General features: G+C 34.5%; 1 pseudogene; it reads left to right on the forward strand.

The window, feature by feature from the left end:
• Positions 1 to 39,612: 39,612 nt before the first annotated feature.
• Positions 39,613 to 114,374, forward strand: LOC100612935 (52 kDa repressor of the inhibitor of the protein kinase-like; annotated as a pseudogene).
• Positions 114,375 to 144,179: the final 29,805 nt, after the last annotated feature.

Raw genomic sequence — 144,179 nt, forward strand, 5'->3', positions numbered from 1 at the left:
TAGCCTCGGCAACAAGAGTGACACTCCGTCTCAAAAAAAAAAAAAGAAATCTCCAAACCGATTTCCACAGTGGCTGAAACTAACTTACATTCCCACCCACAGTATATAAGTGTTCCCTCTTCACAGCCTTGCCAACATCTACTGATTTTTGGCTTTTTAATAATAGCCATTCTGCATAACTTAGAGGTGAGAGTGGTGGGGAGTAAGGAATAAAATTTGGATTTCATCAATTCTTAGCAGATACTGAGATGAACTTTTCTACTACTTTCTAAATAAATGTTAACAGATTATATTTATTAATTTAAAAAGTATTTATTGGGCCATAATACAAATTCCAAGTGTGTATGTGTGTGTGTGTGTGTGTATGTGTGTGTGTGTATATATATATATATATATATATATATATATATATATCAAAATTTAGTGTCTCAACTACTCCAAGAAATCAATTGAGCTATCAGTTGAATACAATTGTTCTTGTCTTCAAATTCAAGTAATAAAGAATTTAAACAATGCAGGCTCATTAAAGAATGGCAAGTTTAAATGATTGGATACTTTAAATGGATAGAATCCTATATTAGCTGTACTAATAGCTAGAATGTAATTAGTATGTAATAGATGCTGGACATACGGTAAACACTTTACACATTTTTCCAATTTATTCTCAAAACAAGCTGATGGAATTGGTACTAATGTTACTTTCATTTTATAAATGCAGAAATTGAGATTCAAGGGGCTAAATAATTTGCTGAGTGCCACATGTAGTTTACTAAGATGTAGAAACACAAAACATATCATTTTAATAGAAAAATCAAACAGACCTCTTTGTTTTATTTCTCCAAAGAGAGTTGATTATTTTCCACAATCTAGTAAGTTTACTGAATTAAATGTCTGTTGCTACTAGCAACAACATGGAATAAAAACTGCTTTCTCTAAAGGCATTATATGATTTAGAAGAGTAGAAAGTATAAATAATTTAATTTTATTACATAAAGAGTTGGTGCAGAAAATCAAATTTTTTTACAAGCTATTTCAACAAGCTCACTTTTAGACCCAAGACAGAGAAGGAGAAGGTTCAGACTAGCATATGTCATCCATCCTTGTTGATCAAATTTGCAAATATTCAAACAAGGTCAATTAAAAAGTAAGAATGGATAAATGAATCATATTTCTTTAATGCCTCTCTTTTTAGGAGCCTTCAAGAGATGTCATCCAATTTGTCAATTATAATAATTTCTGAGATATAACAGTTTATTTGAATAGCCACAGATCTTTAATGTTTCTATTAAGTAAAAAATAGGTTTTAATAAAATATTCATTATATAAAAGATGTTGCAAAAGCCATAGAGAAAGCCCTTCACATGTAGTGAATTTTAGCTTTAGGCTTGATTTAAAAAAATAGGACTTAGTTTATTTGCTATATTAGATTGCTAAATGGAGACATGCTAAGTTGTCATAAAGTATTTGGAATTGTACTCAAAGAACTACCTGGTGCTTCTGTCAAGAATAATTGCAATTAGAAAAAACAATCAAAAATCTATTATTTCTTCTAACATGGTCTTGACAGGGAACTAGTCATGAGATCCACAAACATTATTCTTCTACTAATATTCCTAGGTGTCTAGGCTGGAAGAAACACAGTTCACAACAGAAAGCAGGGCTCCATACTATCATATGAGGTGCAGTAAAGAAAACAGGTTCAGGGGTAAATTCTTCCTGACTCTGACATCTGTGTTTATTTTCTGTAACTCTTTCAATAAACAGAGGACTTGCAGATAAAATTAGGGGTTTTTCCTTGGGTTGAAAGATTTTCCTTAGGGACTGTAAAATAGAAGAAAACAAGAAGAAAGAAAATATAGAAAATACAGGAAAACAAGAAGAGAGAGAAAAAGATAATGGATAAAAAGTGTAATTTCCCTCTGATTCTGGAGGACACATGATTTTTCTCATAAAACTGGAAGAAAAAAATCAGAATGATAAGAATTCTTGTGTCTTGGGAAAATATGTTATCCTTAAAATAAAATCAGAAATTGAAGAAGAAACTCAAATGAGAGTGCTAATTACAAGAGGCTATTGTCAGGTAGTATGAAGTGGGAACATTCCAGCAAAATGAAAGCTTATGTTGTCTACCAGAGCAGTTAGCAGCATTTCAGTTCTATTTTGATATTTTATTTTTGAGAATCATAAAAATGATGAAAATAGTATTCATACATAAACATGTTGTCAATATCTTAGTAAAGGAAAATAAATCAATGTTAAGAAATATAAATAAATCTATAACTCACCTATAATGGAAATGTCCATCTAAATAGCGAATATCTGCCAAATAACACTTTCAAAAATTCAACTATTTAGTTTATAAACTTCATTGAGACAGGCAAACAAATAATGTTAAAGTAATGAGAAAACACTCTCCCAATACACACCTTTACTAAAGAAAACACTTGACAAAGTCTCTAATTTGTTTGATATGATTGCCATAGTTCCAGAAGCTCTATGTTGAACAAGCACGATTCCTGGGGTTAGATAATCCCATAATGTTGTCTCCTACTCTTCCATTAAATGCACTTAGCGCTGATATAATAGTTTTTTGACTTATTTGAAACCTTTGGCAGAATCCATGTACTTATTGGTTACTCTTACAATAGCATTCTAATTAGACTTTAAGTTTCAAATCATGGTTCATTTTCTGAAATGAACCTCTCCAGTCTCAGTTACACTTCTAAGAAATGGTCACAAAACTGGAAAAGTCAATTTAAAAAATAAAAATGATAATAGGATCAAAAAACATCAAATAACTCTTAAATGTATTAAACACTGTGAATGACATATACCCTAAACTATTTATCATTACTGACAGAAATTCCAATAACCTCTTTAAATCAGGCATATATCATACAGATTAACTGAAGGTTAAACTGTTAATTCTCCACAATCCACCCTTTATATTAAATGCAATCCCAAATAAAATGCCAGCAGATTTTGTTATTGAAACTGACTATAATATTGATTTAAAGAGGTGATTATAAAGTTCATATGGATATGCCAAAGGCAAAGAAAAGAGACCTAAGTTTGAAGACTAAAATTGAAGGAATTATTCCAAAGCTTCAGTAATTAAAGCAGTGGAGCGTTAGTGCACAGAGACAAATAGACCAATGGAACAGACTGTAGATTCCAGAAAGAGGCCTACACATATGCATTCAGTAGATTATAACAAAAGTGCCATTGAAATGCAGTGAGGTGACAATGTTCCTTTCAACAAAATGTTTTGCCTGTAGTGGGGTTTCAAATTTGGAAAATAAATTAAACCTTGACTTCTGCCATACATCATATATACCAATGAATCTCAGGCACAACATAGACCTAAATGTGAAGGTAAAATTATAATGCTGGTAAACATAACAAAGAAAAATATATTCATGAAATCAGGATATGTAAGGATTTCTTAAACCAATTTAAAAAATAACCATGCAAAGACATAAATTGACAACATTAACGATTAAAAAGTGCATTATTTTTAAATAGAGCAAACCTACACAAAACGTGAGAAGATATTGCAGTCCATATGTGTGAAAAGAAGTTATATGTAGAATATATAGTTTTCCAATGAGTCAATAAAAACGATAAATTATTCCTTTCCCCCACGAAAGAAAAATGAATAAAATATTTGAACAGGTAATTAACAGAAAAGGATATCCAAATATCCTACAAGAATATCAAAAGATGTTCAACCTTTTTTAGTCAGAAGAAAAATAAAAAGAATCATGAGATGATCTTACAAGAACGGCTACAAAAGAGAAAAAATATATACTGATAGAATACTGAGTAATAGTGGAATGTGTAAGAATTGAAACTTCCAAAAGTTGTAGGTATTTTTAATTGTTAAAATTCTTTTGAAAAACAACTTAGAAGAGTCTACCAAATGTGAATATATGTACACCCAATTTTCCAGCCATCCCACTTCTAGCCATTCTACTACTACCCAAAAGGAATATGCAAACTGTGTACTAAAAGACATGCATTAGAATTTTCATAAGACTATTTATCATAGCTGAAAAAATGAAGACAATTCACTTGGCCATTTGGCAATTACCAATATATTAATAAATATAATGTGGATTATTTGGATAATGTAGTACTATGGATCAATGGGGAAAAACTTAGTGCAACATGTAATAAAAATAATGAATCTCGCTGAGGTAATATTAGGTAAAATAATAAGTAACCAGTAATTATATACAATTTTATTGTATTTATATAATTTTCAATAATTGGCTTAATTAAACTAATTGAGAGAGGTAAGAAAATGTAGTTTATATGAAGAGGGAGCATGGGGGAAAAATCTGGGATTCTTAAATACTTGTTTATAGTTATAATGTTTTCTTAAATCATCTTTTTTCTGCTAGTTTCACCATCTTTGTCATTTATGGGTCTATTTCTCAACAGAATTTTCTTCTGATTGAGTCACATTATCTTGCTCTTGGCCTGCATAGGAAGTTTTGATTGGAAGATTCATGCCTTATTTTAAAAAGCACAGTGCTTTGTTTTGGCAGACAATTGAGTTATGTGCTGAGTATGTTGACACTTCTTAGCTCTGTTTTTAATATTTGCTAGGGTGAATCTAGAAAAGTCTTTACTCCAGAGATAGTTCACTTCCACTACTAATTCATGGTTCATCTGGGCTGTCTCCTAATGCTCTGAGTGATCATTGAGGATATTTCATTTTGTCTGGTATGAGATTGAACGTCTCCCCACCTTGTATTGTGCTCTGGAAATTTTCAGTTTAAAATTCTCTGGTTGTTCTTTGTCTATCCTTGGGAGGTTCAAATTTCTCATGTGCAATCTAATCTTCAGGAAACCCTCAAAGAGGACCTTATGCAAATTTCTGGAATCCATTTTTTGCATAGCTCCCAAGTGCCCAGAACATTATGCTGAAATTTCTAAGCACCTCAGCGCCTCTAACTGCTATTGCCAATTCCTCAACTCAGTGAGTTCCCTTGTTCAGCCTGGAATTCTTCTTGTATTGTGTCCTAGAAAATGCCTTCAGGAGGAAAGCCAAGATGATTCCAGGGCTCACCACATTTCTCTCCCTTCTCTAAGGGATCATAGTCCTGCATTGCCTGTTGTCCAATGTCTGAAGAGTTATATAGATATGTACTTTTAAATTTTTATTGTGGAAAGTTAAATCTGGTTCTAGTTAAGCCATTTTGTTCATAAGCAGAAGTCTTTACCCTTACTAATAGATGTTTTAAATTGTTTAAGCAGTTTTTTAGTATCCGAAACATGTTTTTAGTTTCTTTGTTTTTTGACTCTTAATTTTCTTAAAATCAGATATCTAGTTGAGTCCTATTTGATATATAGTTAAAACAATTGTGTTGAATTATTTACAAAGTAATCAAACTTTGTGACCCTCTATTTTTTGCTATCTATCATTTCTTACTAGGTTCTTCATTTATTAATCCTACCCATATATTCTTTGTGGGGGAATGATGGTATCCAAACTCAATTTGTTAAAACTTTCAAACTACGTATAAAATGGATAAATATAATAATAATAATAATAATTTTTATCAATTCTACTTACAAAGTAAATACTATTTTCAAAATAGCATGGCATTATTTAAGTCACACAAGTCAGAGATTGGATCCCCGCTCTGTCATTATAAACTTTGTGTACATTAGCAAGTTTTAACCCTGTATGAACTACTGTGTTCCATATCTAAAACCAAAACACTAACCTCTTACTTTATGGGATTAAAAGAGATAAAGTATGCACTTAGTAAATAGTCATTATAATGATAGCACCCCCATTATGTTTTACTGTTATTCCTATGTCGGTTGCAAATTCTTTGAGAGGTGTGTTATTGTCTTCTCAGTATAAAAGAAGAAAACAGATCCTTTTTTGTCCTTATAAAAGAGATATATTTTTAATTGAATTGTTAATGTTGTAGAGATATCACATTCATCAGAGAATTTAAATACATCATCTTGTTTTTTATTAATTCCTCTCGAGGTCAACAACTCACATGCATAGACAGCCATTTGCAACTGCGTAGTTTCTGAGCTACTTCACCTGCCTTGGGTCTTTGCTCCAAACACCAATATGTGTCTTGAGCATAAAGAGCAAGACCACAGATAATTCAATACTCTACACAGAGAAATCAAGTTAATCAGTAATGTATATCATCTCAAAAAGATAGAAACGATGAGTTATACTATGAAATGAATGGCGTTGTTTTCAAGGTTCCTACCAAAATGCAGAATCTGCTACTTTATTATCTTGACACTTTATGTTAATGGTAACATAGTTCAACAAATTAATACATTCTTCTGTGGACTGCACATGCATTATGTTAATGCAGACATAGAAGCATAATCACAAAAGACATAAACTGCAGCAAACTTGTCTGATGTTTGCAAGGATAATGTTACAGACTATTAATTCTAGCTGACCTTGTAGGATATGTTAATTGTTTGGTTCATTTTGATATAAGACAAAAAGACTGAAACTAAACATCGATAAACTATAAAAGTATAACATAAACATAAACTTCATTGGTCATCTGCTGAATTCAAATTAAAGGAAATATTTCACAAGATTTAGTAATCATCGAAGATGACTTAGGGATAGAAGAAAGGTATTTTCAATTTTTAAAATGTAATGTGTCTTAACCCCCTACCTAACCATGTTTTCGGTTTTGTTGTGATATTTTTAATAATATTGTTGCCTGATAGCTGAATATAAAGGAATATTTTGTTGCTAAAATATTTGTTTCTAATTTTCAGCCTCTGAGAATATGAACCACCATCATTTTTTTCTTAATCGATGCTAAGAATGCTCATGTAACAAAAAGAGATATTTGATGTGTCCCATTTCAATCAGATAAAACTTGCCATCATCAGAGGTTTTAAATTTTCTTCTCTTTTTAAAAATATTTTAACTTTTATTTTAGGTTCAGGGGTACATGTGCAGGTTTGTTATATAGGTAAACTTGTGACTTGGCATTCGTCATACAGATTATTTTATCATCTGGGTACTTAAGTATCTACCTGACAGGTTTTTTTAAAAAAAGAAAAGAAAGATAATAAAGTAAAAGGTAAAATGGAAAGTAGAAGGAATGTCTCATTCAAAAAAATAATGAGTTAATATTATAGATCAGTATTACAAAGTTTCCATAAGTATTTTACATTTTTGACTTTCTTTGTCTTTTTTGTGTGTGTCAATCTTGAAAACAATTTACAAATTGTACTAGTCTTTTTCTAAAATCTAGTTCTTGTCTTTGTGGCCATTCTTTATTATATATTTTATTTCTGACTAGCTAATTTTGCTTGTATATTTATTTTCTTTATTACATCCTTTTATTTTAGTTTCTTTTTAGATAGTTGGCATATCTTTTATTTCAGCCTTTTTTCTTATCTATTAAATGCATGTAATTCTTCAAATCTATCTCTAAATATGGAGTCAGCATCATCATTCATGTGACATGTATTTAGATATAGTTTTTTCATTATACTTTTTAAAAGATATTACTGAATTTTCAGTGGCTTTTTCATTGACTGGTGTTATTTAGATGAGAATTTCTTAATTTTCAAAAGTATAAGAATTTTGAATAATCTTCCTTTTTCTATTTTCTGGCATAGTTACAATTTGGTGAAAGAACATACTCCTTGTAAATTAAACATTGAAATGTGTTGAGGCTTTGTATGGTCAGTTGTTTGTTCCATTTCCTGTATGCAGTACGTTGTTTTCTCTGGATCCGGTAAATGTTTGTTCTTTATCTTTGATTTTCAAGAGTTTGATTACGTTGTACATGTGTGGTTTTCTTTCTGTTTATCTTCCTTTTAATCATGGAGTCTTTTGAAACTGTGAAATTATAGTTTTCACGTTTGGGAAAATGTCATTATTTCTTTCAATTTTTTTCACTATATTTCTCTCTCGTCTTCCCTGAGTCTCTCAATATGTTAGATAACTTTAGATTGTTACACAGTTTACAGATATTTGGTTTATTTTCTTCAAGTTTTTTTCACTGGTCTGAGTATTGGATATTTATATTCATTTATTCTCAAATTAATTTAAGACTTTTTTATTCTTAAATCTGCCGTTAAAGTTATTCAGTATTTTTTTTTTTTTTTTTTGAGACAGAGTCTTGCTCTGTTGCCCAGGCTGGAGTGCCCAGGAGCTATCTCGGCTCACTGCAAGGTTGGCCTCCCGGGTCCACACCATTCTCTTGCCTTAGCCTCCAGAGTAGCTGGGACTACAGGCACCTGCTACCACACCCGGCTAATTTTTTGTATTTTTAATAGAGATGGGGTTTCACCACGTTAGCCAGGATGGTCTCGACCTCCTGACTTTGTGATCCACCCGCCTCAGCCTCCCAAAGTGCTGGGATTATAGGCGTGAGCCACCACGCCCGGCCAAGTTATTCAGTATTTTTTTTAAAACAGTTTATTACTTATTTTTTTGAACAAAGAATTATCACATGGTTCTTTTCCATAGCCCTAATTTATCTAATGAATTTCTTTCTCTTTTGATTCCTGTCTTTATTTTTCTTTAAGTCTTAACTCATTGTAGTTTAGGTACAATAGGTACTTTAAAGTCTAATTCCAACATCTGTGTCATGTCAGAATCAGTTTCCCTTTTCTATTTTTGCCTTTATCTATGAATCACATTGTCTATTTTTCTCATTCTCTATGGTTTTGCTCCTTTTTATTTTGTACTGATCATTGTAAATGATATTTTTTGCCATTAGAATTTCAGAAATTTTCAATAGTTGTTTTCTTATGTTTTGTGATACCACCTTACTCCTGCAAGAATGGCCATAAGAAAAAAAATATAAAAAATAATGATAGATGTTGGCATGGATGTGCTGAAAAGGGAAAACTTCTACACTGCTGGTGTGAATGTAAACTAGCACAACCACTACGGAAAACAATGTGGAGATTCCTTAAAGAACTAAAAGTAGAACTACCATTTGATCCAGCCATCCGGCTACTGGGTATCTACTCAGAGGAAAAGAAGTCATTATACGAAAAAGTTACTCGCTCATGCATGTTTATAGCAGCACGATTCACAATTGCTAAAATGTGGAACCAACCCAAATGCCCATCAATAAACAAGTGGGCAAAGAAATGACTGAGATATATATCTTAGTATTACACCATATATATATATGACAGAATACTACTCAGCCATAAAAAGCAATGAATTAATGGCAATCATAACTATCTGGATAGGGTTCGAGACAATTATTTTCAGTGAAGTAACTCAGGAATGGAAAACCAAACACCATATGTTGTCACTCATAAGTGAGAGCCAAGCTTTGAGGATGCAAAGGCATAAGAATGACACAGTGGACTCTGGGGACTCAGGGGGAAAGGGTGGGAAGGGGGAGAGGGAGAAAAGATTACAAGTTGGATTCAGTGTATACTGCTCAGGAGATGAGTGCACCAGAATCTCACAAATCACCACTGAAGAACTTACTCATGTAATCAAATACCACTTGTTCTCCAAAAACCTATGGAAATATATATATATAGTTGTGTATATATGTGTGTGTGTGTGTGTGTGTGTGTGTATATAGTTGTTTTCTTATGTTTTCACCCATTTTTATTATTTTGATTTGATTTTTAGTGGAGTTAGTTTCAACGAGTTACTCCACCATTACAGGAGGCAAAAGTCTTCATATTTTGTAACTATATATCAAAATTTACTCAGGTTTTAATTTTTATGAGTCAAATTCACACTGTACTAGTCACCTGTAAGGGTAACAAAATCAGAGATAGTTAAAGGGAATTATAAAACAGATAGTTATTACCATATACGGTAATAATTTGACAAGAAATTAAACTTTCTACTAACAAAAATTGTTTCACATCCTATATTTTGAATACTTAAAATTTATCAGAATACTTCAGTAATTGTTGATTTAAGATTAGAATTAAGCAGTGAATGATAATCATGTCACCGCACCCTGGCTTAGGCAACAGAGCAAAATCCTGTCTCTATAACAGAAAAAAAATGATTAGAATCAATTGTAATCTATTTTAGATGGCATTTAAATAATAAGCAATTTCTTATGACTAATTTTGTTATAATATTTCTAACGTATTTCTAAATTATGTTGGCTTGAGGGATTTCTTTATATGTATCTATGTTTTTTCTTCACAATTCATAGATATCCTTATCAAAAATATGTAAGGGTTCTTATGATACCAAAATAGAGATATAATTTACATATCTATAATATTTTCCCCAAATGCCCCAAAGTTTTACCTGTAAAATTTAACTAGATTGAATTACAGGTAAAATAAGACTAAAGCTCATCCTGTCTTGGGGGAAACCATAACTACATATTATAATAGTTTTGGGCATAGTAATTATACTGTTTAGATATCCATTAAGGTATGGGTCCCCAAGCCCCTGATATTAGTCCATGGCCGGTTAGAAACCTGCCTGCTTATCAGGAGGTGTGCAGCAGGCAAGTGAACAATGCTTCATCTGTATTTATAGCCTCGTACCATTGCTGACATTTCCACCTGAACTCCACCTCCTGTCAGACCACTGGTGGCATTAGATTCTCATAGGAGCATGAACCCTATTGTGAACTGCACATGGGAAGGAACTAAGTTGCGTGCTCCTTATGAGAATATAATGCCTGATGATCTATCACTGTCTCTCATCACCCCCAGATGGGACTGTCTAGTTGCAGGAAAACAAGCTCAGGACTCCCACTAATTCTACATTATGGCGAGTTGTATAATTATTTTATTATATATTACAATTTATAATAATAGAAATAAAGTGCATAATAAATGTAATGTGCTTGAATCATCCCCAAACCATCCCCCCACCCCCCAGCCCATGGAAAAATTGTCTACCATCAAACTGGTCCCTGGTGCCAAAAAGGTTGAGGACTGCTGCATTAAGCCACATTTAGATTTTGATTTACGTTACTTGTTCTCATACAGGCCATATAATTATGCATAAAGTTAATAAAATATGAATAATCTATATATTATATTTGGTGCTAGGAGATAATAACTCTCTTTACTTTTATTTGAAATAGATCTGCTGCTAATAATGAATAGATAGCAATATTAACATTAAAAAATAATAATTGAATGTCAGAAGTTTACCTCCTACATGGAAGGGGTTCCATCAGATAGGTGAATCATAAGACATAAAAAGAGATTATCTGAGTGGATAAAGATAAGTGATTACCTTGACAATTAATTTGACTTGGGCTTATCAGTGTATCTATCTTTAGAAATGAAATGAGAATTGACTAATTTCTCGAAAACAGAGGAAGTCTAACATGGGTCAGACCCATTCCAAATACACATTCACAGATGCTGTAATTAATCACTGAAAAGAAGCTGATGAGATGAAGTCATCAGTGGCATCTGCTTTTTAAGTCACATGTGCCACTAGCACAACTAGGCATAAGTGTGAACTTACCCAATGATGATAATCTTATAGAGAGGGCATATGAAAGGGTCATTGTTTTTATATTTCAATACTACTAAAATCCAAACACATCTCACATTTGATGCCAGAAGAAATTTTTCAGAGGTGTAAGATGTAAATTTTCTTTGTGTTTGCTAATTTATTAATTAAAATAACTTACATGCTAATCTAGTTTTCACCTGAATAAACATATTTATATTGATAACATCACACGAGATTAGCCTTTTTCTTAAATATGAATGATTAGTGGTGCCTAATATATCTTCAAAAATGTCAAACCTTGATGCACTGTTGAAATAAATTTACCAAGCGTACCAATGTATAAACACCTGTTAATACAATTAAAGACAGAATAAATGACCACTTCTCAGAACTGAACATTTCCAAATGTTCATACTGGAAAAATGTAAATTCAGTTGAAGAAACCCAAGGATAATAGCTAAGCAGGAAATACAGACAAATGTAGTATTCATATATATATAATATGTATATGAATTATACATATATAACTATGTGTATACATAAGGAGGAAAGATGTGTGTGTATGTGTGTGTGTATCTTCATCAAATTTAAATTTAAACCATTGATCTGCAAAAGCTTTCTGTCATTGTGATGTTATGCACAAACAAAAATGATTCTGAGACTTTAAGGTCTGACTAGCAACCTGATGACCAACATTTAATTTTTAATCAGGGTGATGAATGTCATTATGGCTTTAGTCCATGTTTATATCAATTCCAAAATATATTTGCATAACTCCTAAGTCATTTCTGGCCTCCAAATTCTAACTCCCTGTCACTATAGAAGATAAGAAAACTCTCTGGATGTACCTGAATCCCTGTATTTACTTTCGTCCATAATACCTAAAAACATCTAAAATACATATATTCTATTTATGTTTTAATTTGTTTTCCTAAGCCCAATCCCCAACAGTGGCCATGGCAAGCCCTGCCCAAGGAGAGTCTGAGCCCTGACCAGCCCTAACCTGCCCTCATCCAATGGTATTTTTCTACCCACCCTGGTAGTCAAACACAAAAGCCATAAATTATTGAGAGCTTTATGGCCTCACCCATCAGCTGAGAAACCAGAATACTTCCCCTAGACAACTTACGGCAAGCTTATATCCCCCTACTACCACTGCAGCTGGTGTTCTTTTGAAAGTGCCACATCCTGGCTGGAGGCCAATCGACTCAGGCCATTACAACAACTCATGACAGAATAACCCTGCTCCCAGGAAGGAGAAAACAATGGCTAATTCCACTGTCTGCAACATTGTATCTAACCAGAGGTCCTGAGTGTGTCCACATGACAACTTCACTGGTAGCATAACCAGCATTTGAGAAAGCCAACACACTAAACATATCTACAAGCAAGGACTATCACAGAGTCTACTTCAATCTCCTGCCACCTCCACCACAGCAGGTGCTGGTATCCATGGCTGGAAGACCTGAAGGCAGATTACATCACAGGACTCTTTTCAGACATTCCCTAGCACCAGCCCAGAACTAGGTAGCCCCACTGGGTGACTAGACCCAATAACAATCACTGTAGTCCAGCTCTCAGAAAGCCCCACTCTTAGGGGAAGGGGAAGAGCACAATATCTAGGGATCACCCCATGGGACAAAAGAATCTAAACAGCAGGACTTGAATTCCAGTCCTTTTGCACTGAGATAGTCTACTCAAATGAGAAGGAACTAGAAAAGTAATTCTGGCCATATGACAAAACAAGGCTCTATCACAGCCCCAAAAGATCATACTAGCTTCCCAGCAATGGATCCAAACCAACAAGAAATCTCTGAATTACCAGATAAAAAATGCAGAAGCTTGATTATTAGGCTACTCAAGGAGATACTAGAGAAAGGTGAAAAAAAAAACTTAAAGAAATTAAAAAGAATAATACAGGATATGGATGAAATTGATATTACAAGGAAAAAACAATTACAACTTCTGGAAATGAAAGACACACTTAGAGGAATACAAAGTGCACTGGAAAGTTTCAATAATACTTTAAGGCAAGTATTAAAAGAAAGAACTTCAGAGGTCAAAGACAAGGCTTTCAAATTAACCCAATCAGACAAATACAAAGAAAAAAGAATTAAAAATGAGCAAAGCTTCCAAGAAATTCAGAATTATGTTAAATGGCCAAACCTGAGAATAATTTGTGTTCTTAAGGAAGAAGAGTAATCCAAAAGTTTGGAAAACTGATTTCAGAGACTAATTGAAGAAAACTTCCCTAGCCTTACTGGAAATCTAGACATTCAAACACAAGAATCTCAAAGAACACCTAGGAAATTCATTGTAAAAAGATCATCATGCATGCATATAGTCACCAGGTTATCTAAAGTGAAGACAAAGGAAAGAATCCTAAAAGTCGTGAGACAAAATCATCAGGTAAACTATAAAGGAAAATCTGTCAGATTAACAGCAGATTTCTCAGCAGGAGGCTTACAAGTGAGAAGGGATTTGGGTCCTATCTTTAGCCTCCCCTGAAACTAATTATCAGTCAAGAATTTTATATCCAGCAAAACTAGACTTCATAAATGAAGGAGAGATAAAGTCTTTTTCAGATAAAACAAATGCCGAAAGCCTTCACCACTACCAAGCCAGCACTACATAAACACTAAAAGGAGTTCTAAATCTAGAAATAAAACGTCAAAATACACCAAAATAGAACTTCCATAAAGCATATATCTCACAGGACCTACAAAAAATACAATGAAAAATGACTAGGTATTTAGGCAACAATTAGCATGATGAATAGAACAGTACCTCACATCTCACTACTAAAGTTTTATGTAAATAGCCTAAATGCTCCACTTAAAAGACACAGAATGGCAGAATGAATAAATTTCCACTAACCAAGTAACTTCTGTCTTCAAGAGATTTACCTAACATGTAAGGACTCACATAAACTTAAGGTAAGGCATAGAAAAAGATATTTCACACAAATTGATACCAAAAGCAAGCAGGAAGAGCTATTCTTATTTCATGAAAAAACAGAATTTAAAGCAACACAGTAAAAACAAAATGACAAAGAGGGACATTATATAATGATAAAAGGATTAGTCCAACAGGAAAATATAGCAATCCTAAATATATACACAGCTAACACTGAAGATCCCAAATGTATATAACAATTACTACTAGACATAAGAAATGAGATAGATGGCAACACAGCAATAGTGGGGGACTTCAATATTCCACTGACAGCACTAGTCAAGTCATCAAGACAGAAAGTCAACAAAGAAACGATTGACTTAAACTAAACTCTAGAACAAATGGATTTAACAGATATTTACAGAACATTCTACCCAACAACTGCAGAATATACATTTTTTTTCATCAGCACAGGGAAAATTTTCCAAGATAGACCATATGATAGGTCACAAAACACGCCTCAATACATTTAAGAAAACTGAAATTATATCAAGTATCCTCTCAGAACACAGTGGAATTAAACAGGAAATTAACTACAAAAGGAACCCTCAAAACTATATAATACTTAGAAATTAATCTCTCTTGAATGATCTTTGTGTCAACACTGAAATCAAGATGGAAATTAAAAAATTATTTGAACTGAATGATAATAGTAAGATAACTTATCAAAACCTCTGTGATACAGCAAAACAGTGCTAAGAGGACATGTCATAGTATGAAATGACTACATCAAAAAGTCTGGAAGAACACAAATAGATCATCTAAGGTCACACTTGAAGGAACTAAAGTAACAAGGACAAACCAAATTCAAACCTGGAGGAAGAAAAGAAATAACCAAGATCAGAACAGAACTAAACAAAATTGAAACAAAAAAATACAAAAGATAAACACAACAAAAAGCTGGGTTTTTGAAAAGATAAAGCTGATAGACCATTAGCTAGATTAACCAAGATAACAAGAGAGAAGATCCAAATAAACTCAATTTGAAACAAAACAGGAGATATTACAACCAATGTCACAGAAATACAAAAGATCATTCAAAGCTACTGTGTCCAGAATTGGTGGGTTCTTGGTCTCACTGACTTCAAGAATGAAGCCACGGACCCTCGCAGTGAGTGTTACAGCTCTTAAGGTGGCGCATCTGGAGTTTGTTCCTTCTGATGTTCGGATGTGTTCGGAGTTTCTTCCTTCTGGTGGGTTCAGGGTCTCGCTGGCTCAGGAGTGAAGCTGCAGACCTTCATAGTGAGTGTTACAGCTCATAAAGGCAGCATGGACCCAAAGAGTGAGCAGCAGCAAGATTTATCACAAAGAGCGAAAGAACAAAGCTTTCACAGTGTGGAAGGGGACCCGAGCGGGTTGCCACTGCTGGCTGGGGCAGCCTGCTTTTATTCTCTTATCTGGCCCCACCCACATCCTACTGATTGGTAGAGCCAAGTGGTCTGTTTTGACAGGGCGCTGATTGGTGCGTTTACAATCCCTGAGCTAGACACAAAGGTTCTCCATATCCCCACCAGATTAGCTAGCTACAGAAGGTCAACACAAAGGTTCTCCAAGTCCCCACCAGAGTAGCTAGATACTGAGTGTTGATTGGTGCATTCACAAACCCTGAGCTAGACACAGGGTGCTGATTGGTGTATTTACAATCCCTTAGCTAGACATAAAGGTTCTCCACCTCCCCACCAGACTCAGGAGGCCAGCTGGCTTCACCCAGTGGATCCCGCACAGGTGCTGCAGGTGGAGCTGCCTGCCAGTCCTGCGCCATGTGCCCATACTCCTCAGCCCTTGGGTGGTCGATGGGACTGGGTGCCCGTGGAGCAGGGGGCGATGCTCATCGGGGAGGCTCCGGCCGCACAGGAGCGGGCGGGGGGGGGGCTCAGGCATGGCGGGCTGCAGGTCCGGATCCCTGCCCAGTGGGGAGGCAGCTAAGGCCCAGTGAGAAATGGAGCGCAGCCCCAGTGGGCCGGCACTGCTGGGGGACCCAGTACACCCTCCACAGCTGCGGGCCCAGATGGTAAGCCCCTCATTGCCTGGCAGGGCCTGCCGGCTGCTCCGAGTGCGGGGCCTGCCAAGCCCACGCCAACCCGGAACTCCAGCTGGCCCACAAGCTCCGCACGCAGCCCCGGTTTCCGCTCGTGCCTCTCCCTCCACACCTCCCTGCAAGCTGAGGGAGCTGGCTCCGGCCTTGACCAGCCCAGAAAGGGGCTCCCACAGTGCAGCGGTGGGCTGAAGTGCCGCCAAAGTGGGAGCCGAGGCAGAGGAGGCCCCGAGAGCGAGCAAGGGCTGTGAGGACTGCCAGCACGCTGTCACCTCTCACTACTATGACCAGCTTTATACATACAAATTAAAAACTCTAGAGGAGATGGTTAAATTCCTAGAAATACACAGTCCTCCTAGATTAAATCAGGAAGAAATAGAAACTCTGAACAGACCAATACAAGTAGCAAGATTTAAATAGTTATTTTAAAAATTGCCAACAACAACAGAAGACATCCAAGGCCACATGGATTCACAGCTGAATTCTAACAGACATTCAAAGAAGAATTGGTACCATTCTTACTAAAACTATTCCAAAAGTTAGAGAAAGATGGAATCCTCCCTAAATCATTCTATGAAGAGAGTATATCCCTAATAACAAAACCAAGGAAGGACATTAAAAAAGAAAATTACAAACCAATATTCATGATGAACATAGATGCCAAAATCCTCAACAAAATACTAGCTAACTGAATCCAGCAGCATATCAAAATATACCATGATCAAGTGTATTTCATATAAGCAATGCAGGGATAGCTTAAAATATGCAAGTGAATAAATGTGATACATCATGTAAACAAAATTAAAAACTAAAAGTCATGTGATCATCTCAATAGATGTAGAAAATGCATTCAACAAAATCCAGCATCAATTTATGTTTAAAGCCCTCAGAAAACTTGGCATAGAAGAGACATACCTCAAGGTAATAAAAGCCATCTGTGACAAACCCACAGCCAACATTATACTAAATGGGGAAAAGTTTAAAGCATTCTCCCTGAGAATTGGAACAACACAAGGATGCCCACTTTTACTGCTTTTATTCAACATAGTACTGGAAGTCCTAGCCAGAGCAATCAGACAAGAGAAAGAAATAATGGGCATCTAAATCAATAAAGAGGAAATCAAACTGTTGCCATTCACTAATGATGTGATTGTATACCTAGAAAATCCTAAATACTCATCTAAAAACCTCCTAGATTTGATAAATAAATTAAATAAAATTTCAGAATACAAAATAAATATACAAAAATCATTAGCACTCCTGCAAACCAACAATTACCAAGCTGAGAACCAAATCAAGAACTCAATCCCTTTTACAACAGCTGCAAACAGACAAACAAACAAACAATACTTACGAATATTCCTAACCAAGGAGGTGAAATATATCTACAATGAAAACTAGAAAACACTGCCGAAAAATAAATCATAGATGACAGAAACAAATGGAAACACATCCCATACTTATGGATGGGTAGAGTCAATATTGTGAAAATGACCATACTGCCAAAAGCAATCTATAGATTCAATACAATTCCCATCATCACTCTTCACAGAACTAGAAAAGACAATCCTAAAACTCATATACAACCAAAAAAGAGCTTGTGTAGGAAAAGCAAGTCTAAGCAAAATAAGAAAAAAAGATCTGGAGGCATCACATTACGTGACTTCAAACTATATTACAAGGCTATACTTACCATGGTGCTGCTATGAAAGCAGGCACATAGACCAATGGAAAAGAATAGAGAACCCAGAATAAAGCAAGTACTTAGAGCCAACGGATCTTCAACAAAGCAAACAAAAACATAAAGTGGGGAAAGCACACCCTTTTCAACAAATGGTGCTGGAAAAATTGGTAATCCACATGTAGAAGAATAAAACTGAATCCTCATCTCTCACCATATACAAAAATCAACTTAAGATGAATCAAATAGTTAAATCTAATACGTGAAACCTTAAAAATTATAGAAGATAACACTGGAAAAATATCTCCTAGATATTGGCTTAGGCAAAGAGTTCATGACCAAATACCCAAAAGCAAATGCAACAAAAGTAAAAATAAATAGGTGAGACCTAATTAAACTAAAAAGCTTTTGCACAGCAAAGTAAAAAATTAACAGAATAAAAAGACAACCCACAGTATGGTAGAGAATATTCACAAACTATACATCCAACAAAAGACTAATATTCATAATTTTCAAGGAACTCAAACAAATCAGCAAGAGAAAAACGAATAATCCCATCAAAAAGTAAGTAAAGGACATGAATAGACAAAAGAAGATATACAAATGGCCAAAAAAACCTATGAAACAATGTTCCACATTACTGTCAGGTAAATGCAAATTAAAACCACAATGAGACACCACCTTACTCCTGCAAGAATGGCAGCAATTAAAAATTCAAATAATAATAGATGTAGGTGTGGATGTTGTGAAAAGAAAACACTTTTACTCTCCTCATGGGTAATGTGATCTAGTACAACCACTATGGAGAACAGTATGGATATTCCCTAAAGAGCTAAAAGTAGATCTACCATTTGATCCAGCCTTCCCACTACTGGGTGTCTATCCAGAGGAAAATAAGACATTATATGAAAAAGACACTTGTACATGCATGTTTACAGCAGCACAATTTGCAATTGCACAAATATGGAGCCAGCTTAAATGCCCACCAACCAGTAAATGGATAAAGAAAATTATATATATATACACACACACACACACACACACACACACCATGAAATACTACTCAGCCTAAAAATGAATGAAATAATGGCATTCACAACAACCTGGATGGAGTTGGAAACCATTATTATAAGTGAAGTAACTCAGGAATGTAAAACCAAATATCGTGTGTTCTCATTTATAAGTGGGAGCTAAGCTATGAGGATGCAATGGCATAAGAAATATATAATGGACTTTGGGGACTCATGGGGAAGTTGAGCGGGGGTGAGGAATAAAAGACTACACATTAGGTACAGTGTACACTGCTCGAGTGATGGGCGCACTAAAATCTCAGAAATCACCACTAAAGAACTTATCCATGTAAGCAAAAACCACATGTTCCCCCAAAACTATTAAAATAAAATAAAATAGGCATGTTTATTACTGGCAGCAAGGGCAACAGAAGCCTAGCGTTCATTGCTAGCCAGTCCCCCAAAGCTCAGGAAAGCTGCCTGGGGTGAACAGAGTCTCATCTATGGATTCCCCACTTGTATCTCAGCAGAGGGACCCCAGAAAGTAGCCTTCCCTGGTTTTCACACCCCAGGGATATGTATATAATTGCACATCTGGCCATTTCTTCTTCCAGACAAAGTGCACAACCAGGTGCATTACCTGAAATACTGCCCACTGGAAAGATTTCCCTTTACCACGGTCTTTCAAGGATGTTCTAGAGAGAGGCTGTAATGCTATAGCTATTCACTTTTTGTTGGTACCAGCATGTCATGCAGAATAATTTGTAAACCATACCCAAGTCTTCTCTTCCTCTCTCAACCATCCAGAGGGAATGCCCCATGAGGCTATAAGTGAAGATGAGGAGATAGAAAATAATGTGTCAAGATTGGGAACCATGGGCATTTGGCCACTCTTCATAGAGTGTACTTATGCCTTTAGGGCCTTCTAGGGCCTGATCGTGTTTATATCACTTCCATTTGATGATGGAGTATTGCTGTGTATGTCCAGCTTTATGGCTTGGTGAGTCAGAAAACAGCCAGTCCATGATAGGCAGCTCAGGTCACATGATAACATGGTGACCCATGGTTTTGTGTTCAGTTTATATTAATGTCCAATAGCAGACTGAGGGCTGTTTCTCAGAAGGAGAGTAGATATCTGGGAATCATAGTAGTGCCTTGCTCCAAAATCCTAAAGAATTACGCTATGATTCACCTATAGGGACCTGAGGAAGGCCTCAAACTGCATTTCCATCTGGAATTGACACATTAGCACCATTGGATCTGTGTGATCATATGGCAGAAGTGGTAGAACAACTTGCACAGTAGCCTGGACTTGTTGCAGATCCTCCTCTTGTACTGGGCCCCACTCAAAATTAGTAACTTTTCAGGCCACTCCATTAATGGGCTGGAATAACACACCAAATAAGGATATGTTGTCTCAAAAATCTAATTAGGCCACTAGGCATTGTGTGTTTTTCTTGGTTGTAGGAGGGAGCAGATGCAATCCAAAAACTTATAAAGGATATCTCAACAACACCGGACTCCTAGAAATCTTACTGAGTTGAAAAGGTCTACAATTTCAGTCAGATTTCTTTCTTTTTCTCTGATGCAAATGTTTTACCAGTAAGTTCAGAGTAGTTGCTACTTCTCACTCACTACGTCTAATCAGCATGATGTTAATAAGTGTAATGGACCAGAGAAATATCTTGTGGAAAGATAAAGTGTTCAAGATCTCTGTGAACTAAATTATGACTCAGAACTAAAGAGCTGATATACCCCTGAGACAGGACAGTGAAGGTGTATTGGGGCCTTGCCAGCCTAATGCAAACTGCTTCTGGTGGACTTATTAACAGAGATAGAGATAAAAAAAATTTTCAGGTCAACAGCTTGCACATACCAGGTACCTAAAGATGTGTTGATTTTCTCAAATGGTAAATTTACCTCTTGTACAGCAGCTGCAGTTGGAGTTACCACTTGGTGAAGCTTTCAAAAACCCACTGTAATTCTCCAATATCCATCAGTCTTCTGCATAAGCCATATAGGAGAGTTGAATGGGGATGTGAGGAATCAGTACCCTGCATCTTTCAAGTCCTAAATAGTGGCACTAACCTTTGTAATCCTTCCAAAAAGGCAATATTGCTTTTGATATACTATTTTTCTAGGTAGAAGCATTCTAATGGCTTTCATTTGGACTTTCCCAATGTAATACCCCTCGTTCTGTAAGTCAGGAAATCTATGTAGAAATTCTGCCAGCTGCTAGGTATGTCTATTCCAATTATGCATTTTGGAACTGAGGAAATAGCCACAGGATGGATTTGTGGACTCAGTGGACCCACTGTGAATGAACTGGGTCTGAAACAAAATTCCATTAATCACTTGACCTTCATTATCCTATACTCTGACTGGAGGGCTAAGTGATGTTTTGAGTCTCTTGGAATCGATGTCAGTTCAGAGCTTGTGTCCGGTAGTCTTGAAAAATCACATTATTTCCTTTCCTTCAAATGCACAGTTACTCTGGTAAAAGGATGTAAGTTCCTTTGGGAAAGCCTGGGAAGAAGATTAAAAGTATAAATATTTCATAGTGTACCAAAATTATTCCCCAAGGTGACCCCAGACTCCCTTTTATTTTATTCAAGACACTCTGGCATGGGAAGCAGTTCTGTATTTGGACCTACAGAGCTGAGAATTTGTCTTCTGGAATGCTTTCCAGAAGGCAAATGAATTGTATGGCACTTGGTGTTAAAGCAGCTCTTTGAAGAGTAACACAATCTTCCCATGCACAAGATGATCAACACAGACCTTAGCAGAATCTAGAAAAGCCCAGAGATCCAAAAAGCCCTTGGAATACCACACAGAATGATTCATCATAGAGTCTTGAAGAAGAACCTACTGAAAAAAATCTGAGAATCATGTTGGAGCTAAACCCATAAGTAAAGACCAAGCACCGGAACACCATTCTTTACCCAACCAGGAATCATGAACTTTGCATGGATAAGGTGACCGCAGCAGCAGCAGAGGCAGTGCTAGAGGCCAAATCAGATGAGAAGGGCGTTGGAGCTAAACCCATATGTAAAGACCAAGCACCGGAACACCATTCTTTACCCGACCAGGAATCATGAACTTTGCGTGGATAAGGTGACCGCAGCAGCAGCAGAGGCAGTGCTAGAGGCCAAATCAGATGAGAAGGGCATTGCAGGCAAGATGTTTGTGCTAGGGAAGAAAACAAAGAAGGCTGTTTGTGTTAAGAAGAATAAGAAACCTCTGGTGGGGAAAAAGGAAGCAGCTACCAATAAACCAGCACTTGCAAAGAAGCCAGCAGAAACAAAACCTACAACAAAACAAAAGAAATCTGCTGCATAAACTCTTAAATTTGTTTACTCCATAAAAGTCAAATCATTTTTGCAGCTTATTTTGAATACATACCTGATCAAATAGGCAGTTAGAAAAAAAAAAGAAAAAGAAAAAGACATTCTGTATCTACAGATTGGCTTAAATCTGGTCACTGACTGAGTGGCCATGACTCACTGGTTTTATAATTTGAGTTAGATTTTTGTTCATATCACCTGGAACTCTTTTGCTTATATGAATCAAATAAGAATTTAATAGGCTTTGTATCTATTTCATTTCTACGAACACCATGATTTAATAACCAATGTCATAAATCTGCTTGAGCCATAAGTCTGATGGCTGCTTTGATTCTACTGTCCTTTACATAACTACTCACATCTTGTCTTTGGTGGCTCAATGTTGCCACTTTACTCATCCTGTTATCAAATTGCTCTCATTGCATTTAGGTTTTCAAATTCAGTGCCTGCAATTTTTACTATAATGTCTGGCCTATAGGGAAAAGTCATCACTGAGAACTTCCAGGATGCAGGAGCTCCTCTTACAAATTTATTTATCACCGTGTTCATGAAAGTTATGTCTTCTGGACCCTCTAACATTCGAATCATCAGAAGCCTTTGAATTTCTTCCTTTACACTAAACTAAATGTGATCAGGCATCTGCAAATTGCTCATAGTGGGCCATCTTTGATCCATGTTTTAGCCAACCAACCAAACTATTAGATTCCTTTCTAACTCCTCAAGCTGCACTATTAAATGCAATATCTCTGCTTGAGTACCCATATCAATCAATTCAGCCTGATACAACTTCTTATTATGTCTACCATTATGCCACATTCTTAATATCCAGTCCTACACTTATTCTCCAGATTTCTGCTTGTATAAATCAGAAAACTCAAGGAGTTATTTCAGAGTGTAGTGCATCTCCTCATGGCCCACACTTTTACCTCTCCTAGACTGGCCTACTTGAACTTAAGTATACTTATATATCTAGAAGCAAAGAGGGATAGTGGAGGTGGGACAATCAGCATTGTCTTGCATTGTAACCACTTCAAGAAAGGCCAATACTGTTTTCACAGTCAGTTGGGGCTAATCCCCTCAAAGGTGGGGATTTCACTCAAGCAGGGAATTGATAGACCACTGTCACTGAGGTTGGAAAGGCTACTTCCACTGGAGATGGAGAGACCACTTTTGCTGGGAATGGGAAGACCTCTTCCACTGTCAAAGAAGACTTTTCACAATTTAGGTGTTTAATATCCTCAGCTTCATTAGAGTTCCCTGACATCTCCCCACTACAACTCACAGGATCCCATTCTTTCCCAATCATCACACTCTTTTAAATAATAGACTTATTTGAGGCTGGTAGTTCAATTTGCTTTGTAATTCAGGAAATTCCAGAAAAATGTCTTCTGTTGATTTTCAACAATTTCAGCCTCGTTGCTACAGGAGAGATGGCTTTCCTTCAGGGCAGACCTACAAGCTCTTAGACTCTTTATGGAGTGCTTGAGCTAAGAATTTGAATCCCTGGACTTATATTTTTCTTTCACCCCTTTTGTCTCCCAAAGTTAGGGACAACCAACCAATGTCATTGTATTCCTTAGTTCCTCAAAAATATTTGAAAGTATCATATACAGAGTTAATTAGCTCCTTGTTTTTCATAAGTAGTTGACTAGGAGTATTCAAGGCATGTATTTTGCCTATCTCTGTAAACAGTTCACACCAAAAACTATTATTCCTCTCTTTATTACTGGAATATAGCTATTAACATCTTACAATCTAATCAGATTAGACAGTTGTATTGCTATAAAGGAATACCTGAGGCTGGGTAATTTATAAAGAAGAAAGTTTTATTTGACTCATGTTTCTGCATGCTGTACAGGAAGTATGGCACCAGTGTCTGCTTCTGCTTCTGGTGAGGGTTTCAGGAAGCTTCCACTCTTGGTGGAAGGGAAGAGGGGAAGGAAGAAAGAGGAGAGAGGTACCAGACTCTTTTAAATAACCAGATCTAGCAGTAGCATATATGTATAAATATATATATATTTTTATATATGTATATATATTTATACATGTATAAATATATATATATTTATACATGTATAAATACATATTATATACGTATATAATATATATTATATACGTATATAATATATTATATACGTATATAATACATATTATATACGTATATAATATATATTATATATGTATATTATATATTATATACGTATATAATATATATTATATATATATATATGTATATAATATATATATTTGGGGAATTGGCTCAGACTATTATGGAGGCCAAAAAGTACCATTGCCACCTGCAAGCTGGAGAACCAAGAATACCAGTAGTACAGTAGTATAATTTAGTCTGAGACTGAAGGCCTGAGAACAAGGGAGACAATGGCATATTTCCAGTCTAAAGCAGAATGGCTGAGAACCAGGAGCTGGGGACCACTGGTATGAGTTAAAGTCCAAAAGCCACAGAACCAGGAGCTCTAATGCCTGAGGGCAGGAGCAGATGGATGACCCAACTCAAGGAGAAAGAAAGAATTCATCCTTCTTCTGTCAATTTGTTCTATCTGGGTCCTCAAAAATTGAATGGTGCTGGCCCACACTGGTAAGAGTGAATCATTACTAAGTCTACTGACTGAAATACTAATCCCTTATGGAAGCACCCTCACAGACACATGCAAATATAAAGATTTACCAGCTATCTGGGCATCCCTAAACCCAATTAAGTTGACATATAAAATTAACCATCATGAGATTTATCTAACATCATGCTAAAAAATGTTGACAGAGAAACAAAAAAAAAGGACTTGTTGGAAAATGGCACCAAAAGGTGTGTTTAATGCAGGGTTGCCACAATGTTCAGTTTGTCAAAACATTATCTATGAAGCACAATAAAGTGAAACCCAATAAAATGAGGTATGCCTATAGATTTTCTAGAACTTGAACAAAATGATTAAGCAAGGGGACGTGGCACTACAGCATCCTATAATGGTCTAGTATAGGACGAGTGAGGAATTCACAGAGACGGAGAAACAGTAGTGAATATAAACAATCTTTCATTTGGGCCATATTCCTGCAGTAAGTATTATCACATAAACGAGATTACCACTGTGAGGGGTTATTAATGTGAAAAATTGCTAAATAAAGCAGAGTAACTCAATTATAGCTCAGTTCAACTGTCAGGTGTAGACAGTTCAGCTGTCTCATACATGGTTTATTAGTTTTCTGTTGCTGAATAACAAGTTACCACAAATTTAATGACATAAAACACCAATGTATTATCTCACAGACTTTGTACATCAGAAGTTAGGTTTGGCATAGGCTTCATAAAGCTGAAATCAAGATTTTGGCAGGGCTGCGTTCCTTAATGGAGGCTCTAGGGAATAATCTGCTTCCAAAATCATTCATGTTGTTGGCTAAATCCATTCCCTTGCTCAGAGCAATGAAGTTTCCATTTCTTCACTGGCTGTGAGCCAGAAGTTTGTCTTTTCTCCTAAATGCTGTCTATATCCTTTCTTGTGATTTCCGCATGGCCCCTCTCATGCTTTGAATATCATTGACTTATTCTGCTCCCTCATCTCTTTGATCTTATCTACATTTAAGGGTTTGTGTGATTACATTGGACCTGGTGAGATTATCCAGGACCGTCTCCCTCTTTGAAAATCCATAACCTTAAATAAAACTGTAAAACATTTTTGCCTTATAATGTAACATTTTCATAAATTCTAGGGATTTTGGTGTCAACCAAATTGTCAGGGGTTCATGCTGATGACATATAAGTATACTTTTAAAAACATAATGGGGCTGGGAGCGGTGGCTCATGCCTGTAATCCCAGCACTTTGAGAGACCGAGGCAGGTGGATCACCTGAGGTCAGGAGTTTGAGATCAGCCTGACCAACATGGTAAAACCCTGTTTCTACTAAAAATACAAAAATTAGCCAGGCATGGTAGCACACACCTGTAATTCCAGCTACTCAGGAAGCTGAGGCAGGAGAATCACTTGAACCCGGGAGCCAGAGGTTGCAGAGATCAGCCATTGCACTCTAGCCTGGGTGACAGAGAGAGACTCTGTCTCAAAATAAAAATAAATAAATAAGTAAATAAACATAATGGAATTATCCAAAACACTTAAGCCAAATTTGAATATATATAAAATACTTGCATATGCTTATATACATATATTTATATAAATTCATGTGTATTTGCATTTTCCCAAAACATCTAAGTCATTAAACTGAGATGTACTTTTCCATATATCTCCCAATAGCCTCAGCCCAACATTTCATTTCAGTGTATAGAAAACAAAAAAACCAAACAAACATCAAAACATGTCTTAAGAAGTCAAACATCTTGGTATACGTGATTTTAATTTGGCAAGTCATCAAAGCAATTTTATTAACAAAGTATCAAGGAGCCCTTATGATATGTACATTTAATTTTGTTCCTTTTCCTCATCATGGACAATGATTGTTCTATTTTCTGTTGAAGAGTACATTAGCTGTTTCTGAATTACAGTTACATTTTACTGCTTAAATACAGGGAAGCAAAATTGTTTTAAAATAGGCTGCACTACCTTGTATTTCTCTGTGGGAAATTCTGGGAAGAAATGAAAGTGATTTTAGCTACTGTAGTGTAGCACTGCCTACATCAAAATAGAATGATAATTATGTTGCAGGTGGCAAACTACTCAAGGTACCTGCAGAGTACTGATAAAGTGGTTCATTGGCCATCCATTTCCCAGGCGGTTTAGGTTAATCTGCAGAATATGTATCATGCATATTAATCCAAATAGCCCTGAACTCCAGCCAGCTGGATAAAGTACACCTAAATCTGCCTTTAAGAATATGTTTTATAAAACAATTTTTTGGTTCTAATCATTATCCCTGGGTATTTTTAAACCTATCTGGAAACCCAGATTGTTAGTCTAAAATGTTTACCCAGAATTTTCACCGTTGTGAGATTAGCCAACAATAAGGAGAGTAATGATGCCCTGTTTGTGGGCCATGTCAGAAAATGTTCAAAGTATCACATGAAGGCTAAAAATATGTAGACTGTGAGTCTGCATAATTAAAGCAGGCAGATAGCTTAAGTAAAGTGGAAAATTCCCAATTCCCAAAGAATGAGACATTACATCTTTCTTTAAAGAGACATCAGTGTCAAAAATAAAAGCATAGCTTGGCCATTTCTACAAAAACATTTATGTTCTATATATACTAAACTTTCACATACATTTTAAGATATTGTGCCATTATGCCAGATGGGCTTATTCATTTAATCTGTTGATTACACATCTTACATGATGAGATGATAAGTGGCTTGCGGCTTGGAACACAAATAACAATTCAACAACAGCAAGTATGATGCCAACTACCATTTGTAAATCAATAGCAGCTCTAATTCACTGATGTTCACAGATTTTCAAAGTCTTTTTTTACAATTTATCTGATTACCTCTATGCATTTTAGGCACAATATCTACAAAAATTGCATACTATCCAATATCATTTTACTACTTAAAATTAACATTTCTTAAACTATATAAAATATTAAATAAATATTAAATATATTTTATTTGGAAGAAAATTAAATAAAATGAGAACTTCAAATATTTATAACAGACTTATCTACACACCTCATGTATTATTTAATGATTTACAGTCAAAGTAATTATTTGAATTAGACACGTAAGAAATGCATTTTCTTATATCAGCCTTGAAAATTATACTCAAAGATATAGGAACTTTGTACAGAGCCCGAAAAGTGTCCCTGAGTCTCACCAGCGAATACCAATGACACTTTTGGCTAAAGTTACTTGTTCCCATTTCCTACCTGAGAGTCTTATATTAGGAGGAAAGCAAAGTACACTCATTTAAAAAAATATACCTACTGTTAATATATGAATTAATAAATGGAAATTTTCAAATCAGTAGACATTAAAAGGAAATTCAGGAAAATTATTTCTTTTTTTTTCATTTGACTTAAGGCAACATTCTTATTAAATCCATCTTATTATTTTTTATCCTACACTTTTAGGCTTATTTTCTTGGCTGGTAAAAATCTCTACCCAGAAATTTAACAAAGCACAGTGCTTTATCTAAGCTCTTTAGTCTCTTAAGTTAAAAAAAAAAAAAAAACTAGAATAGTGTTACTTTATAAACACAAGTTTTAAAAGATGAAATCTGTATAAATTATCAATATATACCCTATAATACTAAAGGAAATATGATTTCTTATTTTTATTTTAATTCTACAACTGAAACAAAAAATGTAACTTCATAGGTAATCCCAGGAATGCAATGTTACATATGAATTAACTAAACATCAGCTCTGTTGTAGAATTTTTATTTTTATACTTTTTAAAAATAATATAAAGGAAATCACTTCAAAGCATTCAGTGAGAATTTTTATAGGTTGTATTCTTTGCTGTGTAATTTGTGATTTCATCTGGAAACTCCAGGAAGCTTGAGCGTTGCTTAGGATGTGTGAGTGACAGTGAATGATCGACTTATCTGTCTACCGCAAAGGTCTCTGATTGAAAAATAAGCTTTATGGCCTCTAGTCATCAGGTATTCACCATTTGAAATTTGATGGACTCAATTTGCTAGAATAGATGTTTTCAATAGATTTTGTTCAGGGAAAAATTCAGAATTCTAAAATTTTTGTGGACACAATGAAAGGGCTTAACTATTTCAAAAATAGTAAACAAGTCAGTAAAATTTGCATTGCAATCATTATTTTGTCATTATATTATGTCTCATGGTTTCACAAACAATGGAAGACTTTTCTTTGTTCACTAGATCATCTCTCAACCCTGTCACTAAGGATTTAGGTTTTAGCCCTGATTCCTTTCTCTTAGATCCAAGAAATAATTTGTAAAATTAATTTTGTGTCTCTTGTCTCTAACTATTTGTAAGACATCCAAGTCTAGACAAATCTTTGGCTGACACCTTTGAACATTACATATAGCTAGTTGAGAAAACATAAATTTTGAGTACTTAATATTTGGCATCTGCAGAGGATTTTAATACATCATTATCTAGGACCCAATACCTGAACTTATTGCTTCAGAGCTACCAGCAAACATAGAGGACTCATCAGAATTGTACCTTTAATCTTATTTGTTTTATTATTGCTGAAGATATAATCATTCTCTTTAAATATTATTTTAGGAGGTTATAATCCTTCCTGTACCTTTTATTACCTTAAAGGTTATGCCCAAAGTGTTTATGAATATTGTTGTATGATTGCTTTTTTAAGTATTTATATTATTTTAAGTGTTTAATATGATTTTTTAATTTGCAATATCTATCACTTTATGACATGACTACATATTTCCATTGTTGGATATTTTTAAAATTGATTCTGCATTACTGTAGAATATTTAGTTTTAAGCTTAGTACATAACCAATAATTGTGGTCCTTGTCTTTTGCTGGTTGCAGTATTGCCCTATTTTTACATGATTAGGTTGTGGGAGTTATAAACACATGCTTTGAAATGCCATAGGCAATGCTTCCCCACTGCCTCATCCTCATACCTGCTGAAACATATGGACAAGTTTTGTGATAACTCTTAGTCTCTGTTTATTCAGGTTATGCTTGGATTAAGCCCCAAATATTCTGCAGCAGAAAACTATGCATCTTTTGAAAATGCGTGCTTTGAATGCTGTTGCACCCTGATAATGTTTGGGTGTCTAACCATGAGATATCAAATGTCTATATAACCAGAACCATCTATTATCAGCGAGGTGTACTCAGACACTGAGTCATAAGATCAGGCAGAACTAGTAGAAAAGCATCTGTAATAAAAAATAGCAAAGAGAGTAGAATTGAGTAGAGAGATAAACTCTATGAACAGGTGATCCAAACTCCTTTGTCTCCTAACCCTAATATTCCTCAACTCACAATGAGTTTACTTTAAGTAGGTAGATTCCCTATGACTAGTTAATGGAAGAGGAAAAAATATAAAGACTGGTACAATAAAAAGTTAGCTAAGTATGTTGGTGAAAGTAGAAAATAGACTGTCCCTGTAATATATACCCATGAAGAGCTAGCCCTGAAAGAAAATGATAAAAAAAATTCCTATCACTGTTAGAACCTCAGGCAATATATCTGCACATCAATTTAGAGTGGACAGAGTAATGACTCAAGAATATAATTAATGTATTTGTCTAGGTTCTCCAAGGAAACAGAATCAATAAGATATGCTACGTGAGATTTATTACAAAGAAAATTATTATAAGGAATTGTCTCATGTGATTCTGGAAGCTAAGTTTCCAGCTCTATAGTCAACAAACTGAAGAACCAGGAGAGTCAATGATATAGTTCTAGTCCACATTCAATTCTGAAGGCAGAAAATACTGTTTTCTTAGCTCAAAGACAATCAGTCAGAAATAGTAAATCTTCCCCAACCCTGTTTTTAATTCTATTCAGGCCTTCAGTGAATTGGTTGAGGCTTGCCCATATTTGAGAATGAAATCTACTTTATGAAGCCTACTGATTCAAGTGCCAATCATCCAGAAATACTCTCACAGACACACCAAATATCTGGGCACCCCATGCTTCAGTGAATTTGACACAAAAAATTATCCACGTTCGATTTATAAATATTGAAAAATGATTTGACTATGTGGCCAGAAGAATGAAAGGAGCCAAACTGGAATATTGAATGTGAGGAGGTCTGGGAAAGAAGCTTGTGATTAAACCAATGCGAGTTGATACAAAGTGAGTGAGTTTCTGTCTCACATATCAATGTCCATAAGAGAGTATCCTCTACAGAAGAAATGTGCCTGGAAAACCCAACACAATGAACTGAACATTACTACAAAACAGGAGGCTTTTCAATGTAGTGTAAAAGATAGTATAAGGTATAAAATTAGTATTAGAGATCACCAACCTCCACTTAAACAAACAACTCCTTACACACAGCAAAAGAAAATGCCATTTAAAATAGTAACAATGTTGTTCACAATAAATACATATAATTTTATCTGTTAACATAAAATTAAAAAGGAACAAGAACAAGAGAAAGTAAAATATCTAGTGTATCTACTGATACATCTAAAAATAAAGGTGCACTATCTCTAAAAGTAAAACATCCATAAAGATCTCACAATAACTAAACAAACTGGAAAGCTACTATATCTGGGGGATACTATAATTTATATAATTATTGGCACCAATTCTGTTTTTTTTTTTTTTTTGAGATGGAGTCTTGCTCTGTCGCCCAGGCTGGAGTGCAGTGGCGCGATCTCAGCTCACTGCAAGCTCCATCTCCCGGGTTCATGCCATTCTCCTGCCTCAGCCTCCTGAGTAGCTGGGACTACAGGCGCACACCACCACGCCTGGCTAATTTTTTTGTATTTTTAGTAGAGACGGGGTTTCACCATGTTAGCCAGGATGGTCTCTATCTCCTGACCTCGTGATCCGCCCACCTCGGCCTTCCAAAGTGCTGGGATTACAGGCGTGAGCCACTGCGCTGGGCCAATTCTTTTTAGACCCATTAACTAACACCTTTTCACTAGCCCCTCCTCCTTACCCATCCCAGTCTTCTGTACCCACCATTGTACTCTCTACCTCCATGAGATTAACTTTTTGTAGCTCACACATGTGAGTGAGAATATGTGATATTTATCTTTCTGTGCCTGGATTATTTTACTTAACAAATGTCCTCCAGTTTTATCTATGTTGCTGCAAATGATGGGATTTTATTTTTATGGCTGAATAATATGTCATTGTGTAGATATATATACACACACACACTATATATACATCATGTATATACACACACATCACATTTCTTGATTCATTCATCTGAAAATGGAAACAGGTTAATCCATATCTTTACTATTGTGAATAGTGCTGCAATAAACATAGAAGTGCAAATATCTCTTCAATATATTCATTTCCTTTCCTTTGGATATGTAACCAGTAGTAGGATTTCTAGGTCACATGGTAAATCTACTTTTAGTTTTGGGAGGAACTTCCATACTCTTTTCTGTAATGACTGTACTAATTTAAACTAAAGCGTTTCCCTTTCTTCACATTCTTGCACTTATCTTTTGTCTTTTTGAAAAAAGCCATTCTAACTGGGGTGGGGTGATACCTTATTGTGGTTTTGATTTGCATTTCCCTAATGATTAGCGATGTTGAGCATGTTTTCATGTATCTGTTAGCCATTTGTATGTCCTCTTTTGAGTAACGTCCATTCAGAAAATTTGCCCATTTTAAAAATAAGGTTATTCTTTTTTCTTTTTGGTGTTGGGTTGACTTTCTTTTACATTCTGGCTATTAATCTCTTGTCAGATAGATAGCTTGAAAATATTTTCTTCCATTTTTTAAGTTGTCTATTTCTTCTGTTGATTGTTTCTTTTCCTATGCAGAAGCTTTTTAGCTTTGTCTATTTGTGCTTTTGTTCCCTGTGTGTTGTTAATATTGAGTGTCAACTTGATTGGATTGAGGGATGCAAAATATTTTTCCTGGTTGTTTCTGTGAGGGTGTTGCCAAAAGAGGTTAATATTTGAGTGAGTGGACTAGAAGAGGGAAACCCACTCTCAATCTGGGTGGACACCATCTAATCAGCTGCCAGTGAAGCTAGAATAAAGCAGGCAGGAGACGATAAAAGAGCAGACTTGCCGAGTCTTCTGGCCTTCATTTTTGTCCCATGCTGAATGCTTCCTGCCCTCAAACAACAGACTCTAAGCTCTTCAGCTTTTGAACTTTTAGGCTTATGACAGTGGTTAGTCAGGGGCTCTTGAGCCTTTGGCCACAAACTGAGGCCTGCACTGTTGGCTTCTCTACTTTTGAGCTTTAGGGACTTGGACTTATCCACCACTGGCTTCCTTTCTCCTCAACTTGCAGATGGTCTATCATGGGACTTTACCTTGAGATTGTGTGAGTCAATTCTCCTTAATAAACTCCCTCTCATGAATACATATATCCTTCTGTCCCTCTAGAGAGCCCCAACTAATACCCTGTGATCTAGAGGTCTTATCTGAAATATCTCTACCCAGACTGTTAAATCAAGTTTGGCCTAAAGTTGCCTCCTTACATATTTTAAGCTCAGCCTAAAACTTTCTCTGTACTATGACCTAAATTGAGATGTAAAGAGACTGTAACCTATTCTTGTGCCAATTACTGAGATTTAGCCAATGGGGGTCAACTGTTCAAACCATGTTCATATAAGGTAAATATGGAGCTGTAACCAATCTGGCTGTTTCTGTACATCACTTCTGTTTTCTGCACGTCACTTTCCTTTTTCTGTCTATAAATATCCCACAATGTGGCTGCACTGGAGTATCTCAGAGCCTACCCTGGCTCATGAGGCTGCCTGATAGGTGAATTGTTCTGTGCTCAGTTAAACTTTCTTAAATTGAATTTGACTCAAGTTTTTCCTTTAACAGATGGTGTCAGAAGTGGGATCCAAAGTAGCACTTCTAATTACCCCCAGTAGTGCCTAGTGACCAAGCAAAGTATGTTCCTGACCCATTGTGTCCATTGCTTTCTCACAGCAACTGGGGATCATGGTAAGTTCTCTTTTGGAAATCAAAGCTCCACAAATTTGTGTTTTGAGTTATCTGAGTTTTTTCTTTTCTTTTCTTTTTTTTTTTTTTTAACATATTTCTGATCCAAATTGGATTTGGAAGTCATGACAGAAACTGGACCAGGTCCAAGATCAGACTGAATATGATAATTACCTGGCTGGAACTCATTTACAAACCTCTTATATCTGTCTTGGTCTGAAAGAAACTGATAGTAAATGGCAATATTGCAGGGAGTATAAAATTTGTCTTTTGGAAATTTGCAGAGATTTTAGTGTTCTACCCCCTTGGTTTCTTTTTTTTCTTGCATGCTTAGGTAGGGAAACCAAATAACTGGCTAAGTTCATCAAGGGGGAACTAAGAGCCAAAGCCAATATTTGAAATAAAAATTGGATCTTTAGTTTCTGAAGAACTGAGCATTTTCCAGCTAATACGTGGATAAATATTAGGCCCCAGAAGCAGCAAAGTCTTACAGAAATTGCAAAATCTTACTAAAGATAAGTTGCAGTAAAACACTCCAGATGAACAACACTTCACTGAAGAAGTGCATTTGAAAATGAGGGCTCCCAAACTAGTGTCTAATACAGGGATGCCTAATGATATGCAGAAGTTTCTAAAAATATTTCAGTATTTTTATTTAAATACTCTTTATAAAAGGTGAATAAAAACCTTAAGCAAATAAGTGATAAGAATTATTGAATCTGACAAACTTTTGGCTTAGTTACTAACCTGCCCAAAGGTGAAAACATAACTATCCTAAGTAAAGTGTTTCTAAAAGTTAGGCCCTCAGGTAAAACAGACTCACTTCTTTTTCAGATCTGTCCATGCTCAGTCCAGGCATAGAGAATGTTTTCTTTGCCTTAGTTGTTAATGGGATCCACCCTTAACTCAGTAATTTTAGCTAAGAAACAGTAGCTAAGTTAAAAAGAACACCTATCAAACTAATATATGCCTTTCTGAAATTTTATTGCCTATCTTGAAACCCTCTTGTAAAAGAAATTTACATCTATTAAGGACATTTTCATTTTTAATGATATCTCCCTTGGTGCATTAGAAACTCTTAACATTTGTTTTAAATTTAAAGAATAAGTCATACCTCTGTTTAAGGTACTTTTCTGGCCATCTTGTCTTGACTTCACTTTTACACGAGCACTGTTATTGCCTTGGTTAAGCAAATGATGATAGAATATTTAGGCCTAAAATCTTAGCTCTGTGCTTATGAAATATATATTTTTTTGTTTCAACCTAAGAGTTGTCCCTTTAGAAATGCAAATTGGTGCCTAGTTAACAATTGCTTAGAGCAATGAAATAGGTATTGGAAGACTAATAGACCAAATGGGGAAAAGAAAAACTATTTAAATGCAGGAAAATGAAAATCCTTTCTGAAAGCTGTAAGATCTCCTTTTGTGTTTATATGTCTACTCATGTTATGTGTATGTGATAATATTTGGTAAATAAAGCTAGCTTGAAAATTGTTGATAAAATAGGAATGGTTTCAAAATTATCAGGTAGATATAATTAGAAATGTGCTTGATTTGAGTGTGAGCTGTTTTTGGTTAACAGCCTCTGGATTCAGGGGTCTGGATAGGTGGCCACATTGAGGTCTGGAGACATATTCTTAGTGCATAGAACAGCAATTACAAGCCAGAATCAAGCCCAATATGCCCCCTTCTTCCTTGCTTTCCCTGTTTGTCTACTGGCTATTTTGGGAGGGGTTGGATACTCCAGGTAGAGTTTACACTATTCTGTCTTCTAACCTCTAGAGCTGGTATGTAAATTCAGGACTCAGGCAGACCCTGACCTTCATAGTCCTCCTGTGTGCTGTATGGCTACTTGGGACCCATGATGGCTGGGCAAACCCAGGAAGGGTACCTATGTAAAAATTCTTCTCAGTAATTTAAGATCTTGAAGCTATGTTATGTTAAATTAAGTAATAGCTAATCATAACATGTCTTAGTCATTTGTAAGTTAGAACACTGAAATATTAATTATTAAATGTCTGTATTTATAATTAATTAATTAATTCATTCATTCATTGATAATTTTTAAATGTCTATAAGGTATACATTAAATGTCTATATACCTTAACATGTTATTTTATATGGGATGAAAAGGCTAAATATATTTATATCTGTTAAAAATAGTTTGAAGAACCCTCTTTGTAAAAACTGATAAAATAGTTTTTATCTACAAATACTGATATAAAATAGTTCAATATAAATTTCTAGGGTTTTCACTAGAAATCAGGGTAACTAAGAGGTAAAAATGTAGTTAACATATACAATTAAAGCTACTAGATATAAAATAAACAATTCTATATACAGAGTGCATAAACAAAAGCAAGATATCATTTTGATGAGGAAAGTTATAAAGGCATAAAAATGTATTTAAAAAATTTTGTCTGGTTTAAAGTTACTTAAAGTTTTGAAACTGAAGGAATAAAAAATAGACAAAACAAGATGAATACAGAAAGCCAGGGGAAAATGTAAATGAAAGGTTTATGGAAATCTTGTGTGGTTAAATGATGCCAGATTTGATAAATTTATTTATGAGGTTTTATTAAAATTAGCTTTAGTATAAATAATACATTAATGCAAAGATAAAATTTGGTTTTCTTTTGAAAAAAGTTTTGTTAGTATTAATAAGACACAGTAAAACATTTTCGTTCACCTTGTGAGTAAACTGCAAGAAGGAGAAAAAAAGACAGGAAAGAAGAAAGGACAGATTTCTGTATCATTCTGCCTTGGCTCTTTTGACTGTTTGGAAGACTGAGTCTCCTCCATCAAAGAATATAGGTTTTTTTTTGTTTGTTTGTTTGTTTGTTTTTTTACAAAAACAATGTTTTAATGATCACTTTAGCTAAATAAATGACTATTATTTTAGGGCAACCTGTGATCCTATTTTGATCAAATGTTTTAAACCTTTGACATATTTGACAGGCTTCCCAAAATCAAATTTCAGCTTCAAAATTAAGTCTTTCTTGACCTCTAACTTTGGGATGCTACACAGGGCCCCTGAAGCATCCCAAAGAGAGACAAACAGAATTATTTGACATGTTAAATTACATGGGAAGTATTTTAAAATAAGACATGATGTTTAACCTTCTTCAAATTATATTTTAATAAATATGTTATTAATGTATGTTCCAAAATTGTATGGAATTTCTAAATTTCTAGTATGTCTTGGTATATGCCATGAGTCATAATTATGGTTTTAGTGTTGTTATTGTAGGCCACAGAGAAATAACAAAATTTCCTTGCAAATTGTGTCTTTATGACCATTTAAAGTCATTTTCACAGTTAATTGCTTAATTTTGGTGCAGTTTCTGAAAAGTTCTAAAGCACACAAAATCCTAGACTATGGTGTCTTTAAGGAGGTTCATGAAAGGATAGAAAGCACCCTGACAAGCACCCTTTAATACAGGTTTCTGGTAACCTTAAGACCTTATCATTTGAACAGGGTAAGAATTTTCAGAACTTGAAGTAAGATACTGGTTTATAAAATTGCTAACCCGATCAGAACAAAAATTAAACACCAAGAAAAGACTTTGCCAGATTTTTATGCTAAATCAGCCAGTACTAAAATTGCTTAGATAGGCAATTTGAATGAACTCCATGGTTCCAATTAAATCATCTATAATAACCTTCTAGTTTTCAGTAATAACCTTCTAGTTATGCACCTAAATTGGAGAAACAACTGGCATTTAATAGGATATAAGTCCAATGTTAAACGTGGATTCATGGAGAACCTAGACGGTTGCCTTGTTTTTTCTGAGTCCTTAAAGCTGTTAGTATTAAAAGCTCTGCATTCCATGACTCATCATGGAAGAGAGAAAAGTATCCAAATTTAAAAATATAGATAGATATTGGTGTTGCGACTTTTCTAAATTGCTAAAATAGTTTTTATGGCCACTGTTTGGTTTGTCAAACTGATATTCCTGGGAAGATGATCAAAACATCAGGTACATCTTTGCTGCCTGATGGGCCATTTAAACAGTTATAGAGATTTCATTCCATTATAATTTTCAATGCACGTTTTGTGTTTGTATAAAAGCTTTCCTATGCAAGAAGGCTGACGTTATCACACTAGGTCATTATGCCAAAGTGTATTTTCACCAGGTAAAGAAAGCTTTTCATGGTCCACTGCTGAGGACATTCAACTCCTTCACAGTCGAAAACCTGAAATTTGATTTCCTGAGAACATCAGAGATAGACTTCCCCTGACATCTAAACTTAAGCAAAACTTCAGGACCTTGAATTTTGAGTTCATAATCTCACAATTCAGAAGTGTCCCTCCATACTCTTGGAACTGCATACCCATTGGAAATCTTAAAGTAAAGCTAACCAGGGAAGATTCTCCCCAGAAGAAGATGACATCCATGATGTGGACAGCTTTCTCCCAGGGTTGTGGATTGAGATTTCTCTGCTGTCATGAGGCTCTTAATCTTTCAGTTTTTGTTTCTTTGCCTATGCTTCTATGAACAATAGAAGTGAAAGGGGGATCTGTTTTGTTCACTCATGGAGCATACTTTAGTTTGTGAAAGATTTTGCAGGTAGCCTTATACACGGACAAACTTATGCCTTGAGAGATGTTAAATGAAGGCCTAACGTAGGTGAGAAATTTTACTGATAAATTTGTTGCCTCATAATCAATCAGAAATAGAACATTTTGTGGTCCACTCCTCTTAATCTACATCATGCATGAAAGAAAGCATCGCCAAGAAGTCTTTACTCTTCTATATGGGCATCATTTTTTTGGTCTACTTTTCCATGGTTTGGAGTAAATGAGGCAATGATTAGAAATTTATCCCTCATAGGCTGGGTGTGGTGGCTCATGCCTCTAATCCCAGCACTTCGGGAGGCCAAGGTGGGAGGATCACAAGGTCAGGAGATGGAGACCATCCTGGCTAACATGGTGAAACCCCGTCTCCACTAAAAATACAAAGAAAAAATTAGCTACGTGTGGTGATGGGTGCCTGTAGTCCCAGCTACTCGGGAGGCTGAGGCAGGAGAATAGCATGAACCCAGGAGGTGGAGCTTGCAGTGAGCTGAGATCAGAGTGAGACTCCATCTCAAAAAAAAAAAAAAAAAAAAAACCAGGAAATTTATCCCTCATGATAGGCTTTATACCAGATTCTCCTGTAAAGGTTGTGGTCACACAGCAGACTTTACATTCTCTTGTGAAAGTTATACTAAATAATAGAATTACTCTAGTTACTGCCAAAGAGAGAAGTATCTGTGCAGCTGCTGGCACTTCTTGTTGCCCTTGGAGAAATACATCAGTTATTATAGAGATTAGGTTGTAGGGAATTAACAAACTGTTTTGTTACAGAGAGTAGACTCTTTAACTCATTCTTTGATCTATTTTATTTTAGTTAGTTTGTTTCATGGGACCCTGGCTAAGGAGCATACTCCAAACTCTTGGTATTATCCTCCTGATAGTCATAACAATAGTCTCCCTGGTGTGCTGTATTCTCTTAAAAGTTTTAAATGTTTCAGAAAATTTGCAGCTTGGGCTGTTGCTTCAGAGGACAGAATCCCCAAGCCTTGGCAGCTTCCACATGGTGTTAAGCCTGCAAGTAAACAGACGTCAAGAACTGAGGTTTGGGAAATGCCGCCTAGATTTCAGAAAATGTATGGAAATGCCTGGATGGCCTGGCCAAAGTTTGCTGCAGGGGCAGAGCCCTCATGGAGCAACTCTGCTAGGGCGGTGCAGAAGGGAAATGTGGGGTCGGAGACTCCAGACAGAGTCCCTACTGGGGCACTACCTGGTGGAGCTGTGAGAAGAGGGCCACAGTCTTCCAGACCCTAGGATGGTGGATGAACTGACAGCTTGCACCGTGTGCCTGGAAAAGCCACAAACACTCAATGCCAGGCTGCGAAAGCAGCCAGGAGGGGGGCTATACCTTGCAAAGCCACAAGGGTGAAGTTGCTCAAGACCATGGGTATCCACCTCTTGTATCAGCATGACCTGGATGTGAAACGTGGAGTCAAAAGGAGATCATTTTGGAGCTTTAAGATTTGACTGCCCTACTGGATTTCAGACTTTCACGGGACCTGTAGCCCCTTTGTTTTGGCCAACGTCTCCCATTTACAATGGCTGTATTTATAGAATGCCTGTACCCCCACTGTATCTAGGAAGTAAATAATTTGCTTTTGATTTTACAGGTTCATAGGCAGAAGGGACTTGCCTTGTCCCAGGTGAAACTTTGGACTGTGGACTTTTGAATTCATGCTGAAATTTGCTGAGACTTTGGGATTGGAGGTAATTGAATCATGGGGGCAGGTCTTTCCCATGCTGTTCTCATGATAGTGAGTAAGTCTCACAAGAACTAATGGCTAATGGTTATTATAAGGGGGAGTTTTCCCGCACAAGCTTTTTTTTTTTTTCCTTGCCTGCTGCCATCCATGTAAGATGTGACTTGCTCCTCCTTGCCTTCTGCCATGATTGTGAGGCTTCCCCAGCCATGTGGAACTGTAAGTCCCATAAAATCTTTCTTTTGTAAATTGCCCAGTCTTGGGTATGTCTTTATCAGCAGAATTAAAATGGACAAATACATTGGTCTTAGGATTCTTTATCATTGCTTTTCATAAATTTGATTATATATCCTTGTGTGGTTTCATTTTTCTTTTTCTTTGCTTTTATTGACGTTTTGGCTGTGTAGGTTTAGTTTTCATAAAATTTGGAAAATTTGGGGCCTCTACTCTTCAATTATTTTTTTCTGTTCCTCCATTCTCAATCTGAGAATCAAGTGTGTATGTGTGACAAGTGGAGATTATTTGAAGTATCTCATAATCTGGGATTTCAGTGTACGTTAGATTATTTTATATTACTCAACAGCTGTTACACTAGAACACTGTTCTTATTTTAGTCTTTTATTCCCTCAGTGTTTCATTTTACATGCTATTATTCATTCAGTGAAATTTTCATTTCATATACTGCATGTTTTCATCCCTAGAAGTTTTATTTGGTTCTTTGTCATATCTCGTATTTCTTGCCTCATTTTTATGTTGTTCTCTAAGCCCTCAGTCATATTTAAAAGAATTGCTTTAAAGTACTTCTCTAATCACTCCATTACTATGGCTGTTGTTCTGTCTGTCCCTCTTAAGTGATTTATCTCCTTCAGTCACATTTCCTACTTTTGTGCATAGCTAGTATTTTCTAATTGGATGTTAAACACTGGGAGTGTTACACTGTCGGATGCTGAAGCTTACTGTTCTCTTTAAACAGTAATAGACTTCCTTCCATCAGCCATTTTAGTTTTTGCAAGATTAATTTTATGGTCTCAGGGCTTGTTTTTAGGAGGACATTATGAGCTCAATTTTGTCTCCTTCATATTTGTATGCTGAAGCCCTAACAGTCCACTTCCTCAGGATGTAACTATTTTTTTTAGGTAGGAGCTTTCAAAGACATAATTAAATTAAAACAGGCCATCTAGGTAAGGCCTAGCCCAATCTGGCTGGTGTCCTTGTAACAAGAGCTAATTTGGACACCAGAGAGAAACTGAGGTTGCTCATGAATTGAAAAAATATCATCTGCAGTCATAGCACTAAAGTAACCATCTACAAGCCATGGAGACAGGCCTCAGAAGTAACCAAATCTACTGACACCTTGATTTTGGACTTCCAATCTTAACCACTGTGAGAAAACAGATGTTCTGTTTTTTAAGCCACCTGTGCTGTTTCTTTGTGACCAACCTAGCAAACTGTTAACAACATCAGTCAGTTAAAGTAGCCTCTGCTCTAAGGATAATGCTTTAGCTCTCTAGTAATCTCTGATCCTGTGAGGTCACAACTAAATGCTCTAGGTGTCCACCATTGCTGGTTGGAACTCAGTCCTCTTCCAGCCTTGCGTGAGCTCTTGGATTTGTTGAGCCTACATATCTCTCGCCATTCTTTGCCTAAATTTATTTAGTTTTATTCTATGAATGTATAGCTCAGTGTTCCGTAAGAGTCTCAAAGGGAATCAGTGCTGATTTTCCAGTTTCTCTGCATGGCTCTCTTGTTTGACATTCCACCCTGAAAATTCCAACTTCTTTACTCTGAAAAATCTGTTCTTGGCTACCTCAAACTTGGTTGTTCTGCTTGTGTTCCCCTTTATAGCTCTACTATCTTTAGTGTGTCTCCAGACATGAACCAGGTTGATTATAAGACTGACATAAAATATTTACCTTAAATTAGGTATCATAGATCTATACTATATGTTGTCCAGTGTCTAGTAAGTGTTATTTAATATATTGTTTCAGTTTTATAATTGCTTATCATGGGAAGTTAAGTATAAGTCCAATTACTCGATCACAGTCAAAGTGAAAGTTGTCTACATATTTTTGTTGTTGTAAAATTAATAAATGCGTATTGTGGACATCTTAGGGAATTCAGAAAAGCCAAGAAGCAAAAATGAGTAAGTAGAGTTATCATTAGTTCTCTAACATATAGATAATTGATATGTTCACACCAGTTACACAATTGTGTATTCTCCTTTTTCTAAAAATGCTATTGTGATTTTCAAATGTCAAAGATTTTCCAATAATGAAAAGCTTTTGATCAATATTATCCTATAATTTAGCTAGTCTGAATGTTATTCACTAATTTATTCATTATTGACTATTTAATTCTAATGATGTTTACCCCAGATTCCTCTACCCTGATTACTCAAACATTACATCTGCTGTGAAGCAACTTGAAGATGTATTTAAGGTAACTAATCATTAACCTTATGTTAGAAAAATTAACCTAGCATGACCAGGTAGCCCAGGCTAGTCACAGGAGCTCGTAAAGGCATAAAAGAAGGCATGACAGTCAGTCAGAATGATCTAACAGAAAGGGAGAAATTTGAAGCATGAGAGAGATTCCCCACCATTGTTAAAGGAAAGAAGGACACATAGAAAAGAAGACAAGGAATATGGGCATCATTAAGAAGCAAAGACCAGCCCCTTGTTGACAGATGGAAGGTAAATGGGTTCCTCATTACCACAAGTGAAAGAAGCTGAATCCCAGCAACTGAATGAGCTTGGGATCAGATTCATCCCTAGAGTCTCCAGAAAGGACCGTAGCCTTAATTGGAGTTATAAGCAAAAGCAAAAAGAATGTTGTATATTACACGTCAGTAATTGTAGAGATACTAATCGGAAGTTAGGTGATACATTTATTATAGTTTTAAATGTTTTGCCTACTTTAATGCACGGAAAAGCCAATGCTTATATTTTAGATACTAGAGTGAAAAAATCAGCATAGCAGATTTTGACTCTTATGGGCATTTTATTTTTCTCACGTTTTCACACACATTCAATTTATTCCAAATTTAAGCTAATAATAGACATATTTTAGATGAAAAAGAAGTGGAAACAGTGCTTGACTATGTGAACAAAAGATTAAAATGAAAGAGCAAAAGAGAAAAAACAGCTGAACAGAATAAGTCTGTGGGGTGACCTATCTGTGCGGTGCAAGTGTTGTTGCTTTTTAAAAATTGCTTACAATTAAAGTAATAAACCTTTACTTAAAAAAAAACATTTTAAAGATTCTCTGGTCTACTTCACTTTATTGCTATAGAAATTGGAAGAAAATAAGCTCTGGTGGTTTACTCGAAACCTTAGTGAGACAGTAATATAATCTGTAATAAAATATAGGACACTTTATTTCTTGAAAAGTAATGAACTATCCCTTATTTTAACAAAAATATAAATTATATTTCCATAGATTATGCTTTGTTGAAGTGAATTGTATCTACATTTAGTGTTTAACCTGTATGAATATATTACTTTAAATTGTACATAAAATTGTAAATATTAATACAAAATAATATTTTAAAATAATTTATTAATAACAAAATAAAGCCATGAATTTCTCAACATGCTATATGATTGTTCACCTGCTAACTGAACATAGTACTTGAGTGTTGTGATAGAATGTATTATGAAGATGATTATAATAGTTAAACATAATACACCATGGAATACTATGCAGCCATAAAAAATGATGAGTTCGTGTCCTTTGTAGGGACATGGATAAAACTGGAAACCATCATTCTCAGCAAACTATTGCAAGGACAAAAAACCAAACACCACATGTTCTCACTCATAGGTGAGAATTGAACAATAAGAACACTTGGACACAGGAAGGGGAACATCACACACCAGGGCCTATTGTGGGGTGGGGGGTGGGGGGAGGGATAGCATTAGGAGATATACCTAATGTAAATGAGGAGTTAATGGGTGCAGCACACCAACATGGCACATGTATACATATGTAACAAACCTGCATGTTGTACCCATGTACCCTAGAACTTAAAGTATAATAAAAAATATGTATATATACATATAAAACAAATAAACAAACAAACAAAATAATACAGCCAGTTTGGAAACCAGGCATCGATAGACAAGACAATAATAATAACGAGTCCAGACCACTTAACTTAAAATGAAAATCTAAATAAATCTAAATATTTACATTTACTCGTATCTGAATTTGTATAGTTAAGTAACATATCCAGAAAAAATTTTCCCTTGAGGTTATTATTAACTTTTGAAGATTTTCCCCATCCTATATTAAGAGGTATCTACTTCAAGATTTCTTTCATAAACCAGTACTCACACTATAGTCAGGATTTGTAATTGAAGTGACCCAAACTAAACTGTGGTAACTGCATTGCAGTTGACAATAACTGTCAATGTGATTAGAGCTGACAAGGCTAATGTACAATTTGTGTCTGCTGATACGAATTCCTATATGTTGCCAATGAAGCATAACCTTCTGCTTATGCATAGTTCTTTGGGAAAATAGGCAGACAAATGAAAGGCAAAATGAGAAAAGAAGAGAAGGTGAGAAAGGAAAAGAAATGAGAGTGGGAAATGTTCAGATGATTGGGGCAGGATAAATGGAGCAAATCATTTGTGGGCTTCAAAGTATGATTGTTGCCATAAGACAATATAGGCTACATTAGTGAAATATGGATTACAAATAAGTATTTGTAAGTATAAGTATTTGTAAGTATGGATTACAAATAAGGTATTAGTATTAGTAGACTTACACAATGTCAATATTTCTGAGGCAGAAGCATAGCCTTAATAATACAAAACTTTTTTAAAAACTAAAGCCCTTTAAAATGTGCCTTGAAAGACTGCTTAAAGAACAGCATTGAACACTAAGTTCTAGATGAACTTTGGTATTAATACTAAGTTTGACAATATGAAATAATTCATCAAGGCATCGTAGTGTTTATGTCATCAATATGTTATAATTCAATAAAGTTGTATTATGTTATATTCCGTATGCTTATCCAACAAAGACAGGATGGGCACAAGAGGGATCTTATATATTTATAATAAAACTATAAGTGTTTTTGTTTTATCTTAATTCACAAATGCCCTGGGAAGATCCTTTACAGTCTTTGTCTCATTCTTTCCCTTCAATACATATCTGAAAAATTTCCTGAAATACTACTAAACTTGTATTTTTCTCAAATATAAATACTCTTACTTCAGAGGAGGGAGCCAAGATGGCTTACTAGATGCAGCCAGGAAAAGCTTCTCCCACCAAGAGAGACCAGACCATCACATAGATTGGCACGCTGAACAAATATTTGGAAAGAAGGGACTCAGATTCCTGGCTGAAAGGGGAGGAAGCTGAGAACCCTGCACAGGGTTGCCAGGCACCAGGACTTGTTCCTGGCCACGGGTGGCTCCTGGGAAAGGGGTGAGTGAAATAGACGTGGAGTGGCCCACTCTCTCAATGGACCTCTGGAATCCTAGTTATGGGAGACCTCATAACCCCCATCGACACTTGACCTGTTAGGGGGAATTGCACAGAGAGTTAGCAGAGACAGAAATTCAGCCTGCATGGAGCCCAGAGGGTTTGGCATAGGAACAGCTGCAGTGGAGAATGGCCATGGCTGCCCATGCCCCAAGGCTTGCCATGCTCCTCTAGGTAGCTTTAGTCTTTGTCAGCTGCTGGACCTAGATCAAGCAGGGTTATCTTGCCCATGGGACTAGGCCAGTCTGATCTGAGCACTCTCCAATTTGCTGCCTTATTCCAGGGTCCATGCCTACCTGCACTTGCTTGCAGCATGGCCTCAGCAGCCAAATCAAGGCACTTGCCAGCAGCAACTGTTATAACTCTTTCACCATCTGACACTGCCTAACAGCCAGAGAGCTTCTGTGGGTGAGTTCCTGCCAGCAAGTACCCACTTGTAATCTTCCCCTAATGGCACTCACTTGCCCACAGCCTCTCTGGTGCTTTACCATCATGCACTCGCCCACAGCCTCCCCTCAGTGCTTTCCCAACACACACACATGGAACCTACTGCTGGTATGCATGTAGGACCCCCACCACGACTGCCTACCCCCCAAATGTTTTTGCCAGCACCTCTCATTATACAGTTGTTGCCAGTAGACTGGGAATACCTTGATCCCTCTAGGGCACCAGGTTCTTAACCTTTAGGGGCCAAAGCAAAAACCCATGGGCCTGGCTCCAGACCCTATGGTTAGAGCACTAGGCACAGGAGTGCTGAGCTGAGCCATGCTCCACTGAAGTTCAGAAACAAAGTCAATTAACTAAAACCAACTTGTATCACAGTTAGATCCTCAAGGGAATCAAATATTATATAAACAAAAATCCCCATCCAAGGGACAATTAGAATTCTTCTAATTCTTCAAAGATTAGAAGAATGCAGCCCATACAGATGAGGAAGAAACAACACAAGAACTCTGGTAATGCTAAAAGCCAGAGGGTCTTCTTTCCACCAAATGATCACACTAGCTGCCCAGCAATGATTCTTAACTAAACAGAAATGGATGAAATGAAAGACATAAAATTCAGAATCTGGATGGCAACGAACATCATTGAGGTTCAGGTGAAGGGAGAAACCCAATCCAAGGAATCTAAGGAATCCAATAAAATAAAAAACAAGATGAAAGATGAAATAGCCATTTTAAGAAAGAACCAAACTAACCTTCTAGAGCTGAAAAAGTCACTACAAAAATTTTGTAATATAATTGGAAGTATTAACAGCAACATAGACTAACCTGATGAAAGGATCTCAGAGCTCAAAGACCAGTTCTTCGAATCAACCCAATCAGACAACAATAAAGAAAATTAAAAAATTTAATAAATAAAACCTCTGAGAAATATGGGATGATGTAGAGTCTACACCTATGATTTATCAGCATCCCAGAAGGAGTTAGAGAGAGCAAGCAACCTGGAATACGTATTTGTAGACATTATTCATTAAAATTTTCCCAACCTTGCTAGAGAGGTCAACATGCAAATTCAGAGAACCCCAGTGAGATACTACATAAGATGAACTTCCCCAAGACACATAGTCATCAGATTCTCCAAGGTCAATCTGAAATAAAAAATATTAAAGGCAGCTAGAGAAAAGGGGCACGTCGCATGCAAAGGGAAGCCCGTTAGGCTAACGGCAGAACTTTGAGCAGAAACCTTACAAGCCTGAGGTGACCAGGAGACTCTATTCAGCATTTGTAAAGAAAAAAATTCCAATCTTTTTTTTTTTTTTTTTTTTTTTTTTGAGACAGGTTCTTGCTCTGTCACCCTCGTTGGAGTGTAGTGATGCTATCGCATCTCACAGCAGCCATGAACTCTGGGCTTAAGTAATCCTCCCACCTCAACCTCTTGAATAGCTGGGACCACAGGCTAATGCTACCATGTCTATGTAAATTTTAAAAATTTTTTGGTAAAGATAGAAACTCATTATGTTACCCAGGCTGGCCTCAAACTCCTGAGTTCAGGTGATTTTCCTGCCTTGGCCTACCAAAGTGCGGGAATTACAAGTTGAGCCACTGTGCATGGCCCCAATCAGAATTTCATATTCAGCCAAACTAAGCTTCATAGGTGAAAGATAAATAAAATCCTATTGAGACAGGAAAATGCTAAGGGAATTCATTACTACCAGGCATGCCTTACAAGAGGTCCTTAAGGGAGTACTAAACATGGAAATGAAAGACCATTACCTGCCACCACAAAAACACACTTAAGTATATACACAAGTGATACTATAAAGCAACTATACAATCAAGTCTACATAAAAAAAAAAAAAAAAAAACAGCTAACAACATGATGGCAGGATCAAATCCTGACACACCAATATTGACCTTGAATGTAAATGGGCTAATTACCCCATCTATAAGGCATGGAGTGGCAAGATGAATAAAGAAGCAGGACCCATCTGTATGTTGTCTTTGAGAGATCCATCTCACATGCAATGGCATACATAGGATCAAAGTAAAGGGATAAAGAAAAATCTATCAAGCAAATGGAAAACAAAATAGAGCAGTGGTTGCTAGTCTTATTTCAGACAGACTTCAAACCAAAAATGATGAAAAAGGACAAAGAAAGGCATTACATAATGATAGAGGGTTCAATTCAACAAGAAGACTTAACTATCCTAAATATATGTACACTCAACACTGTTGCACCCAGATTCATGAAAGATGTTCTTAGAGACCTACAAAGAGACTTAGATAACCACAAAAGTGGGCAACTTCATCATTCAACTGACAGTGTTACACAGATCAACAGGGCACAAAACCAACAATGACATTTGGGAGCTAAAGTAGACAAATGACTGAATGGACCTAGCTGACATCCGCAGAACACTCCAACCAACAACAACAGAGTATACATTTTTCTCATCTGCACATGGCACATACTCTAAGATTGAACACATGTTCAGCCATAAAATAATTCTCAACAAATTCAAAAATAACCAAAATTATACCAACCACATCTTGGACCACAGCACTACAAAATAGAAGAACTCAATAGAAATAATATCTCATAAAACCATACAATTACATGGAAATTAAGCAATCTCATCCTGAATGACTTTTGGATAAAGAGTGAAATTAAGGCAGAAATCAAGAAATTCTTTGAAAGTAATGAAAACAAAGATACAACATACCAGAATCTCTGGCATACAGCTAAAGCAATACTCAGAATCTCTGGGATACAGCTAAAACAGTACTCAGAGGAAAGTTTATAGCCCACTAAATGTTGACATCAAAACATCAGGAACAACTTAATTAAATAAGCTAACAGCACACCTACAGAAACTAGTTAAACAAGATCAACCAACCCCGAAGCTACCAGAAGAAAAGAAATAACCAAAATCAGAGCAGAACTGAATGGAACTGAGACCCAAAATACATGCAAAAGATTTAAAAAACAAAGGTTTTTTTTTTTTTGAAGAATAAATAAGACTGATAGATCACTAGCTAGACTAATAATAATCAGTTTTAAATGTTTATTTAAATGACAAAAGAGGCATTCCCATCAACCTCACAGATATACAAAGAACCCTTAGTGACAATTACAAACACTTCTATGCATATAAATTAGAAAGCCTAGAAGAAACGAATAAATTTCTGCAAACTTACAGCTTCCTAATGTTGAACCAGGAAGAAATTGAATACCCTAACAAACCAATAGCAAGTTCAGAAATTAATTTAGTAACAAAAAATCCTATCACCCAGAAAAAGCCCTCGACCAGACAGATGCACAGCTGAAATCTCCCAGACATATTAAGAAGAGCTAGTACCAATCCTAATGAAAATATTTAAAAATATATCAGAGGGGAGGGACCAGCATCATTCTGATTTCAAAACCTGGCAGATACACAATGAAAAAAAAGAAAATGTCATGTTAGTATCCCTGATAAATATAGACACAAAAATTCTCAACAAAATACTATCTAGTCAAATCGAGCAGCACATCAAAAAGTTGCATCACTATAATGAAGTAGACTTTATTCCTGGGAAGTAAGAGTGCTTCAACATATGCAAATTAATAAATTTGATTTATCACATAAGCAAAATTGAAGGCAAAACCACATGATTATCTCAATAGATGTAGAACACACTGTAGAAAAAATTCAACATCTCTTCTTGTTAAAAAACCTTTAACAAACTAAGCATTGAGGGAACATACCTCAAAATATTAAGAGCCATCTGTGACAAACCCACAGCCAGCATCATCCTGAACAGGCAAAAGCTGGAAGCATTACCATTAATGGCTAGAAGAAGACAAAGATGCCCACTCTTAGCACCCCTATTCAACGTGGTCCTGGAATTCTAAGCCAGAGCAATCAGACAATAGAAAGAAATAAAAGGTGTCCAAATAGGAAGAGAGGAAGTTGACTTATCTCTCTTAGCAGATGGTATTATTCTAAACCTAAAAATCCTCATAGTCTCTGGCCAAAGTCTCCTAGAATTCACCAATTACTTTAGTAAAATTTCAGGATACAAAGTCAATGTACAAAAAATCAGTAATATTTCTATTTACCAATAACATTCTAGCTGAGAGCCAAATCAATACACAGTTTCATTCACAATAGCCACAAAAAGAATGAGATACCTAGCAATACAGCAAACCAGGAAGGTAAAAGATCTCTACAACGAAAATTACAAAACAGTGCTGAAAAAAAATGAGATGACACAAACAAATAGAAAAATATTCCATGCTCATGGAGAGAAAGAATAAATATTGTGAAAATGACCATAATGTCCTAAGCAATTTAGCAATTCAATGCTATTCCAATCAAACTACTAATGTTAGTTTTCACAGAATTAGAAATGAATTTTATATGAATTCTAAAATTCATATAAAAACAAAAAAGGGCTCAAAAAGCCAAGGCAATCCTAATCAAAAACAACAAAGCTGGAGGCATCACACTCCCCAAATTCAAACTATACTACAAGCTTACAGTTACCAAACCAAAACCGCAAGGTATTGGTAGAGAAACAGATTCATAGACCAATGAAACAAGTTAGGGAACTGATAAATAAAGCTGCATATCTACAACCATCATATCTTTGTCAAAGTTGACAATCACAAGCAATGAAGAAAGGACTCCGTGTCTAATAAATGATTCTGGGATAACTGGCTAGCCATATGCAGAAGATTGAACCGGGACCTCTTCTTTCACTATGTACAAAACACACAACTCAGGATAGATTAAAGGCTTAAATATAAAACCTAAAATTTTAAAGACTTTATTAGAAAACCTAGGAAATGCCATTCTGGACATTGCCGCCAGCAAAGATTGCATGATGAAGAAGTTAAAAGCAATTGCAACAAAAACAAAAATTAGCAAGTGGGACCTAATTCTGCACAGTAAAATAAACTATCAATAGACTAGCATAGTTTGCAAATATTTTCTCCCATCGTGTAGGTTGACTAAACAGCCAACAATGGCCTAATATCCAGAATCTATAAGAAATTAAACAAATAAACAGAAAAAAAAACACCCCATTTAAAAAATGGGCAAAGGAAAATGAACAGATACCTCTCAAAAAAACATACACAGGCCAACAAACACATGAAAAAGTGTTCAACATCACTATTAGAGAAATGCAAATCAAAACCACAATGAGATATCATTTTGAATCAGTCAGATTAGCTATTATTAGAAAGTCAAGAAACAACAGATGTTGGTGAGCTTGTAGAGAAAAGGGAAAGCTTATACATTGCTGGTGGGAATGTAAATTAATTCAGCCACTGTGTAAAGTAGTTTGGATATTTCTCAAAGAATTTAAAACAGAATGACCATTTGACCCAGCAACCCTATTACGAGGTATACACCTAAAGGAATATAAATCTTATTACCATAAAGACACACGCATATGTGTGTTCATTGCAGCATGTTTTTATAACAGGAAATACACGAAATCAACCTAAAATCCCATTAATGTTGGACTTGATAAAGAAAATGTGACAAATGTACATCATGGAATACTACTGAGCTATAAAAAAGGAGAAAGTCCTATCTTTTGCAGCAACATGGAGGAAGCTGAAGGTGATTATCCTAAGTGAAATAACACAGGAATAGAAAACCAAATATCACATAGTCTCACTTATAAGTGAGAACTAAACATTGAATATACATGGACACAAAGAGGAAGAGTAGACACCAAAATTTACTTGAGGGTGGAGGGTAGGTGGAGAATGAGGATAAAATATAACTACCTGTCAGGTACTAAGCTCACTACCTGGGTAACGAAATCATTTGTACACCAAACCCCAGTGACACTCAATTATCCCGTGTAACAAATCTGTGCATGTACCCCCTGAACCTAAAAGAAAAGTTGGAAGAAACAAACATAAAAATAAATTGATTGATATATTGAGCACTATTGGATCCCTGCCTTGAAAAAAATTAATAATATTTAATTTTTATTTCAATATTCTAAGAAATTTGGAACATAGTACAACAATAAAATCATCCTTACGATGTTGCATATTGATCAGGGATATACTTTAAAAAACATAGAAGCTGCAGATTTTAATGTTATCAATAATCAGAATTCCAGATATTTGCAGCACTAGTCTTACCAAGAGAATGACCAAAGAATGAATTCAGCCCAGCATTATCTAGTCTCTTAACTAAGAAGTTTCCATTCCCTTCTACTGTTTTCACCACAGTTTTGGCAGAACTGTAATATACACTCATGAAATTTGACATTAGAACGACCTAAATTTGTATCCAGTTTCCACCATTCATGGACTCCATCAACTTGGTCAAGTTACTCAAATAAAAACCATGCTTAATTAAAATTGAGTTATGGGGAAGATTAAATATATCAAGAAATATATGATATGTGAAAGTGTATGCTTATTTCCCTTCTCTTTTTTTTTTCTTCACTTGGCAAAATAGCCCTGTCTAATAGAAAAGATGTACTCCGTTAAATTATGTGCGCCTTAACACAGTCTTTGGAATAATATTTGTGGCATGCCTTCCACCTCATTATTGAGAAATCATAGTCGAGTCTTAGTCCGTTTTCATACTGCCATGAAGAAATGCCTGAGATGGAATAATTAGTAAAGGAAAGAAGTTTAATTGACTCACGGTTCAGCACAGCTGGGGAGGCATCAGGAAACTTAACAATCATGATAGAAGGTGAAGGGGAAGCAAGGCAGCTTCTTCACAAGGCGGCAGGAAGGAGAAGTGCAGAGTGAAGCTTTTCCCTTATAAAACCATCAGATCTCATGAGAACTCACTCACTATCATGAGAGAACAGCATGGGGGAAACCACCCCCATGATTCAATTACCCCAACTGGTCTCTCCCTTGACAAGTAGGGATTATGGGGATTACAATTCAAGATGAGATTTGAGGGGGATACAAAGCCGAACCATACAGAGTATGGAGGTGTCATATGGGATAATTAAAATCTTCTGCCTTGAGAAAGCAAGGGAACCTTTAGAAATCATTGATAGTGAAAATAGCCACTCAATAAACAAATGACATTTTTCATTGTCCTACCCACTATTGGAAGACTTAAGTTGTAAGTATTGATCTGGGGAATGTGTTATATATGAAGATTATTGGCCCCACCCAAACCTCTTGATTTAGTACGGGAAAAACAAGTGGTTGGAAACTGCTTGTTGTTCATACTGTCAAATCCTAAAATTCTAAAGCAGGTGGCTCATGGAGAAAAGGAAAAGAAAATCTGATGTGTGTGTGTACACTTATATAATATATATACACATATATTATATATTATATATGTATACCTTATAATACATATATATGTTATATATTATATATGCACCTACATGTGTATATTTGTATACTATATATTATATAATATTCATATATGTGTATACACATATATTTATGTGTGGATTATTTTAATGAAAAGAAAACTTATACTGCTTAAATATGCTGATTCTCCTTTTGAGTCTAGGTATGGTACTCAAATGGTGAGAACTTAGTTTGGAGCAAAGTTTCTCAAATACTGACATTCAAGCTAATCATTTGGGGAAGCTTATAAAATATTGTGATGCAGGTCCCAAACTGCTGAGTAACAACCACAAGAGATCAGGCTAACGTATGAATATTTATAAAGCCATTCACATAATTCTGAAGCAAGTTATACTTGAGAACCACTGGTCTAGATTACAGAATGACTTTGCCAAAAGCCAAATCCGTAACCCATATCTATCAGAATTGTCGAAAAATTGATACCTTAACCTCAGGGTCAAATTTTCATGTGAATGACAAAAATATTCAGGAATCCATTAATTCATGTACTCATGTGCATTTAGAAATGTTCTTGGTATAGTTCATGGTTAATGGGGTTGTTAGCATATTAAATTCAGAAGAGGAATTGCAGACCCCTACAGGGTGCTATAACTGCTCACTGACTATCCTCCCCAAGAGGAAAAATTTAGAAGCCTCATCAGGAAAGTCTGATTTGATTCCTTGAAGTGTATTTTCTGATACCAGACATTAAAAATGGCTTAATTAAATGTGTTTGAAAACATTTGAATGCGAAATGTAACTTTCAAATCTACTCTTTGTCAGCTCTTTATAATCAGAAGAGAGCCTGAAATAAAACATATGGTCAAAAACTTTAACAGATGGAATTTCCATTCTAAGAAATCTAAATATATTGCTACTCTCATTTTTTGGTATAAAAAAATGGAAATAAATGAAAAAGTGTATTTTTTAATAAATTGTGAATTATATAACTACCTCATTGGTGATTAATTAGTTGGGATAAGACACTCTAAATTTTTAATCAATATTGTAGTATTATGTAACCCAACTGCATTACCAATTGGCAGTACTTTTGCTGTTACAGTAAAATGTATTTCATCCTTAAGTAATTACTGTGTATCCTTTTCTTCATGTAAAACAAATACATAATTAGGTAAAAGACACTAGATTTTGTTCATGTGGCTGGAGATAGAAAATAGAAACAAATTCCTACCAGTTTACTCCTCTCCGGTAGAGGGCTGGAGAATACCTTGAAATTTATCAAACTTATATTAAAAGACTATGTTAAATGCACATATGCTACATTCTAGGTATTCAGGGAAATTTTTATTATTTGTTTATTTTATATAGGAGGTACAAGAACAGCTTTCTTACATGCATATATTGCATACTGGTGAAGTCTGGCTTTTTAATGTACCCATCACCCAAACAGTGAACACTGTATCTAATATGTAATTTTTCAACCCTCACCTTACCCTACCCTCCTATATTTTGTAGTCTCCAATGTCTATCATTTTGTAATCTCCAATGTCTATTATTCCCCTGTAGAAGTCTAGATGTCCATGTGCTCCCATTGCTTAGCTCCCACTTTGTACACGATAACATGTGGTATTTGACTTTCTGTTGTGAGTTATTTCAGTTAGGCTCATGGCCCCCAGTTCCATCCATGTTGTTACAAAAGACACGATTTCATTCTTTTTTATGGCTGAGTAGTATCCCATAATAGATATACCACATTTTCTTTGTACAATTCTCTATTGATGGACATTTAAGTTGATTCCGTCTCTTTGTTATTGTGGTATTCAGGGAAATAAAAAACAACTGTTTTTTGTATTCAGTAAAGACTGATGAATTCTATGATATATGTTTATTTTCACGTGCTCATGTGTTTATAATATGTGATATTTGTGTTTGTAGTTTTTTATGGAACACATGAGGCTGTATTGTCAGATTGTTTTGTTAACTAATTAGTAAATATGAATGCCTATGTTTCAGTACAGCTTAGCTCATGTCAACTCATTATCCCATATCTAGTACTCTAAGTTTAAAATCAAAATAATAAATAACACTGTGTCTTACTGAGAATAATCTAGAAAACCAAGATAATGCTTCTTGTAAGACCTGAAAATGAAGCTATGTGAGCAAATCTTAACTAGAATATAGAAAATTTTGGTGAATTTGACTGTGACTCAGCTAACTCTACAATCTCCATATAGAAATAAAGATAAAAATTATTTCATACAGTTTTCCAGCCAGTAAAAAAGTTGTAAATAGTTTAAAAGAGAATAATTTATGACAGCTGAAAAAATAATTAATGTGTGGTATGAAGATGTGCATAGGAAACATGTGATTATTGGTGGAAATATGATTTAAGAAGATGCCAGAAGCCTGTAAAAAAAAAAAAAATGTTTCCTTATAACCACGGGTGCTGAAGTTACCAGCACAGCATTTGAAGCAACCAATTTTATGGGCAAGGATTGGTTCAAGAATTTTAAGAAGCATTTTCATTTGCATAATGTGAAGTTAATAGGAAAGGAGGCAACAGTTGAATACATAACTGAGAAAATATTCCCTACCAAGGCAGAAAACACAAAGAGATCAGCCATAGACAGAATACATTTCAGTTAGAATTAAAACATTCGATAATGGGAAAAAATGGGAAAACATGTGTTTCTAAATATACATTCATGCTGTTTGTAGCACACACATACAAGACAGCATCAATCACAATCATTTACTCTTACTATTTTAGCTTTGTCAATTTAGCTTGTTAATAATTAACATTACTATAATGATATATAAATTATACGATATACTTAAGTAGGAAAACAATTTAATATCAAAATAAATTAATTAAACTTAAATTAACAGTGATATTTTGGATGTTATTCTTTTGAGAATTAATTAAAATATTCACTAAAAGATATAATTTGTATTGGAGTGGTTTATATATTTTATATATTTTATATATCTATTTTCTATATTTTGTATAATTTTACAAATTTGGAGATCTGTAAAGGTCTTGCAAAGTATTGTTCACAAACATCCAATTTTCAATATATCTCCTTTAAGCAAACTTGATATATAAATATTGCTGGCTGCCTATTTTTTAAGATAATAAAGTTGCAGTTTGCTACATTAAATAGTGTACCATTTTATTTGACAGTTTATATACAGATAAATGTGACTTCCAGAGGGATATAAGAAGTTTTCAGTTTCCTAATTACATTATGTATGAAGAATTTTTTCTAACTTTTTCCTCGAAGGAACTTAGTTTAAAATTGTTAATGATTTAATGGCTATTTGAATTATGCAAAGTTAATTTTTTGTATGTGAAACATAGGAACTTAGATACCTGTTCTTATCCTGAGGAGATTGTTCCAAACCATATCTAAGCCATATTTGTCAGGATAGGGTAAACCCATACAGTAGTTTAGCCACCGCCACCTTACGGCTTCCCTCTTACAAGGTAAAGCCGCCTCCATTATTCTTCTAGCAGGGGAGAGTGAGAGACTATAACTTCCTAATGACTTATTTTCTGTGTTAGCCTAAAAATGATATATTTCTTCCACACACGTTTTAATGGCCAGAAATATACACATGGCCCCACTTAATTAAAAGAAATATTAGAATTTTAGCCTCTTTTGTACAAGGAAAGCAATACCAGAGATATTGGTGAATACTAGTAATCCGTATCACCAAAACTTATCCCAAAGTTACAATGTTCTTGTTTAACATATTAAAATCAGTCAAACACCAAGACAGTTACATAAAAAAAATAGATAAAATAATAATTGGTATGACTATTTAGTTTATTTATCACAATGAATCTAACAGTTTTGGGGAAGAGGAAAGAAGTACAATATTCTATTTCTTAAAAATTTATCCTATTTTTAAGATAGGATAATGACTGACTCCTAAACATGAAATTTTCCCACACAAACTCCAACTACACAAAGTCAACTGTAACCCATTTCTAGAGTACAATAAATAGATAAAAATTTCTAGAAACTGGCCGGGCACGGTGGCTCATGCCTGTAATCTCAGCACTTTGGGAGGCTGAGGTGGGTGGATCACCTGAAGTCAGGAGTTCGAGATCAGCCTCACCAACAAGGTGAAACCCTGCCTCCACTAAAAATACAAAAATTAGCTGGGCATGGTGGCAGGCGCCTGTAGTCCCAGCTACTCGGGAGGCTGAGACACGAGAATTGCTTGGACCTGGGAGGCAGAGATCACACCACTGCACTCCAGCCTGGGCGATGGAGCAAGACTCCATCTCAAAAAAAAAAAAAAAATTCTAAAATCTCCAATTTACATAAACATCTACAACCAATATAGCCTATTTTGTGGCCTTTTCTAAGTAGAGAAACAGAAAAAATATCCATGACATAGAGGACTTTGCAATAGTCTTAGTAGTAGAAGAACACAGAAAAGAGCATCCTTGAAAGAGAAAGTTTCACTCTAACAGAAAAATTAGAACATGTCAAGTATCTGTGCATCAAAGAAAATGTCTCTTAGGGAATTAAAAAGAAGAGGCTAGAACGTATGTAGGGTCAGAGGTAAAGAAGTGAAAAAGTATGACTTTGCAATGGATGATAGAGTCCACATGAAGGGGAGGCATTATTTAGGAGCTGGGGGACAAAGGAAGAGAAAAAAAAAACAATGAAAAATATGGAACCTTCAAAACAAACAAAAATATCATATCAGAAGCAACTCTACCTCTCCAATATTCAAAACACACAAAGGAGAAAGACAACAATTAGTAAAAAAACTTCACTTAATTGTACCAACAGAATATAGTAAGCTTGAATAACAATCTTAGTAAGCCATTCAAACCACTCAGGCTCATCTGCATGTAATTAACTATAATTACTGTTTCAGAAAAATAAAAGGTACTTAAAAAACACACAAAAATTCACATAGCATCCACTTTAAATTTACTACAAGAAAGCAGAAAGTGTCAAAACTTTTTAGCAGATGAAAATACCTACCAACAACAATTATGAAGCAGAAGAAAATTATAATACAGCTCTCAAACATAAATTAAATAACATTAAATAAGCAATGGGAAAAATGAAATAATGTTATGAATCAGAAAGTCAACATCCTAGAATTTAAATGGACCAGAAATAAGCCACAAAGCGGGAAATGTGAATTAATCTAAAAAATAACATGCTAAGTAAAAGAAGCCAGTCACAAAAGAACAACATATTTTATGTTTCCATTTCTTTTAAATGCCCAGAATAGGCAAATCTATAGAGACAGAATGTAGATTAGTGGTTGCTAAGGGCTAGAGGGGTGCATGGGAAGTGTGTGCTAATGGGCACAGGTTTCATTCTGGGTGATAAAAAATGTTTTATATTTAGATTATGGTGATGGTTGCAGAATTCTGTGAATATCCTAAAAATCATTCAATCATACCCTTTAAATTGTTGAATTACGTAGTACATAGATTATTTCTCAATAAAACTATAAAACAGACACACATACACACACACACACACGAAAATTTGAAATCAAGTTGCCTGACCTGAGGCATGAAATTCAGAGAAAAGACAAAAATATCTATAAACAAAGACTGAATCTAAAAATTCTCAAGGGATAAATAATTAGCCATGGTAATTATTTAGCATGGCTTAGATCTCAGAACTAAAAGGGAATTTGAGGGAAGGAGTAAACGCAAAGAAGATCACACCAACAACATAAAAGATAAAAATGAATGAACAAAAGCAATAGATTTAGAATGTAGGCAATAAAGACCCATTGCATGATTTGAATCTCTGAAGCAGAAAGTCACCACAATAAAACAGAACTAGTATTTGAAATTATAATGAGAGAAAAGTCTCTAGAAAGATGACTTGAGTCAACATTTTGAAAGTGTGCACTCATATCTCATAAAATTGAATTAGATTTACTAACTTTTAGGAATTTTTGTCTATTAGACTTGAAAGTATAGATAATCATTGATCTTCCTAGTAAAAAGACAAAGTCACAAAGAAAAAAATATAAGGAGGATGTATATAGCAACATGTAAACCAAGTGGTAGTGAAGCAATATTGTGAAGAAATTTAAGAGAAGTTAGGGATGTCCACGGATTTAAGTAAAACTACTTTTCAGCAACCTAAGCTTTGGAGACAATCAATAAGACAGCTGATTTTAGGAAGCTTCTAAGCCCTTGTTTCCACCACAGAAACGTTTTTTAAAAAACCAACTAGCATGGCCAAAATAACTTTACAGGAGCTCCGTAAATCAAAGATCTAAAAAAATTAAGCAAATGTCCAATCAAACAAAAAACTATATTTAAAATATAGAAAATCGTGTGGTATTTTTGCTTTCTCTCATCCCACCCACTCCCTAGAACGCTGTAGATTAAGGAAGCAGAGGTCCTCAGTTAACATTCTCAATCCTGAGAGAGAACAGAGCAGACCTAATCTTCAGTGTTAAACTGGCTGTGACTGTTGAGGGATTGATTTCTGTGTTGCCTAATTTGAGAGCTCAGATAACCAAAAGATGCATGGCTTAGATCTCAGAATGGTTAAACATCAGAAAATAAATCATTATAATAAACCACAATAAGAGAATAAGAAAAAATTATACATTATCATCTCAATTGATGCAGAAAAAAACATTTGACAAAATTCAACATCCCTTCAGGGAGAAAAAAAACACTCAACAAGCTAGGAAAAGAAAAAATAAACTACTTCAACATAATAAAGGTCATATATGAAACACCCACAATTAACATCTTACTCTGTGATGGCAGACTGAAGCTTTTTCTCAAAGATTTCAAACAGACAAGGATGCCCACTATCAATGCTTCTATTCAATGTAATACTAGAAGTCCTAGATAGAGTAATTAGGTAAGAAACATAAACGGAGGGCATACAAATTGTAAAGAATAACTAAAATTATCTCTGTTTGACAGGTGACATGATTTAATATATAGAAACCCCAAAAGACTCCACTACAAAATAAACAAAAGAGAAAACAACTGTTAGAGCTTATGAACAAATTCAGCAGTGTTACAGAATACAAAATTAACACTCAAAAATCAGTTTCATTTTTATACACTAACAATGAATAATCACATTTACTATAGCATCAGAAAGAATAAAATACTGAGGAATAAATTTAACCAAGGAGGCAAAAGCCTTGTACAATGAAAATTACAAACTGTTGTTGAAAAAATTAAAGGCATTAAGTGGAAATATATTATGTATTCGTAGCTTGAAAGACTAAATATTAACATGCTGGTACAATTGAAAGTGACTTACAGAGTCAACACGATCCCTATCGCAATCCCAAATAAATTTTTTGAAGAAGGAAAAAAATAAAATTAATATGGTGTCTCAAGGATCTTATGGAGAAAAACAACGTTGAAAAATAGAAACAAAGTAGGAGGTCTTATTCGTCCTGATTTCAAAATGTAAAACAAAATTATAGTAATCAAAAAGGTGTGTTATGGGGTAAATATAGACCAATGGAATAGAACACCAAACCCAGAAATAACCCCTCAAATACGTGGCCAAATGATTTTAGACAAGACTGCCAATAATATTTAATGGTGAAAGGACAAATATTTTTAACCAATGATGTTAAGAAAACTGGATATTCACGTGCAAAAGAATAAAGTTTTGCCCTAACCTCACACCATATGTGATTAATTAACTCAAAATAGATTAAAGGCCTAAATGTAAGAGCTAAACTATACAATTAGAAGAAAACATAGGAGAAACCTTTCTGACATTAGATTTGGCAATTAATGTAAGCTGTATCTACAACTAAGTTTTAGTAAACTAAGTAAATAAATAAATACTAACTCATAAAATACTATTCTAAAGGTCTTTTCTCAAGAATCTAGTAAAGACAAGATATATCCTATTAATCTATGACAAGGCAGATAGAAACTGTGTTGAATGTATTAATACATTTATAAAATCAGGAACAACTTTAGGAATAGTATGTAAATAGTATTTATTCTGAAAAAATAAAAATACTATAGCAAAATTTGGATAAACTTAAAGGGAAAGAAGAAATCGCATATTCTCCCTGATAGTAGGGAATCAAAGAAATCATGTAAAATTTTCCCTAATAATCCAAATAGTAGAAGTTAATGCAATAAAAGGAGAGACAACATTACAAAAATTATGAAAATTAATTTCTAAAACTAAAAAAGTAATGCTTAAAATAAAGGTAAGAAAACATTCCAACCACAATTCATCCACATATTATAAACTGTAACATAGCTTAATAAGATAGCTCATTAGCTTAATTAACCCACAAAAAGGAAAATATTTGTAGTTTGGACACCATATCAAAAACCCAGCTCTACACAGAAAAGAGAAATATCTAAAATATTGTGATTACAAAACATTTAAATAACATGATGGTAAATAATAGAAGGTAGAAGCTAAGATTGTGCTCATATGCCAGATATAATTCAGACCCATAGAAAATTAGATTAATTAGTTCAATTTAATTATTCTACATTCTATACATATATCAAAACATTACATTGAACTTCATGAATATAATACTATTATAACTTGTCAATTAAAATAATATAAATTTTTAAAATAAAAAAGAAACAAAGAAAAGAAACAGTCATTGGACCATAGAAATAATACATTTATATTAAACTTAAAATGGAAACATTTTCAATCCTAGGATGATTGAATGCTAATTCTTCTCTGTTTAACACACCATACACTATACACTAAAGACCTCTAACTCCATCCTCTGAGACTGTTTCATTTTCATTATTTTCTGCACACGTATTTGAAATGCATTCTTTGGGTGAGGCACAGTTGCTATAGTTCACATTTTACTGGTTAAAGTTTGGAGGCTGAGGTTTGACTTAAGCTTCAGGTAAACAAAGTTATTTTTAAAATTCGACTTTAATTTCTTTACAGACAACGCTTCAAATTTTGTTGAGCTTCTAATCTGTTTGCTTCCTGTCCATCTATGCACTGGGAAACATCTAACCACAAGCAAAATTATTTTCTAATTGTGATCCTAAAGCCTGCTGTATTTATTTGTATTTTTAGGTTAATCTCCCTCTCTCTCTCTCTTTCTCCCATGATGAACATGTTTGAATGCCTTCAGGTCATCTAAAATAATAGGCTTACTTAGGTTAGCATAACTTAATCTGAAATTTGCATGAGGACAGTTATTTTGTTTTCCTGAAACAATCTGTTGCTCAAATCTAAGTGTTGATAGTCCAGATGCAGCCAGATTTTTTCAAATTTTTGTAAGTCTCCGTGAAATATCTTGCTGGAAGCAGATAATACAAGCCAATACACACTGTAATTTTAGTTGTCACATTTCTTAGAACTACAGAGTTAGGAAGCATGTAGCCAATCTAAGTCATCAAGGGCAACAGCTTTAATAAATTTATTGCCAGTACACACAAAGACTACATCTTTCTAAACTCTAATGTCAATTTCTTAGAAATTACTAATTGCTGATCCAATCCTATGTAGCCTATGAGTATATTATAGAATTACATCAGTCCAAAGTATCATGTCTACATTAATTAAGGAAATGCTACCATTTAATAACAAACAAAAATGTGTAATGGCTCAATCATAATAGGAATTTAGCTTATATAAAGTTCAATTTGTGACCTCAATTTATTGGTTCTTCTTTACTAAGAAATGGCCACACACAAAGCTCCTTCCATGTTTTTTAACATCTCACTGTGCACATTTGCCTCAAGATAGTAGAAGGAGAAAGAAACTGGAGAAACATTAATGAGAAATTTTTATGGCCCAGTATTAGAAGTGGCACCATCCCTTCTGGTCATATACTGCCTTAGTTCATTTGGGCTGCTACAACTAGCTAGCATAGACTGAGTGGCTTACAAACAAAACAAAACATTATTTATATAGTTCTGGAGGCTATGAAATCCAAAATCAAGGCACTGGCAGATTTAATGTCTGGTGAGGGCCTGCTTCCTGGTTCATAAATCTTTCAGTGTCTTTGCAGGGCGGGAAGGGTGAAGGAGTTCTCTGAGGTCCCTTTTATGAGGGCAAGAATCCCATTCATGACGGCTCCACCCTCATGACCTAATCGCCTCCCTAAGGTCCCACCTCCATCCAATTCCATCACACTCAGGGTTAGAATTCCAGCAAATTAACCTAGGACAGGGAATGTGGGAGTGGGGTGGTGGTGGAGGGAACCTTCAGTCTATTGACAATACTACTGGCTCCAATTCTTCAAATAGCAGGTTATGGTTATCCATGCCTAGTGTTAGATCTGAGGTGGCTGGAGGATTTTGTCTGTATTCCTGTTTTACCTTCAGCTTTCATTTGTCTCTGCACAGATCTTATCTTTCACAGAGGTACAGTCTTTTTTTATGCTGTGCTCTGCAGCAGTAGAGGGCTCTAAGGTGTTACTGCATGCTCGGCTTATAATGGTGACAGTTCATTAGGTCCATCCTCAGTCTTAGTAAAGGTCTGTGCACTTGGGTCTTGTAGGTGGATAGCGCGTTGTTAGTATTTCTGGCATTCCTTTTTGTGACAGCAAACTGATTTTCCATCTTTGGTGGGTTTTAGGAGGAAGAAAGTTCCCTGTCCCTCTCTAAAAGTATCAGACCTCTGATTTTGATGTTGTTGTTGTTGTTTTAAAATTTTAATCTATTTAGAAGATTTTATGTTTTAGAAGTTTAACTATCTACCTATTTATCTATCTATTTACCTATTTATTTTTAGAGAAAGGGGTCTCGCTATTTTGCCCAGTTTGAAATGCAGTGGCTATTCACTGGTGCAATCATAGCACACTGTAGCCTTCTACCCATGGGCTCAAGCGATCCTTCAGCCTCAGCCTCCGGGGTAACTGGGACTACAGGTGCACAGGTAAAACTCTAGTTTTTAATGGTGCAGGACCCAAGGTCCAGAAGTTTTCCTAGACCTTTTCTAGATGAAAGGACTTTTGCCGTTCTTGAAGTTGTAGACATTTTCCTGATTTAGGGCATCTACAATGGGAATTCCCAATCCTTCCCCCAGGTACCGACGAATTTTGCCCCTATTACTCCCATGAAGGTCACCTCAGTGGCTCAAGGATTTGGATTACTTTGAGAGGAGGGTACCGAAGAGCAGGCAGCATGACCAGAAATCATACCATACATGCCTATACCACAAACGGAGCTTAATCCCGTGTTCAGCCTTGCCAATCTCTCTAGTGAGCATCTTCAGGTGGCCTGTGAAGAACTCCAGTGTGTCTGTTGCTCCCAGGTATCTAAACTGATAGCCCAACTTCATCTTTAGTAATTCATCAACTTTTAACCAATTTCTTTTCACATGATTCTATTGAAACCAGCTATATCTTCCGTGCTCTGACAAAAATGAAACAGTTCACTTTTTCTTTTCTTTTCTTTTTTCTTTTTTTTCTTTGAGACGGAGTCTCGCTCTGTCACCCAGGCTGGAGTGCAGTGGCGCCATCTCGGCTCACTGCAAGCTCTGCCTCCCGGGTTCACGCCATTCTCCCGCCTCAGCCTCCAGAGTAGCTGGGACTACAGGCAACCGCCACCACGCCCGGCTAATTTTGTTTTTGTATTTTTAATAGAGACGGGGTTTCACCGTGTTAGCCAGGATGGTCTCGATTTCCTGACCTCGTGATCCACCCACCTCAGCCTCCCAAAGTGCTCAGATTACAGGCATGAGCCACCGCACCCGGCCTATTTTCCCTTTTCTCCTGGGAGGGTTTTGCCACTCAAAATTCAGTTCCCTTGATCGTAGGTTCAAGAAAATTGTACTTTTTTTCACTGTTAGGATGGGGGTCACACTAACATTCTCTTGCTTTCTACATCTTGCTGGGAAACAGAACTCTCTTGATTATCTACTATTGTCTTTTTAACTACACTGTAAGCTTCAGGAAGGATTTATTTATCACTGTAAAATTGTGTACAAGTAATGCCTGGTACATAATAAGACATGTACTTGAATAAATTGTATATTATTTACTATTTTGTTTAATTTATTAAATAGTATCTTAACTATATATGATATTCTAAAAGAAAAATACATAATATTGGATTATACAACTATATATACTATTTAACTTTCCCAAGAAAGACACATACTTGTATTTCACTCTCATATCACTGAATTTTATGTTTTTATGGTACTTGTCACTATCATAACCATGTGTTGGCATGCATATGTGGGTATACGTATTTCATTAATGTTTCTTTCTCCCATCAGACTGCAAGATCCATAAGCCTGTATTTTTTATTATTGTTTTTCTAACACCTAGAACCATATTAAAAGTAGAATCTCAAATAACTTTTGAATGAATCATTAAGTTACAGTGACATAAAATAAGTACATAACATCAGGAAAATAGCACAAAAATCGTAACAATAGTTTCATTTCAAGAATGATAAAACATTTTAGAAAATTATATTTGAAACAGATGTTTAAAAATATTCCATTCAAACTCTTTGATGTGTAAATGAAAAAGTTAAGGGTAGAAGGAATCAGACAGCTTTTCCAAAGTCACAGAACTCATTAGTGGCCAAGCCTGGGATAGAAACTAGGTCTCCTGACTCTAAATCCATTGCTCTCTTGAGTTGGATGCTCTGAGAAAAAACATTTTAAAACATTGGTTTATGGATTTAAAATGCCTGTGTTGAAAAATAGAGAAAAAGGAAGATATGCTTTGAAATACATCACAGCTGCAATACCCAAACAGATGGCCATGTTGCAGCAGCTCTCTCAGCGAAGTCATGTTCAGAAAAGGCAACAACATCACCAGGTCTCATAATCCCAACGGACAGTAAATGATTTCACAGTGTATCAGGCAGTGCAACAACTGACATTTCAATATTTCTTTCTGAAGGGAAGATGAATGTAAAATAGCTTTACCTTCATGCTCTAGCTGGTAAGTTCCCTGCTATGCCCTTTATAATATTGCAGGTGGAGACAGCAGAAGGGCATAAATACACCCTGCCAGCCATTCCACATATTCATACGAGCAAAGAAAATCCCAAAGTTTCTATCAATGTCAACTACAACAAAACAGCTAATAATATTTCCTACCATGAACTAAATATGGATTATTATTTAAAACTCTCAACCTACAATCATATAATAGCACAGAGGCTTTTTTTTTCATTAAATGATTAAAACTATTGGCTTAAAGTAAAAGTTTAAAGATCTCAGAGAACTAGGAAGTGATAGAGATAAAATTCAAATATAAGTTGTTCACAGTTATTATAATATACATAAATAATGATGAAATAAAACGTAAAAAGTAATTAATTTATTGAGGTCTTAATAATATGTGGAAGCCTTGGTTAGTTTCTTGATTGTTATAGTAAGGGTCTGAATTCTGTCATAACAAGAAATTCACTTTTACTTTTTTCAAAAGTACGAAGGAATATATCATTGCTTTAAAACCACCATCTCCATTAGTTCTGCCCAACCGAAATATAATGAGGGCCACCTATGTGATTCACATTTTATGTTGCCCCCATCTTTATAAAGTACAAAAATACAAATAAAATTAAATTTAGTAATATTTTATTTAATCCAATATATCACACATATTTTCAATCTAACAATCAAAAAAGAACTGTTAATGTTTTGTTTTTATACTTTAAACTCCAATGTGTATTATTTTGCAATTATACCATCATATTTTAGTTTCCAAGTTACTATTTTCTAATATGTGCTTCACACTAATTTATCCTGCATCTGTATTGTAAACATTATTACAGTACCAATAGTCTTATTAAAATGAAATGTTATTCCAGTATGTACAATAGTGCCCCCTAAACCACAGCTTTGCTTTTTAAGGTTTCAGTAACTTCTGGTCAATCTCAATTTAAAAATATTAAATGGAAAATATAAGAAATAAACAATTCATAATTTCTAAATCACTTTTATTATGGTATATTGTTATAATTATTTTATCGTATTATTAGTTATTGTTAATCTCTTACTGTGTCTAGTTTATAAATTGAACTTTATCAAAGGTATGTATGTGTAGGAAAAATTGTAATGTATACAGAGTTTCGTACCATCTGAGTCTTCAGGCATCCTCATAATGTCATGGAACATATCCTGCTCTGATAAGAGGAGACTACTGTAGTTGTTTCCAAGTTTGCCAATAAACCACATTTGAATTCTTTTGATTTGATAACTATATTTTTCACAAATGTTTCTAGTATAAATATCATCCTTTCCTACTTTCCTTTTTCATATATTATACATTTTTTAAGTACACAGATTTTGAATAATGTTGCTTTTCTCTGTTCAAGTGCACTGCAGCTTATGCCTAGCTGCCGTAAGCTATCAAGTATAATTGTTATTTCCATTACTTGATGTCTGAGTCATTTTCTGTGTGACTATTCACAATGGGCTATGAATATGTCTTCATTACCATCTCTTTGACTTATTTAGTATTGCTTCCCAGCCTGATTAATTTTTAGACTGTATAGCATATTTATTTCTAAATTATGAAAGTTTTCCTTTCTTACCATTTACTCTAAATAATGATTTACTTTACTAGTGATTTATTTTTTAATGTGAGAATTTCAAGAAAACAAGAAAGAAAAATCAATGAAGACGAAAAAGAGTAGAATATTAAGGAAAAGGCACAAAGGACGGAGATAAAAAGGAGAGATGAAGAAAGAGCTAGGTTCTAAATGGAACCTTTTTATTTTCTGAATATTTCCCCCACTCGCTGGGTGGTACTCCAGCAGCTAAGGTGTATTATGAGATAGCTATGTGCCAGGCACTATTCAAAGTCTTCTATAAATATCAACCGGCTTAACTCTCAAAAGTCTATGAGGTAGGCAAATTTATATTTCTACTTTATAAATACTAAATAACTAAACTATAGTACATATAGTATAGCCTAAAGTAACTAAACAATTTTTTGTGAGTCACGCAGTGAGTGCCGGAGCCAGGATTTGGCCCCAGTGTTTGGTCCCAGACACTGAGCACTTAATGAATGTGATCTTCTGTTTCCAAGCTACTATAGAGTTGGGAAACTGTTATATAGCAAAGTATACTATTTAGTGATAGTTGATATTTAGAAAATTAAGTATCTCTTCATTAGCTATGTGGCTAAATGCTGACTGTAGATATGCAATGTTATTTTCCAACATTAAAATATTTCTTTGTAAAAGTTGCTCAAATAGTGAACACATTTTAGGTTTTGTCTGCATGTTATTTTTATCATCAATATCACAATATCTTATGTGTTTTGATTTAAAATATTTATATTTTGAAAGACTACAGAAAATAAAGTTATCAAGAGAAAGAGATTTTTCTATGAAGTGCATGCCTATAATTAAAGTCATGAATTGCACTTCTACTCAAACAAGACCTTTTAAATCGAACTGTTTTTAAGTTGAGATAACTCAAATATGATTTACAGAGAGTGACATTCATTTTTATAGGTATACGAAAGCAAAAAATCATTAGAATGTATGTTTCAAGTTACTACTTCTTCAATTAATTAATGAAGAAAAATAATGATTGGAGTCTTCAAGAACAACTTTAATGTGGAGGTTAAAATGAATTCTTTTTGCTTCCCCAGAAAAAACATCATCATCCTCTATGATACTATGTATTCAGTTGCTTTAGCCTTTACCCTTTTAATAAAGGAAAAAAATATAAGTTGAAAATTTTTGATTAAAAAAGTACTAAAAGAGGAATGTGTACAGTAGCAAATAAATATTAAAAGGATGTTAAAAATTTTAAGGAAGAAGGGAAAATAAAATGACCTAAGAAAACACATGCAATTTATTTATTCAATTACTATTATGCACTAATGTGTGCTTGGCTGGGAACCACATAACATATGAAGGAAATAAAAATTGGTAAAAAAAATTATAACATAGAAATCATACATAGCTTTTAAAAAAAATCGTGGTTCAAAACTGACTGCCAAATGTCTTAAGACAAGTTTAAACAATTAGAAAAATTAAGTTGTCCAGATTTCAGACCTGTGTTATTCAGCTGGAAACTGACATAGATAACAAACAATTGCATAGTGATAAAAAATGAGATTGATTGTTTTTCACCAAATGATCATTTAGTGGAATGACATAAACTGTGTTATGAAAAATATGTTTCATGTTCAAGTATATTTGGGAAATACTGGGCTATGCAAAGTAAAACACACATTTTCACTGCTGGATTACCCAAATGCTTTACTACATTGATAAATATTGTGAATCTCCAAGATTGTTTTTGTTTGTTTGTTTGTTTGTTTGTTTTTTTTTTTTTTGAGATGGAGTCTCGCTCTGTCGCCCAGGCTGGAGTGCAGTGGCGCGATCTCGGCTCACTGCAAGCTCCACCTCCTGGGTTCACGCCATTCTCCCGACTCAGCCTCCCGAGTAGCTGGGACTACAGGCGCCTGCCACTGCACCTGGCTAATTTTTTGTATTTTTAGTAGAGACGGGGTTTCACCGTGTTAGCCAGGATGGTCTCGATTTCCTCACCTTGTGATCCGCCCACCTCGGCCTCCCAAAGTGCTGGGATTACAGGCGTGAGCCACCGCACCCAGCCAAGAATGTTGTTATATCAATCAATTTTTCTATTGCTATAAAGGAATACCTGAGGCTATGTAGAAATACCTATAAAATAACTTATAGAGAAAAGAGGTTCAATTTGGCTCATGGTTTTGCAGGACGTACAAGCATGAGTTCAGCTTCTAGTGAGGGCTTCAGGAAGCTTATAATCATGGTAGAAGGTGAAGGGAGCCAGCATATCACAGGTTAAGAGAGTAAACAAGAGAAAGAGAAGAGGTGCAGTACTCTTTTAACAAGTAGAACTTGTATGAATTTAGAAAGAGAACTCACTCATTGCCACCAGGATGGCACCAAGCAATTCATGAAGAATCTGCCCCCATGACTGACACACCTCCCGCAGCCCCTAGCTCCAACACCAAGGATCACACTTCTACATGAAATTTGGAAGGGACACACATCCAAACCATACAATTTATATAAGATAGTTTATTTCCAAACACATTTGACCTCAGACCTCTAGAATTGAAGAAATGTCATTCTTTCTTATGGGAAATCAAATATACATAAACAGAAAGAATACTGAATTTGTGGACATAACATTTTGATTTTGAACTTCTAACAACACATAATTTGAATTGTCATTTAATTTTTTTAAATGAAATTCCTTCACTAAGCTGTGAAGGGTGAGTTTTTCTTATTTAGTATACATTCATATTCCCCACTTCTGATTTAATAATCAATAAATCAGTCATTTTTATAATGACAATTTTCACATATGATATTAACATTTTATATAGTAAAGATTCTGCCATAAAATAGCTACATTAGTTGGTATAAATCACTTTACCCTCTCTGGGTCTCAACTTCCTTACCCCTAACATCAAGAATCTTGCACGAGATAATTTTTAAGACACTTTATGGCAGTCAGTTGAAAAACTGGTGTGGATCCTTTAATAGCTCTCATTCTACTTAAAGGTAAATCTGATAGATTCCAGAGAATCTCCCTACATCTACACTGACATCACAGAAAGCATCTTATACAAAATGTATTTAATAGTTTTGATGTCTACTTTCCAAACTATAACCTACCACTTGGTTTTCACCTTAACATCAGAGGATTTGGTTTAATGTTTTTGTTTTTGTTTGTTTGTTTGTTTAGTAGAGACAGGATTTCACCATGTTAGCCAGGATGGTCTTGATCTCCTGACCTAGTGATCCGCCCGCCTCAGCCTCCCAAAGTGTTGGGATTACAGGCGTGAGCCACCGCACCCAGCTTGGTTTGATGTTTTGTCTTTACTTTCTGCTTGGCTCCTTTTCTGTTTTGCTCTCAAATGTAGTTGTTATGGTTTAAATGTGTCCCCGCCAAAATTCAGGTACTGGAATTCTACGGCCAACGTGATGGTATTAAGAAGTGGGGTCTTTAAAAGGTGATCATGTCATAATGGCCCCTACCTCATAAATGGTATTAAGATTCTTATAAAAGAGGTTTCATGCAGCATTCAGCAGGCTTGCCTTTCCGTCTTTTGCAATGGGAGGACACAGCATCCTGCCCCAAGAGGATGCAGCAACAAGCTGCAATTTTGGAAGCAGAGAGCAGCTTCCAGACAACCAAACTGCCAGCACCTTGATCTTGGACCTCCTGGTTTCCAGAACCATGAGAAATACAATTTCTGTTCTTTATAAATTACCAAGTCACAGGTATTTTGTTATGGCATCAGATAAAAGACTAAGACAGTAGTCATTCCCATTTATTTTTTGAATCCACACCAGGCTGTTCCAAAGTCAGTTCACAACTACCTTCACACCCAGTTCAGTCTCCTACAATCCTTATCACCTACTCAATAGCCCGAGCAATATCCATCTAGGAGGAAATAATAAATAACCACTGCCCATCTGATCACTGATGAAACCAATATGGTTATCAGTTAAGTACCATGCCACATTTTGAAGAAAATAATGTGGCTGCACAGCCGAGAATCAAGGATGTGTTTGTTCACTGTTTGTGTGGTAAACTGAACAAAATACCATTTGGGGCCTAGAATTAGTGTTCAACAGTGAAATTGTTAAAAAAAAATAAGAAATTTTTGCTCACAGTGACTGGAATTTAAATACCAAATTCGTTGCCTACTATCTGCCTGGACTTGAACCACCTAATTTGCTGCTACTCTCCATGTCTGTTACCTTTTCTATATATTTGGGATAGTAATTCATATTTCACAAAGTTAAGGTGCATGCAAGTGAGAGAAATATTTTTTAATGCCAATTTCTGTGCTTAGCATGTAGATGGTGCATAATAAATAATACTTTTTTCCTTTGTTTTTATGAACTTTGTTTTCTTACATCATGAATCTTTCTACTTCACTTGACTTCTCTAAACTCAGCATTTAATCGGCCTGATAATATTTTCTCCTGAGCTTTCCAGCCCTCCTCTTTTACCACTTAAATTCTTTTTTGACTGAGCATTGCTCTCTGAGCTCTTTTTTGACTGAAGTTTGGTATTGTCTTGCTTTTACTAGAATAATCATACCTCTAATATGCTTGCTAAATTTAACTGCCAACAAATATATCCAGTGACTGTTCATGTATAATATATGGTATTTTATTGCACAGACATAGTTAAAACAATGTTTCAAGCCTCAAAGCAAATGAAATTACCATGCACTTCAGATGACTGTGTGAGAAAGACATTCATACTGCTATTTTACAGATCAGTTAAGTTCACAGAGGGTCAGGGAAATGATGTGAATTCCCAAAGGGCAGAAGACTTACCTTAAGACTTACACCTATATCATATAATTAGCCTCAGGTGTATAAAAAGGACTTCAGAATAATCCTCAGTCCATGGTATATTACCATCATGGGGCCCCTCTTGTATTATTTTCCTTCCCTGATCCATTTCTCATTCCTATCACTTTTAAAGTGCTCTAATAAACACAGAATGTCTCAGATTCCATGTCAAATAAAAACTTGTGACCCCAGCTGTCAGCAGATAGACTCCAGCTATTCACATCTTTAGAATATGATTCAGTTGCAATGATTCTTGCCAAGAGGAACCCATATTGAGCAAGCAATCAAACCAGGAATCCAAAGACCTATCTGTGTTAGCTCCTGGTGAGCTCACTGAAATTTTGTTGATATCACATCACAGTTATTTGTATCCCTTGGTCCAAATCTGCTTTCCCTTCCCACTTTCCATAGATCTTGATCCCTGCATAGTAAACTCCATCACAGCATCTGTTTCCAGAGAACCCAACGTATTGCAATAGGAACCAATGTTAATGCGTATGATGTATGTAAGCATACCTGTTTCCCCAATCTCACAAACAAAATGTGTTATTACACTTTTTACTTTTATCTAAGTATGAATATTATTCTGCACAAGCAGAGGCAGATACCTGGAAATTAGTCAAACTAGATGCCAGGAGTATGTTTTCAAGGGGAAAGAAAAAATATATGTAACACACACACACACACACACACACACGACAGCCCATCTCTGATTGCAGCATTTCAAAAAAATCTCTTCCAGTTCCAATGACCATTTTATAACATACTTTACACATTCCATTATAAGCCATAGAGGCAATACATTGACAGAAGGGAGCATTGTGCCAATTCCTTTTTTCTTTTTGTCATTCTATTTACCTCTTCCTTAACTTAGGACATTGTGCTTTTAATTACAAGCTTTACAAGCTTTTCTCCCAATTTGGAGGTGCTTAGATTTATACATCTCATCCAGATGTGCAAGGTTCATATTTAAGTGAGTTTCAGCATTCTCCCATATGTTTGAGGACAATTTACTGTCTACTATCTGTCTGCTATCTATCTAGCTAATTCTCTTTTCATATCTTCTTTTCTATTTTGATATCAGATTTTGGCCATTATATGTGTATTAGGCATGATATTCTTTCTTTCCATAGAATATGTCACAAATATTTTTCTTGCAGTTTCCTAAAGTGTCTTAACTTTGAACTTTGTTCATAGTATTTTTGCCATGGCAAAATTTTATTTTATCCTGTTGGAATTTTTAATGTTATATTTTATTGCAAATGGATTTTAAGCCATAGGTTTTTTTTGCATGAAGAATAAAAAGGACTACACTGATATCTTATTAAGCATGAAATCATTTTATCCTTGACATTTTTGTTTCTGGTAGTTTATTCTATATACTATCTGTTACTTATTCAATATTATCTTTTTGCAAATACCTACTCATTTGTCCCAGCCCCATTCAATCAAAAGTCTACCTTTGTCTCAATGTTTTGAGATGCTACCTTTAACATATACTAGGTACCACTCTGTTTTAGTTATAAAGATTTTAGAGTATATTTTGTTTTGTAGAGTTATTAGTTCATTCTCACATTGCTATAAATAAATACCTGAGACTGGGTAATCCTTAAAGAAAATAGGTTTAATTGGCTCACAGTTCTGCACGCTGTGCAGGAAGCATGGATTTGTAGGCCTCTAAAAACTTACAATTATGGCAGATGGTGATGGGGAAGAAGTCATGTCCTATGTGAATGGAGGATGAGAAAGAGAGCAAAGAGGGAGAGGTGCTACACACTTTTAATCAACCAGATCTAGTGAGAACTCACCAACAACAGCAAGGGGGAAGTCCACCCTGATGATGCAATCACATCCCATCAGGCTACTCCTCCAAAACTGAAGATTAAAATTTGACATGAGATTTGGGTGAGGACAAAAATCCAAAACATAATATTCTGACTCAGCCTCTCCCAAGTGTCATGTTATTCTCACACTGCAAAATACAATCATCCCTTCTCAACAGTTCCCAAGTCTTGACTCATTTCAGCATTAATTCAAAAGTCCACAGTCTGAAGTCTCATCTGAAACAAGGCAAGTCTTTTCCATCTATGAGTCTGTAAAACCGAAAACGAGTTAGTTACTTCCAAGATACAGTGGGGGACAGGCATTAGGTAAATACATCCATTCCAAAAGGAAGAAATCAAGCAAAACAAAGAGGCTACAGGCCCCATGCAAGTTTGAACCCAGCAGGGCAGTCATTAAATCTTAAAGTTTCAAAAAAACTCCTTAAACTCAATTTCTGACATCCAGTCCACACTGATACAAGGGGTGGTCTCCCAAGTCCTTGGGCACCCCTTCTTCTGTGGTTCTGCAGGGTACATCTCCCACAGCTGCTTTCATAGGCTGGCATTGAGTGTCTGTGGCTTTTCCAGGTACACAGTGCAAGCTGTCAGTGGATCTACCATTCTGGGATCTGAAGGACAATGGCCCTTTTCTCACATGTCCACGAGGCAGTGCCCCACTGGAGACTCTGTGTGTGGGCTTCAACCCTATATTTCCCCTCTGCACTGCCCTAGTAGAGGTTCTCCATGAGGGCTCTTCTGCAGCAGACTTCTGAGTGGACATCCAGGCATTTCCATATATCCTTTAAAATCTAGTTTGAGGCTTCTGCATTAGTCCATTTTCATGCTGCTATAAAGACATTCCCAAGACTGAGTAATTTATAAAGAAAAAATGGTTTAATTGACTTACAATTCCACAGGGCTGGGGAGGTCTCAGGAAACTTACAGCCATGAAAGAAGGGGAAAAGGCACATCTTACATGATGGCGGGTGAAAGAGAGCGAATGAGCGAAGGAGAAAGAGTCCCTTATAAAACCATCAGATCACATGAGAACTCACTCACTATCATGAGAACAGTCCCGCACATGACAGGTGGGGATTATGGGGATTACAATTTGAGATGAGATTTGGGTGGGGACCCAGAGCCAAACCACATCATTCATCCAGTGGCTGCTTCCAAATCTCATGTCTTTTCACATTTCAAAACCAATCATGCCTTCCAAACAGTCCCGCAAAATCTTAACTCATTTCACCATGAACTCAAAAGTCCACATTTCGCAGTCTCAACTGAGATAAGTAAATTCTCATCTGGCTATGAGCCATAAAATCAAAAACAAGTTAGTTACTTCCAAGTCACAATGTGGGTACAGGCATTGGGCAAATGTTCCTATTCCAAATTAGAGAAATTTGCCAAAACAAAGGGGCCACATGCAAGTCCAAAACCAGGAAGGGCGTTCATTAAATCTTAAAGCTCCTAAATGATTTCTTTTGACTCCATGTCTCACAAACAGTTCACGCTGATGCACAAAGTGGCCTCCCACAGCCTTGGGCAGCTCCAGCCTCTTGATTTGCAGGATACAGCTTCCTTTCTAGCTGCTCTCATGGGATGGTGTTGAGTGTCTGTGGTTTTTCCAGTTGCACAGTGCAAGCTGTTGGTAGATCTACCATTCTGGGGTCTGGAGGAGAATGGCCCTCTTCTCACAGCTCTACTTGGCAATGCCCCATTGCAAACTCTGTGTGGGACCTCTTACCCCACATTTCCATTCTACACTGCCCTAGGGAAAGGTTCTTCATGATGGCTCTACCCCTGCAGCAGACATCAGTGGGGACATCCAGGCATTTTCATACATCCTCTGAAATCAGAGGTTCCCAAATCCCAATTCTTGACTTCTGTGCACCTGCAGGCCCAACACCACATGGAAGCTGCCAAGGCTTGGGACTTGCACCTTCTGAAGCAATGACCTGAGCTATACCTTGGCCCCTTTTAGCCATGACTGGAGCTGAAGTGGCCAGGATGCAGAGTGCCATGTCCCAAGGCTGCACAGAACAGCAGGGGACCTCAGTTTGGCCCAGGAAACATTTGTCCTCCTAGGCCTCTGGGCCTGTGATAGGAAGGGCTGCCATGAAGTTCTCTGAAATGCCATGGAGGCATTTTCCCCATTGTCTTAGAGAATAACCTTCAACCCCTTGTTACTTATGCAAATTTCTGCAGCTGGCTTGAGTTTCTCTAAAGAAAATGGGTTTTTCTTTTCTATTGCTTCATCAGGTTGCAAATTTTCCAAACCTTTATGTTCTGCTTCTCTTTTAAAAATAAGTTGCAATTTCAACCCATCTCATTGTGAATATATAGAACTGAATGCTTTTAAGAGCACCCAGGTTAATTCTTGAACACTTTGCTGCTTAGAAATTTTTTCCACCAGATACCCTAAATCATCTCCCTCAAGTCCAAAATTACAACAATCTCTAGGGCAGGTGCAAAATGTTGCCAGTCTCTTTGCTAAAGCATAGCAGGAGTTACCCTTGCTCTAGTTCCCAAGAAACTTTTCATCTCCAACTGAGACAACCTCAGCCTGAACTTCATTCTTCATATTACTATCAGCATTTTGGTCAAAAACATTAAACAAGTGTCTAGGAAATTCCAAACTTTCCCACATCTTCCTGTCTTCTTCTGAACTCTCCAAACTGTTCCAACCTCTTCCTGGTACCCAGTTCCAAAGTTGCTTCCACATTTTCAAGTATCTTTATAGTGGTGCCCCACTCTACAGATACCAATTTACTGTAGTTGCAAGTTTTTACACTACTATAAATACATACCTGAGACTGGGTAATTTATTTTAAAAAAATGTTTAATTGACTTACAGTTCCATAAGGCTGGGGAGGCCTCAAGAAACTTACAATCGTGGTGGAAGGGGAAGAGGCGCATCTTACATGATGACAGGCAAGGGGGAGCCAAGGAATGCAGCAGAAAGAGCCCCTTATAAAATCATCAGATCTCATGAGAACTCACTTACTACCATCAGAACAGCATGGGGGAAACTGTACCCACAATCTAATCACCTCTTACCAGGCCCTGGTCATGACACATAGGGATTATGGAGATTACAATTTGAGATGAGATTTGGCTAGGGACACAGAGCCAAACCATATCAGCCCCCATGCCTCAATTCTTGCCCTCCGTGCACCTGCAAGCTTAACATCACATGGAAGCCACCAAGGCTTATGGCTTGCAGCCTCTGCAGCAGCAGCCTGGCACGTATCTGGGGCTCTTTTAGTTATGGCTGGAGCTGGAGCAGCTGAGATTCAGGGAGAAATAACCCGAGGTTGTGCAGGGTAGTGGATTCCTGGACCAGGCCCACAAAACAGTTTTTCCCTCCTAGACCTCAGGACCTGTGATGAGAGGGGCTGCCATGAAGGTCTCTGAAATGCCTTCAGGGCATTTTCCCCATTGTCTTGGCTGTTAACATTGGTTTTCTCTTTACTTATGCAAATTTCTGCAGCTGGCTGGAATTCCTTCCCAGAAAATGAGTTTTTCTTTTCCACCACATGGTCAGGCTGAAAATTTTCTAAACTGTTACACTCTGCTTCCCTTTTAAATATAAGTTGCAGTTTCAGATCATCTCTTTGCTCATGAATATAAACATGTGAGTTTAGAGGAAACCAGGTCACATCTTGAATGCTTTGCTGCTTAGAAATTTCTTCTACCAGATAGCCTAAATTATCTCTCTCAAGTTCAATGTTCCACAGATCTCTAGGGCAGGGGCACAATGCCTCCAACCTCTTCACAAATGCATAACAAAAGTAACCTTTGGTCCAGTTCCTAGTAAGTACCTCATTTTCATCTGACACCACCTCAGCCTAGACTTCACTGTCCATATCATTGTCAGCATTTTGGTTACAGTGATTTAACAAGTCTCCAGGAAGTTCCAAACTTTCCCTCATTTTCCTGTCCTCTTTTGAGCCCTCCAAACTTTTCAAACTTCTGCCTGTTACCCATTTCCAAAGCTGCTTCCACATTTTCAGGTATTTTTTATAGCAATACCCCACTTCCCCTCACCAATTTTATGTAATAGTCCATTATCACATTGCTGTGAAGAACTACCTGAGGCTGGGTAATTTATAAAGAAAAGAGGTTTAATTGGCTCAGTTCCACAGGCTGTACAGGAAGCATGGCTGGGGAGGAATCAGGAAACTTACAGTCATGGCACAAGGTGAAGGGAAAGAAAGCAAGTCTTACATAGCTGGAGCATAAGAAAGAGAGAAAAGGGGTAGAGGTGCTATACACTTTTAAACAACCAGATCTCGTGAGAACTCACTATCTCGAGACAGCAAGGGTGAAGTCCGCCCCCATGATCCAATCACATTCCACTAGGCCCCTCCTCCAATGTTGGAGATTACAATTCAACATGACATTTGAGCAGGGACAGAAATCCAAACCATATCTGGTTGTATTTTTCTTTTTTCATATTTTTCTACATATTATTGAATATTTATTTTTCTATAGGGTCTTTAATGTTAAACTAATGTCAATAAAGTATTTATTGATATATTTATTGAAATTGTGTCACATTTTAAGGGAATTACATCTTTATGAAGTTGACTTCTCCTATTAAAAGCAAGTAAAATCTTTCTGTTTGCTAGGTCTACTTTTGTGTTATTCGAGAATTCTTAAAAAATTTCCTCCAATAGTTTTTGTAGATACTTATTTCTATAGTAAACAGAAATAATGCCTATCTCCTTCCATTACACCCACCCACCCCTACACACAGATCATGTATTAACCCTGATGACCTATGAATATGTCAGGACTTTACAATTGTGATTAAGATTAAAGACCTTGAGACAGGGTAGATTATCCTGGATTATTGGGTGGACCAAACCTGATCACATGAGTCCATAAAAGTGGAAATCAAACAGTGGATCAGAGAGCTATGACATGAAAAGTATTTGATCATGCTGTTTAATTTGAAGGGATGTTTTAATTTAATGGAGGAAGGGATCCAAAGTCCAAGAAATTTAGTGGCCTCTACAGGATAAAAATGACTTTCAAATTAGATCCAGCAAGAAAATGGGCACTTCGGTTCTACAACCACAAGAAACAAAATTATGTCAACTTAAATGATCAGTAAACAACTTCCCTAATAGACCCTCAGAAAAGAAGATAGGCTGTGAACACTTTGGTTTTAGTCCAGTGAGATTATCAGATTTCTGATTTATCAAAGTCTAAAAATTTGTGTTGTGTTAAGCCACTAAATATGTAGCATTTTTTACAGCAACAATAGAAAGCTAATTTCTAAGTTTTACAAATTAATATTGCTTGTTGCTATGTAAATGAATTTTTCTTTACCATAATGTTTCTAACTGATAATTGTTTGTATATATTACAGCTATAGATGTCTGTATGTTAATTTTATACACTGCTAAATTAATGAATTATTTTTATTGTATTTCTTTTATCATAGATTCACTAGGGTTTTACAGAAATAAAATGTCACAACAACTCAAATCAAGATAATTATATTTCTTCTTTACCAATTCTTATTACACTAAATTATTTATCTTGTGTATTGGCAAATACCTTGAATACAAGAATGAATAGCAGTGAAGATAACTGCATAATTGCCTTTTCAATTCCATACTCCATTAATTTCTACTTTTATCATCATTATCTTCTTACTTATTCTTTCTTTGGTTTACTTTTTTATTCCAATCATTGAGCTGGGTATTCAATTTTATACTAAAATTTCATCTACACTGGTAAGTCTTAATTATTATTAATTTACCTCTCATCACTGCTTTAAAATTCCATATTGTGATTTGCAGTGTTTCATAATTATTTATTAGAAATTCTTTAGTTTCATTTTATAATTTCATTGTAATCCAAGAGTTAATTAATGGATAATTTTGTAATTTTCATAAGAAATATGATTTTTGTTGTTGTTAATTTCTTGTTTTATTACATTATGACCAGAAATATTGTTCATATATTTCTAATTTATTTAATATTGATATTTTTGTGTGAACTAACATATCAATTTGTTGAATATTTTATGAACACTTGGAAAAAAGGTACATTCTTGATTATCAGGGTAAAAATTTGCTATATATCTGTAACATCTTATTATATTCTTTAGGTATTTATCCCCTTACTAATATTTTGTCACTTCATCTGTCTCATAGTGATTTATGTGAAAGCCGCTTCTTAGTATTTTGCCTACTAATGTCTCCTTGTATCTTCTCTAGTTTTTGTTTCAAAAATGGTTGCTCAGTTATTTGTTGCATAGATATCTATAAGTGTTATGATTTCCTCATGGATTTTGGCATTTTGCATTAAAAATAGCCCCTAATTTTCATGTTTTTCTGATTTGAATCTTAATTGGTTTGATATCTGAATTCCTAGTCTTGCTTTGTTATTTCTATTTGTCATGTCTTTATGTATAGCTTTTAAAAATCACATTGTTTTTGGTGTGTCTTATACATAGCGTATAGTTGGGTCTTGATTTGAAAACCAAATTTAAAATGGTTTTAACAGATGAGAAGAACCTACTCATATTTATTGATGTGACTGACATGTTTTGTCCCAACTACATCATATTATTGTACAATGATATATCTTATTTTGTATATTCTTTAATTATACTTTTTTGACGCCTTTGATTAATAATTACTACTTTATTTCTAATTTTAAAAGTGTTTAGAAGAATTTGTTTTTATTTTAATGCGTATCATTGTACTATTAAAATACATTTAAGTAATTGTTTTCTTATTTAACCTTTTTACTACTTGACATGTCTGTTTTTATCAGCATTTTTAACTCCCATTTATTGCCTATGTTTACTATAAGCTTATTCCACTTTTCTTTTTAATGTCTCTCTTATCTTCCTATTTAATCGTTGAATTATTTCTACTTTGTCACAACATATAATATTTGTGCCTTAGTTTTCTTTCCTCAGGTTTACTTTTTCTTCTTAGATCTATATTTATTTATATAAATATGATTGCAATCAGACCTTTTACTGAAGTCTTCCTAATCACCTCTTGGAAAAATTGATGTTATCATTTAGACATCTCATCAAAAATGATTTAGTCATTAAAGATCAGTTTGGCTGCATATAAATCTTAGATTCACACTTTCTTTCATTGAGAGTTTTATTTTACTTTTTACATTTTTGTTTTGTATAAGGGTTCATATTATTCCTATTCTCTTCAATGCTTGATGTTTTTCAAATTCCAAATGTTTGTCTATTTACTTGGTATAAAATACCATGGCATGTTTTCATATGCATTACCCTGATTAATAGAGTTTAATTATTTCTTCATATAATTACTCTCTTTTCATGTTTTTATTTTTAGACTTTATCTTTTCATATAATTTTCTAATTGATTTTTCATGCATTTACTTGTTTGGAGGCATTTCATATGCACACTTGTTGTTTAACAATTGTTAAATTGAGACCTGTTTTCTCTTAACAGGTCATATAAAACATTAATTATATCTAAGATATCTTTCACTGAAACACTATCTTATTTTGACATAATGAAACATTTTTATCTTGTTATTTTGTGCTTTAAAGAGTAAGAATTCCATCTCCTTTTCCAGATGTTACTTATTTTCTTTGCATAGATTTTTAGGTTTATATTTTATACTTAAATCTCTAATTCATCTGAAGTCTACCTTTAGGGGTCCAGATTTTTTTTTCATATATTGTGTACATTTTCTTAATACTGTTTATCATTTTACCATTGCATTGTGAAGACTCATTTATTAATATCTATTTAACCACATATATGCATTTTCAAAAAACATTACATTCCATTTGTCTATGATATGTTTTCAAAGCATAATGTAGAAAATAATGTTATCTAGAAAAAAAGGTTGCTACCATCATACAGTATATATTTAGTAAGGAAATCAATCGATGCCCTTTCATATTGTATTCATCCTATAGCAGCACTGTCCAATAGAACTTTCTGCAACAGTGGTACATCCATCTATTGTTAATAATATAATGGACAGCACAATTGAAGATTTGTACCAGTGAGAAGTAGAAACATTTTAAAATTCTGTATTTGACTGTATGGTCATCATTTTGAACTAGTAAATTTATTTGAACTAGAAACTTTCCTGTTTTACTGCACTGTCCCGTTTCCCACATCCTTCTTTCTGCTAGAAGACATATAAAATCTCATGTAGAAGAATGGAACCAAATGCTAAGGAGAGTAGAGAAATTTGAGAGTGCTCTTGAATACGGCTTTTAAGCATTCCGATTTTACTATCTCTGGTATAATATCAGATCTGGATCTTTTATTTTCAAAATCAATATCTTCCAAATGTGATACAACCTATGTTTTCCTTTCCATTAGATAAGTGTAGGCATATTTATAAGCTTATAGCACAATACAAAGCAAAAGGAAATGGGTTATTATTTTAAGTGTGTTCTAATACATTCTTTTTAATTTTAACCTGAATATTGTAAATGTATATATTAGACCCTATTAAATTTTTAAATGAAAAATGTTTGAATCAGTGTCGTCTCCATTTCACACCCAATATTTAGTTTTATATGTATGATCATGAAATACTTTGATTTTTAAAGTCACAATAATTTATGTTTGAGCTCTTAAATAACAGCTAATAAATTCTGTTATTAGTTTCTTTTGGTTTCATCTGCTGGGTTAACTACCATAAATTTCCTTATCCAGAGTTTTTTTAGTAGATACTCAATGACATGAAAAGAGTAGAAATACTCAATTAGCTTTCGCTATCTGTGTTTGAATCTTTGTGCATCTGTTGACTTTTATTTTTCAGCCCATGGCAAGGACTTAAAAGTGCTCATTCGGAGATGTTGGAAGGAGGAATAATCTGGCCATCCTTCTGATGCTTTATTCACCTCTACTTCACCATGTTTGCAACATACAATACTAAATGCCTTTTTCTGCATTTTCTCCAGTGAATGTGTGCTTGTTGGATATCACATATTTTCTTAACTATTGGATTCAAATTGGACACTAACACTCTTATTTTCTGTTTCATATTGATTTTTACAAGCTACTTCCTTTTTATCACAGCAATCACCCATGAAGCAGCTTCACAAAAATATTGAGGTATCAAAAGCATGTAATGTGCATGATCTGATGTTGAAACTGCCAATTGCTTCCAGCTTGTTAGTTCAAGCAGTGTCTGACAGATGGAAGTCACTGTGTTTCCTTTCTAGTTTTCTTTAATGTTCCAAGGTCTTTCCTAATTCAGTACTTTCATGTGTTCTTCTTGCTGGATGGAACTCTTCCCATCTTTTTTCACATGCTGTCTTGCTCTTTTTGTCCATGTGCTCAACCTACATTTATAATGCATTTAATATACTATGGGATTCAGTTAACCAAACATTTTTTAAAGATATTTGGATATTTGTTCATAAGTGAAAAGAACCTATAAGTCTTAGAAAGAGATGATAAAGCCCTTAAGTATTAGGTGAAATTCACCAAGAAAAAAATTAGCACACAGGTCTAGGAATTTTGGAGTAAGCAGATTATGAGGCTTTAATTAATTTCTACTTATTAAAAAGTAACTTATTCGAGACTTCTCTTTATTTTCCTGTCATTTTTTTATATTTATAGTTTTATATAAATTTATTTTCAGATACATTTGCAAATTTATAAGGATAAAATTTATTTGAATATTATTACATTATATTTTATAAATCAATGTGTTAGAAGCTAATTTGCATTTTTATTCTGAATTTTAAAAATAGATTTAGGAAGTATGAGTGCAGTTTCATTACACTGATATATTTTATAGTGGTGAAATTTGAATTTTTAGTGTAACCAACGCCCATATAGTGTACACTATACACATTACATAATTTCTCATTTTTCACCCCCTCCCATTGTACATTCATATTTTCTTTCTTTTTCCTTTATTAATTTTTATAATAAATTATAATTATAATTATAATAATTATAATAATAATAATTATTATTATTATAAATTATATAATATATAATATATAATTATATATTATATATTATATAATATATAATTATAAATTATATAATTATATAATTATATAATTATAAATTATATATTATATAATTATATATTATATATTATATAATATATAATATATAAATTATATAATTATATAATATATAATTATAAATTATATATTATATATAATATATATATAAATTATAAATTATATATTATATAATATATAATTATATATTATATAATTCTATAATATATAATTATTAATTATATATTATATAATTCTATAATATATAATTATAAATTATATATTATAAATTATTATTATAATTATAATAATTATAAATTATTATTATAATTATAATAATTATAATAAATTATAAATTATAATTTTTATAATTTATAAATCACGTCAAGCATTTCAAAGAACCAGACTTAGCTTTTATATTTTGCTATTTTGCTTTATTTTATAGTTCATTTATTTACTCACACAAGAATCCTCAAGAATTTTCTAAGCTTATTATGTCTCTTTCACTCTTATTATTTCAAAAAAAATCAATAACATTTAGCCATTCATCACTAATACACAGCTAAAAAAAACTTGTCAAGTTAACAAATGCCCATTGTCTATATTTTTGTCTCCATTTTGTCTTCCATTTTGTGTTGAGCCCACTCCAGTAAGAAGTTGGCTCCACTTAATAAAGTGAAATATAATTTGTCAATGTCAACAATGACATCCATATCACTGTACTCAAGATTAAGTTTTAGTCTTCATCTTATATATCTGTGTGTGTATATATATATGTGTGTGTGTGTGTGTATTTGTGTGTGTATGTGTGTGTAAGTGATGCAGTTGCAGATTTTTGAAGCACATCTTTAACTTGGTTTCTTTGATGTCATTCTCAGTCTTCTGACAATACTAGTCATTCTGTCTTAGATGGTTTGCTTGTTTCCTTCTATCTCTACATATATTAATACTTAAATGAACTTATCAGGTCTCATGCTAGCCATACCATTTGTGTGGTGATAATTGCCAGTATCATTCCCTTTAAATTCAGACTCATATTCAATTGCCTATTCAGTATCTCCACCTGATTAAGTAATAAACTTCTTGTATTCAACACCACCTAAGTCAAGCTCCTTTTCCAACCCTTCTGTGCAACTTTTTCTATCTATAGGCTTTATCATCTCAAGAAATTTCTCCACGCTTCATCCAGGTGCTGAAGACAAGAAAAAAAATAATTTGGTCATCCAAACTGTCATAGATCTTGAATGACAAAATAATTATGACTTAAGGATTTGAATATATAAAAATATAGTTTAACAAGTTAGGTTTACTACATTTCAAAAAGCTTCACAAAAGTATTAACCTTTTAAAATGCAGATTGCTTGATGTTTTTTTTTAAGCCACTCTTTTCTCTCTTATAACACAAAGTAGAAAATTTGACCTAAAAAATTATATAATGGAAATATTCAGGTGTTTATGTATTTGAAAACACTTGTGTCCACATATAGTCTTATTTAAAGAATAATAATTTGGGTCAAGATGATACAAGGGGTTTTTCTTTTGGCAATGCCATGAGAATTACATTTGCTCTACATATGGCAATATTTAGCCTACTGTCAGATATCCATACATGGAATTTTGTCTTCCATGTGTAAGCGAGATATTAGATATCCTAAAACCAAGAAAATCTATCTGAAAACTTTATACTATATGAACTCAGGAAAACCACTGTAACTTAACAAGTTAGAAGCATCTAATTATTATAGCATAACTTTTACTTTAAAGTCATAAGCACAGTCAATAAATTAACAATGTTGACAAGACCAAACAGATGGGAATCTATAAAGTAGCTATAAATTGCTGTAGTATTCACAACTTGTATTTTTGACTGTGTTTCTATTGGATTTCACTATTTCTATATAATTATGAAGCAACTGTTTAAAACAGGCAGTTATTGGAAACCATCTGAGCACAATGACTATGCTTCTGAGATGGAAAGCATTAAGATGGCATCACTTCATATTCTTGAAATTGTGGCAAAATATAAAACTGGCTAGAGTCCTAACTCTAAAATCTTTAACATCAATCAAGTAATTTAATAAAAATTTTACCATATTTTAATATAAAAATGTTCATGAACAAAACTAAATACCCAGTACACAACATTTTTGCTGCAATTCTGTGGTAGAAAAATTATAAATTTGTCCCAAATATTTTCTAACTTCTTGGTTTGCATGCTCTTGTATATTTCTGAATTACTCTATTACAGATTCATTTCATTCACTTCTAATGAATACAGAAAGCGATGGGATGTTACATCTGCGATTAGGTTACAAAGAACTCTGGCAGTCTTGCTCTTCCTTTTACTTTCGCTTTCTCACTTGTATGGAAGCCAGTTGACTTGTGAGCTTCTCTGTGGAGAGGCAAATGTGGCAAGGAACTAATATTCTCTGCTGGTACCCAGTGAAGACCTAAGTTCTGCTAACAATTCTGCTTGGAAGTGAGACTCCAGACAAAATCTCAGCCCCAGCCCCAATTTTTGTAGCCTTGTGAGAGACTTTGAGACAGAGCTATGCTGTGATCAGATTCCTTCTCCCAGGAAAACTATAACAAATATTTGCTGTTTTAGGCCAATAAGTTTTTGTGTAGTTTGCTACACAACAATAGATAACTGGTATAAACCCCAACAGTAATAATATTTCCATATCTGCAGTTGATGCATCAATTCAAGATAAATGACTGTGATGTTTCATAGCATTATCTTACACTAATTTATCTGCATTCTTACCATGGCACATAGTTCATGATCAATAGCACTGATACTCACTAAAAATATTATTGTTACTGAAAAACATATTACTTAAACTTGAAATGAAGAAGGACAAAGTTGTTTCTCCTATTAGGTGATGATTTTCTTCTGAAATATAATGTTTATGCATAACATTTAAAGGGCCAAGTCAGCATGTTTAACAACTGATAGTAAACTTAATTAGAGAATTCAAATGACTGTCATATATGTTCAAATATTTAATGGTGGTCTTGTTCCCTAATTTGATGTGTTTAAATAATTAATTAAGACAGAACATATTATTATGTGACAATAACAGTAGTAAATTGTAAAAATTTCAACAGAATACAAATAAAAGATAATAATTATCATGTATACAGCTCTCTTACATTTTTAATGTCTTTATATTTTAGAAGGGACACTTTTTCTTATGAATTTAACCAGTAATAGTAAAATTCACATTTTTAGATTTAGAAGAGATGTATCATCTACTTACTAGCACCTCCCTTTTTAGTTTTACAAATAAGGATTTAAGTCTACAGAGTCATGGCTTATGTGCTTCCAATTCAGTGCATGGCTTTTAATTTATCTTTTATTATCTGTCCCAGTAAGTCTCAGTAGTTGAGAACCCTATCATATTTTTGGTAGAAAAGCAAAAGGGATTGAGAAAATAATATTTGTCAAGCATTACTTACCATACATACATAAAAAGATATATACTCATGTAGCTTGAAATTAACTTTTAAAAAAGTATTGGACAAATATTTATTCGAAAACTTACTGGAAAAAATGGTACATTTACTATATGCCAGACACTGTTGTAAGTACTTTACAAAATTAACTCATTTACTTCTCACAATACCCCTGTGAGATATATACAAATATGATGCACAGTTTGTAGATAAAGACCGACACAGAGAATTTAAATAATTTGTGAAAGTTTGCCCAGTTATTATATGGCAGACACAAACTTTGAGCCTGGCAATCTGGCTCAATAACCATAACCTTGACGACTATACTATATTCCTCATTCTTAAGGCCACTAATTTGAACGCAACTCATATGATATTTTGAATAAACTTAAGGATCAAATAAGCTAACAATTTCTTTATTATTATTATTATTTTAAATTTTACTTTAAGTTCCAGGATACATGTGCAGAACATGCAGGTTTGTTACATAGGCATACGTGTGCCATGGTGGTTTGCTGCACCTACTGACCCATCTTCTAAGTTCCTTCCCTTTGCCCCCAACCCTGCAACAGGCCCTGGTGTGTGTTATTCCCCTCCCTGTGTTCATATGTCCTCATCGTTCGACTCCCACTTATAAGTGAGAACATACCATGTTTGGTTTTCTGTTCATGTGTTAGTTTGCTGAGGATGATGGCTTCCTGCTTCATCCATGTCCCTGCAAAGGACATGATCTCATTCCTTTTTATGGCTGCATATTATTCCATGGTGTATATGTACCACATTTCATTTATCCATTCCATCATTGATGGGCATTTGGGTTGATTCCATGACTTTGCTATTGTAAATAGTGTTGCAATAAACATACATGTGCATGTGTCTTTATAGTAGAATGATTTATATTCTTTTGGATATATGTCCGGTAATGGGATTGCTGGATCAAATAGTATTTCTGGTTCTAGATCCTTGAGGAATTACCATACTGTCTTCCACAATGGTTGAACTAATTTACATTCCCACCAAAAGGGTAAAAGTGTTTCTGTTTCTCCACAGCCTCGCCAGCATCTATTGTTTCTTGACTTTTTAATAATCACCATCCCAACTGGCGTGAGATGGTATCTCATTGTGGTTTTGATTTGCATTTCTCTGATGATCAGTGATGTTGAACTTTTTCTCATGTTTGTTGGCAGAGTAAATGTCTTCTTTTGAGAAGCGGTTTGTTCATATCCTTTGTCCACTTTTTGATAGGGTTGTTTTTTTCTTGTAAATTTGTTTAAGTTCCTTGGAAATTATGGATATTAGACCTTTGTCAGATGGGTAGTTTGCAAAAATTTTCTCCCATTCTGTAGGTTGGCTTTTCACTCTGATAATAATTTCTTTTGCTGTGCAGAAGCCCTTTAGTTTAATTAGATCCCATTTGTTAATTTTGGCTTTTGTTGCAATTGCTTTTGGCATTTTCATATGAAGTCTTTGTCCATGCCTATGTCCTGAATGGTATTCATTTGTTTTATTTTTTTACTATATTGTATTATGTGCTCTGGTTATAATCCAGCAACTCAGAATTTCAATTTTCTGAATATAGGCTTAAAATATCTTACTTTTTATGTTTATATGCCTTTTGTTAAAATTCATAAAACCTTAAAATATCAACAATAAAAAAGGAAAATGCACTTTACAAACTCATTTTAAAAAACTGGATAAATTGTCTTGTATTTTAGTTTTTCTGGGCCCCTGATTAAAACAATACGATTTGGGATTTTTTCGCACAAGTATTAGGGAACAATTAACCCTAATGTAAAGCAGTCACTATGAATGTACATGGGAAAAAATGATTCAATATTTATCCTAGATAAATACAATGTTCTACTTGGTATATAAGACATATTTTTAATGTTATTTGATGCAAATGTTTGTTATGGTAGTGATCATAGGTTTAAGTTATTTTCTTTTAAATGTGTAAAACTGAGAACTTTGTCCTTTAAGATGTTAGTGCTAAATTTAAAAAAAAAAATCGTACTTGAATGGCTAAGGAAGGAATGTTTTCAGTGAAATCTGGATTCTTCTCAGACTAAAATATTTCACATAGAATAGAGCTGCTAGTGAAAGTCTAATGTGAACACATGGCATTTAATTTCTATCAAAGTTTTAATAGTCTGAGTAAAATGTGGCTATGAGTAAAATAATAAAATACAAGTGGAATGGCATGACAATAGTGCCCTACTGGTACTCAGGCAGCAGCAGTGGAAGGGGATGTTTCAAGAGCATCTGTCTCTTTGGCAGAATTCAAAGGCAGCTGCTCTGGTTACTTTCGTAATGCTCATGAGATTTCCATTTGATTATAGAAGCAATGTCTGCTCTCTGTTGCAGGCCTGGAGCCATCTGCATTTGCCTTACCTGTGATGCTGAGTTATTTGTTTAATTGCTTTTGATGAGAAAAATAAAGGCTTCTTGAGAAAAAGCTTTGAAAATGTTTAGCAAGCTATTATAATTTAAATCCAGCTTTGCCTGCGTATATCCTTTTTCAAATCTCATTCTTATTTGTATTCCCAGTATGATGGATGACAACAGTTGCAAGCTTATAGTATCACTGTTCTTATCATGCCACGGTCTCTTGTAAATGTTGTTCTGTTTTTTTGAGGTGACCTATTATATCTCTCTTTGCTGCCCAATTATTTTCATATAAGGGACTGATAAGGTAAGCACGTATCTGCTATTTTTCTTTCCATGAGTATTTGTGCCTTTTTACAGATACTTGAAAACTTGGGACTTTCTTATCCTACCAATATGAAATAATTGCCAGTATGCTTACCTCTAAAAGTGAGATTGTAAGAATCTGTTTACATGCACCTTAAATATTTGTACAAGTCAACTGTACACAAATTATGGAGCCTGTAAACCTGGCTGGGATTGCTATTTTGTCATTTTTTAGCTGATGTCTTGGGCAATATACTTATCATTTCCAAGTCTCACTTTCTTCCTCTGTAAAATATTGAGATAAGATAACACATATTTTGAGAAGGTATAATGCACAGATACACATTAAAGTTTCTACAGAAAGAAAATATGTGTATTGATCTGCTGAAATTAGCTATATCCTTGGGGACATTAAAGAAATACAACTAACTACTAGGTGATGAAAACCTCATTTAAATGGTTTATTTTTTAAAGCACATTTCCTATCAATATATCTCAATCCAGTTATCTACAATAAATGACTTTTGGAAATATAATCTCTTGAAATATGTGTTTTGTCTTGGATTCACAATTTTTATGTGACAAAAGGGAAAAATACAGGACAGAATACAATTTATAAATAAAAGTCAATACAACTCATCAGGATTATAAACAGAACATTATTAAAGAGAGAGATCAGAAAGTTAGTTATGGAAATTGAAAGAGCAGGATGACACATGGATACAGAGGTTAAGTGGAAATTATGCAGCCAAAATTTAAAAGAAACACACAAGGTATGTTTGAAAATGAAAGATTGTTATGGCAATTCAAAGTGCCAAGAAGAGTACAATCAGTGAACTCATTATATTATGTAAATTAAAGCATCAAGCATTTAAAAAGCTTCTAAAACTAGTTTACTTTCAAAGAATGTAAGAGGTGGTTACTAGAGGATTGTATGAAATGACGTGATAAATGCATAAAATATTCAGAGTTATCACACCCTTGAAATTAGCAGCTGTGTTGAGTATTTCTTATTTATTCTTCCAAAGCTATTTCTTACCCTCGTTTTCTCTACTCTGTGCCTGGGAGCACAAACCTCTCTTGATTGAATAATTAGATTTCCCTTGCCCATTTCCTATTGGGTCTAGAGAATATCAGACGATGGGGAGACAGTGAGGAGAGAACATGCTATTTCCCCAGCTCCTCTCCCACCGTGCTATGGGGTGGTAGGGGTTTTTTTTGTTTTTGTTTTTTCCCCTTGACCTCATCCCTCATCTTCTGTGCAGCCACAATATTTTGAGCACTTACCTACAAAATAAGAGAAAGTATTCACCCTCAACTTGTCTCTACTCCTTAACTTTCTCGATGCTAGTAAACTACTGCAATCCTACAACCCTCTGAATCCTACCACTCACCCAGATTCTGTCTACTCTCCTCTCTCTCTCCCACTTCACCCAGGCTTGCCACAATCATGATTTTGATCACAATCCTTTCTTCTCTAGATTAATGATTCAGGCTTTTGATTCCTCTCTGTACTCTAAGTTTGTGTCTGACCCACATGTTCTCCATATAGTGACCTATTTTTGTTTTCTCTTTTGCATTTGTTTTGAAGATAAAAGGAGCTTTTATTGGATTTTAATATCTCCATTTATTAAAAACAACTCTGATATTTGCAGAAAAAATGATCAAAACTTGTTCTTAAACTGGCTTCTGGTGATTTGATTCTCATCTCATGAGAAATACCGCAAAATGTATTCACAGGCTGTTTCTAGTGGGATGGTGTGGTGGGAAAAGAATTTAAGTATTTGAGGCACTCGGTCTTACATTTCTGATTCAACTAGGACAGCTTCATTTTTATCTGCTTTATACATGATTTGTATTGAAGAAAAGATGTGAAAATGTTGGGAAACCATCATTGTATTATTTTTCCTAACAAAGATTCTCTTTATTGCAAATTCAATATAATCATGCTTACTACATAATATCCTAATAGACAAAAGCATAAAACATGCTCCTTGCCCCCAGAATCTAACATTATTCTGGAAATTATTTTGGTTTACTCATTTTCTAGTGCTAGGCCTGTTGTCTTTTCTCTGATGAGCAGGTTGAGAAGATCCAAATGCAAGTCAACTTCCCCATCAAATTGCACAATTAAAAGTAATATAAGTGTTATTAATTTACTAAATGTATTCTTAATAGATGACACGAACATATAATTTTCAAAAATGTTCCCAAAAGCTACAGAAGGAATTGATTTTGTGGCTAAAACTCTACAGGTAGTCCAAGTGAGCTAATTTTTTAATGCCTCCTTTCTGATTATAGAATCAGAAATGTGTATGTTTGTTGGTTTGTATATTGAAATTTGGGGTAAGAAAAGCTCCAGGCTAGAAACACTAGTTATAAATAATACTAATCGGCTGGAATTTTAGATTTTTGCATACTTTTGATTTTTGCAAGCCTTTTGATTCTTGTGTGCTCTCCCTGCTCATGTTAGAAAGCAGACAGCACTAATACTTGCAATTTTGTCCCCCAAACTGGTAGTTTTTACTTTTTAAACTATTGTATTCTTTTATGTTGAGTCCAAGGAAGTCAGCTGCACTGCCACTTCAGACAGTCACAATCAAATCAATTAAGGACAGCACTCAATTTGAAATCTATTTGCCATCTTATTTCAACTTTAAAATTTTTGAGTAAATATTTGTCCTGTCACTTGAACTACATGGATTCTGAGTCACCTTCTGCTAATAATAGCTAAGGTCAAGAAGAATTTTCTCATTTGTAATATCTGCATGCCCACCTGGTGTTCAGTCTTGCCATCTTTTACTAGGACAGAAAAGCTGGAGAAAAAGAAAGATTCCAAAAGATACCCATCTTCTGTGGCCTGTGTTATTTCCGAGATACGTTCCTTTCAGTCAGCACCAGAGTGAACATACCTTGTTTCTGTGGCAACCAGCTGCTTTTGGTTAAGTTATTTCTACTATTTCTAATTTTCATTAGAAACTCCATGTTAGTAATTACTTACTAAATTAAACCTCTGTATTTAGTATCTTCCGAGTCTGAGTCCTCTTATTTTCTAAATTTGTTGCTTTCTGCTTTTAAGCAATTTTAAATACAATTTTACCTAATAACTCGAGAAAATTTTAAACCAACAGTAGACAATTTTTCTGGATCTCTTTTTATCGTCAGAAAAATAAAATAATAAAAATAATTAAAAACAAAATTCTATTAAAAGGCCAATATACTGTGCAATGGTACAAATATAGTTGATAAATTGATTGAAAAATTAATATAAAGTCAATGTTTTACTGGAAATAAAGATGTTCAAAGCGTGTTTTTTATTTACTTTCATTAAGCAATTCCATTAGCTCCTACCCTATTTTAGAGTAAAGTATCAACTGCCCTTTATGTGATATAACTAGATTTCTTGGTTACTTACTTGTTGGTTAGTGACTGAAGTTTTCAGATATCAGTTTGAAAATGTTTTATTCTTTTTGGGAAACACAAGTGTTAGCCAACTAAAAATTTGTGAATATTAAATTGTACCTAATATAAATATTTAATAATATAAATAAGCTATGTATTTTAAAATATAGACAAATCATGCATATGAACTACTTTTTATTCAAATGATTGATGAAGAGAAAGCAAAAGATAGTAATCAATGAAATTTATTAAATTTAGTCTTTATGGGTCTTTAATTTCTCTTGGGTATATCCCCAGAAGAGGAATTGCTGGATCATATGGTAATTCTATTTTAAATTTCTATAGGAACCTCCATACTGTTTTGCACAATGGCCATGCCAACTTACAGTTCCACCAAGAGTGTACAAAAGTTCCCTTTTCTCCACATCCTGCAAAAATGAAATTACCTATTAAAGATATTTGAATGTTCATGTTCATTGAGACAATAGCCAAGATATGGAAACAACTGACGTGTCTATTGACAGACAAATAGATAAAGAAATTGTGATATATTATATATGTATATATATAATCTAACATATAATGAAATATTATTCACCCTTTAAAAAAGAGATCCTGCCATTTGCTACAACATGGATGAACCTAACATCATTATACTAAGTGAAATACCCAAAGAAATAAAAATACTACATGATCTCATTATATATGGAATCTAAAAAAAAAAAAAAGTCAACTGCTCAAAAGAAAATTAAACAATGATTACCAGGAGTGGGGGGTGAAGGGAGGAGAAAAACAGGATGATGTTAGTCAAAAGACACGAAGTAGCAGATATGTAGAATAAACAAGTATGGAGATTTAATCTACAGTTAATAATATTGTATTCAAGATTTTTGCTAAAAGAGTCTATTTCACATGCTTTTGCCACACACACACACACAAACACACATGCAAGTGTAACTATATGAGATGATGGTATATTATTTTGCTTGACTATTGTAACCATTTCACTACCTATATCAAAACATCATGTTGTATTCCCTTAATATATGCAATAAAATATAAAACATTAATTCCTTCTTGGAATCTTTGTTTTACGAATCTCAGAATTAACAGATTTGAAATTATCAGCAGTCTCCCACTATCTCTATTTTATTTTTGTTACCATAAATGATCATAATTTTTAATATCATGACTTTTTAACTCAATGTTTAGAAATCAAAATGTCCAATTGTAGACCTGGCTTGGTGGCTCACACTTGTAATCGCAGTGCTTGGGGGGCCAAGGTGGGAGGAGGGCTTGAGGCCAGCAGTGTTCAAGACCAGCCTGGACAGCATAGCAAGACTCCATCTGTACTTCTTTTTTTTTTTTTTTAATTAGACAGATATGGTGGTACAAACCTGTAGTTCTACTACTAGGTAGGCTGAAGCAGAATGATCCCTTGAGCCCCTGAGTTTGCAGCTGCAGTGAGCCATGATCACACCACTGCACTCCTGTCTGGGCAACAGTGCAAGACCCTGTCTATAAAAATAATAAATAAAAAATAAATAAAAATTCCCAATTTAATTTGATTGTTTACTTAAAAATTCAGCAAATGTGTATTTCAATTAGCAAGACAAGAATTCAAGTGCAACAGATTTATGCAAGTGCAGGATCAGATCCTTCATTTAAAATTCGATATTTTGATCATCATGGAATTATTTGCCTTAAAATTGATTTTTACTATTATTGAGTTAAAATATTTATCCTGAATATTGAGCTTTTATACACCCTAACTTCTTTCCTTCTTCAGTGCTAACTCATATTACTCTATCATAGTCTTATTTATTACCAAGATTCCTTAACAAATTTGACATATTCACTTCATATTATTTTAGAGTTTGCAGCTAAAATTGAAGAGGATTTATGAATCCATGAAAATACATTTTAAAGACAATTTTTCATTCTGGACAGCATCAAATTTTTCGAAACAACATATTGTGGCTTTTCTTCGGATAACCTCCGATTAAAATGAAATCAGAGTAAACAAAAAGAAAATAAATTGTCCTTCATGAGTACTCTAAATATGTAATTGGAAGTTATTTCTATCTGATGCATTTTGCTTAAAGAGAAACCTCATTTAGTTGTATAAAAGTTGCATTTTTATCTAGGATGAACTTTTCAAAATCAACAAAAATCTAAATATCAAGTCAATTTTATATTATAACACCACCGATGTTTATAAGAGAAATATTGCTTTAAAATTATTACCTGTAATTAAACCTAACATTTTCTAGTGTGTTCTTCATTTTAAAAGGCTACTTCCCTATTCTGTTGCATATTTGACCAGGCTTCCCATAAGTGTGATGAGAGTTTAATACGTAATAAATTATGTGATGGGTTTGTCCGTCCTGCTGGGGTTATGGCGAGAGAAAAGAAAAGCAAAAAATTTTACTATAAATAAATATTTATATCTTGGATTTGAAGGTTTATATTTGTGGTTAGAAATATATAATTACTAAAAGACCATGCATAATATGCCTGTTAGTTTTTACAAGTCTGAATATTATGTGATGTAATTTCAATGTTATTTCATGCCATATATTGCTCGGGTTTACTGAGTAATTCCTATGTACATTGGTATATTTGTAGCATTTTTAATCCTTGAATATATGTTTTCAAATATTTTACATTTATAGCTGGAAGGATTCCATGGGCAAAGCCAATGAGTGGAAAACAATTATATCAAATAAAGAATGATTGAATTCTGTTTCTTTGAGGTAAGGTTTGGTATATTTGATTCAGTCATAGGAAATCATTTAATACTTAAGTGAGCTATACAAGTGAAAGTATGTCTCTTTAACATCTGGCTTTAATAACTCTTATACGAAATTATGTGTTCATGTGCTTTGCTTCAATGTTAATATAAATGAAGGGAATTAACTTGGTGTGAATATACTTCACAACATGTTATGCTACAGGAAATAAAGCCAAATATACAAGTAGAATTAGTAATTAAAATTAGGCATATACTAATTATCATGGCATGAATAAGTATATCTACCTTCTTATTGACAACCATCATTGAAGATAGTACTGAGAATAAGCAAGAAAAGGTTATTTTGTAACTCAAGACAAATGTAGTTTCACCGAAAGCCTCAATAACAAACTGTGATTTTTAGTTTGTGTGTATGTGTCTGCATGTTTATGTTGGTTTTCACAGGAGACAGAAGTGAAAGTAGTGACTTGACTATACTAACATCTAATGCCACTAAGGACCAACCCTTTATACATGATAAATCTTGCGTTTCACAATGTCATTACTACATACTAACCCACTAAGTAGCAACTGCTGCTCCAACTACTGGCATTCATAAGCCAAATTAATGCCTCAGCAGAATGATCAATTACTATAGAATTAGAAATTTTGGTGTTCCTTATCATAGTCTAATCCATTATGTTTAATATCCTAACTCCACAGTTGTCTTCCATCATCATCTCTTTGACACAGCCTTGAAAAAAGCCACAGTAGATAGGTATCATGTGATACATTGTTTTATATATATATATATATATATATGTACAAACACATATATAATATAATATAAATATATAATATACATAATAAACAAGTCTAGAGATTTAATCTACAGTTAATAATATTGTATTATATTCAAGACATCTAAGTATATATAATATATACAACATATAAATTCTATATATAATACATGAAATTCTGTAGTTTTAAAAATGAAGTCTAGACGCAAGACCAAGTACATATAGAAATATAATAAATTAGACATTTTTATAATATATAACACTTATATTATTAACAAATATCAAAAGTATATCCCTGCATCATTTTAGGTAGTACAAAATCATGCCTGATTGACTGAAAATACGGATTTAAAAAATAAACTACATAAATATGAATAGAATAAACATGTAATTGAAATATATACAGTCTTAGAGAAGAGAATGACTCAAGAAGTAGAAAGCATAAATAAGAAACTGATATATTTTAAAGAGAAAAATTTAAATACTACTACAAGTTAATAAACACATTTAAATAATTAAAATTTGAATGACAATGATTTGAAGAATTCAAAATATAACCTAAATAATTAACACCTAGGATGCATAATTAGTTTAATACCAATATAAAAGCAAGAACATCACAAAATGAAAAACATAAAATGTTCAATAAAAGTAAATCTCAGTATGAATCAAATAAATGCACTGTTAAAACAATAACAGAGCATTTTCCTTGTTAGTAAAGATTTAATGGGAACGAAAGCAAGCAGGTGGGTAAAGTGGTGAAATTGAATTCCTTGCAATTATCTGTGAAAATATAAATTTAGTAATAATTCTCAATAGACTTTACATATATACATATACAATTTCATCTAAAGATTGCTTTTCTAGAAATGGGTCTTGTTAGAAATACTGTTTAAATATATAGCTAAAATAAGCTTAACTAAATTTTATTTTAATATTAAGAGGTTGGACGCGGTGGCTCATGCCTGTAATCCCAGCATTTTGGGAGGCCAAGGCGGGCAGATCATGAGGTCAGGAGATCGAGACCATCCTGGCTAACACGGTGAAACCTCGTCTCTACTAAAAATTACAAAAAATTACCTGGGCGTGGTGGCGGGCGCCTGTAGTCCCAGCTACTCGGGAGGCTGAGGCAGGAGAATGGCATGAACCCTGGAGGCAGAGCTTGCAGTGAGCCGAGATTGTGCCACTGCACTCCAGCCTGGGCGACAGAGCGAGATTCCGTCTCAAAAAAAAAAAAAAAAAAAAAAAAAAAAAAAAAAAGGAGAGAGATGAGCATACATGTAAACGATTAACGGCCAAATCAATTAGATGATTACATAATAGTATGGGGTTCTTAAAAGGTGGGCTGCTATTATAAGACATAGAAGGGTGTATAGTGAGCAGCCATGAATAATGAACATGTTTTCTATAATGAAGAGAATAGTAATGTAAACTAAAACAAGTGTAGTGATTTTTACTTCAAAAAAAATCTCCACTTTCATCCACATCACATGTATTATGAATGACCTTCATGGCATGATGCCATAGCACACATACAATAGTGTCCATTTATATATCTACCATGAAAAAGATCAGTTACCATGGACAATATCCATCTTTATGGTAAAACAAAAGAAAAATCAAATGAAGTAATCTATAAAGATTAAAACATGAATGGCTATATATTTCATAAAAAGCTAAATTGTACTTTGCTGAAAATGCCTCTTAGGTAATAATAAACTTCTGGTTGATGCATTTATTAGTATTTTTATGGCTTCTTAATAAATCATGGTGCAAGAATTTCAAATTCTTACAAAGTAATGTGATGGAACAAATTACTGGAAAATAAAACAATAATAGAACCATGACAACAAAACAAAAGTCTTGCTATTTTTTTTTTATTTTGGTGCAAAGTATAGCTTAATTGAGTTGCTTTCTGAACACTTAACCCATAAGGTGTGTGATTACTATAATCAGTAGTGCTTACAGAGATTCATGAGCACAGCAAAGAGAGAAATAGGTTTTGAACAATGGGTGCACAAAATGAATGCTTCACGAAGAATCCATGCCTTGTAAAACATTGGCTGCTTCCTGCCCTATCTCTAACCTTGAAAAAGTCAAAGCAGGTGCTGTTAATCTTCTGCCAAATCCTACTCTCCTTCCTCTGGCTCTTGCTGGATGAAATGAGAGAACATGGAGGGTAGAGACAGTCTCCATGCATCAAGAGCTAGTGATGTTAAGAAATAGAATGAAAACAAAGGCATACCACTGCCCAGTACTCTGCTTTGCTAGTAAAATGTAGCGAATGTAATTGTCCATTACCTGCCAAATAAAATTATTCCCAAATGGAGCTACGTGTCATTTATATGGGAAATTATGTAATAAAATAAGTACTCAAGCAATAAGAGTAATCAGCTGGAGAATTACGTTCAAAACCTATCAAAGGAGAGATAAAATGTGGACATAAAACAAGTGGGAAAAATCAGCACAAAATATTTATTTGTCACTAATGGTTTGGGATATTCTGATCACTTTTAGCTACATATTCTGCTTGTACCTTTACAGAGATAAAATGAATCATACCAAATATTGTGACCTTTTTACATTGTGGGTTTACTATTCAATCATCTTTAGAATATTATGAACCATTACATTCAAATAAAATATTCATGAACATTCAAAGTAAAAATCAGAGTCAGCATTCTGAATAGTAACTATATTCCCAGATGTGACAATATATTTTCTGTGATATAGTCAAATAAGGAGAAATAATTTTGCTCACATATCTCCATGCATGATTTTCTGGCACACAGAATCTTGAGAAATTCAAAATCTAAGTCATATGGACTTGACTGGATTCTTTGTTAAAACCTCCTGGAGTTTTCTTTTACTTAGAGATTATTAGCTTATGGTCATTTCAGGTGCAGGATAAGACTTCTCTCAACCATATTATATTGGTCTACCATGTAAAATATTATCACAAATATTTCAAGACAATTAACACAATTAGTGGAGAAAACTATGAAAGTGTAATCAGTCTCTGCATGCTTTTATTAATAAAGCGAAACCCAACTTTGGTAGAAAATCAAAATTGTGATATTTTTACAGATTTAGTGAAAGTACATAATAATGTTTTGTTTTGTAAGTGAAAAGCTTTCATCTGGAACACATTAAAGAATAGTCCAGAAACTGAACCATTACCATTTACTAAAGTAAATGTAGAGTTTCGAAGATTTTCACTAAAGAAAGAGAAAAAAAATAGTGGAAATAATAAAATCAAATTTATTTAGAAAGTAAAAGAACAGAGATATGGAAAAAAGAACTACTGTATAAATGTGACTAAGAATACTGAAACAATAATATTATACTAAATGTGTGGTGTACCAAGCCCTCTTGTAAACAATGCAAAACTCAAAGAGGAATAAAATCTGATTCTTTTTGTCAAAGAGCAAAAATAGAGTTAAATCCATGTATTTTCCACAAAACTCTATCTAACTGGGAAATATGTACATACATATGTAAGTTATAAGATGAAAACCATACCATCTCTATTTTTGAATAGAAGAACCTAGAAGCATCACTTTTATGCCTATTTTCAAACAAGCTCAATAATGTAGAGAGGAAGTATCCTTCAGCGCTGCCTTTCTTCTTTCTGCAGTCTTCTGGCATGTACTGAAATCAACAAAACTTCAATGGCAGAAGAACATCAGCAGATACGTAGGTGACCTGAGAGGGACTGACACGAATAGAATAAGTACTGCACAATGAGAGTGGGAATTGCTGTCCTCGTGACAGGCTAGACAAATTGGAGGAGGTTTTGATGCATATTAGTACAAGAGAGCTTTAAGTTGTATGTTGAATTTATGATTCTCAATAAGAGAGTGGGGGGCTAGATAGACATGTAATAGATTTGATTTGGGTAGAACTTAGTTCTAAATGCAATGCCACATCACTCTAGATTTATTATTATTTTTTTCCATTCTGAATTTCTAAACATATTGAATTTTTTTTATTATCCAGATCAGTGGATGGTAGAATTGACATAGATGCAGAAATTTCAAGAAATGCAAATTTTCTTATATTTAGCTTTAGTGTGTGATTTTGTTTCAGCCCTAGCTAAACATTTCTTAATTGTATATATTTTAGGCAACATTCAAATTATTTGATACTCACTGAAAATACATAAATCACCAAGAGTAGACATGAAGTCTCCTGAGAGGCAGGTGAAGTCAGTTGTTAATATGTTTAGGGTACTTTATATATTGATTTTTAGGGCGGAATAGAGAGCATTCCCTTTTACCACTAATATCATCACATACTCCATTTATATGCCAGGTGCAAAAATATTAATCACATCAACAATATTTTTCAAATTATACATTTTTAAAAGTTAAATCCTATATTGGCTTCTGTACCTGACCAGCCTGAACTCCCAGCAGAAAGTACAGATTGAACATCCTTAATGTGAAAGTCCATTCTGAATTGCTCTGAAATCTGAAACTTTTTGAGCATTGACATGACACCTCAAATGGAAAATTTCACCCTTGACCTCTTGTGATGGGCCGTAGTCAAAGTCCAGTCAAAACTTGGTTTCATGCATAAAATTATTAAAATATTGTATAAAATTTCCTTCAGGTTATGAGTATTTTTGAATTTAAAAATATATAAGAAATATAAATTTATATATATGAAAATATTCCAAAATGTGAAAACAATCTAAAGTCCCAATCACTCTAGTCCTAAGCTTTTCAGATAATAGATACTCAACCTGTAACTTAATAAGTTAAGCTACATCAATAACACAGGCTAGTATGAACCTATTAAAAATTGTATGTATGAGATAAATTATATGTGTGGAATAATAAGAAATATTTATTACTAAAGCATAAACTGAATAATAAAATGTAATATTCAAATATAGCCGCAACCATATAAAGATCTCTGTGGTATACATGAACAGGCATGAAAAGGAACTTAATAAATAAAATAAAGCTAAACCAATTAGCCAGCGTAGTGGCGGGAGCCTGTAATCCCAGCTACTCGGGATGCTGAGGCAGGAGAATTGCTTAAACCTGGGAGGCGGAGGTTGCAGTGAGCTGAGATTCTGCTGTTGCACTCCAGCCTGGGCAACAGAGGGAGACTCTGTCTCAAAAAATAATAATAATAAAAGCTAAACCACAGAATTATAGTCAACATATCAGCTTTTCATTAAATGTTTACCCCCTTTGTGATTTTTTTATATTCATAATAATGTCTTACATATTAAATTTCAATAATAGTAAACATTTACCCAGATATTAATGAACTAATATATGTGTCCTTATATCCGCAAACTTTTATGTTGCATAACTTCAAAATATATTTAATTACACTTAAATATATTTATATAAGTACAGAAAATAGTATAATTGAGTAAAATCATAATTCAATTTTGATCAAAAGAAACGTAAAGGTAATATGACTGATACAAAACTTATTCATTGACTATTCCTGTGTTCCATACAATATTCTAAAAGGGAGATTTGTTGGTTAAGTACAATCTCTTGGGTCTTTCTAAAATGAGTCAGAAGATGAAGACATATTTTTCTTTTGTGGCTATAAGGCATAACTAAAGATTCATTTATTCATTCCTTCCTTTTATTTCTCTGTCCATTCATCCATTTATTATTCAATCCTTCATTCATTCAACAGATATTTGTGCATGAGAATTACATCCAAGGATAAACAGATTATCATATAAACAAACATTACTGGCATTTATTTAATCTATAAAACCAGTGAGGTACAAAAAAAAAAAAAAAGAAAAAAGAAAATAACCCAAAAAGCTACCACATAATTACATTTCATTCTAAATAACATTATATTTGAAAGTATCAGGGGAACTCTTTATTTATGTCTTGAGGAAAAGCATATCTAGAAATGTAAATAAAAATTCTTAATTTATCAACATAATATTCATATGTCACTTTTTAAAAAAATAAAAGGTACACTTGTTTTTTACTGTAAAAAGTGCCACGAAAAGGAGCAACATACTTTAGAAATATTTTACCTGTAGGGGGTATATTATCACTAGCTTAGAGTTTTAACTCCAATTTGTTTCTTACAGTTCTGTAGGTCAGAAGTCTCACAGGGTTCTCACTGGGCTAAAGTCAGAGTCAGAGGTTTGCGTTCCTTTCTGAAGTTATCAAGTGAGACTCTATTTCCTTGATTTTTAGATTCTAGAGGCCTCCTACATTCTTTGGCCAGGGTCCCTTTCCTCTATCTTGAAAGCTAGCAATGTTGCCTCCCTCTGACCTTTTTCCTATTTCATACATCCCTCTGACCACAGCTTGGAAAGGTTCTCTACTTTTAATAAGCCATGTGATTAAAGGTGGCCCACATAGGTAATCCAGGCTATGCTCCTTTTCTCAAGGTCAGTAAACTTAATCAGATCTTCAAGTCCTTTCTTCCTACCTAACGTAATATATTTACAGCTTGCAAGGATTAGGGTGTAGACCTCTTTGAGGGAGGACATATTCTGCCTCCCACAGGGACAATACTGAAGAATTGGAATGATGGCTTGGTATTTGCAAAAATAGTAATGTTCATCTTGATCCGAAAATGTTCCTGACCACCAGAGAAGAGGCTCGAGGAGGAATAGAAGACTTCTTTTCACTCATGAGACTGGCTAATAGAGTCTACTGTATTGTAACAAACATCTGTTTTTCCATAAGCCTTCAGATATAGTAGCCATCAATTCCTACTTGTTTATTTTCAAAATGATCCTCTATCTCATGAGTGTGGTTATGAATACAAGTCAACTTTATCTGTAAAAGTTAACATTTTGTTAAATTAATGTCTGCCTGAGGAAAAATCTTTCCCTCAAAATCTGGTAAAAGAGAAGTTATTTCTTTATATTGAAAGCTTTAATTTTAAAAAGTAATAAATATTCCTTAATTTTAAAATGTACTGAATTCTCTATATGAATTGGAAAGGCACTAGCAATTATTTCCCTCTACAGATTACTTTGGAAGTGCTGTGTGTGTGCCATGTATTCCAGCAGCCCCTCTTATCTGTTTCGTAAGGAGGGCATGCTGCAACTCTGGTCTGCCACGTTTGGATGTGCAAATTACGTATTACCCCCCTCCCGAGGGATTCCATTTATACAGACTTCATAAATTAGTGTATTTAGTTGCCATAATATTGGTCAAATTAACAAAAAAGTATTTGGAGTGATATTATACTACAACAATTTTTTTCACAGAAAAAGAGAAGACTCCTTTTTAGACTTCGTCCAAATTCAAAAGTAGATGATGATGTGACTTCATAATCTGGGAGTGGTATCAGAAAACAAATATGCTGGTATCTAAAGAGTTACAGTAAAAATAAATGGCTTAGACAACTCTTCTGAAACCAATGATGTTTCAACTAATTGTTTACCATAGATCTGTTTGTCTAGCTTTGCCTACTGTTATTCCTTCAGGCTTCTCTCTCTTTTCTATTTACAGGAATTATCGTCCTGAACTCTCTGGCACTTCTTCTTTCTCCACTCCACCCAGGAGGAAAAAATACTGCTCTGTTTTCAGATGGGGATAATTGATTAAAAATCCTGAATCCTCTTCACTGTGACTAGGAGCAGATGAGAAAGAAAGGAAAGCAGAGATAGAGGAGGGGAGAAAGAGAAATCCAACCTTTCTATTTGGTTGGATTTTACATTTTGCAATTTGAGGGGGTTGGAAGGAATGGGGGGAAAGAGAGAAAGTAAGCCCATTTTAGCCCTTGGAGTACTTGTGACTTTCAACCTAGTGTGATGGTTAATAATAAGTGTCAACTTGATTGGATTGAAGGATGCAAAGTATTGTTTCTGGGTGTGCCTGTGAGGGTGTTGTCAAAGGAGATTAACATTTGAATCAGGGGACTGTGAGAGGCAAACACACTCTTAATCTGTGTGGGCACCATCTCCTCAGCTGCAGCACAGGCAGAAGAAAGTGGAACGAGCTGACTTGCGGAGTCTTCCGGCCTTCATCTTTCTCCTTTGCTGAATGCTTCCTGCCCTTGAACATCAGACCCCAGATTCTTTGGCCTTTGGACTCATGGACTTAAGTGGTTTGCCTAGGGCTATTTGTCCTTCAGCCACAGACTGAAGGCTGCACTGTCAGTTTCCCTACTTTTGAGTTTTTGGGGCTGGAACCGATCCACTACTGACTTCCTTTCTCCTCAACTTGCAGACGGCCTATTGTGGGACTTTACCTTGTGACCACGTGAGTCAGTTCTCTTTAATAAACTCTCTTTCATATATACATATATCCTATTAGTTCTGTTCCGCTAGAGAACCCTGACTAAATCACCTAGCTTTTATATGTAATCACAAAATCACCATCATTTCTCCTAATTTAGCTCTTGCTTTTGGCTACTGGCTGAGAATACCCTCAGATTTTCCATTAACAACCTAGCTCTCTAAATGTTCAGCCAGGCTGGGCGCGGTGGTTCACGCCTATAATCCCAGCGCTTTGGGAGGTGCGTGCGGGTGGATCACTTGAGGTCAGGAGGTCAAGACCAGCCTGGCCAACATGGTGAAACCCCGTCTCTAGTAAAAATACAAAAATTAGCCGGATGTGGTGGCGCATGCCTGTAATCCCAGCTACTCAGGAGGCTGAGGCAGGAGAATCACTTGAATCGCAGAGGCGGAGGCTTCAGTGAGCTGAAATCGTGCCACTGTACTCCCTTCTGGGTGAAAGAGCAAGACTCCATCTCAAAATAAATAAATAAGTAAATGTTCATCCAGTTTCTCTGCTTTTCCTCCACTTACTTTAGGTGACATATGCATGCTGTTATATATCCTCCCATTTATGCAGGAAATTCTATATTGTCTCAGTATCATTACTACAGCAGTTCTCTCTGACTTACCCTATATGACAAGCTTTCATACTTGACTATATCAGTTCCATCATTTGCAGGTATTTGTACCCTCTTGAAATAAACATGCTCCTGATTAATAAATGTTCTTGTCACTCCATTCTCCACTTTTGCCAACCAACTACTGCCCCATTTCTGCATTCACCTCTGCAGCAAACTTCCTCAGATGAATATATTCACATTTCCAATGCTTCTCTTTTGTTTCTCATAAGTGTACTCCAATTAGGCTTTCTACTAAAGCCTACTCTACTAAAATTGGTCTTATCAATGGCTCTGATGATCTCACATTGCAAAATCAAAACGATGGCTCTTAGTCCTCATGCTAAAAAAAATCTACCAGCCGTGTTTGAAACTATTGATCACTCTCTCCTCTTTTTTATATTTGTTTATTTGACAAGTAAAAATTATAATAAAAATTATTTACATTTATGGTGTCAACATCCTGTTTTGATGTATGTATATGTTACAGGATGACTAAATCAGGCTAACTAACATATTTATTAACTCACATACCATATCATTGGAAGCAGAAAGTAGAATGGTGGTTATGAGGGGATAAGGGGGGTTGTGTTGATTGGGAAGATGTTGATCAAAGAATGCAAAATTTCAGTTAGGCAGGGCAAATTGGTCCAGGAGATCTGGTGTAGAAATACAATATGGTGACTACAATTAAAGATGTATTATACACTTGAAAATTGCTAAGAGAGTAGATTTTAAGTGTTCCCACCACTCCCTTCTCTTTAATATACTTTCTTAACTTGGCTTTCAGAATACCATGGCTTTCTTCCTACCCTACCCATGGGTCTTTCCCAGTCCCTTTGATTTTTATTCTTTTCTCTTCAACCTTTTTATTTTGTATAACCTTGATCCTCTTGCTTTGAATATAATTTATTGAAGATGCCATTTAGTTATATGCTTTTTAATACAAATACCTGGTGATAATTCCAAAATTAATATCTCAGCTAGATATCTTTTCTGAATCTAGTCTCTTGCTTATCCTGCTCAAAAGTGTCTCTTGATGGTTAAAATTTGAAAGCTAACATCAATAAAAGTGAATTCATGATGTCTTCCTTAAACCTTGGAGTCCCTATCACTTAACAATCTTAGAAATGCCACTCCAATCTTCTGTTTTCTCAGGAAAAAGAATTTGGGATCACCTTTCATTCTTCATACACAAACAAATAATCAATTGTGCTGGATTTGTTAGAAAACATGCATGTATCACAATTTTCTGTAAGATGATGTTAGATAAGTCAAATTCAAATGGCTTTTTTAATTGTGGCAAGAGGGCAGAAAACATGACTATTTGGTTCACCACTGTGCAAATAGTACCTGAAATGAATGTTCTGGATACAGAACCCAAAAGCAATGAGAAAAAAAAGGGAAATACTTACTCTAGGATGAGGGAGTAAAGTCAAACCTAAGACTTAATGATCAGTAAAAGAGAACTTTTTCCCAAATGTATCTGTCATATTCACAAATTATCATTAAATATTTTAGAACAATTTTTGTGAGTAACCAAAAGTTCCTAGATATCGTGCTTGTTTTTATTAAGTCAGATTTTAAAAATGTGTAATTCAATTTAACCTAATTTTCATTCTATAGTAGGCCTTACCCTAGCATCTTGCACAATGTTTAGGGATCAGAGCATGAAAAGGGTTGTATGTACTTTTTTCTTCTGCTAGGACATTTTTAGAGTACCCCTATTGCAGTGTTAAAATTTTTCTTATGCTTTTTGTCATTTTATTGGAAGGAAACCACCATGGATATTACTTTGACCACTGTTAAAGAAATAATTATTCCGACACTAAAATTATCAGGGAGACTTTATTCAGGATTACTGCAATAAGTGTCAAGACTATTGCAGTAAGGAAGAAAGGTTAGTTCAACTTGAATAAATAAAGCAAAGATAGCTAAGGATTCATAGCAAATGAGCAGAAGGGAGGAGTCAGTGAATGGGAAATTACTAAGAGAAGATATCAAGGTAGGGGAATTCTTGCTAAACAGACTTAACAGGATTCTTGATATTAACAGGATTCTTCACCATTCCTACAGCAACTTGTAGACAGAAAATCTGTGCCCAGTTCCCATTTTCTCTCCCCTCCCACGTTGATTCAATTTTTAAGTGTGGTTTCTCTATCAAACCCTTCACTGAACACAGACCAAAGATGATCAAATACCAAGAGTGGGGATGAGGAATTTAATGAGATATTGAGTATAATCAGATATAAAGGATGGGGGGATTCTTTCCAAACTGGCTTACAGGAGATTCTTGCTAAAACTGGGCTAGTCAGCCCACAGACAATGTATAATGACAAGACCTAGTTGAAAACAGGGATCAGACCAGCCTGTCTAAATTTGAGCAAGCAGAAAGTCTTTGTCAGCACCACCATTTATCAAAGATTTTAGGGCTTCTTGATGTCCTACTGCTTTTATTGTTTCATAACATTATGATTGACCAAAATTATCCAAAGAGTGTGGTGCCAATAGCAGTTCTATACCCAAACCACCGTGTGATACACTACTTGTATCTTCCAACCTGAACATATCTCTCCAGGTAAAACATCCATGAGAGTTTCCAAACTCATTCCTTCATCTATTTGTTTTGCTATCTCTAGTTATATCCCTGAAATTCACTTTGCAGTGTTACTCTTTGTTATCTCTTTGATGACTCCATACTTCAGTTTCTACCTTGTACTTTTCTAAGATGCTAGATTTTGTACCCCAATATCACATGGAAATGTGTTTATGTCATGTGTTCTCAATAGGAAGATACCTCATAAAGTCTATCTTATTTTAGTTCCAAGGCCTCTCACGTGTCTCAGAAGAGTATCTCGACCAAACTGTTAGAGTCACATGATATTTTATTTCATTTAACTTAAAAGTGTTATTAATTATAGTAATATTTTTTAATTCTTTGAATATCAATTGATTATTTTTTGTTTCATTTACTTTGTAGAAATCTTCTGTTTGATTGACTGTTCAATATAACATGTTTATCAATTTTTAAAGTTAATTAAAAAATAGTGGGTTTTTTTGTCCCTGATAGTGTGATGTCATAAATTTCTCTCTTGTCCTCCCAAGTTATAATTCTGAAGTATTTTACCAGCAATCTCAATGCCACTCTGGTTTTTTTAAAAAAACTGTACTGGAAGAGGAAGCAAATTTTGAATCTAATAAGTCAAGCCTGTTGTGCAATCTGGATATTTTTTTTTCTAATGGTTCATTCTTCAATGTTCCTATAGCAACTTGTGGACAGAAAATCTGTGCCCGGCTCCCATGTTCTCTCCACTCCCATGTTGATTCAATCTTTAAGTGTGCTTTCTCTATCAAACTCCTCACTGAACACTCAGTTCTTATAAAGACCAAAAGTATTTTCTGAACCATAAATCATATGTTGAAGACCTTGACACTTACTCCAGTTTCTTCTGGATTCTTCTTCCTACACAATAAAATCTTGTTAATATTCTAAATTAATTTTCTCTGGTTCTAGCAATATTATGGAATACATAATGGATCACAGTGTTACTGCTCACCAGGCTATGTTTCCCTTAGCCTATAACACACTGTTATGTAAGGAACTACATCATCTATTCCCTATATAAAATGTAATTTTCTTGAAGACAGGGTACTCTTGTATAACAAAACTCAGCAGAGAAGAAATAGAAAACCTAAATATTCCTACAAATATTTTTTAAATGGAATCCATATTTTAAAACCTTGAAAAGAGAAAACTTAAGACCCAGATATTTTCACTGGCAAATTCTACTGAACATTAAAAGAAGAAATAACACCAATTCTATACATCCCTTCCAGAAAATAGAAAAGGAGTGTTATGGTTAATTTTATGTGCCACTTGACAGGGCTAAGGAATGCCCAAGATAGCAGCTAGAACATTATTTCTGGTGTGTCTGTGAGGGTACATCCAGCAGAGATTAGCATTTAAATCAGTAACTGTGTAAAGAAAATCATTCTCACCAATGTGGGTGGACATTATCCAACCCATTGTGGGCCCAAATAGAACCAAAATGAAAAGAATGAGCAAATTTGCTCTCTCTTCTTAAGCTGAGACGTCCATCTTCTTCTTCTTCTGCCCTTAGATATCAATGCTCCTAGTTCTCTGGCCTTCAGACTCAGACCAGGAATTGCACCATCACCTCCCAACACCCACCCCACAGGCTTTAGGACTTGGACTGAATTATGCCACCATCTTTCATGGTTCTCCAGCTTGCAGATGGCAGATCGTGGGACTTCTCAGTCTCCATAATCATGTGATCCAATTTCTATAAAATATACACACATACATATATCACATATATCTTCTCAGTTCTGTTTCTTTGGAGAATCCAGACTAGAGAAAGAAGGGAATATTTACTTGTACTAAAATGTGAGACAGCCAGTAAAAGAAAAGACCAATATTTATTTTGAACATAGATGCAAAAATCTACAATGAATTATTTTCAAATTAAATATATCAACATATAAAAAGAATACTACATCAAACATAACCTAGTGATATTTTTTCCAGAAATACAAAGTTGGGTCAACATTCAAAATTCAATCTATAGCTCATCATATTAACAAAATAAAGAAGATATACAGCTGGGTGTGGTGGCTCACTCCTGTAATCCCAGCACTTTGGGAGGCCGACTTGCGGATGACTTGAAGCCAGGAGTTGGAGACCAGCCTGCCCAACATGGCGGAATGCTGTCTCTACTAAAAATACAAAAATTATCCAGTTGTGGTGGTCCCAGATATAGTCCTAGCTACTCGAGGGTTTGAGGTGGGAAAATCACTTGAACCCAGGAGGTGGAGGCTGCAGTGAGCTGAGATCACGGCACTGCACTCCAGCCTGGGTGACAGAGTGAGACTCCATCCCAAAAAAAAAAAAAAAAAAAAAGGTCTGTTAAAATACAACAACACATTCTCCTCTCCTGGGCCCCTGTGTCCAGCAGGCTGCCCTGAGAAGGCAAGGAAAAGAAGGCTGAGCACAACAGAAGGTAGGTGAGGTCTGCACTGCCACCAATTGTACTGCAAAAGAGCATACAGTTTGACTTGGCTTTTTCCAGTTTCCCACCGGATCCAGCCAGATGCCAGAAACAGGTAAATTGTAAGAGAGTGGACAGAAGAGAAAACATCTGATCAACTAAAAAAACATTGTCAAGTATGTGCCAACTACTTTGAGACCTCTTATGATCTATGGAACTAGTGCTTATAGGATAGTTATTTAAGATAATGTAATACCAACAATAGTTGATCTTAGTCATTTAAACAATCTAAATGACAGGGAAAATGAATAAAAGAATTGAGTGAAGATGAAATCAGAACACATAAAGCAGAAAATGTTCACAACATTGAAGAGGAAAATGCACACACACATACACACACACACACATGCACACACACACACACACACACACACACACAGAAACCAGTAACAGCAATGCTCAGAACCCCAGTGCAGAGAAGGGGATGAAGAACAGATTAGAACATTTTACCTCTAATCTTTGACAAGAAGGAAAACAAAAAAATACATAAAGTCTCTATTTGAAGTTTTGATTCTCATGGGAAAGCTAAACATAAAGTCTTTATTTGAAATTTTGATTCTTAAGGGAAAGCTAAACATTCCTTCTGGGGTGATGAAACCCCAGAAGGTAATTTTACTCCTGATGACTGTCAAGCACTGCTGGAGTGCCAGATAAATTCTGGTGAAGAGGTCCGAAGAAAGCACTCTGAGACAACAGTGGCTAACACAACCCACTGTTCTGTTTGGAAACACAGTAGAATCATATGCTAGAGATCTGTGAGAGCTGTATTAGGGAAGAAACTCTAAGAGAAGTGAGAATTTCACACTTCCTTGTCATTATCAGTCTTTGTCAGTTTGTGTTGCTATAAAGGAATACCTGAGGCTGGGTAACTTATAAAGAAAAGAGGATTATTTGGCCTATGGTTCTGCAGGCTGTACAAGAAGCATGGCACCACCATCTGTGTCTGGCGAGGGACTCAGCCTGTTTCCACTCAGGATGGAAGGAAAAGGGGAGCTGGTGCATGCAGAGATAACATGACTGGAAAAAGAGAGGGGAGGGAGGTGCCAGGTCCCTTTCAACAAGAAGCTGTTGTAGAAACTAAGACAGCAAGAACTCACACATTACACAAGGACGGCACTACATGATTCATGAGAGATTTACCCCATGACCCAAACACCCCCTGTTGGTCCCCACCTTTAACATAGGGCATCACATTTTAACATGACATTTGGAGGGTCAAATATCCAAACACAGCCATCACTGACAATGTAGTGGACATATCAGGGGAAGAGTGCCCACTTGTGTTGGAGAGGTTTGTTTATGAATCGCATAACCTGAGAGAGGAATCTGTGGGCTTCCTGCCTTATGAAGCTGAAGCAGAAATTTTGGCTGTGAAATTTCACACTACCATAACTGAGAAATGGGGACTAAATATGGAGTATTATTGTCATGGCCAAGTTTACATTGTGTACAATGGATTCTCTTCCAAAATGAAAGTTGTTTCTCCTAGACTTTTAGAAAAATATCCTCAAGGTATCTACCCGCCCTGCCTTTCCTGTGCCTTAAATATGTATGTGATTGACAAAATCAGTGCCTATTATGGGTTTGTCTGTTGCATTAGGAACAACTGCAGAAGTTTCTTCATTTTTTCCATCAATCACAACTGCTTTTAGGAGTTGACGGTGTCATTTCTGCTCTTTTTCAAAACAGTGGAGAAAAGGGTAAATTACTAAAGGAAATCTGGTATTCCCATTGAACAGGCAGGCATGATGCTTTTGAAATTTTAGTGGACCTCATGCTAGCACTTCTTTATGTTTAAATGATATAAATGATGATGCAATATTAGATGAGATGACTGAGTATCCAGCCAAGAATTTGTCCTCTGTAGTGCAGCAACAGACTTTGATTTCGTTGTTACCATTGTTATTAAAAAAAGTCCTTTACATGAACCCTTTGAAGAAATCTCCAGGGTCACACCTCTGATATCGTCTTTGTAGGCAGTAGTTTGACTGCAGTACTACATTCGTTCAATGAAGTGATGGAAGATATTGAAGTCTATCATTATTTTTAGTTTGAGGAAGCCACAGATTTGGTAACCAAACTTGATAGTCAAATAAAACTCCCTGGGAAATTCCACAGAGCTTAGCAAGGTAACATGGCACCTCAACTGACCTCTGAGAGTTTTTATAAAGAAACCCTAAGTGTTCCAACTGTGGAGCACATTTTTCAGAAACTGAAAGATATATTCTCAGAAGAGTACCTCAAAGATATGTTCTCAGAACAGTACCTCAGAGCTATAATATGCTTATTTCTGGTACCTTCAGTCATAGGACAGCTTAAATTCAGTACATCTGAGGAACACCATGCTGACAAGTACAGAAGTGTCACTTACCCAGTCCAGACATGCTCTCAGCTGAGCTTCCTTGTTGAAGAGTCATATGGAAACACAGAGTAAAGATATAGGACTTCTGTCCCCCATGTATGAAGCATTCCACCTGCCTGACATCTTTTTTTCCTAATATATATGGATCGTTAAAGGACCTGTGTATTCTTTCTGTGACAAAGATTGAGAATAAGTGCTATGAAAATCTATGAAAGTGTCTGAAAGCATACTTAAACACTTTGATGGAACAAAGGTTGAGTAACTCAGCTTTACTTAACAAAACTTTTGATATAAAACACACCAGACTTAATTGGGAGTACATATATCAAACTCTATACAACTAACAGCTTCCTGTGGATAATTCAGAAACCAGTGAAAATGCCTAAGAGACTTTTAAAATATGTCTTCTTTTATATTTGATGTTTGGAAGAAAAGCTGTAAGGCATATCTTTGCCTATAGGCTTTCCATTGAGTACCTTAGCCATTAATGATCTATGTATTTAAAAGGCCCTTGTTTTAACTCTCATGCTTTGAAGACCAATCTGTTCTTCCAGAATATAGTATGGAAAGTGCTGTGTTTCACTTTCGTGTGATCCCTGCTAGCATCACTCTGGAATTGTTTAGGTTAATCCATTTTAGACATAACATTTATTTCCACTGCACATCGAGTTATTGGGTATTGAATTATCAATTCTTTTAAGAAATAAATTTTGAGGAGTTGTGGCAAGACAAAATACATATCATAAAATATTACAGTGAAATCCACAATTGGCTTTTGACTAGTAGAAGTTTTAAATATGTTGTTCATAATCTATAATAAACAGTTAAAGAAATTACCAGAGAAAGACACTTACAAAGCTCACCAAACCAGGATTTCAGTGTGGATTTTGTCTTTATCAAATGAACTTAAAGGAACAAGTTTACAATTAAAGTTTAAATGGAAGAGTCCACCATTGCTAAGTTTTCAACATATGCTGGCTAAACAGCTTATGGAGATGTAGGCTCAACAAAGGAATGTAAACAGCAACAACAAGATGTGGGACAAAAATGGCAGACTCTTCCATTCAAACTCCAGTTGTAAACTTCTTGTTGCTATTTACATTCTTTTGTTGAGGCCATATCATAAGCTTTTTAGTCAGTATATGTTGAAAATATAGGTTTCATGGTCAAGGCAGAATCAGAGGCCATGGATACGTATATCTGACGTGTCTGTTTTCTTCCATTTTTTTTGTCATAACTATATCTAATGCCTCATCTTGATTCATAAGCCAAACCTGGAAAACCTGTAAATATAGGTGTTTTATGTTTTATCTGGAAAAAATACAGAAAATACTTCCGTATTAAAAAAATAAATAAATTTAGTACAGTTTATTTTAATCTAAATAAAATGTAAATTTTGTCAGAAAATTTGGCAAAATGAATAAAAGGTCTCTATAAAAATGAACAAATCCTAAAGCAAACATTGTATTTGTGATGAAAGATTGAATGTGTTCTAAGACTGGGAACAAGGCAAGGATGTCTACTGTCAATGATCCCATTAAGAAAAGTAAATAAAAGTCTAGCCAATTGAAAAAGAAGAAATACAATTTCCTTATTCACAATATCTTTAAAACTATAAAATATTAATGAAAAAATACCAAGGAAAACCTAAATAAGTGGAAATGTATCATGTTCACATATTGCAAAAGCATAGCCACAATATCAATTTTCCTAATTTATAAAACTTACCTATATCTTCACTGCAATTCTAACCAAGTTTCAGAAAGCCTTATTGGAGGTATCAACAAGCTGATTCTAAAATTTATATTGAAAGTCAAATAAACTACAGTAACAAAAAGAATTCTGGAAAAAAAGGTAAAAGTTGGAGGATATACATTAACCAACTTTAGCAATAACTATAAAGGTACAGTAATCAAAATAATTTTCTCATAAAAAATCTTAAATGCATAAATCCATGACTTTATATTACAGACATGGAGTCTTGGAATGTTTCCAAGACTGGCTTCAAACTCCTGGGCTCAACAATCCTCCTGCCTTAGTCTCCTGAAGAGCTGGGACTATAGGCATGTGCCACTTCACCTAGCTTTAGTCAACTGAGTTTTGTAAGTGGTGCAAAGGCAATTCAATAGAGAAAGCATTTTTTTAATCAAATAGTATCAGAACAAATGGACATCCAAATTTAAAAAAAAAAAAACCCTGATTCTCTCAACAAACCACCAAAAGCACCAAACTTATCAAGTGGTATACGTTAAATACATCCGGTTTTAATTATGTCAATCATACCTCAGTTACATAATTTGAAAAATCAAAAGACTAATAAAAAATGTTAAATAAAACTTGCATAAATGAGTCATAGATATGAAAGAAAAACTATAAAATTTTAGAGAAGAAGATCTTGGAGAAAATCTTTACAATCTTAGATTAGGCAAAAAAAAAAAAAAGCCTTAGACATGGCAACAAAAAATAGATATCTAAAAGAAAAATATTGATAACTGGACTTTATCACAATTAAAACTTTCGCTCAGTGAAAGACACTAGCAAGAGAATAAACAGACAATCTACAGACTGGGAGAAAATATTTGCCATTGCATATCTTATATCCAGAATATACAAAAACATTCTCAAAACTCACTATGAAGAACATAAACAAGTCAGTTAAAAAAATGGACAAGTCTTTAGCCGACACTTGACCAAAAATATGTAAATGGTAAGGACATGAAAAATGCAGATGGAAAATAAGTACATGAAAATATATTTAACATAATCCATTTGAAAAATGCAAATTAAAACTATAATGAGATACTACTACACAATTGTTAAAATAAATTTATAAAAGCTTACAATATCAAGTGCTTTCGAGGATGCAGAGCAACCGCAACTCTCATACATTGCTGGTGGGAAAGCAAAATTGTATAGCTGCACTGGAAGTTTGAGGATTTCTTGCAAAATTACACATACACTTACCATACGGCCCAGCAATTCTACTTCTAAATATAGAAGTTGTGTTGGGTAATATTAAGTGTCAACTTGATTGCATTGAGGGATGCAAAGTATCGTTCATGGGTGTGTCTGTGAAGGTGTTGTCAAAAGAGATTAACATTTGAGTCAGTGGACTGGGAGATGCAGACTCACCCTCAGTGTGGGTGGGCATCATACAATCAACTGCCAGCACCACTAGAATAAAGCAGGCAGAAGAAGAGGGGAGAAGCTGACTTGCTGAATCTTCTGGTCTTCGTCTTTCTCCCCGTGCTGGATGCTTCCTGCCCTCAAACATCAGACTCCAAGTTCTTTGGCTTTTGGACCCTTGGACTTACATCAGTGGCTCTCAGGCCTTCTGCCAAAGACTTAAGGCTGCACTGTCGTCTTCCCTGTTTTTGAGGTTTTGGGACTCAGACTGAGTCACTACTTGCTTCCTTGCTCCTCAACTTGTAGATGGCCTATTGTGTGAATTCACCTTGTGATCCTATGGGTCAAATCTCCTTAGTAAACTCCCTTTCATATATGCATATATTCTATTATCCCTTCAGAGAATCTGAATACATGTTCCAAAAATAGACTGTAAACAAGGTATCTACCATCTTTATTTGTAATCATCTTAAAACTGGAAACCATCAAAATGCCCTTTAATAGGTGAATGGATAAACAAACTGGTCCATTCATATAGTGGAAGGCTACTCAAAAATGAAAAGCAATGGATGCTCAAAAATGAAAGTTTTGGATAACACATAACACATGAATGAATCTGAAAGGCATTATGCTGAGTGACTAAAGCCAGTATCAAAAAGTTGTGTTCTGTGTAGTTCCATCTCAAATAACATTATAAAGAAGATTAAACTATAAGAACAGAGAAAATATTGATAGTTACCAAAGATTAACTCAGAGGAGAGTGACTGACTATGAAATTACAGCAAGAAAGAATTTTTGGAGATGAGGGAACTATTCCCTATACTGACCATGTTGGTATTATTAAACCCAATCAATAAATCTAAAGAAACCCACAAAAACACACACCAAAAATAAGATAATTTTACTGTATGCTAATAAAAAATGTATGTTCTACATACATGAGGACATTAAGATGTTCTGCTTGTTATATTCCTCAGTCAGTACATTTAGAAAGGGTAGTCACCATCTCTAAACATTTCCAGTTCCCATGTGAAGGCAGAGATTCAAAAAAACAGGAAAAAAAAAATGAACCATTATTTAATGCTTCAGCTGCAATGGTATACATGCCATTTCTGCTTGTATGTTCTTAAGAAAAATCTCACATAGCCATATCTAGCTCTGACGTGTTGGGAAGTATAATACAACTTTGTCACTGCAAGAAAAGCTGGATAATTAACAGCATTAATCGTGACTATGCTTGCTAATTAGTTTATAAAATCCTTAGTGGAAGGGCTAAAGGCAGATATTCTATTGCACTCTATTATTCCGCAAAATATATTTCCTTTACTTTGCCTCTATTTCGAAATGGTAATGCAGATATATCTGGTCATTTGCCAGAATGCAAATATACATTAATACTATTTGTAAGCAGAATTGGTACTTTGGGATGAGAAGGAAATGTTTGGTCATGGCCCACAATGACATTAAAATAATCATTGGTCTGGGATAGGAACAATCTCAACCTAGCCATAAAATCTCTTCTTTTATTAACTAAAAATGAGTATTCCTACATTATCAGCTATAACACAGAACTACTGATATAATAAAAGTGAAAATAATTAGAAAAAATTAAATACTTTTCAGTTATGGAGGTTAATCAATATTTTATATTATCACATAATTATAATGATAAAATCTTAAAATGAGTGGTGTTTGAAAAGTTGTAAGTAATTTTATTTATATAAATTCATAATAATAGATACATTTTTTCTTTATAAGTAGAAAAAAATAGATTATTTAAAAATATATTTTTGAAGATTTCAACTCCTAAGCCTGCCTAAAGCTTCCCTGATAGCCTTAAAAAAATATCTTTTCAACTGGATATAATAAAAATTAACTTTTTGATAATGCATATTCATTTTCCATTGATATTTACCAATTAGTTGTTTTTGGCTTCAGAATAATAGTATTTAATATCTGTAATCTAAAAAAAAGTCAATCTCTTTTCCTCTTTCCTATTCTAATGCCTTGTGGTTTTATAAATAATTTCATAGTAAATGCAATTGAGAGATTACAAAGCGATGTGGGAGAAACACACATATCATGGAATTGCTTGTCCTTTAGAAGTAACAATTGAAAGAGATCAGAAAAATTTATAAGAACTTTTTTTATAGAACTTAATTTTCTTGTTAAATCTCACATACAAATAAAACATTTTAAAAGTGATTTCCCTGTAGGCTTTGAACAAACTAGCATTACAGAAAATTTACAAAAGTCTTTCTTTGTATATACCAACACCATGTAATTGCACTGGACAACAAGGGGTGATGAGTTTTCTCAAGTGCTATATAAAACCACTGACCAGAAACACAATAGCAAAACATAGCTTTGCATTAAATAATGTTTCTTTTATGTCTTTTTCTTTCTCTGCAAGATTTATTTATTAGAGTATGGCAGTATTTGCTTTATAAAATGTTGCTCTCCTGTTTCCAAAATAAAGCTTTAAATAAGATCCAATAGAAAATCAGTTGCTTGAATAAGAGTCCCAAACAATGTTTTGCTTTACTGTTGTTTATCTGCTGTCACCATGGTGTATACTACTAAAATAAGAATCATCCATCAACATGAAATAACCAACTAATATTAATAATGCCTGTCATATTGGTCAATTATGCTTTTTTTATTAAAGATCAAAATCACCCAGTTTAAAGATTATAGAAAGCATACAATTCACAAGGAACAAATTCCAAATAAATCACTTAAAGACGTTTGTTCTGTATCATCACTTGAAAATATTAGAGGCAAAAAACTCCTAAGTCCTTTACCAGAAGAATGATTATGTGTGCTGGTTAATGAACAATTTTAATCCCTGTTCTTTGCTTTATGTTGAGCTACTTGGTTCTGCTAGTATCATCATGTTCCCCAGCAATAACACCAACTCTAGCAGCTGATTTCAAATCCTTACGTCTCTCTCACATTCTGACCCCTACCACCATTGGCGGAACATTATAGCTTACTCAGGCTAAGCTTTATGGCTATCAGCTCACATGACTCATAAACACTACTGATGAAATTCCAACAGTGAGCCAAGCACAGCAGAGCTTATAGCCTCAAAAGTCAAAAATAGTACCAGCCAAAACTTGCAGGAAATTGCTGCAATCAAGATTAGAAATAATGCTCTTTACCTATGAACTAAACTGATTGCACAGCATGTGCTTCATCTTAAAAATACAGATGAATTTTAAACATATCTCATAAACAGACATTTTGGTATTTTCATTCAAAGTACTCAACCACTTTCTATGTAGGCCTCCTCTATATGTTCCTATAAACTCTTGACAAAATATTTCATTAGATCTCAGCCTTACAACTATGAAATGTGGACAAATGATAATCCCTTAAATTCCTTCTAGCATTAATATTCTTTAAGTCTATGGCTTTTTATTGTTAAAGTTGTGGGGTGAGAATTCAGTCCAACCTCCAGTTATTCAAAGTATAGTAAGATAAAAGTATAACTAGATAAGTCCTTTATTTATCATGAACCATGAATTCTATAAAATTGTATAGAAATTAGGAAAAAGATAAAAACTATAATGTAGATGATACAGTTTACTTACTTTTATTGCAATAAACTGAAGAAATTTTGATGAACAACTGGCACAGATCTATAACCATGGCCAGACAGAATGGCTTAAGACTAATAATTCTTTCCACCAATACCACCAAAAAAATATCATTTTGGGTAGCTTTCATTCAGTTTTTACCTAATTTAACAACAAAACAAACCTACTAATTAATGAATCTAAGAATATACTTTATAACTGTTTCATCTTGAAGTTTTGACAAGATACCACATAGTTCAAATTTTGTGGACGTTCCTCCTTTACAGTCTTACTCTCCATCCCCTTCACCCTTCCACCTTTCTACACTCCCACCTGTCCTCTCTCTCTCCATCTCTCTTTATTTCTTTAATTCACTATTAGAGATTAGAAATGACCAAATTCTCCATGAAGGTATTGAGCAATGTCTGTTTTACGTAACAGTTTGCATTCAACTCTTGGCACACAAAATAGGTATTGAATACATATTTGCTGAGTGAGTGAAGAACCTACTACCTACTTCTCTGCCAGTATTTTTAAAAACAAACAAACAAAAGCTTTAGACTGCTTATCAATATGGTTTCAACTCACCCCTATGTGGGAAAAAAATACATTTTTATTTAGGGGTATGTAATTATTGGGTCTTTCAAACTGCAGAAGTTTTTTTTATAAAGCCTACTTCTAACTCAGCTTATTATTAAAGAACTTGTTTTCATTTAAATAAAACATTGAACATTTGTACCCTACATCTTGCCAAAAGGTAGGATTTCACTAATGCTCAACAATTACAAAAATTCAGGTATAAACCTCAATGTTTATAAAATGCCATCTAAATATACGTTGTGATCTTGCCTTTTATCAAAGGACAAAAGCTCAGATTGTGGGTTGAGTTTGACCAACAGATACTTTGTTTGTTTTAAATTACACATTGTTTTAGTTTTTTTAAGCTAACATTTAAAAATTGGGAAAGTTTACATAAATGCCTTTTTTGTGTGTCATTATAAAATTTGACACTGGACCCTCATTTTCATATTAGGAACTATTATCCAACTTAGGCGATTATAGTTCCTTCCTTAGGTAGGTAAAAATAAGACAGGGAGAGGGAGAGAGAGAGAGGGAGAGGGATGGAAGGAGGAAGCAAAAAAACAAGAACCCTTTCAATAAGCTATACTTTTCTAAAGTGTGAATTTCTTCTATATTAGTAGCTATACTAGCCTTCTTTCTTAATTATCTGTATTTGTATTTTCTCCTTACAAATAAAATCACCTAAAATAGCTAGTGATTTATAAGTCCATTGCATTTAAAAAATAAACCAAATCTTCAAAGTCAACTATTTCTGTTCTCTTTTATTAATGTTTCAAATTTTAATCTCTTTTATCTCTATTCCAGCTAGAATGCCTGGATGTAAACCCTAGCTCCCACATACTAGATATTTTACTTTGTCAAGTTATTCTTTATGCCCTTTCTTCTAAATAAAAAGAGAATGATTATAATAGTGCTTACTTTAAATGGCTACTAAGCATATTCAATCAGTGATAACTCATAAAGAACTTAGTTCAATCATGGCATGAGTGCCTGTTATGGATTGAATGTTTGAGTTCTCCCAAATTTCAAATGTTAAAACTCTGACTTTCATTGTTGTGCTATTGGTAGGTAGAACCTTTGGGAGGTAATTAGATTTAGATGAGGTCATGAGATTGGAGCCCCGATGATGAGAGTCATTTCCTTGTAAGACAAGGAAGACACTAGACTCTGTCTCCACCAGGTTAAAATACAATAAGAACACAGCCATCTGCAAATGAAGAAGAGAGCCTTCACCAGATACTGAATCTACCAACACCTTGATCTTGAACTCCCTGTCCTCCAGAAATACTAGAAGTAATTGTTTGTCATTTAAGCCACTTAGTCTATGGTGATTTTTATTATAGCTCGAGCTAAGACAGTGCTCAATAAATGTTAATGATTAACATTTTTGTCTTATATTCTACTTGAATGGCTCATTACTTTTCAATGTTATCGGGTATCATTTGAAACTACAGAACATGTTTTACTCTTTAAAATTCAGTACTTTTAAATACTGTACCTTTAAATGGTTTTTCCCTTCAGTATACCAATTAACCATATTATATATATTTTCTCTTTAGCCTTGTGTCTATATCTCTCCTCTTAATGCTTTTAAAATTTTCATTTGTTTCTCTTTGTTCAAAAGACACCCTTTCCAGCTTATATCCTCTCATCTAATTTTTTAAATTTATTAAACAGAATTGTGGTGCTGTTTTCTTCTTCTATTATTTTTTAAAATGTGCCAGTGCATTTCCTTGTTATATTCAGATTCTCTCTTATCATATCATAGCTCATTTTTTATTTCACATAACTCATGTTTTATTTCTGTTACAGTGTTCAACAGATGTTCTTGAAAACTTATTTGTGTTACCTGGGGTAGTTTTATTTCAAGAGCATGTTCAGCCTCTGACAGCAGTTAGTTCCCAGTGTCCAAAGAGGTTTCAATGTGTTATTTCCATATATGCTTACTCTGTCCATCATGCTTCCAGATAATGAATTCCTCTTTATTTCAGAAAAAAATAACTTGCATCAGAATAATTCCCTTACAAAGCACATAGTCACGAATACTGTTTTTGATATTGTTATGTTCTTGTTTTCCACAATGACAAAAGGGTTTCAAAACAAGCTATTACCTGTGTTTTTCCCTTTGCTAGCCTCTGAACATTGCTTTTCCACTTAAATCAATGTTAGCAGGATGTCCCTATGCTTTTCTTTACTGCTTCCTGTACCACTGGAGTTTATTCATTAGGAGGGAAGCTCCAATTCCACTTAGTGAAGTTCTATTTGCTCATCTTTGTAATGAATTTAGCAATATTTTTTTCAATAGTTTTAGCATGCATTTGTCACTATTTCTAGGCTCCATGGTGATAACTTCATTTTCCTGTTTTAGTTTATTATCTTTGACACTTTATTCAATTTTGGAAAGGCTAGATGAGAGAGCCTTGCCTAAAATAGCTAGTGATTTATAAGTCCATTGCATTTAAAAAATAAACCAAATCTTCAAAGTCAACTATTTCTGTTCTCTTTTGTTAATGTTTCAAATTTTAATCTCTATTTTATCTCTATTCCAGCTAGAATGCCTGGATGTAAACCCTAGCTCCCACATACTAGATATTTTACTTTGTCAAGTTATTCTTTATGCCCTTTCTTCTAAATAAAAAGAGAATGATTATAATAGTGCTTACTTTAAATGGCTACTAAGCATATTCAATCAGTGATAACTCATAAAGAACTTAGTTCAATCATGGCATGACTTTTACTGTGACTGAGATGACAATCACTCACAATGTCTTGAACAGAGGGATGTTATGACCGGACTTAAAATTTTTCAAAGATCACTCTGTCTACTTAGTTGATAATAGTCAGGAGACACAATCAGGAAAGTCAGAGTATAGCTTAGAAGGCAATTACAATACACAAGGAGAGAGAAAATGGCTGCCTGGTTAATGGTTCAGTGCTAACATTGGATGTGTTGAAAGTATGCAGATGCTTAATATTTTGAAGTTAGAGCCAACACTGTTGATGATGGATGAGATGTAGAAATGTTAGAAATGAGAACAGTTGAAGATAAGTCATTCAAATATTACACATAAATATCAGGAGAAAAACCACCATTTTCCCAGAAATTTGTCTCACTTTAGCCAGTATTGGCCACTGATGAATTTTAGTTATTTTGGAAACTCAGGTAGTTGAAGTACATGTTTGTTTCATGTAAAGTAACCCTTTGCTAAATAGGCATGTCAGATATAAATGGAAGATAGGTCATTAGCTAGTAATATCCAGACTTGAATTTCAATGGATATATTGGGGATTAAAATAGTATCTGATTCAACTTACCAACATCATTGAAGTCCTAAGCTAACTCCTCACCAAAATTTTCTTTCTGCAGCTAAACCAAACTTACAAAGCTCTTTATTTAGGCATATATTCACAAATATGATACCCTATGCTTAGAATATATCTTCTACCATTTCTACTTTGTTTCCACATTCACCTTTGGCATCATGATCTCTACCCATGGCTTCTTCCTTACAACATTATCTGGACCCAGTAACTATCTGATGTGCTGTGAAGTCATCTTATGTCTAAATCTTTTTTAACATTCATATTGGATTCCAGAAATTGTTTTTGATTCTTACTAAGAGGAAATTTCATGATGAGTGAGATTAAGGCTTTACATTGTCTTCACCTAGCATAGTTCCTGTAAAAAAAGTCAGTAATTAAATCTAAGTTATTATGATAAATGTTAAGAGAAATTCAGGAAAAAATGTGCATAGAAAGTGGTCAAGATAATTTTAACAAATACTGTTGGTATCTTCTCTGCAATAACCCTTGTGATGCATGTACTGTACCTACAACTGTGCTCAAGGCTTTCTCCATTTGTTCTTTTCTGTGTGTGATAATTTTATGGGTATTTTTTGTATATTTTATTTTGCATATTTAAGGTATAATACATATTATATGTTATATATATATACACACACACACATATATATGGTAACTATAATGGAACAAATTAGCACTTCATCATCTCACATAGTTATCCATCTCCAACTACCCCTTGTAAAGAATGACTGTAATTTATTCATTTGGCAAAAATCCTTAATACAATACACTGCTATTAACCATAGTCCTTGTGTTGTACATTAGAGCTCTAGGCTGGTTCAGTCCACATATCTGTTGCTTTTTATCCTTTGATCTGTATTTTTCCATTTCCTTCCCCAACCCAGACCTTGTTTTATTCTCTGTTTCCATATATTTGAGCACCCTGCCCCCAGGTTTTTTCTTAGGTTCCATATAAAAGTGAGATCATTCATTATTTTTTTTTCTTTCTGTGTCTGGCTTATTTCACTTAGTAAAATGTCCTCTGTAGGTCCATCTGTGGACACGGCAAATTTGCCTCCTTTTTAAGGCTGAATAATAGTCCTACATATATAAAATGTTTTCTTTATCCATTCATTCATCGATGAACACTTAAGTTGTTTCTATATATTGGCTATTGTGACTAATGCTGCAATGAACTTAAGAGTGCAGATATTTTTATGAGGTAGTGATTTCATTTCCTTAGGGTACGTACCAAGAAGAGAGAATGCTGGGTCATATGGTAGGTCTACTTTTAATTTCTTTAGGAACCTCCATACTGTTATCCACAATGGCTGCATCAACCTACATTCCCATCAGTGGTACACAAGGGTTCTGTTTCCTCCATAGTCTTGTATACGGAGTTATCATTAACATTAGTTGTCTCTTGTCTTTTTGATAGTAAGTATCTTAACAGGTGTGAGGTAGTATCTGATAGGAGTTTTGATTTGCATTTTTCTGATGATTAATGATATTGAACACATTTTCATTTACCTGTTGGCCATTTTTATGTTATCTTCAGATAAATGTCTATTTAAGTCCTTCATCCATTTTTGTTTTGTTTTTGAGGCAGGGCCTCACTCTTTGACCAGACTGGAGTACAGTGGAATGATCACAGCTCACTGCAGCAATGAGCTCTTAAGTTCAAGCAGTCTTCCTGCCTCAGCCTTCAGAGTATCTGGGAGTACAGACACACATCATCATACCTGGCTAATTTTTTTTTAGTTTTTGTAGAGACAGGGTTTCAGTGTGTTGCTCAGTCTGGTCTCGAACTTGTGGGCTCAGGCAATTATCCCACTTCAGCCTCCCGATGTTCTAGGATTACAGGCATGAGCCACTATGATGCTGTGGCTGTGTAAGACTTTTCTTAGGTCTAGAAGTACTTGTTTTATTACTCTCAGTGCACCACAGTTGGGTGCGTATATATTTAGGATAGTTAGGACATCTTGTTGAATTGAACCCTTTATCATTATTTAATGCCATTCTTCATCCTCTTTTAGTGTTATTGGCTTAAGATCTGTTCCTATGCTGAAGGATAAAAGAGTTTTTCCAACATTATCTTCTAGAATTGTTGTGATATCAGGTCTTCAATTTAAGTATTTGACTCATCTTGGGTTAATTTTTTTTTACAAGGTGAGAGATGGGGATCCAGTTTCATTCTTCTGTGTGACTTGCCAATTATCCCAGGACCATTGGTTGGTTGAATAGGGTGTCCTTTCCCCATTTTATGTTTTTGTTTGCTTAGTCAAAGATCAGTTGGCTGTATTTGGCTTTATTTTTGGATTCTCTAATCTATTCCATTGGTCTACATGCCTGTTTTTTTTTTAACCAGTACCATGCTGTTTTGGTAATGATAGCCTTGTAGCATAGTTTGAAGTCAGGTAATGTGATGCCTCCAGATTTGTTCTTTTTGCTTAGTCTTGCTTTGACAATGCAGACTCCTTTTTGGTTCCATATTAATTTTAGGAATTTTTTTCTTCTAGTTCTGTGAAGATTGATGATAGTATTTTGATGGGAATTCGATTGAATTTGTAGATTGCCTTTGTCAGTGTGGTCATTTTCTAACTGTATTGGTTCTAACCTTCCATAAGCATGGGATGTGTTTCCATTTGTTTGTGTCAACTACGATTTCTTTCAACAGTGTTCTGTAATTTTCCTTGTAGAGATCTTTCACATCCTTGGTTAGGTGTATTCCCAGATTTTTTTTTTTTTTTTAGAAAGAGTCTTTCTCTGTTGCCCAGGCAGGAGTAGAATGGCATGATCTTGGCTCACAGAAACCTCTACCTCCCAGATTCAAGCAATTCTCCTGCCTCAGACTCCCAAGTAGCTGGGATTACAGGCACACGCTACCACGACTGGCTAGTTTTTGTATTTTTAATAGAGACGGGGTTTCATCATGTTGGCCAGGCTGGTCTTGAACTCCTGGCATCAAGTAATCTGCCTGCCTCAGCCTCACAAAGTGCTAGGATTACAGGCATGAGCCACTGTGCCCGGCCCAGATATTTTACTTTTTCTGTAGCTGATGTAAAAGAGATTGAGTTCTTGATTTGACTCTCAGCTTCATCTGAGTTCCAATGTTGGGTACATATATATTAATACTTGTTATGTCTTATTGATAAATGAAGCCCTTTATCATTAAATAATTACCTCTTTTGTCTCTTCTGACAGTTTTTGAATTGAGGCATATTTCATCTAATATACATATAGCCATCCCTGCTTTCTTTTGGTTAACATTTGCTTGAAATATCTTCTACCATCCCTTCACTTTCAGTCTACGTATTCTTAAGGCCAAAGTGTGTCTGTAGACAGAATATAGTTGGATCTTATTTTTTTAAGTTCATTTTGACACTTCATACATTTTGACTGGAGAATTTAATCTATTTAAATTGATCATAGGGCACAGTCGCAACTCAGACCTTAGGAAATAAGGTACTGCACAGTGTTGACTCTGGACCCTTGGGTAGTGGGACATGGCAATATCCCAGACTGTAAGGTCAGGTACAGTAGCAGCAAGGAACTGAAAAATGGCAGAGAACAGCTGTCGCTTAGGCTCTGGCTTGCAAAGAGAAGCAGAAAAATAACTCTATCCCCTGGGGAAGGGAGTATCTCAGCAGCTCAGACTCTAGGGGGCTAGTCCAGTTTCAATGAAGGATGGTACTACAGTTATGCAGCCTATAGAAATGAGCATTATTGTCTTAGCTCAGCGAATGCTGTTTCCCCAGGACATGGGTTATCATGTCAGGTCAGCTCTGGGATGCACACCTGCTCAGCTAGGCCTAGTAGGCAATGTGCTTCTTGAACTTAGGCCCTGGGGATGTGGCTGCTCTGATGGCCATGGCAACCTTTTCCTAAGAGGCAAAGCTCTGCTTCAACTCAGTCCCTAAGGGATAGAGTACAGCAGTGATTGGAAGGAGTAGATGGAATAGCTCAACAACAGCTTGGCCTCACAGGCAGGGTGTAGTAACATCTTAGCTCCGCTTAGCTTAGCAGGCCACTGGGTAGGGGCGGTTCAGGTGCAACAAAACCTCACAGATAGAAGGTTACCATGGCTACTCCAACAGTTGATCCCATTCCAAGATGGTGCAGTACAGTAGCCTTAGGGCTACAGAAGGAGGAGCACGGTGTTGGCTCCTTCTCTGAGGTGAGCAGCTGTGTGGAATTCAGGCAGCTCTCTCAGCTGAGCTTAGTGCTGGTGAGAATTGCAGGAGTTCCCAGTACTGAGAACAAACACGTTGCTGGAAGCTACTGAGGTCCACTTTATAATTTTTTTTTTTTTTTTTTTTTTTGAGACGTAATCTCGCTCTGTCACCCAGGCTGGAGTGCAGTGGCACGATCTCGGCTCACTGCAGGCTCCGCTTCCCAGGTTCACGCCATTCTCCTGCCTCAGCCTCCCGAGTAGCCATGACTACAGTCGCCCGCCACCACGCCTGGCTAATTTTTTGTATTTTTAGTAGAGATGGGGTTTCACCGTGTTAGCCTGCATGGTATCGATCTCCTGACCTCATGATCCGCCCGCCTCGGCCTCCCAAAGTGCTGGGATTACAGGCGTGAGCCACTGCGCCCAGCCACTTACCTTTTTCAGCAAGGAAGGGTCCATTTGGTTCCAAGCTGATCGCAACTAAGGGGTGAATTGGCAGAAGCAAGGTATTTTCTTACATGCTTTATGTGGCCATATTGAGTTTCTGTGCTCTACAGGGTTTCTGTTACTCCTATGATGTAATCTGGCACTCTCCTGTAGTTATTTTTTTTAATCAAAATAGAGTAGTTTTTTCATTGTTCTGGCTGCCTTTGTTGGGGGGATGAGTGCTGAGACTTCTAGTCAGCCACCTTGCTGACCTCTTTATTCTTGATAACGTGTTCAGTCAATGTTCAGGGCAGGTAAGTGGGGCTTCAGACTATCAACGCCAGGAGAACAACCAAAGACTAACTGGAGTTGGACAAATGCACTATTTTTCTCATCCCTCAAGTGGTATGATTCTGAAGCAAATTCTGTACTATTTCCAGTCCTCTATATGATTCAGATTCATTAGCCAACAGGGATAATATGTTCTTTAATGTGTCTACTTTCATTTCCTATTGTTGCCATGGCCAATTACAAAACAACAGTGGCTTAAAACAATACACATTTATTATGCTCTTGTTGTGGAAGGTGGCAACTCAAATTATTCCTCAATGGCCTAAACTCAAGGTATCAGCAGGGGTGTGGGCTGCATTCCTTCTCAAGGCTCTAGGAGAGAATCCATTTCCTTGGATTTGTCTGCTTCTAGAGGCCACCTGTTTGCCTTGACATGTGTTTTCTTCAAACTTCAAAGCCAGCAGAATAGCATCCTCAAATATCTATCTTACTGTAATTCTCCTGCCACTCTATTTTAAGAACTCTTTTGATACATTGGATCTGCTGAGATGGTCCAGGATCATTCCATTTCACTATGTTTAACTTAATCATGTCTGCAAATTCCCTCTTTTCTTGTAAGGTAGCAAATTCACAGGTTTCAGGGATGAGTGGATGGGCACTTTGGAGGATGATTATTTACCTAACCATGATCTATACTGTTATTTTCCTTTCCTTTTCTGAATCTCCCATTTCCTAAATGTGTTTTTTAGGATTTCACTTAAACTCTAGTCTGAGCATCTGTTTATGAGAGAAAACTAACTTGAAACAAATATTATTGAATAATTAAGTTATTAATTATTCAGCCAACAAACATTTATTGAGGAATTGTTCAAACTGCTGGGGGTAGAATGGAGAACAAAACTAAAAAAGTCCCTAAACTTTCAGGGTTTATATCCTCATGGAAACATAAGCAATAAACATATACATAACTTTAGCAAATAAGCCAAAACAACAACAACAAAACAAATAGTGAAATGTGTCTTTCAGAGAATTACAATGAGCAAATATGACTGCAGTGCAAATAAAAAATAGTCAAGTGTTACTTGGATTGGGTGATCAGACAAGTACTCTCCGGGAAGATGACATTTAACCTGAGATTAAACTACTACAGGGTTTTAGCATTGTGAGATTTAAGAGTTAAGGGAAAGACTCTATCAGATAAATGAAAAGGCTACTTTAAAGTCTTTTAAGTAGAATCTATATTGACCTCATCAAGGACAAAATTAGAATTTGAAATTTAAAAACAATATAATTTACTATATATCACCAATGAGGGAAATTGTTAGGTAAAATTGTAACAAAATATTTACACAATGTATATGTAGACAAGAACAGATCTCTGATGAAGGAATTCAAAAAAGATATGTTCCATGTTTATGTATTGGAAAACTCTATACTGTTATGATGTTACTTCTTCCCAACTTGATTTATATATTCAGTTCAATCGCAAACAATAACCCAGCAGGCTATTGAAAAACTCATTTTAAAGTTTATACAAAAAGTCAAGGACCTGGAATGGCCAACACAATACTTAAGAAGAAAAAAAAGTTGAAGGATTCATATAACTTGATTTCAAGACGTTCTCCAAGGCTGTAGTATACAAGTGTGGTATCGAGGAAAAAATAGACACGTAGATTGATGGAAGAAAATAGAGAACCCACTAATAGACCCACACATGCTCAAATAACCTTTAGCAAAGGCATGAAAGCAATTATATGGAGAAATAATAGTCTTCTCAACACATAGTGCTGAAAAGATAAGACATCTATGTGTAAACAAAAAAAAGGGGGGAAACCTGAGCACATATCTTATATCCTTCATAAAATTTAACTTAAAATGAAACATAGATCAAAATATAAAATGTGAAACTCTAAAACTTCTAAAAGAAAACATAAAATACATAAAATTTACATGACCTTGGAATTGATGATGACCTTTTAGATATAACAGTAGCATAGTCTATAAGACAAAAATTGAAGTTGGACTTCATTAGCATTAAAAACCTCACTCTGCAAGATAAATTTTAAGAAAACAGCAACAACAACAAAAATTGAGTTACAGACTGGGAAAAATAATTGCAAAATATATATCCAATAATGACTTTTATTGAAAATATTTGAAGATCCATTAAAATTCAACATTAAGAAAAGAAATAACCCAATTAGAAAAAAGGCAAAAGATCTAAACAGATACTTCATAAAGAAGAAATACAGATGGCACATATGTATGCAAAAAGATGTTCAACATCATTTATCATTAGGGAATGAATTGCACATTAAAATAACAATGAATTACTACCACAAATGTTAGATATGCCAGTATGTATTACATTTTTTATTTGATGATCACCTTCACAAAGTTTAAGAAAACGTGAAAAAAATTACATTTTTATATTTAACCATATGTTTTTCATATCTAGTGTTCTTTCCTTAGCTCCAAGTTAAATCTAGTATCATATCTCTTTAGTATTTTCTATGTTTTTGTCTATTGTGAATAAATTTTCTTCACATTTTTTGTTTGGCTTTTAATTCTAAAAGTGTCTTTGTTACAGCTGTATATTAAAAAATATCTCTTTACTGGGTATACAGTTCTAAGTTGAGAGAGTGGGTTTTTGTTTTTCTTTGGTTTTCCATTTGTTTTCTTGTTCCATGATTTCCTGGCCTCTATTTTTTTCTAATAACAAATTGGTAGTCAATCTTATCATTGTTTCCCCGAATGCAGTATGTGGGTGTCTTTTTTGTTTATTTGTTTGTTTTGTTTTGTTTCATTTACCTTCCATTTCTTTTAAGACTGCTTTTATTTTTGATGTTCAGCAGTTAGATTATGATGTTTCTAAACATGGTTTTCTATAATTTCCCTGCTAGGCGTTTTCTGAGCTTCCATTGTCTTCTAGGTTTAGATGAATGTGAAATGCTTATGTGGCTTTTAAGCATCCTATCATAAGCCATTGATGCACTGTTCTATTTTTAAGTATTTTCCCCTTCTGTGTACCTCTGAGGAGGTACCTCTGTGTACTTCACAGAAGGGGAAAATACTTAAATAGATAGTGGATCTATCTTCAAGTTCATGGATGCTTTTCATTTTGTGGGTTTGTCAGGGGAATAGTGTTCAATCTGCTATGAATCCCATGCAATTAAAGTTTGATTACCAATATTGTAGTTTCCAAATCTAGCATTTCAATTTATTATGATTACTTTTGATAGTTCTGAAATTTTACTTGTTAAATGGTGGCCCCTAAAAGACATGTTCACATTTTTCTTTCATTTCAAGGCCAAACATCTGTCAGGTTACCATCTAATTTATGCCTGCTTTTGTTGTTCCACACCTTCATATAGTTATTGTATTTTTACTTTTAGATTAAACGAACACTAATATGCTATTACCAAAAACTTTGAAACTTTGATGTTTGTTTCATCCCGGTATCTGCTGCTTGCATACAATGAGCCTGACACTTGAAATCTGTAAATTTTATTATATGTATGTTACATTTCAAAAAAAAACTGTTGCAACAATCACTTGACAATTCTGGCATTCCTATTTTGGGCAGTGATTTCAAATATATATATATCCATGAATATTACAGATGTTTCAAACATGACATATCCAAAACTGTGCTCCTAATGGTTAGTTTCTTTCAACCTGTTCATCTGCCAGTCTTACTCATATCAAAACATGCCAACTTCTATTTTTATTTTGAGCTCAAGACAAAAATTTCTGAGAAATCCTTCAATCTTCTCCTTACAATATACATCAAATACAAAATTTTACTTTTGAAATTATCAATAACTACTTGTTAAATGTTGAATAAATGTGACACATATGAATCTAGACATAATACAATAAAGTTACTCGTACATCTCTTTCCCTCATATATAGTCTCCAAATAAAGCAAATACCAAGATATGTCCTGCCATTTCTCTAAATTATTCTTTATCATCCAACAACTGACTTAATTGATTAGCCTCTTAATTTCTTGCATCTTGATTTCATAATTTAATTGATGTTATATCAATTAAAGAGGAAATTTAACTATTGCTATTGGTTAAGCTCCTTGCTCAAAAAACATTATTCAAAGAGAATTGAGAAAAAACAAGTATTTAGAGTGGGAGCTTAATTCTGGTATAATTGAATTATCATTTCAATCACCAGAGTTAAAAAAATACTCTTACATTTAATTTAAAATGCTTCAAAGTTTAATTTTCACATTTAAATTCTTAATTTTGGAATCAAATTTTGTAATTGATATACAGTGATTAATTTTCATTTTTTTCCATGTGGAGTGTACATTTTTTTCACCTCTATCTTATGGATTGTCCCTCCTTTCTGCATTGATTGACATGCTTCTGGACTAATATTTTTGCTCCACTGGTCCATGTATTTTAAGTGTTTTTTAATGAGGATATATACTTTTTGGTACAAATTCCTCTCCTGCCCATGTAGGACACACCCCTTATTCTACATCTTCAGAAGTATCTTGACTATTTTTGGCCCTTTTTTCTTTCACATATATTTTAGAAAAAGCTTGGTGAATTCTATTAAAAAGTTGTTTGGGGTTTTTATTTGATCCATACTAATCTTGACAACTGTATCTTTGTGAAATTGAGCTTTCTGCCACGGAGGAATATCTTCTGCTTCTGCTGGAAGTCAGTGTTCATCATCCACCATCACTTTAGCTTTCTACAGAGAATCCTGGTCAGTGCATTTTTCTCTCTCAGCTGCGTCAAGCCCCAGTATTGCTTTAGACATTCACCCGGAGGGTAAACTTAACCCTCCTTCTTATATGCATTCCTGGTTGTCATTGAAAGAATAGCAATGAATCAAAAATAGGTGTTTTGCAAAATAGTTCTGTAGCAAAAGGTTAGCAACTGATCTGTATAATTACCCTATTCATTTTTTAACCCTTGAAAAAAGTAAAAACAACAATCACTTATGTTTCAGGAATTAAAAAATGATAATTAAAAATTACCAAGAAAAGCTTAATCCAAATACACTTGAAAATTAAAACAAAATAGATAAATTATTGAAGCACATCTTCCCAAAACTGGCACAAGAAGAAATAAACCAAAACAGCGTGGTAATGGTACCAAAACAGAGATATAGACCAATGGAACAGAACAGAGCCCTCAGAAATAATGCCGCATATCTACAACTAACTGATCTTTGACAAACCTGACAAAAACAAGAAATGGGGAAAGGATTCCCTATTTAATAAATGGTGCTGGGAAAACTGGCTAGCCATATGTAGAAGCTGAAACTGGATCCCTTCCTTACACCTTATACAAAAATTAATTCAAGATGGATTAAAGACTTACATGTCAGACCTAAAACCATAAAAACCCTAGAAGAAAACCTAGGCAATACCATTCAGGACATAGGCATGGGCAAGGACTTCATGTCTAAAACACCAAAAGCAATGGCAACAAAAGCCAAAATTGACAAATGGGATCTAATTAAACTAAAGAGCTTCTGCACAGCAAAAGAAACCACCATCAGAGTGAACAGGCAACATACAGAATGGGAGAAAATTTTTGCAACCTATTCATCTGACAAAGGGCTAATATCCAGAATCTACAATGAACTCAAGCAAATTTACAAGAAAAAAACAAACAACCCCATCAAAAAGTGGGCAAAGGATATGAACAGACACTTCTCAAAAGAAGACATTTATGCAGCCAAAAAACAATGAAAAAATGCTCATCATCACTGGCCATCAGAGAAATGCAAATCAAAACCACAATGAGATACCATCTCACACCAGTTAGAATGGCGATCATTAAAAAGTCAGGAAACAACAGGTGCCGGAGAGGATGTGGAGAAATAGGAACACTTTTACACTGTTGGTGGAACTGTAAACTAGTTCAACCATCATGGAAGTCGGTGTGGCAATTCCTTAGGGATCTAGAACTAGAAATACCATTTGACACAGCCATCCATTATACCCAAAGGATTCTAAATCATGCTGCTATAAAGACACATGCACACGTATGTTTATTGTGGCACTATTCACAATAGCAAAGACTTGGAACCAACCCAAATGCCCAACAATGATAGACTGGATTAAGAAAATGTGGCACATATACACCATGGAATACTATACAGCCATAAAAAATGATGAGTTCATGTCTTTTGTAGGGACATGGATGAAATTGGAAACCATCATTCTCAGCAAACTATCACAAGGACAAAAAACCAAACACCACATGTTCTCACTCATAGGTGGGAATTGAACAATGAGAACACATGGACACAGGAAGGGGAACATCACACACCAGGGCCTGTTGTGGGGTGGGGGGAGGGGGCAGGGATAGCATTAGGAGATATACCTAATGCTAAATGACGAGTTAATGGGTGCAGCACACCAACATGGCACATTTATAGATATGTAACAAACCTGCACATTGTGCACATGTACCCTAAAACTTAAAGTATAATAATAATAAAAATAAATAAATATAAATATAAATATAAAAAAAACCTGGAAAAAAATTTTTTCATCATTTCCCTTTTATAAATAAGAACACATGAGCACATACTTTATAAAACTTGCTTCAGGTCACAGAGCCAGTAAATGAAGGATCTGCAATAAAACACAGTTTAAATGTGACATCTTATGAGCTCTTATCTGATTTTATAGCCCAAAGTGAATGCTTTCTTCAATATCCTATATTATTTACTACAAATATGAAATGAAAATGGGTTTTAACTCATGGCCTTCTCTGTCAAATTGATAGTGGATATTTAGGACATTGTGATGAGTCATAATCCATTTAGGGTAGGATAGAGTCATAAATGATTAATGATATGACATGCAAAGTGAAGAATAATGCAGCATGCATATACTGTCCTTGGAATAAACTAGACTGTATGGTTATTTCACTTTATTATGCATATATTTAACTTCTTTCAACTTTATGTACTTAAAGGGCGAAGATCATGTTTTAATTTTCTGGTTCTTCTATGCCCAAGATGAATGTTCCTTATTAAATATGGGTGGAACAGATATAAAATATTAATTACTTTGAAATCATACTAAAACTACAATTAAAATCCTGGATATTAAAAACAAGCATGAAAAGTATTTGAAAGATAAAGAATAGATCTAGGGACCTCAGAAACTGAGGAATGAAAGGAATGTTAGTTACCTTGGCATTATTTTTGCCTCATATAGCCAAGATTAGATACTGAAGAAGCTGGTGACAAAAATATAAAGCCAATTGGTGCAAACAACAAAGGCTCCAAGAAAAACCTACTCCTTCTAACCAAAAGATCGGGGAAAGGACATCTAAACAAAGCAGAAAACATTTAGATAATAATTGCTTTGCTCCAGCCACAATTGACAGAATAAAACTCACCATACTTTATCTCTCCCAGAAAACACTAATTGGAGAGGCTAGACCTCCCATTTTTCCAGACTATGATGGGGTACCATAACCCCTTCCTGGGATGGGGTCAGAGAAGGCCGAATGGAGACCAAAGATTTATATACTCAATGGGTAATAAAAAGTTATTCTTCCCTACGGGAGACTGTGGAGCCACATGGGAATCTTGGACTTTCACCTTTACCCACATGTAACAAGGCACCTTCCACTCTCCTTACTTGAGTGGTGTTAGAAGAGGCTTACTAAAATATAAGTTCGAGGCCCTATACCGTATTATCTAAAATGGTCAGAAATCATAAAAAGTAACTCATCATGGTACAAGCAAGAATAAACACAACCAAAATTTATTGGTAAATGTAAATAGAGCAAATAATCCAATTTAAAGGATTTATATTCAGCATAAATATTTTTCATTGTGGTTTTGATTTGCATTTCTCTGGTGATTAGTGATATTGAGCATTTTTCATGTTTGTTGGTCATTTGGATGTCTTCTTTTGAGAAGTGTCTGTTCACATCCTTTGCGCACTTTTTAACAGGATTATTTACTTTTTTACTTGTTCAACTGTTTAAGCTCCTTATTGATTCCTGATATTAGACCTTTATCAGGTGGAGAGTTTGTGAATATTTTCTCCCATTCTGTAGGTTGTCTGTTTACTCTGTTGATAGTTTCGTTTGCTGTACTGAAGCTCTTTAGTTTAATTAGGTTGCAGTTTTCAATTTTCATTTTTGTTGCAATTGCTTTTGAGGACTTAGTTATAAATTATTTGCCAAGGCTGATATCCAGAGGTAATTTCCTAGATTTTCTTCTAAGATTTTTACAGTTTGAAGTCTTACATTTACATCTGTAATTCATCTTCAGTTAGTGTTTTGCATATGGTGCTAGGTAAGGGTCCAGTTTCAATCTTCCGTGTATGGTTTGGCAGTTTTCTCAACACCATGTATTGAATGGGCAGTTCTTTCCCCATTGCTTATTTTTGTCAACTTTGTCAAGGATCAATTGGCAATAGGTATCCAGTTTTATTTCTGGGTTCTCTATTCTGTTCCATTGGTCTATGTGTCTATTTTGTACCAGTACTATACTGTTTTCATTACTGTAGCCATGTAGTATAGTCAAAGTCAGGTAATGTGATGCCCCTGGCTTGCCTCTTTTCAAAATTACTATATGATAAAAACACCATGATAATAAAGATACTAATAATTTAAATTTCTTAAAAAACAATATATCTATATATATTAGAAATACTAACAAGGACAAAATTGATGTGGCTATATTAATATTAATAAAAATAAAATTTAAGTCAAAATATTTGTTGAGCTAAAGAGAGATATTTTCTAATTATAATAGAATCCATTTAAAATGAAGTTGATATAGATAGATAGTTGATAGATAATTCTAAATTGGAATGTAACAAAGAGCATCAAAATGTATACAGTAAAAGATGACAGACTTTAATAAAATAGATATATCTATAATCAGTAAACCATTTTAAATATAATGTACCACCTCATATAAAAGACCTCTGCAATAATTTGAGTCAATTTATATTCCACCTAGCCTTTGTTATATTGTTTTCACATATTTTAATTCCACTAATATCATGTAACTCACGATATATTATATTACTTTTTATTTGATGAACAACTCACTTTAAAATAATTTAAGAAAGGATAAATAATATTTTTATATTTAATCACAAAATTTTCATGTTTATAGTTTTTAATTTCTTTCTTTAGATCCAAGTTTCAATCCGATGTTATTACACTTTAGTATTTCTTGATTTCATGTATTGTTCATGTGTTTGAACAAATCTCTCCCCATTTCTTTCTTTGTTTTTTTAAATCTGAAAATCTTTTTATTATAACTTCAAATTGAATGTTTCTCATGGCAAGAACAAGAAAAATCTCAAAATATCAGAGAAAAGACAATCAACAGATGCCAACACTTAGATAATACAGATGTTAGCATTACCTAACGTTAATTTTAAAGCAGCCATCATAAAAATCCTTCAATGAGCAATCACGAACACCTTTTAAGTAACATTTTTGAAAGTTTAGCAAAGAAATACAAGATACAAAGAAGAGCCACATAGAACTAAAAAAATACAACAACAAATAAAATACTTAGTGGATGGCCTCAACAACAGAATTGAAAAGAAAATGGAAAGTATCATTGAATTTTAAGATAGAACAGAAATTACCCAATATGAAAAATAAAGAAATTTTACACACACACACACACACACACACCTAACACACATTGTATTAGGCCATTCTCAAATTGCTATAAAAAAAGATACCTAAGACTAGGTAATTTATAAAGAAAAGAGGTTTAACTGTCTCACAGTTCCACAGGATGTACAGGAAGCATGATGCTGGCATCTGCTTGGCCTCTGTGGAGGTCTCAGAAAGCTTCCAATTATAGTGGAAGACCAAGGGGAAGCACACACATCACACAGCTGGAATAGGAGCAATAGGGAGGCAGGGGAGGTGCTACACACTTTTAATAATCAGGTATTATGAGAATTCTTTCACAAGAACAGCACCTAGAGGATGGTGCTAAACCAAGCTTGTCCAACCTGCAGCCAATGGGCTGTATACAGCCCAGGACAGTTTTGAAAATGGCTCAACACAATCTATAAACTTTCTTAAAACATTATGAAGTTTTCTGTGTGATTTTTTTTAGCTCATCACCTATCATTAGTGTTAGTATATTTTATGTATGGCCCAAGGCAATTTTTCTTCTTCCAATGTGGCCCAGGGAAGCCATGAGGGTGGTTCATTCATGAATGGTTTAGCACAATCCTGTTCTAAATCACTCCTGATGGATCCACCCCCATGATCCAGTCACCTTCTGCCAGGCCCCATTTCCAACACTGAGGACTACAATTGAACATAAGATTCAGGCCGGTCAGAGATCCAAACCATATCACTCACATAAGAATCAACAAGGCTTCATGGACATGGGGGTCTATACCCAATTATTTGGCACTAATGTCACTAAAGTCCTACAGGAATGAAGAAAGAGGGTGGGGCTGAAACATTAATGGAAGAAAATGCAATGGCTGAAACTTTCATACATTAGGCAAAATAGATAAAGCCCTAGCTTCAAGAAAGTGAATAAACCTTTTTTTCAAAAGTCCAAATAAATACATGCAAAGACTCATCATAGTCAATCTTCTGAAAACTGAAAAAAAATCTTGAAAGTAGTCTTAGAGAAAGCAAACCTTATGTATAGGTATTAACCTATTTGAATTACAGCAGATTTCTCATTGGAAACTATGAAGGTTGAACAAAGTGACAAAACAATTTTCAACAATTTTCAAGAGTGGAAATAATTCTTTCAATCCAGATTTCTATATCCAGTGAAAATCACCTTCAGTTATGAAGGTAAAATAAAATTTTTTTCGTGTAAAGGAAAACCTAGATAATCTGTTGTTAGTAGATCTACCTTTAAACAATGTCAAAAATACGTTTTCTAAACAGAAAACATTAAGGAAGGGAACTTGGAACATCAGGAAGTAAGAAAAAACAAAGTAAGCAAAATCTATGGGTAAATGCTACATACAGATTTTCCTTTTACTCTTGTTTTAAAAAATTGTTTGAATGTAGAAGCGATAATTATTACATTCTGTGATGTGGTTCTAAATGAATTTAAAGGAAATATATAAGGCAATTATATGATAAATAAAGGAGGCTAGAAGAGATGTAATAGTAAGATTTTTACACCTTACTTGAGTGGTTAAAATGACAATTTCAGTAGACTGTGATAAGATGTATATATAATATAATATTTAGAAACCACAAAAAAACTTACAATTACATAAACTAAAAATAATGTAGATAAATCCATACTAATACTCACAAATATTCATGTAACCAAGAGGAAAACAGTAAAAGAAAAAGAGAGAAATTAAAACAGAAAAATCAAACAGAAAACAAATAGTCAAATGCCAGATTTAAACCCTAATATATCAACAATTACATTAAGTGTAAATGGACTAACTATACTAATTTTTAAAACCAGAGATGTGTAGGGTGAATTAAAGAGACTAATTCAACTATCTGCTATCTACAAAAACTCATTTCAAACATAATGATGTGGGCAGGTTGAAAATAAAAAGACATATTGTAAAATGTTAATCAAAGTAAATCAAATTGCTATACTAATATCAGATAAAACAAATTTCAGAGCAAAGAGAATTATCATATGAAAAGACATACTTTATATAATAAAGGGTTCAATCTACCCTGAAGACACAGCAATCCTAGATATGCATGCACCAAAGAACAGAGGTATAATATATGTGAAGTCAAAGCTTAAAGAACTGAAATGATAAATAGACAAACCCACAATTATAATTGGAGACATCAACATCCCTCATTTAACATTTGGTAGAAGAACTAGAGAGAAAATTCACATGTATCTGAAAGAACTAAACAATACCATTAACCAACAGGATCTTATAGAAATTTATAAAACACCCCACCCAATAAAAGCAGAGTATACATTCAAGAAAAAACATTTCAAATATCAAAGGTATCACCTCAAGAATCTGGTAATATAAGAGAAAAATAAGCACAAAACAAGCAGAAGGATGAGCAGAAAAAAACAAACAAATCCAGAAAATAATATAGGAAATGTATTAACTAACATCTATAAAATTGTCAGACCTCTAACCAGAGTGATAAAGAAGGAAGAGAAAACACAAATTTCCTATATCAGCAGTGAAACATGGAATATTGCTAAAGATCATGCATATAGTAAAATAATAAAGGGATACTATATATAAATCTGTACAAATAAATTGGTCAATTTAGATGAATTGGACCAACTCTTTGAATAATATAAAACATCACAACTTATCCAATATAAAATAGGTCATTTAAATAAATTTATAATTATCAAAGACATTGATTTTATAGATTAAAAATTCTTAGAGCTGAAACCTTTCATCCTAGATCATTCCACTGAATGAGCAAAACTTTAAGAAAGAATTATCACCAATTCTATACAATACTTTCTAGAAAATAGAAGAGCTGGTTATATACCATGACCAAGTAAAATTTGCAAAGTTAGTTTGATACAGTCATGCATCTTTTAACAATGGTTACATGTTCTGAGAAATGCACTGTTAGGCAGTTTCATCTTTGTGCAAACCTAGATGGTACAGCCTCCTACATACCTAGGCTAAGTGGTATAGCATATTGCTCCTAGACTACAAACTTGTACAGCATGTTACTTTATTGAATAGTATAAGGAAATATTAACACAATGATAATTATTTGTGGGATAGGAACTTTTTAGCTCCATTCTAATCTTACAGAACCACCATCTTCTACATAGTCCATCCTTGACCAAAACACCATTATAAAGTGCATAACTGTATTTGAAAATCAGTCCGTGTAATCTAACATATTAACAGGCAAAAGAAGAAAAACCACATTTGTCAATCAATTCATAGCATGGAAAAAGCATCTGATAAAATTCATCAAAAATTTGTGACAAAAAGTCCTAGAAAATAAGAATGGGAGAACTTCCTCAACTTTATGTTGCTGATTTTCATATAATTAAATTTAATTTATGTGAAGAAATTTGTTGAATAATTTTTTCCCTTTGTAACCATTCCCATTTTCACATGATGATTGCTAAGAAGTCATAATAAATGGTAAATTAAATTACATCATTATAATTGAATAATTTCAAAGGCAATATTATTAGAAAGTCTCTCAATACTTACATCAAAAATAGTACTACAGTTGTTACAAAGTGGAATAGAGACTGTAAGATAAGTGGTTTAGAGCAATGAATGTATTAATGAACTCTGAGAATTAAAATAAATTTTACTAAATTTGGCTTTGGTCTATTAAAAAACTATTAAAAGTATTAAAATATTGCTACTTTTAATTAAACTGATTTTTCCATGAATAGTTATTTTTCTTGTAATTTGATTAAACTGTTAAGCTAGAATAAGAAAGCAATGAAAGAATAAAGTAATATTAAAATATTCAGTATAGGTAAATAATTTTGCATTCTTTGGTAACAGTATTTTTCAGGAAAACAAGAAACAATTATAATAGAATGTAGTTTTTAAACATTAAAATATAAGACATAAAAGGAAGTAGTACTTTATATATATTTTAGGGAGGTGACATGACAGCAAGTTAAGACTTGTGGAATAATATAGATCAGAATTAAGATGACACAAAACGCCAATTATAAAATTTTCAGCCTCATATTGGGATGTCAAATCATTAAAATAAGATGTAAAGCAGTGGTGTTCTAACTATGATATAAAAGAAGACAAAATAATCATTAGTTTCAGAAGATATTATATCTCTCACAACCACATACATATAGAAACACCCTACTTATACAATAAAGAAAATCAACTAGAAATGTATTAGAATTCAAATTTTTGTTGGTTTCCTTAGGATGTGTCAATGAAAAATAAATATTTCAAAAATATTAAGAGATTTACTGCATACCATTCATACAATTTAAAATAAAATTCAAATTTAAGAATCTTGGTTCACAGTGGAATAAATATACTATGCACATAAATTTTTAAAACACTATAAATTTTTTCATAGACAAAAATCTGTGCGTTCACCAAGAAACAAACTAGATATGAATAAATAGAAAACAACAATGTTCTTGAAGAGAATTTAATAAATTGAAGACACCAAGTAGCTCTGAAACTATGTTTAGATTTAATGAAAATTTAAATAATATTATTATGTAACTTTTGAAATTTTAGAGTTATTTCATAGTTCATCTAGATTTATAACTGTTGAAAATATCTAAGAGATTGTGTACAAAAATAATATGGGGCTGCTTTCAATATAAATATAAAAGCAACTTATATCAATTGAAATAATATAGTACTAGCAAATGAATAGGCAGACAATTCAGAAGAATCAGTCAAGAACAGTAAGATTAGAATGCAGAAACCCTACCCCCAATGGAGTGCCTTAACTGAGGTCAGAGAGGTCAGAAGGCAATCATTAGGGGTTTTTGAAACACTAAAGGGTTTTAGCAGAAAACATCATGTTGAAACATTTGTTTCTCAAGATCACTTTGGCACAGTAGACTTCTCTCTCCATACTGAAAGCTTCTCTTCCTTGATATCTGTGATACCTCATTCTTTTAATTTTCTTCTTACTTGTTTCTTTGTCTAATCTCTAGCTTGTTTGTCCTTTTCTAATCAATCCTTAAATATTAGTTGTGTGTACCCTTATATTTTTAACTTATACTCCCTTCAAAGCCATCTTGTTCATCCACATCCACAT

This window comes from Pan troglodytes, chromosome 3 (assembly GCF_028858775.2).
Source record: "Pan troglodytes isolate AG18354 chromosome 3, NHGRI_mPanTro3-v2.0_pri, whole genome shotgun sequence".
Classification (NCBI taxonomy): Eukaryota; Metazoa; Chordata; class Mammalia; order Primates; family Hominidae; genus Pan; species Pan troglodytes.